The sequence below is a fragment of the Magnolia sinica genome, chromosome 19 (genome assembly GCF_029962835.1).
Source record: "Magnolia sinica isolate HGM2019 chromosome 19, MsV1, whole genome shotgun sequence".
Classification (NCBI taxonomy): Eukaryota; Viridiplantae; Streptophyta; class Magnoliopsida; order Magnoliales; family Magnoliaceae; genus Magnolia; species Magnolia sinica.
In genome coordinates, this window is record NC_080591.1 from 14,007,122 (window position 1) to 14,130,042 (window position 122,921).

General features: G+C 40.1%; 1 protein-coding gene and 1 long non-coding RNA gene across 5 annotated transcripts; one reads left to right on the forward strand and one right to left on the reverse strand.

The window, feature by feature from the left end:
• Positions 1-8,093: 8,093 nt before the first annotated feature.
• Positions 8,094-71,292, reverse strand: LOC131234731 (magnesium transporter MRS2-F-like). Of its 4 annotated transcripts, none has more exons than XR_009165762.1 (5): positions 70,693-71,286; positions 62,229-62,510; positions 60,193-60,321; positions 18,652-18,787; positions 8,094-8,502 (listed from the first exon to the last, which is right to left on the reverse strand). XR_009165762.1 is itself a non-coding variant. In XM_058231671.1 (5 exons), the coding sequence occupies exons 1-5, from the start codon at positions 71,086-71,088 to the stop codon at positions 40,190-40,192; spliced, it is 930 nt and encodes a 309-aa protein (XP_058087654.1). In that variant the 5' UTR covers positions 71,089-71,287; the 3' UTR covers positions 40,175-40,189. The 4 variants fall into 4 exon arrangements, 3 of the variants coding, with proteins under 3 accessions (XP_058087654.1, XP_058087652.1, XP_058087655.1); XM_058231671.1 differs by lacking the exons at positions 8,094-8,502; positions 18,652-18,787 and adding an exon at positions 40,175-40,432 and having other exon boundaries at positions 62,229-62,340; positions 62,461-62,510; positions 70,693-71,287; XM_058231669.1 differs by lacking the exons at positions 8,094-8,502; positions 18,652-18,787 and adding an exon at positions 40,175-40,432 and having other exon boundaries at positions 70,693-71,285.
• Positions 71,293-83,159: 11,867 nt separating this feature from the next.
• LOC131235156 (uncharacterized) lies at positions 83,160-83,759 on the forward strand. The gene is made up of 3 exons (XR_009165968.1): positions 83,160-83,303; positions 83,373-83,436; positions 83,690-83,759. It is a non-coding gene; the product is annotated as an uncharacterized LOC131235156 (long non-coding RNA).
• The last annotated feature ends 39,162 nt before the right edge of the window (positions 83,760-122,921 follow it).

The window sequence follows — 122,921 nt, forward strand, 5'->3', positions numbered from 1 at the left end:
TACACATAGTTAAGGTAGTTGAGAACCTTATCTCAACGCCCATATATAATACAAATCACCAATTACTTGTTCATATAGACAATTTATCAAACACTTATACTAGACCTATCGACATACATGACATATGTTGATTTTTAACATATACTTGGACAAATCCTTTCGACAAGGAGTTGTCACATACACCATCATCATGCACTTACATCCTATAGCCACGGTAGGCACAAATCATGATTTTATATTCATTCAGTCATTTCGACAAACACTTAACCCTTCAACATACATGAGATACATCGGTCATAACATGTATTTGGGTGGATCCTTTCGCCAAGGAGTTGTTACAAATGCAACTATCCCCTATCCATGACAAATAATCATGGCAAACACGAATCTCAATTCTACACGCATTCAATCATTTCAACAAATACCTAGAATACACCATAGTCAATATAGTTCATATATATCTGAAATGCGAAACAAACGATGCATTTGGCATGTGAAATAGAACCCACATCAGTAATAAACCATTAACCGACATTGAAAGCCTTGAAAACCATAACCTATACGTTTATAGTCCGCACATTTCGCCGGTAGACTCGTATCGAACTCAGTTTTAAAGCTAAGTCTTTGTCTACGGTAGATTGGCAACCTATAGCATAAATTAGGTTAGTTATTTCATAACTTACACTATTTGAAACCCTAAAACAGATTAGGGTTAGGTTTTCTTACCTAAGAACAGAATCGGAATCGCCTGTATAACGATATAGGAGTGGTGGTGGAGTGCGTGGAATGGCAGGATCGAATCCCAGGAAGAATCTCCAACTCTCACTCTCACTTTCTCTCTTTTCCCTTCTCTTTTCTCTCCTCTCTCCCCTAGGGTTTCTCAAATTCGTATGGGGTGAGAGAGAGAGGGTTTAAGGTCCTTATATAGGCCCAGGTTTGATGGGAATAGCCCCAGGGCCAAGGTATACTTAGGTTAAATCCAAATACGGACTGTTCTGGTCCAACGGAGCACTTCTGGTGGCCTCTTTTCCACGTGCGGTCGAACTTGAGCTCCCTGACCATGGATCTAGGTCAGGCTGAGTTTTCGTTCCGATCAGGTTTGCAGATCAGCCGTGGTGGACGAGTTTTAGTTCAACGGTCACGACCACTCGATCAGGGTCACAAGTACACCGACATGTGTGAGACATTTCTCCTAATCTGAGGATGTATTTCGGTTAGATTCTGATGGTTTGAATCCTTATATTTGGTCCGCAAGCGACACGAATCAGATTACTTAAATTTGGATTTTTATTTCTAAATATTTTCATGTTTCTCACACACTTTGCTCCGGACTCAAGTTGTGTATTTCTAGACACAATTAGGGCTCGATTTGCGAAGGGGTTGTCAGGTCTAGTAATGCAGTCATAACTGTATAGTTTCGCGGTCATCGGACTTTCGACGTGCGGTCCAAGTCCGATACGGAGTTTCGGTGTGCTCCCGAGAGCAACCGGGTTTAGGGATGGATTCTAGATTTTAGGGTAATGTAGCGTTAATGATTCTACACGTTTTGGATCTTGCAGATCATATTTAAAGTGATTAGTGCTAATTTACTCTAATTTAGCACTTGCTAACATTAACCTAATTTTCTAGAGGTTTTGGTCGTGGATAATTTCTGCCTGAGGTGGTACTCGGGTCTTTTTACGGGTTTTTCCGAGACGTTACACAATAACATATAGTAAATACATTAGGATTTATGCAAATAGTTCCCAGATCATGCCCTGATACCATTTTCTGTCACGACCCTAAATCTAATGTTGGTAATCCATGATTACTATACACCAAATTTTGGTTGACAGCCTCCGTAGAACTCTGATTTTGGGACTTCCAACTATCACATTCTAAGTCCCATAAGCGGGGCTCCACAAGGAGGATTTTTGAAAGTAAAGACGACAAACACGTATCATTTCTCAAAATTTCATCATATTCAACATATATTACTGTGTATAACTGAGCACATCAAGGCAAAACCAAAACATAAACCATGTCATATTTACTATACCTGATATACATATTTAGGGTATTACAAAAAATATATACACTGATATGTACAAAACAAGACAACTGGAGTCTATAGCATCTACTCCTGCAGCTCCCTACTCTCACCTGAAAAAAATTAGAAAAGAAAGCTTGAGCTACTAAGCCCAGTGAGTGCGTGTGTGCAGTGAAAATGCATGTTTCATGTTATGCTTATATAATACACATGAATGCACAGGCTTTCTGAATTGATAACAATAAACTAAAGATACAATACATTATGCCACTTGTTTCAAATCATTTTTAATTACAGAGGTGGGATTTCTACCCACTTGTAACATACATACTCTTTTAACATTTCCACAACTTTCCATACTTTCCAATTGGATCACCAAAGTCTAAAACAGAGGTAGGACTCGCATATGATTACTACCCACTTGTATAGACTTTTCCACCATGGTCAACTACAAAGGTGGGACTATATAGTTCACGGGCTGAACTAGTCTAACCCACTTGTGTTGAACCTCACTATCTGCCTAACAGCGAAAAGTCATAAGTCGCCTGGCAAAATGATAGCGGACAATTTACGAGCTCGTCACACACAACCTATCTTTGTTTGCCCATAAGCAGGTCAGGTCAAACTTCTCAACCAATCGACACGCGTTGGTGGGAGTCGCTGCCTACTTTGGTATTTCGGTATTCTAGTACTCTGTTCTTCCACCCGGTCTAAGCATTGGTCGCTCCCAATGATACCAATCGGGGTTTAGGGACTTTCACCCATGGACCCTCTAATCATGTCCTGTCGAATTACACATTTCCGGTGTAGTGTCCAACTCAAGTTATAACAAAGTATATTTAATCGCATTTACAATTACCATATGCATAAGTCCACACACAAGCACTATATGTCATGGTTTTCAAGGCAAACATAGGACGACCTTCTTCATGTGGTCTCCTCATACATTTAAGTTCCTCATAGGGGTCTCATGTAATACATCATGTATCTAGACGGTTTACATACTCATCATAGACACATCATGTGTCGCAACACAACCCCATCATAGGCACATCGTGTGTCGCAACACAACCCACGATGATCACCATATCACCATATCATGATATGAATCATTCACTCTCAATCATACAATGATACAATGACTATGAATCATGCATATGATATGCACCTGACTTAGTCAATCTAAATCTAATCCGGGATTTATTCTACTATAAGACTTCATGCCACTAGCATGCTTTTTCTCAAGAATTAACTACATCAAAAGGATGAAGATATTTCTTTTAAACATTTTGTCAAACAGGTAGCGGGCGGACATTGTAAGGGACAAAGAGAGAAACTGTTAGAAATACGTATGACTTTAAACAAAACTAAATCATCTCTATCATCTAATCTTCCATTAATAACCTAATTACCTAACTCAGAAAATCCAGCCATACCCGTAAGAGAATCTAGCAATAACCTAACGAATTTAAATCAGAAAAGCTAGTATGCTTAAGGCTTTAAAAGAAAATCCAGCAACAAATTAACCAACTCCATCAGAAATTCCAGCAAGAACCTAACCCTAAATCAGAAATCTCATCTTTTATAGGGCTTTCAAGAAAATTCAGCAATACCTAATTCGAAATCAGAAAATTCAGCAAAACCTAACCTTAAAATAGAAAATCCATCAATTATCTAACCGTAAAACAGAAATTCCAGCAATCTATTAACCCTAAATGAAAAGCCAGCAAAAACCTAACCCTAAAACAGAAAATCCAACAATTATCTAACCGTAAAACAGAAATTCCAGCAATCTATTAACCCTAAATGAAAAGCCAGCAAAAACCTAACCCTAAAACAAAAAATCCAGCAATTTTCTAACTCTAAATGAAAATCCAGCAAAAGGATTTTGAAGGAAACCCCACGTACACATATGCGTCCTCCTAATCTATGCACTCACCTGTAACTATCAGAGGATTAGCTCCCAACCTCAGCTTCTATTTCCTTTTTTTCTTTTTCTTCTTCTCAACTTCACACTCAACAAGAAAGAGTGCTGGAAAATGGAATGTTGCTAAAGGGTTTTCATATGTTTGGACTTAAAAATGTGTAACATCTCGGAAAAATCCGTACAAGGACCCGAGTATCACCTCAGGCAGAAATTACCCAGGACCAAATCCTTTAGAAATTAGGTTAATAGTAGCAAGTGCTAAACTAGAGTGCTTATGAAATTAGCACTAATCACTTTAAATATGATCTGTAAGACCCAAAACGTACAGAATCATTGACGCTATATTACCCTGAAATCTAGAATCCATTCTTAAACCCAGTTACTCTCGGGAGCACACCGAAACTTCGTATCGGACCTTGACCGCACATCGAAAGTCCGATTACCCCGAAACTATACGGATATGACCGCATTACTGGACTTGACAACTCCCTCGAAAATTAAGTTTTAATTGTGTCTAGAACTACACAACTTGAGCCCGGAGCGAAGAGTGTGAGAAACGTGAAAATATTTAGAAATAAAATCCAAATTTGAGTAATCTGAATCGTGTTGCTTGCGGGCCAAATATAAGAATTCAGAACGTCAGAATCTGACCTAAATATATCCTCGGATCAAGAGAAATGTCCCACATATGTCGATGTACTTGTGGCCCTGATCGAGTGACTGTGACCGCTGAACTGAAACGAGTCCGCCACGGTTGATCTGTAAATCCGATTGGTACGAAAACTTAGCCTGACCTAGATCCATGGTCAGGGAGCTTAAGTCCAACCGCACGTGAAAAATGGGCCACCAGAAGTGCTCCGTTGGACTGGAACAACCCATATTTAGATATAACCTAAGTATACTTTGGCCATGGGGCCATTCCCATCAAACCTGGGCTTATATAAGGACCTTAAACCCTCTCTCATTTACTCCATACGAATTTGAGAAAAACCCTAAGAGAGAGAAGAGAGTAAAGAGAGAGAAAGTGAGAGAGAACTTAGAGAAGATTCCTGGTATTCTACCCTGCCTCTTCCCGTGCTTATTCATCGCTACTAGATCGTTATTCCGGCGAATTCCATTCCACTATTGGGTAAGAAAACCTAACCCTAATCTGTTTTAGGGTTTCATATAGTGTAAGTTATGAAATATCTAACCTAGTTTATGTTATAGGTTGCCAATCTGCCGTAGACAAAGACTTAGCTTTAAAACTGAGTTCGTTACAAGTCTACCGGCGAAAGGTGCGAACTATAAATGTATAAGTTATGGTTTTCAAAGCTTTCAATGTCAGTTAATGGTTTATTACTGATGTGGGTGCAATTTCACATGCCAAATGCGATGTCTGTATCGCGTTTCTGATATATATGAACTATATTGAGTTTAGTGTATTCCATGTATATGTAGAAAGTATTGTATATGTATGAAATTTGAACATGTGTTTGCCATGATTAATTGTCGTGTGTTTATGCTAGTTGTATGTGTAACAACTCCTTGGCGAAATGATTTGTCCTAATATGTGCTATCACCAACATACATCATGTATGTTGGAATATGTAGTCTAAGTGTTTGTAGAAATGTCTGAATGAACAAGTGTGTAATATATTGTACTTTATATGGGGGTTGAGAAGAGATTCTCAACTACCTTAACGATGTGTATGATTTCCTCCATGTAACTTACATTCTTTGACTGTTTTACTTAGACACTGCTTATGTGTGAATTCATGTTTAAGTTGAAATCCATCAAATGCTCACATGCTTGTATGAATGGAATTGTTGATTCATTACTGTTCCGATTTGCTTGTATGATTATCTGTTATAATTGAATGTGTTTGGGACTACGAAATAGTCCAGGTAATCAGTAATAGGCTCTGATTTGGTGGCTGAGGTTGTTCTCACCACATAGGACGTGATTGATGAATTCGACCCGTACTTGGGATGTCGGCAGTGGTTAGGCCATATGGAGTGCTTACGCACTTCATATCAATCAACTCAACGTGCGCTCGTACTAATCGAGCTCGTCAAGTAACCCGATTGACCTGATGTATATTCACCATGTATGGACACTACTGCTTGAATCTAAGGTACCAAACTCACCAATGAAAACCCTTTTAAACTTTGGTATCTCGATCCGCTAAGACTCATGAGCCGGGCATGGTGGTATGGGACACCGTGGTCAAGCTGTCGGCCTACGCTAGGGTGACGAGCCTCCCCGTAGTGACCAGTGAGCAACCCAGACTCGTGAGCCGAATACGGTGGTATGGGACACTGTATTCGAGCTGTCGGCCTACACTGATAAGGTGACGAGCCCTTTATAGTGACCTCGAGCGTACACTAAGACTGCGTAGAGGCGACGAGCCCTTACGTAGCAACAGGAGTACACTAGGCCTGCACTGATAAGGTGACGAGCCCTTTGCAGCGACCTAGAACCGTAATATCGTATGAAATTTACTAAGATTGACGACCCTAAAATGGATCATTGTTTGAGAATTAATATAAGAGAAGTACCTTAGCTTCCCAATCCTGTTGTATGAAAAAGACTAATAATAACTCAGTAATCACGCTCATGTCATTGCACTGCATATGCCTCGTGTTGAAGAGCACAGAGGGAAGAAAGCATGCCGCGACTGTAAGATGGTGTCGCACGAGGGAGTGTAGGCGAGGGCATGCATCATGCTTACATTCCATCCTTGCATTAATCAGAGTACTTAGGGATGTTTGATTGTATCGCTTTATCATTACTGCTTGACAGAATTGAGAACATGTTAACCTTTGCTTTATTGTTCCACTGAGTTGATCACTCACTCCCACATTATGGGACGGTATTCCGAACACCCACTAGACTCTGTCTTAGTTGCAGATGACGATGCGACTCAGGAAGCGGAGCCCGATTATTATGATGATCAGGATGAGTTCTCATATATACAATTCTCCGGTGGTTTCGCTTATGCCACCCGGATCGAGGGGGCTACAAGGTTTATTTTGTAGTTGAACTATTTTGAACTATTATATGTATATGATGACTCAGTGATGTATTCATACTCTGGAGACCGATCGTGATCTTTTTGGTTCATACACGTCTACTTACATTTTCCAGTCTTTCGCTTGCGTTATATGAATTGATCTGGAGTATGAATTACTGTTTTGGTATAATCACACTCATGATTAATGCACTAATACAGACAACATTTAATCATCATCAAATATGTTGCATAAGTGATGCATTGGAACTCGGGAGTTGGACTTTTACTCGACACCCGATTTTCAAGGCGTTACAAAATGATTTGAAATTAGCTTTTGTCTAAAAAGGAGAGTTATGGGATGTTTTGTGATGATTTTTGAAAAGTTTAAACTTATAATAGTAATATAACAATGTTATTTAAGTAATTTGAACTAACGTATTCTAAGGAGTTTAAAAACATCGAGGTCATTTGAGTATATTTTTTCAAAATATACATGTGCATCTCTATACATAACTTACAATCCGGGTGTCGTATTGACGTGTCGTTTTCACTATTAATTCCATAACTCGACTACGGTTACAACGGTTAGGCTCTCAGACCTAACAGATTTTGAAAACTCAATGGTGGGAATCCGCCAGATAAAATAAGGACATAATTGTCATTTCTCAGATTGTTTAATTTTAAGTCCGTATCTTAATATTTGGACATCGGGTTGAAATACAGCTTGTGGCTCGATAATAGAACAACATTATGATCAAGTCAAAACATTCACGGGGCCAATGGACCTATAGTCAACAACTATTCAGTGTACAAACCAGATTTCGGAGCCTCGGGTCTTGCAAACCATCTGTTAGATGTTACCCGATCAGCCATTTAGATAATCATATCAATGTAACTGTTTGTCGATTAACCCACCTGAAGCGGGCCACACAATTTGTATATCGATGGACCACTGTACGATTGAAGACCATTGTGATTTTGGATCACTAATTGCAGTTCTTGGATCTCAAATGTACATGGGAGACCCTTGGCGATTTGGATCGTTCATCCAGTGGGCATAAGTTGATGGCTCATACCTCATGATGCAATCCTGACCCTTTATTTTTTAACAATGCCTTGTTTGCTGAAGGTAAACAGTGGATTTTAGTATATTTAACAAAGCATCAATGTTTTTTTGACACATCATCAAAGTCTCTTAGTCCCACATCCAATCAGAGAACAAACGAACAAAGCAAGAAAGATTCACCTCTGGCCCACCAGGAGCATTTGCATCATCCCAACAATCCTGTTTTCTTTCCCAATCCAATGGCTATGATGTATAGAACAACACAGCAGCCTACAGTCCCAAAGGCCATCTCGAGGAATTGTGGTTGTGTAGAGTCAAATATTTTGATATGGATGTTAATGCTCAATACGGCCATCGTAATAACGGCCAAGGTTAGTACCACGATGGCTGTACTGATCATCACTCCCATCTGCAGCAGCTGATTCTGTTTGTCATCCAACATGATGTTTATATAATCCTCGGTGCCGTCCACGTACTCCCGCAGCTTCATTAAAAGAGAGAAGGAAGTGTGAATAGTAGTAACCACAGTTGTGTGATCGAATAAGAGATAAATAAATACACCATGTTGATGATTCATTGGGCCATATGTTCATTCATCTGGACCGTCCAATGTATAGTTCTTCTCATTGATAAGGCTTTGTCCAAAATGTACACCCATTAGAAGTCAATAAACTTCTAAATGTTGATTCAACAGTTTATGTGGTATTTGGGTTTATGGTCCATTCAAGAGGCAGTCCATCCATTGGATGTTCCTGATTCAATATAGATTGTCCCTTTGAGGAATAATAACACAATCTACTGCACTGTGACTGTGCCCCATAATTAATTCAGACCATTCAATCTATGTTTACCTCCTGAATAGGCCAACTCCAAACATGACATCAAGACAACGATCCTACTTATCATATGCATGGAAATTTAATCTTGGACAGTTAGAAAAACCAATACCATACCTATATTAAATGATACAAGGAATAGAATAGATGATGAAAAAGACTTTTAGGATGGAATGCATGGCTTAGATGGTAGTTCTGGGATGGCATGTTGGAGTAGCATATTGAAGAGGAATTATAGATTCCTGATGCATAAGGAAGTTTACGGTGTCCTGATCTGCAAGTCTCTGCAAGTGGGGCCCATGGTTTGACATTCCAAGTTATTGATCTGATGGGCCTCCCTGGGAATGTGGATTCCGCAAAAGTCACACAGATTCGAAGATGCCCCATGATTAGCGGATTACAGATAGCTAAGAAACAACGCAGCAACAATCAGGAGAAAAAGGGCCAAATGCTAGTGGCTAGGATCTTCCAATATGGAATATTTTTGGGTATCCCCACCCATTGTGAGACCCATCATGTAAATAGTCTAAAATCCAAACCACCAAATCATGGGCCCTACTAGAATGGGTATGTGTCCTGATGCATCAGTGCATGATAATTCATAAATTGACAGTATAAAAGATACAACATCAGTTAAAGTTTATCATTCTATTCTATCATCAAGCATTCAACAGAAGGCACCTCGTGTAGCAATTTTCCTATATTTGTTGGACTACATAGTTCAAAAGCTGGAAAACTCGATATCCAGCCAGGTCAGGTAGATTCGAAGACATGACTGAATCTTTATTTGACTCGACTCAATAAAATTCACTAAGTGATGTTTAAGTTAATAACAAGTATTTAAAACAGGGGCAAGCATTTAAATGAGCAAACCAAATAGATTCACAATGTTCCTGTGTTGGTAGAGCATGGTTTGACGCTCACCTGTGGTTGTGGGCTTGATCTCCATGCCTTTTGACTTTTTTCTATTATTAGAATGATAGTCTGGCTGCTGAGTGACTCGGCCAAGTCATGTCGAGTGGCATTTAGTCAGACAAGTTTTTGAGCCAACTCCATGAGTCTTATTGAGACTCGACTGAGTCAGGGTAGTCAGGAAGTTTCCATTAAACTCGGCTTGAAATCTGGCCGAGTCGAGTTGACCCATGGAGTTCTAGAACTATGCTACATTCCCATTCTTCAGTAAGTGAGACACTCCTTTGATGTTGCTATCCCATCATTGGAGAAAGGTTTAAAGGCATTGGATATAATAATAAGAAGTCATCCAAAATCTATGGTCGTTCAAGATGTTACAGGAATGATATATTAACCATTTAATGCACAAATACTTAAGGTGTCATATGTTACAGGACTGCTGGTGTTCTTGCCTGCACTTAGACTGTTAGCAGCATCTCATGCCTATGTTCTATTCACCAAAAAACAAGCTGATTTTTAAGAGAACAAACCAACAGGACAAATTTGGATATATGTGGGTTACCTTAGCATCTGAAAGCTAGAAAGAAAAGTCCCACTCTTTGCAAAGTTCCACAACATTGCTTGGAAAATCATCAAGGAATGGTGAGGAGTAGGGTGGCTCTAATGGCATTGGTTGTGATGGAGAAGTGTAGCAGAGAGGGTGGCAGTGGTACAGGATCAGAGACAGTGGCTGTGGTGCAGTAGGGGAGCAAAAAGAAATGGCCCGTCTTTGTTTTTAATTTCCTTTTGTTGTCTAATAACAGGGGTATTTTTGGTCAATTAAGTGTTTGAATGATGTTAGCTTTCCTCTATCACCACACGCAACATAAATTTTGTCCTTATACTTTCAACAATATTATAGTATAAATTCCTTTATTTTCATGACTATGCACATGCATATGCATACATGTAATTTCTTATGTTTAGAGGCATATGCATGCATGTAATTTCTTGTGTAGAGGCATATGCATGCATGTAATTTCTTATGTGCAGAGGCTATATACATACATAGGTGATGGTATCTGCACGCAAAGATATGTGTTGCGTGTGTATTTGCATACGCAAGTGCATGTAAACATGTATGCATTGAAAACTCGTTCACACAATCTATGTGTGCAGGTCCAAAACTGTCTAACACTCTAAACACAGCTTAGCTAGGATGTACACATGCATATTTATATATGGAGGGTCCATCTAAGCCAGATTAGCTATCAAAACTAGAACAAAGTGCAGAACGTGCCCCCACCCCCAGTTTTTTTTTTTTTTTTGAAATGATGAACATGATATTGAGAAAGGCCAAAGGCCAAAGAATACAAAGAAATGAAAAATACAAATAAAATTACAACTCAAGCCACAAAACAGGGAACTGATCTATGCCTAAAATGTTAGAACCATTCGTCCATTCCATAACAAACAATTTCACCCTATTAAAAATTTCTGAAATGTGCCCATTTCTATTTGTGAAACAACGGTTATTTCTTTCCAACCAGATACATCATAACCCAGCTAGAAAACAAAGATGCCATATACGCTTTCCAATCTTCTCTTTGCGCCCTCCATACCAAGCTAAAAAAACTTGTTTGATGGAAAAAGGGATCACCCTATCCACCCCAAACAGTAAAAAGAACCTGTAGCAAATATGAAAGGCAAAAGCACAATGGATGAAGATATGATTAAGAACTTCCTCATTTTTGTAACACATGAGATAAATGTTCGGAATTATCATTTGCCACTTTGGCAAATTATCGACTGTAAGAACCTCGTTGCTTCCCACGAGCCAAGCCAAAATTGCCACCTTTAAATGAGTGCCATAACACCAGACATAACCTGTGTGAGAAGCAACCACCTCACCCTATCCATCATCAAACATCAAATAAAAGGATTTTATCAAAAATAATCCCGAATTTTCTTTTAACCACAACATCGAATCTGATTCTTCAATAAAAGGATGGACGCCTAAAAGCAATTCCAGTAATCTGATAAAATCTTCCACCTTAACATCACACAAATTTCTTCTACAGGGAGCACAAATTAAATCTGCACCGATTACAGAAAAACAATGATCAACCATGATATTTTGCTCAACTGAAATATGAACCAACCGAGGAAACACTTGACTCAATTTCTGGTTTCCAACCCAAACATCCTCCCAAAATCTTATCTTCTTGCCATTGCCTAAAGTAAAACCCACCCCCTCCCAAACCTTTTTTTTCAAAGACATCACCAACCTCCAAAGAAAAGAAGCCCTATACAATGAAGACGACTTTGTACATCTACGCCCACCCTTAACCCCATATTTTTTAGCCATCACTTCTCTCCAAAAACTCCCTTCCTCAGCTCCAAACCTCCAAAACCATTTACCTAATAATCCTGCATTCATAACCTCCATACTCTTTAAACCTACACCCCCCTTATCCAATGGCTTGCGGACTTCATCCCACTTCACAAGATGGAATTTATGACTTGAAGCATCTGCCCATTCCATAAAAAATCTCGCCTTAATTTTTCTAACTTGGCAATAACTGATTTGGACATTTGAAAGTAAACATAAAATAAACTAGCATATTAGACATAGATGACTTGATCAAAGTTAATCTACCACCCAACGAGAGATACCTTCCCTTTCAAGATGACAATTTTCTTTCAAATCTCTCAATCACTCGATCCCATAGATGTTTGACCGGCTTCCCAATACATAAGGGAAGGCCAAGGTAAGAAGAAGGAAAAGAACCCCCCACAACCGAAAAGAGACACAAAGCCATCAACCTCTTCTTTAGAAAGCCCCACCCGCAAAAGCTCACTCTTTTTAATATTGACTTTAAGACCCAAGGCTACCTCAAACATGAAATGATCATCCAAAAGTTGTCCACTTTCCACTCATCCACCTTACAAAGTAACAAGGTATCATCTGCATACTAAAGGTGAGAAATCTGAAAGTTTGAATTATCTACCCAAAAACCATTCATCAAGTTCAATGCCACACCTTGCTCAATCATCCTACCAAGCGCCTCCATAACTACAACAAATAAGTATGGGGATAATGGATCCCCCTCCCACAATCCTCAGGGAGCTGTAAAAAAAAATAAAAATAAATAAAAAAACTTTCGAAGAACCATAAACCAAAACCGAATATTTTTCCGATCTAACACAAGTTTATATTCAAAACCTCCTTTTTCTCTCTGCAACCCATCCAGCCCAACATATAACCAAGAAAATCCCAATCTACATGAGCATATGCCTCAATATCTAGCTTACAAATAACTCGTTCTTACTTTTCTTATTGCAAGAGTCAATAAACTCATGAGCAATTAAAGCATTGTCCACTATCTATCTTCCTTCCACAAAAGGCCCTTGAGATTTGGAAATCACTTCAATACTCCTGTGGTGTACCATATTTTTTATTAAGTTTTGTTTAGGGTTAACATGACATAAGATGTTAAGAGAGAGATGTTAAGCTCTCTTTTCCTTCTCTTTCTTCTTCCTACCATTCCTTTTCTTCTCTTATATCATGGATTAAATAATGATTATTACACGTTCCCTTCTAAGATGATTCAAAGTAAGAACCTTACCTTATCAACCAACCACCCTGGGGGTCCCTCTGATCATTTGACAAGAAAGAAGGATGGTTTCGTTTCTTAATCCTCCATCTTTAGTGGTAGAAGATTAGCAGATGGATCATCCTCTAATTCCATTAGTAAGGGAAGGTACTAACTTTCTCCATCTTTATCTTTACCATCTAATGTTCCTATTTGGTGCTTTCCATCCAATTTTTTGCCTATTAGTTCTCTCACAAGGAGGTTGGCTTGCATTGCCCCATTCTTTTCATCTTACTATGTTATTGACAATATAAGAACTAGGAAGCATATTGGCAATGGTCATGAAGACAACATTTGTTGAAGACCAAAATGGCTCGTCTACTTTTATTCATGAGTCATCTAATGTCAATGAGGATGAACATCTATAACATACTCTTTCGTGTTATTCCCTCTCGCTTCAGTTCCTTTTTCCAAACAAATTTGTTAGAGATTTGAATTCTCAATATGAAACATGTTAGTTTTTTTTTACACATTATAGGGAATTATTTTATTATTATTATTTTTTGTTTCCAATAAAATAGAGCTCTAGTTGTTTCTCTCTTATCCACTTTGATGTGTGGGACCTTCAGTAAAATATTATCTCTTTTATTGATGATTGCTCACATTTTACTGGATATCTTATGAAAGGAGAGATGAGGTTCCATCCATTAAGAACATGTTTGGTATAGACTAAATTTTGGGTAAAAATAAAGGTTGTTAGGTCTGAGAATGCTCATTAGCATCTACCTCGTGATCTACACAGATACCTTCTAGAAAATAGTATAAAATCGCAAGTCATGTCTTTATACCCCTCGACAAAACGGGATGGCTAAGAGAAATAACCATCATCTTTTAAAGGTTATTAGGTATATCATCTCAGGTATGAATCTTCAAAAAAAAAAAATTTATCTCGAGTATGGAATCTCCTAAAATATATTGGGGTGAAGCAATACTCACTACTACATGTAGAAATAGGATGCCCACTCCAATTCTTGATGTTAATTTCCCATTGAAAATTTTAAAACCTAAGTTGGTTTTATTTTCTCTTCCTTCAAAGGTGTATGAATGTGTTTGTTTTGTGCATGTGCTTGGAGTAACTCAAAACAAGCTAGGTCCTCAAGTCACAAAGCCAACTCTAAAAAGGTTATAAGTGTTATTGTTGTGACAATCAAGTTGCCATTGACATTGTGATGCAGGACCGATGCATGAACCAAAGAACATGTAAAATCAAGTAGTAGAATTAAGACAATTAAAAAAACACAAGCATTGCCATAATTATCACGAATCCCACGAAAACCAAAAAAACATCATTCATTATCCTAGCCTAAGTCACTAACATTGTCACACAAGATCATTAAATAAGAAGAAACTAGGATCTAATGGATGTAGGGACATCCAATTAGCATAGGGTATAGTCTATTTCAAAGTAGAAAACCTAATACAACCTAGGGTAAATTTATGGTTGGGTAATTTGGGAAAGTAGGAAAGTTAGGAATTTTAGATTTAGGGTTAGGGTTTCGAGAATGGAAGAAAGGGGTTTAGGAGAAGACAAAGGCTTAGGTTGTGAGAATCGAATAACTTGAAGACAATACCTTGATGGATGGGAAAATAGATGGTGGTGTGGGGATAGATGGAGTCCTCGCACCTCCGTTGATGAAGATTAGCCTCGTACCAATCTCCCTTCGAAATCGCATGGAAGTATCTTCAAATCGCATGAAGATGGAAGAAGAATAAAGCAATAGCCTTTTCTCTTTTATTTTTATTTTTATTTTTATTTATTATTGTTATCACAAAACCTAACGAGGGAGAGTGTCACACGCCCACCCACTTTTTATAGCTTCAACAAGTTTAATTAATCATAAAAAAACACCCTATCTTATGAAATTTTAATAAAAATGGCCCTAGTCTAAAGAGAATCTACTAAATCACTCACAAAGGTATCCAAATATAAAATAATCAAAACTAAATCCTAAAAGATGATAAAATCTAAAAAATTGATGTGGACGATCCATGATTAATGGCCCGATCATGTGATCCATGCGATCCAACGGCCCGATCGTCATGTCCCTCCAATCCAGTAGTCCGGATCACTCGATAAAGCAGTTCATGCGCATCTTCCCAGTGTTGGGTGTTCCAGATGCTCGCACATGCACATGGGGTCTTCAGCACGATCACAGGTACTCGCCTAGCCACAGGAAAATCAGTGCAGCCTGCCTCCTCCTCTGATACGTACGCAAGGGTGTACGTGACGTGATGTCCTCATCACATTGCTAATAGTCAACCTTCCACGAGAGGAACAAGCGTATTGAAGTAGATTGTCACTTTGTCCAATTGAAAGTGATAGCATAATTGTTGATATGCTATTTGTTTGTTCCTTCTATTCTTTTCGTTCATTTATTCCATTGATTTAAACAATAATTATCACCTGTCTTCTTAGATGATTCATAGTAAGAACTTTACCTTACCAACCATGTCACGTCCCAAAATCTAGTGTTGGTAATCCATGATTACTATACACCAAATTTTGGTTGACAGCCTCCATAGAACTCCAATTTTGGGACTTCCAACTATACATACTAAGTCCCATAAGCGGGGCTCCACAAAGAGGATTTCTGAAAGTAAAGACAACAAACACATATCATTTCTCAAATTTTCATCATATTTAACATATGTTACTGTGTACAACTGAGCACATCAAGGCAAAACCAAAACATAAACCATGTCATATTTACTATACCTCTTTCAACGTTTCCACAACTTTCCACATTTCCCAATTGCATCACCAAGGTTTGAAACGGAGGTGGGACTCGCATATGATTGCTACCCACTTGTATAGACTTTTTCCATCGTGGTCAACTACAGAGGTGGGACTACATAGTTCACGGGCCGAATTAGTCTAACCCACTTGTGTTGAACCTCACTATCTGTCTAACAGCGAGAAGTCATAAGTTACCTGGCAAAACGATAGCGGACAATTTACGAACTCGTCACACACAACCTATCTTTACTTGCCCATAAGTAAGTCAGGTCAAACCTCTCAACCAATCGACACGCGTCGATGGGGGTCGCTACCTACTTTGGTATTTCGGCATTCCAGTGCTCTGTTCTTCCACCCGGTTAGGCATTGGTTACTCCTAATGGTACCAATCGGGGTTTAGGGACTTTCACCCATGGACCCTAATCATGTCTTGTTGAATTACAGATTTTTCCGGTGTGGTGTCCAACTTAAATCATAACAAAATATGTTTCATCGCATTTACAATCACCGTATGCATGAGTCCACATACAATCACAATATATCATGTTTTTCAAGGGAAGCATAGGATGACATTCCTCATGTGGTCTCCTCATGAATTTAAGTTTCTCATAGGGTAGACACATCGTGTGTCGCAACACAACCCACTATGATCACCATACCATGATATGAATCAGTCACTCTCAAACATACAATGATACAACAACTATGAACCATGCATATGATATGCACATGACTTACCCAAACTAAATCCAATCCGAAATTCATTTCCGCTATAAGACTTAATGCCACAAGTATGCTTTTTCTCAAGAGTTAACTACATTAAAAGGAAGAAAGATAGCTCTTTCAAACATTTCGTCAAACAAGTAGCGAGGGGAAAAGTCTGGGCCACACGGATAGGGTTTTCAAGGAAAATCCAGCAATAGGGTTTTCAAGGGGATTTCCAACTAAACCATAAAATTCAGCAATAGGGTTTTCAAGGAAAATCCAACTAACTCAGAAAATCCAGCAATAGGGTTTTCAAGGGTTTTCCAACTAAACTGTAAAATTCAGCGATAGGTTTTTCAAAGAAAACCCAACACACATATACGCATGCTCCTAATCTATGCACTCACCTGTAACTATCAAAGGATTGACTCTCAAACTCAGCTTCTATTTCCTTTTCTCCTTCTTCTTCTTCTCAAATTCAAACTCAACAAGAAAGAGAGTGCTGGAAATGGGTTGTTGAAAGAGGATTTTTATGTTTATGGACTTGAAACTGGTTTTAAAATTAGTTTTTTGTCTAAAAAGAAGGCTTGGGAGGTGCTTTGTGATGTTTTTGCGAAGTGTAAGCTTATGGTAACAATATAACAATGTTGTTTAAGTAATTTGAACTAAAGTATTCTAAGGATTTTAAAAACATCGAGGTCATTTGAGTTATTTTATCAAAATATACATGTGCATATCTATTCATAACTTACAATTTGGGTGTCATATTGACATGCCGTTTTCGTCAGTAACTCCGTAACTCAACTACGGTCACAAAGGTTAGGCTCTCGAGCCTAACGGATTTTGAAAACTCGATAATGGGGCTCCACCAGATAAAATAAGGACATAATTGTCATTTCACAGATTGTTTAATTTTAGGTCCGTATATTAAAATTCAGACATCGGGTTGAAATACGGCTTGCGGCTCGATAACAGAACAACATTATGATCAGGTCAAAACATTCTTAGGGCCAATGGACCTATAGCCAACGGCTATCCAGTGTATAAACCAAATTTTGGGGCCTCGGGTCTTACAAACCAACTACCAAAAGACAATCACCCCGGGGTTCCCTTGTATGACCAAATTTATGACATTGGAGCTAAATTCCATTCATTCATTCCTTGTTGAAATGATGTATAAAAGGATACACAAAAAATATTCCCAATGCCCCATATCTCCACCTCGAATTGTCCTTACCAATTACCACTACTTACCAGCTGCACTCTTGCAACTAGCAAATGACGAAAAGAGTCATCAATCCCATCGTCTCAAAGATTTGTCTAGAACTTCAGGATCCACACCAGCTAACATTTAAGAACGAGACGTCTAAGAATGAATAACATTGTCTAAGCTTCACTTCTTTCAATGGCAATACCCTGCATGTACAATTTTAAAAAATCAAAATACAATGGTCTTACCCAACAAGTATCCTCCCAGAATCTAACCTGGGAGCCATCTCCAATGGTATACACGACACCATTAATGAACAAGTTTTCCATCCTATACACTGGTTTCCAAATCATGGAAACCTACATTGAGATGTTGAAGCTATTTCATCGTTATGAATACTTCAAAACATTCACTTTTGTCTTTTTCTCTTCATTAAATTGAATGTTTGCAACTCAAATCACTTGCGCATCCAAGCAAGACATAAACATGAGTATTGAAGGATAGGAAAATAATGGTAAGGAGATGCTTTGCTGAAAAATGAGCATTTGCATAGAATTAGTGAATAGGCCACAAATGAATAAAAGGAAACATGCCGTACAGTTGATAATTTGCTTAAGGTGCCCTCTATTTGTGTAAAGTAAGCTTCTAAAAGCATCTCTAGCTCCTCAATATTTGGCTTAAAACCATTCAAGCTTACATAGCCGCTTTTGGCCTTGCTCTTAGAGTCTTCATCCCTGATGTGCAACCAAAACGATAAAACACATTGAGAAAGAATCAAACTAAAAGAAATATTGCAAGAAATCTCTTCAATCAAAGCATTTTCATTTTCCACTGATACCAAATATTCCAATTCATATAACACACATATAAACATTTTTGCAGACCTTAAATGCAACCATATCTATTGGTTTTATATAAGAATTAGCAATGCTTTTATATTTGTATGGCTATGTTGATCCTTTTGTGAAGGATTCTAGATCCATGCCATGCATCTCATGATTTTATTTATCAGAGAAGACAACTTTTTGTAAGGTGTGTCAAATGATACCATCAATTAGACAAAACATAAGAAGGATAATTAGGATACTACTAATTGCTAACAACGTCACTGCCTTATACTAGATAAAATGGTTAAATTAATAATGCAGAACAAAGTACAATAGTGAACTCGATAGAAAAAGGATAAAATAGAAAAGTCGTTAGTAGTTGTATGTAATGTGTTGAGGACCTTTTTTATTGGATTTCCATTTGTTACCAAATACCCAAGCGGCATTTCTTTTCATCAGCACTATTGGCATTTTCAAGATCCCTTTCTTTGAGAAGATTCATAAGTACAAGACTTCATGATGCAAATAGTTCTTGAAATAAAGACTTACAAAATGATGACAAAAGAAATGTATCTAGTCATAGAAGAGCGGCAGGGTTTTGCTTTTTCAACCAATAACTTTTGATCCCCAAGGGAGCCAATCCGAATGCCCCAAAAACTTACCATGCTTATAGATCGGTACACATACTTCAATTATGGGGGAGTCAGTGTTCGAGTATTGGTATCACTACAAGTTTCACTAGCCGGGGATACGAAAACAATATCGATATCACCGAGGATCGGAAATAGGGGGAAACAATGGGGAAACATGGGGAAAACGGTAGAAATTTTGAGTGAAACTTTAGGAGATGCAAAAATACACACATTTACATGTTTAGGAATAAAAAATTTGCAAAAAGAATGCATATATAATAGGTTTCCATTTAATGGGGGGCTAAAAGCCTATGTTGTCATAAAAAACCAATCCAACCATCCCATCTATCCATCCAACCATCTAACCTTCCATCCAAACATCCGTTGATATTTCAGAATATCACACACGATATTTCGCTGAGAAATCGTCGATAACTAGAAAGAAAACAAATGATTGTGGTCTCAATATCACCCACGTTGCGATAAAGATAACATTGTGATATGATCAATATTCTTATCGACAATTTGAACACTGTACACAACCATGCACCCATAAAAATTTGAAATGGAATTTTTTTTTTTAATAAATAGATTTTTTACGATATCAATACATCGACGATATTATCAAAGTATCATCAATACACTAGAGATACAAGTGACACCTGAAATTTGCACAGTTGAAAATATTGGCGATATCGATATATTAACGATACAAGCAACACCTGGAATTTACACAATAAAAAATATTGGTGACACTTAGCGATACATCATTGATACCTGGAATTTCTGAGACTGCCAGTGTTATCGGTATTGCTACCGGTGTTATCAGTATCGCTGAGCTGGAGATACGGATAATGTTGGAGACATTTTGATAATATTGGGAATACTCCGAACAATGGGGGTGTAAGCTTCATGGTATGCATCATTGGGAAAGTCTCCTCGCAATTCAAAGGGAATCATGAATTTCCTTTGCTTTCTCCCATGAGGATTTCTTAACTCCAAGATTTCATTGATTACGTCGTACATTAAACAAATGATCCAATTTTTTTCAATTAAGAGGAGTAAGTTTCATGTTATGCGTCATTGGGAAAATTTCCTTGCCATTCAAAAAGAGTTGTTGGTTTCTGCTTTTGGGTCCTAATAACTTTTGTTCCCCGAAACAACCAATCTGAAAGACCCAAAGAAGTTACCATGCTTATAGATTAGTACACGTTTTTCAATTAAAGGGGAGTAAGTTTCATGTTCTGCGTCATTGGGAAAGTTTCCTCACCGTTCAAAACGACTTATGAAGTTCCTTTGCTTCCCTCCCACAAGGATTTCTAGACTCCAGGATTCCATTGATTCCATCATGCATTAAACAAATGATCCAATTACTTTAATAGCTGAATAGGATTGTAAATTCTTAAGGATTGAGATCGTAAAATAGCAGGATTTTTTAATTATTATTTTATTTTTTAAAAAAGGCAACAAGCTGAAAATATCATTAAAAAAGGAAAGAGGAAACAAAGGAAAGAAACAGAGAGAAGAAAAATAGAGAAAACAAAGGCGATACTGCTGAGATAGTAGAAGAGCCCTGGCTACCTAAAAAGCTAAAATCAAAATTAATCAGATCCTGAACATTAACAGCCCATTCTATAACCATCTTCTTCGCCTTAGAGCCCACAGATGTAGTAGAGGAAGAATTATCGTTGAAACATCTCTCATTCCTTTCAGTCCAAATAGCCCACCAAATGGCGAGGAATGCCATGCGCCACGTGATGGATTTGAGCTTCCCAAGCTTAAGGCCATTCCAAGAAGATAGGAGCTCGGCAGCAGATTCAGGGGCGCACCAAGAAATCGAAAACCTCTAATAGATATCAGTCCAAAGAGGTGAAAAGAAAGAACAATGAACCAGCAAATGATTAACAGATTCAGCCTCCCGCATACTGTTAGTAGGATAGAAAACAAACCTACCATATATTGTTGTACCATATATTGCTGTAATTAAGGGCTGTAGTTAGGGGATATAGATGCTGCTGTTTTGCTGTAATTAAGGGCTGTAATTAGGAGATATAGATGTTGTAATTATGGGATATAGATGCTGTTGTAATTAGGAGATATTATGCTGTAATTAGGGGATATAGATGCTGTAATTAGGGGATATAGATGCTGCTGTAATTAGGAGATATTATGCTGTAATTAGGGGATATAGATGCTGCTGTTATGCTGTAATTAGGGGATATAGATGCTGCTGTTATGCTGTAATTAAAGGCTGTAATTAGGGGATATAGATGCTGGTGTTATGTTGTAATTAAGGGCTGTAATTAGGGGATATAGATGCTGCAGTTATGCTGTAATTAAGGGCTGTAATTAGGGGATATAGAGGTTGTTGTTATGTTGTAATTAAGGAATATATTGTAAGTAGGGAAAATGATTTCTATATAAGAAAAGGACCACTCGATTGAGGGTCATTGAGCAAATCTAACATGGTATCAGAGCCACTCTCTGCAACCTTGTCTTTGGTCCAATCTTCGTAGTTCTAGGCTCTGGTTTTCTGGTTTCTTGGGTGCGGGTTTTGGTTTGCAGTTTTTTTTTGTGCATTTCGAGAGATTCTAGTTATGGCTAACAACTCCAACTCAGAAGTCTTTCAAAATCGGTTTACAGGGAAGAATTATGCTGCCTGGGAGTTTCAGTTTTAACTTTTTATCATGGGAAAGGAGTTGTGGGGTCATGTTGATGGGAGTGATCCAGTGCCTACCGATCCTACGATGTTGGTTCAATGGAAGGTGAAAGATGCTCGCATGATGACTTGGATTCTTGGGTCTATTGATCCACTGCTTATACTCAATTTAAGGCCGCACAAGACGGCTAAATCGATGTGGGAGTACTTGAAAAAGGTCTATCATCACGATCATTCCGCCCGGCAATTTCAGTTGGAAACTGATCTTGCTTCCTATTCCCAAGGTACACAGTCTGTGCAGGAATATTTCTATGGTTTTCAAAATCTTTGGGCTGAGTTTTCCGACATTGTGTATGCCGACGTGTCGACCGAGTCCCTCTCTGCTGTTCAAGCAGTTCATGAAGTTAGCAAAAGAGAATAGTTTTTAATGAAACTAAGGCCAGAATTCGAGTCTATTCACTCGAACATGATGCACAGGGATCCTTCACCATCTCTTGACATGTGTTTTGGAGCACTTCTTCGAGAGGAGCAACGTCTTCTTACTCAATCTTTGCTTCCACAAGAGAATGCTGTCACATACGATGCTCAATGTAAACCGAGAGGAGCTGAAAGCTTTTATGTATTTGATACAACCCAAAGGGGTTGAATATATAGAGATTACAGCATCTATATAAGGAAAGAAATAAAATCAGAATCATCTACCTATGGAAATCAACTATATAAGGTATGCTAGCTATACAAGGCATATTTCAGTCTATCTAACATCCCCCCTCAAACTAATGCGGGTCATCGACAAGTAATAGTTTGCCAACGAGAAATGAGTGACGTGCAGAAGTTAGGGACTTGGTGAGAATGTCTGCAATCTGATCATGGGATGCAACATGTGGTAGAGAAATGAGCCCAGACTGAAATTTCTCACAGATAAAGTGACAGTCAACTTCAATATGCTTCGTCCGTTCATGAAAAACCGGGTTGGAGGCAATCTGAATGGCACTGAGATTATCAACATGGAGTGGAGTAGGATTCTGCATAGGAATGCCCAAGTCGAAAAGAAGTCCATGTAACCAAACAAGCTCACTACACGCAGCAGATATCGCCCAATACTCAGCTTCTGTGCTTGATTTGGAAACAGTGGCCTGCTTCTTACACTTCCAAGAGATGAGAGAAGTGCCGAGAAAAACACAGTAGCTAGTGGTAGATCTTCGTGTGAGAGCGCAACCAGCCCAATCAGCATCCGAATAAGCACGAAGGTCCAGAGTCGCCGTGGAGGAGAAGAACAGTGATCGATCTAGAGTTCCACGTAGGTACCGTATGATGCGTAACACCGCAGTCATATGAAGAGTCCGAGGAGCAGAAACAAACTGACTGACGACTTGGACAGCGTAGGCAATATCAGGGCGAGTCATAGTTAAGTAAACCAGACTCCCAACCAACCGACGGTACAAGTCGGGCTGTGCAAGTAGATCACCATCGTCGCGGCCATAATGAATGTTAAGTTCTAAGGGAGTCTGAACTGTTTTCTGATCTGTCAATGATGCCAAAGCGAGAAGATCCTTGGCATATTTACGCTGGCTGACCAGGATCCCATGTTTAGAACGTGAAATTTCAAGCCCAAGAAAGTATGTGAGGTGGCCGAGGTCTTTCATCTTGGAGGATTGCAGAACTTCCTTTAAAGCCGAGATGCCAGTAGCATCGCTACCAGTTAGGAGGAGGTCGTCAACATAGACCAGAATAATGACAATTCCGTGAGCAGTGATTCGCAAAAATAAGGATGGGTCATGACCACTTTGAGTAAAGCCAGCACCTGTAACAACATCGTGAAAGCGTTGGAACCATGCCTGAGGTGCCTGTTTGAGGCCGTACAGGGCTTTCTTTAGGCGACATACCTTATTGTCAGGGATTAAAGAGCCAGGAGGAGGTTTCAAATATACATTTTCTTGGAGATCTCCATGAAGAAAGGCATTTTTCACATCCATCTGAGCGAGTGGCTATGAGCGAACAGAAGATATAGCCAGAAGAGTACGAACAGTTTTCATCTTGGCCACGGAACGAAAGTCTCATCATAATCAATTCCGCATTCCTGTTTGTATCCCTGAGCGACAAGTCGAGCCTTGTATCAATCCAATGATCCATCAGACTTGAGCTTAATAGAATAAATCCATTTGCTACCAATTAGCTGTTGGTCAGCAGGTCGAGTGACAATGTCCCACGTATGATTATCATCCAACGCGGCAAGTTCTTCTGTCATAGCCTTCTTCCAACAATCATGAGTGGCTGCCTGAGAGTATGAAGTAGGAATAGAAACGGTATCCAGAGTAGCATTCATGGCAGACATAGAGCATATCAACCGATCAGGCGCTCGATGTTCACGAGCGGAACGACGTATCGAGGTAAGCTCAGGATCTGCAACAGGTACAGTAGGTTCGGGTTGAGTAATAAGTGGTGGATCTGTACGTGGTCGACGTGAGTACACCTGCAACGGACGAGGTAGAGCACTTGAGGCAAACGGAATTTCTGGAAAGGCAGTTAGACCAGGAGAGTTTGGAGTGTGCAGAGGAGGAAGAGATGAATGAAAAGCAATGTGTTCAAGAAAAACAACATGTCGTGAAACCCGAACACGACGAGAAACCGGATCATAACATCGAAAACCCTTCTGAGTTTCCCCAAATCCCAAGTACATACATTTGACTGATTTTGGAGATAGTTTGTTATGTTCACGTGAAGCCAGGTGAACATAACAGATACAACTAAAAACACGAAATGTGTAATATGCAGGAGGTAAGCCGATGAGAACAGAGTAAGGAGATTTATTGTTCAGAACTTTGGTTGGCATTCGGTTAATCAAGTAGACGGAATGTAACATTGTTTCCGCCCAAAAAGAACGAGGAACACTCATAGCTGTCATCAGGGTATTGGCAGTTTCAACAATATGACGATTTTTTCTTTCAGCCACCCCGTTCTGTTGTGGAGTATCAGAACAGGTGGTTTGATGAATAATCCCATGCCCTTGAAGAAATGTACGAAAATCAGTTGAGAGATATTCCCCCCCTGAGTCAGAGCGGAGAGTTTGAACTGAAACCCGAAATTGAGTCTCCACCATAGAGTGAAATAACTTGAATTTTTCAAAAACCTGTGACTTCGATTGCAGAAAGTAAATCCAAGTGTAACGTGTGAAATCATTAATGAATATAACATAGTATCGTAACCCAGAGAGAGACATAATTGGTGAAGGACCCCAAACATCCGTATGCATAAGTTCAAACATAGAAGATGATTTTGTAGTACTTAGGGAAAATGGAACACACTTACTTTTTGAAAGACAACAGGAAGAACAAGAATAATCCAAATCATTTTTATTAAAAGAAATATTCTCTAACATGTCAGATGAAATTAACTGAAGTAACCGATCGGAATGTGGGAAGTGCCATAGTTTCCACAATTTATTTGCTAAAGAAATATCTGATGAAAGAGAAAAGAAACAACGAGCCGGAGTGACAGATGGATCAAAATCCAGCACGTACAGACGACCATGCCGCCTACCCCTCCCAAGTACCTTCCCCGTCGCCAGATCCTGCACAAAACAACAGTTGGGAAGAAATATAACTAAGCAGTTATTGGATGTGAGTTGACCAACTGAAATTAAATTGAAGGAGAGGTTAGGGACATGAAACACATCACAAAGGGTGAACTGGCGATGAGCAGAAGGAGAGAAATTCAATGATCCAACAGACTGAATAGGTAGTCTAGTGCCATCCGCGGTAGAAATAACCTGATTGTCGGTGTAGGGACGAATGTCAAGAAGATGGGATACAGCACCGGTCATATGATTGGAAGCACCTGAATCGAAGAACCATGTAGAAGATGGGGATATACCTGACATACCGGCCGCAGACAGGGCCTGAATGATTTGCTGGAGCATCGCAGGAGTCAACGGAGATGAAAGACCTTCAGCAGAAATAGTAGATGTAGAATCACTAACAGTCGGCTCGAAAGAAATAGTGGCAACAGTAGCAGAAAGAGCACGACCACGGCCACGACCACGACCACCACGTCCACGGCCGGAAGAAGATGCATATGCACGTGTACGGCAGTCTTGAATACCATGACCAGTTCGTTGACAATAAGCGCACCATTCTTTGCATTGAGCGACAACATGACCCACCTTGTTGCAGCCGCGACAAGTTAAAGGAGAGGAGGCACGTGTTGGTGTAGTGGTGGACACAGCAAGCACCATATCAGATGATCCCGGAGTCAAGGAAGGAAGTGATAGAACTTTCAGTCGTTGTTCCTCAGCCAATAGATCATTAATAACTGAATTCAATGAAGGAGTAGGGCTACGGTTCAAGAGAGCAGCCCGACAATGCTCGAATTCCGGACGCAGTTTCATAAGAAATTGGCGAACTTGCGCACTCGCGCGCATAGTTTGAAAAATCCGAAAGTCATTAGGAAATATTGGATCCATCAAGGCCATTTCAGTCCAAATTGTGACAATTTTAGAATAAAATGATTGAATACTGTCGTCACCCTGAGTAAAGTTAACGAGATCCTATTCCAGACGATATGACCGGGCTGCATTACTTTGTTGATAAATTGTTTGAAGATGCTCCCACACTGCCTTAGCCATGCGATGAGGTGTGAGGCCAACAGCAATGGACCGATCGACCGAATCGAGAATCCAGGTAATAATCCGTCCATTGTTCATTTCCCAATCAGCCAATTTATCGGCATCCGTGGAAGTGGGAATAGTAACAGATCCATCAATTAGTTCCCACAAACCACGACCCTTGAGGAAGTTCTGAAAATGGATGGCCCATAGCGAATAGTTGGTACCATCAAAACTACACCTTGGGGCCTCTGTACGAGATGAGTTCTTGTCCATTGATCGGAATTAATATAAAGCACGCAAAGAGTTGCAGCAGAAGAATGTTTTAGGTGTACCGTACACCAGGAGATACCCAAGGGTTAGCAGTGTCTAGATCTGGCGGAATAGGAACAACAACAGGAGCTCTGGATCTGGAAAATATAGATCTGGATCTGGCGGAATCGCAACAGCAATAGTGGATCTGGAGCTGGATAAGCGAGATCTGGCGATGCAGCAACAATAGCAACAGATCTGGATGGGAGCAACAGCAACAGATTTTCAACAGATCTGGATGGGAGCAACAGATCTAGATGGGGTTGCTGGAACTCAAAGAGAACAAGCAATAGAGGTGACCGGTCAACGCTGGACGAGTAGAGGGGCGACGCTGGACGAGCAGAGGGGCGATCGGATGAGAAGGGGTGGTCGGACGACGCAGGGGTGGTCGGATCTTCAACAGGGGACGGTCGGACAAGCAGGGGGCGGTCGGACGAGCAAGGAGTGGTCGGATCTGCAACAGGAGGCGGTTGGACGAGCAGAGGGTAGTCGGATCTGCAACAGGGGGCGCGGGACGAGCAACAAAGGGCATTGGACGAGCAGAGGGATGATCGGACGATGCAGCAGGGGTGGCCGAAAAACGCAGGGGTGGTCGGATCTGACTGGTGGTGCCGGATTTGGATTAGTGAAGCTCTGATACCATGTAAACCGAGAGGAGCTGAAAGCTTTTGTGTATTTGAGACAACCCAAAGGGGTTGAATATATAGAGATTACAGCATCTATACAAGAAAAGAAATAAAATCAGAATCATCTACCTATTGAAATCAACTATATAAGGTAAGCTAGCTATACAAGGCATATTTCGGTCTATCTAACACTCAAGGCAAAGGGAGGGTTCGAGACATGCGTACAGTTCAGTGCTACAGTTGCAAAGATTATGGGCATATTACTGCCCATTGTGCTAAAAAGTTCTGCAACTACTGTAAACAGAAGGGGCACATCATCAAAGAATGCCCAACACGTCCTCAAAACCGACCCGTGAATGCTTATCATGCTACTGCTACTGGCCACACTTCAGATGGGGTAACCAGCACTCAAAATCTCACTCCAGTGTCATCTTCCACTGCAGCTACACCTGCCCTTACACCAGAAATGGTGCAGCAAATAATTGTATCGGCATTTTCCGCTTTAGGGCTGCAAGGTAAGGATACTATACGTACTATACCCTCTCAATCTTGGCTTGTTGACTCCGTTGCATCCAATCACATGACCAGTTCTCCTGATATGCTTAACAATGTTCGTAAGTACACTGGTTCTTCTAATATTCAAGTTGCTAATGGCCATCGTTTACTGATTACTGGGGTTAGTGATATCGCACCATCACTTACAAATATTTTTGTATCACCTGGGCTTTCTACGAGTCTTATCTCGGTTGGACAATTAGTGGATGATAATTACAATGTTCAGTTTTCTCGTGATGGTTGTCATGTGTAGGATCCGGTGTCGGGGAGGACAATAGCGAAGGGGCCTAAAGTTGGGAGACTGTTTCCATTATACTTTTCCATTCCTAGTATCATTTCTTTAGCTTGTACTACTGTCTCCAATAATTGTGAAGTATGGCACAAACGTTTAGGCCATCCAAACAATGTTGTTTTATCTCATTTGCTGAATTCTGGTTCGTTGGGAAAAAAAGATTCTTCTTTGCCTCATGCTTTGTCTTTTGATTGTTCTACGTGTAAAATCGGAAAAAGTAAGATTCTTCCCTTCCCTTCTTCCGGGAGTAGGACAAAGAATTGCTTTGACCTTGTTCATAGTGATGTATGGGGCATTACTCCTGTCATTTCTCATGCTCATTATAAATATTTTGTGACATTCATAGATGACCATAGTCGGCATACTTAGGTATATTTTCTACGCTATAAGTCTGAAGTCTTTGTTGTTTTCAAATCGTTTCTAGCATATGTTGAGAATCAATTTGCCACTAGCATTAAGACTTTATGATCTAATTCTAGTGGAGAATATATGTCTCATGAATTTCTTGAGTTTCTTTGTCACAAAAGAATTGTTTCTCACTGCTCGTGTCCTTATACGCCTCAACAGAATGGCGTGGCTGAGCGCAAAAATCGACATTTGTTAGATGTTGCTAGGACCTTGTTACTTGCGTCTTCTGTTCCTCCTAAATTTTGGGTTGAAGCTTTAGCTACAGGAGTATACTTGATTAATAGGTTGCCTTCTAAAGTGCTAAATTTCGACTCTCCATTCTATCGTCTGCATAAACAACACCCTAGCTTTCTTGACTTACACACTTTTAGCTGTGTCTGTTTTGTGCATCTACCTCCGCATCAACGTCACAAACTCTCTGCGCAATCTGTGAAATGTGTCTTTATGGGATATAACTTATCTCAAAAAGGATTTGTGTGCTATGATGCTTCTTCCAATAAATTTCATATATCTCGTAATGTCGTTTTTTTTTAGCATCAATATTACTTTCCTAGTTCTATTGCATCATCTCCTGCAGTTTCTGTTCTTCCTCACTTTGATGATTTGATGTGCCCTCCTAAACACTTCAAGCCTGGTTTTGTGTATGAACGCCGTCAACCAACTCTACCCTTCCTGAGTCTGATCTGCCACCTGATCCCGTTTTGCACCCTCCTCGACGATCTAGCCATACTTCTCATCAACCGGATAGGTATGGTTTCCCTCATACCTCCTTCACGGCTACCTTATCAACTGTGTCGATTCCCAATTCTTACTCACAAGCTGATAAACATGAGTGTTGGAGAAAGGCTATGCAGGAAGAACTTCAAGCTCTTCAAGAAAATCAGACTTGGGACATGGTCCCTTGTCCTTCTCATGTCAAGCTAATTAGGTGTAAGTGGGTTTTTTCTATGAAACTTCGGCCTGATGGGTCTGTGGACCGTTATAAGGCTCGTTTGGTTGCCCTTGGTAACCGCCAGGAGTATGGGGTTGACTATGAGGAGACCTTTGCTCCTGTCGCTAAAATGACAACTGTGCATACTATTATTGCCATCACAGCCTCTCAGGGATGGTCCCTTTGCCAGATGGATGTGAAGAACGCATTTCTTCACGGTGATTTACAGGAAGATACTTACATGACACCTCCTCCTGGCCTTTGCTCATCATCAACGTCAAATGTGTGTAAGCTGAAGCGCTCTCTGTATGGTTTGAAACAGGCTCCCCGGGCTTGGTTTGATAAGTTCTGGGCTACCTTACTTCGATTTTCTTTCATCCAAAGCCAGTATGATTCTTCGTTGTTTCTTCGAACGACTTCTGTTGGTATCGTTCTTCTTCTAGTTTGTGTCGACGACATTGTCATCACTGGGACTGATTCTGCCCTCATTGATCAACTCAAGCAAAATCTTCATGATTCATTCCATACGAAGGATCTTGGCCCTCATTGATCAACTCAAGCACGGTTCTGAACCATCCACGATGCCCATCAAATCATTACTTTTAAGTACAGGAACAATTTGTGATAACCACATGAGATAATTCTCCCCATCAAGCTTAGCCGAAACAAGTTGACTAAGGTTAGGAGCAACAAAAGCAACAGCATGAGATTTTGAAGAAGAGGAGGCCATGAGGATAAGATAGGAGAAAATATATGGATCAGACGTGAGTCAAGGGCTCTGATACATGACAAAGATTGAATTGTTTGAACATGTATTCCCCACCTCCATCAGTTTGAAGTTGCTTAATTTTGCAGGAAAATTGATTCTTAATTAGGAGTTTAAATTTACCAAAGCAAACATACACATTTACTACAATAGTTCCCATGACCACAACCATTCAAAAAAGTATTCCAAACAATTCATAGATCAAGTCAGTGTCTCAACAAGTCAAAAGTAAGAAGCTATAAGAAAGCTCCACAATTAAAGGCTGAAGAGGAGATCCATCATTTAGCATCTTATAAAGAATAAAATTAAACAATTGATCCTTCTTAGAAGATTCTCAAAGCCTCCACCAATTTTAAAACATAGATTCAAAGCCAAACAAAATGTAAAAAATAAGAGTCAAGTTGATCGAAAATCATAGGATTTGAATTATAGAATTGTATGATTCATCTAAGAAGGGATTTAGAGTAGAATTCAAATAGTTTTTCCTAAGATTTGACCTAAATCATAAATTGTAAATCATATAATTTTGACAATCATGGATCCACCACATTGTTTGTGTTAAGATAGGCCACATGCCTTGTATAGCAGATTTTGTATTTATCATCTTACGTTGTATAGTCGTTGTAAAACTCTATATATTCAACCCTTCAGGGTTGTCTCAAGTACAGAAAAGAAAAGGAGAATCATTCTCCTCAAAGCCTTCATTGTTTTTGGTTTGTTTACATGGTATCAGAGCGATATCGATCCTAATCCGGCATCTCTTCATCACCGGCTCCACCGTCTGTCAGATCCGGCCCTTCCCCGTCCGATCTGGCTCCTCCTTTGTCAGATCTGGCCCTGCCCTGTTAGATCTGGCTCTCCCCAAGCTCGTCCGATCTTCCCCAAGGCTGTCTGCACGCCCCTGCTACACATCCCCTGCGTCCGCACCTGCGCACGACCCTGCGCACGCCCCTGCGCCCGTCCCTACGCACGTCCCTGCACCCCTTGTGCCACTCTGCTGCGTCCGATCCCTACTGCTTCTGATCCCTGCTGTATCCGATCCCTGCTGCATTATCTCCTGCTACAGCCGATCCCTGCTGCATTACACCTACTACTGCACGCCCTACTCTGTTGATTTGTTGCTCTTTTGCTACATCTGATCCCTTTTGTTCTTTTGCTGATTGTTGTTCTGATCTTCGGCTATAAGGTACTTTCTTCTTCAGCATCGTTTTTTATCTCGTCCTATCTATGGATAAAGACTCCCGTACAGAGGCCCCATGATGTAGTTTCGATGGCACCAACTACAATCTATGGGCCATCCACTTTCAAAGTTTTCTCAAAGGTTGTGGTTTGTGGGGACTGATTGATGGATCTGTTACTGTCCCCGCTTCCACCGATGCCGACAGAATGGCTAATTGGGAAATAAAAAATGGACGGATTATTACCTGGATTCTTGATTCCGTCGATCAATCAAAGTCGTTGGCCTCACGCCACATCGCATTGCTAAGGCTATGTGGGAGCATCTCCAGACAATATATCAACAGAGTAATGCGGCTAGGTTATACCGCCTGGAACAAGATCTGGTTTACCTTACTCAGGGTGACAAAAGTATTCAATCTTTCTACTCTACAATAGTTACAATTTGGAAAGAGATGGTTATGATGGATCCCGATTTCCCAAATGACTTTAAAATATTCCAAACAATGCGCAAGAGTGCATAAGTTAGACAGTTTCTTATGAAACTGTGTCCGGAATTTGAGCATTGCAAGGCTGCTCTCCTGAACCGTAGCCCAACTCCTTCAATGAATTCGGTTATTAATGATTTATCAGCCGAGGAACAACGACTGCAGGTCCTCTCTTAAGGGACATCTCAGGGACCATCTGACCTGGCATTTACTGTCTCCACCTCTGCACCAAACCGTGGTTCCACTCTTGTCACGGCTGTAACAAAGTGGGACATGTCGTCGCTCAGTGCAAAGATTGGTGCATGTATTGTCGAAGGACTGGTCATGGTATTCAGGATTGTTGTTCACATGCCTACGCATCCTCATTCGGCCGTGGACGTGGTGGTCGAGGTCGTGGCCATGGTCATGCTCTTTCTGCTACTTCTATGACTACTTCTTCCGAGCCTTCTGTTAGTGATACTGAATCCACTAGTTTTGTTGACGGTTTTTCCTCCCCTTTAACTCCTGCAATGCTCCAGCAGATCCAACAGGCCCTTTCTGCGGCCGGTATGTCAGGTATAACCACATCTTCTCCATGGTTCTTCGATTCTAGTGCTTCAAATCATATGACTAGTGATGTCTCTCATCTTTCGCAATATTCGTCCCTACACTGGCAATCAGGCTACTTCTACTGCAGATGGCACTAAACTACTAATTCCGTCCGTTGGTTTCTTAACTTTCTCTCCTTCTGACCATCGCCAGTTTACCCTTTGTAATGTCTTTCATGTCCCTCAACTCTTCTCAAATTTAATTTCTGTTGGTCAACTTACATCCAATAACTGCTTAGTCATATTTCTTCCGAATTGTTGTTTTATGCAGGATCTGGCAACGAGGAAGGTACTTGGGAAGGGCAGGTGGCATGGATGTTTGTACGTGCTGGACTTTCACCCATCCGTTACTCTAGCTCATTGTTTCTTCTCTCCCTCTTCTTCGGATATTTGTTCGGCAAATAAAATGTGGAAACTCTAGCACTTTCACCTGGGTCATCCACATTCTGATCGTTTGCTTCAGCTCTTTTCTTCTGGCATGTTAGGGAATATTTCTCTTAATAAAAGTGATTTGAATTATTCTTGTTCTTCTTATTGCCTTTCAAAAAGTAAGTGTATTCCCTTTCCTCTAAGTACTACCAAATCATAATCTATGTTTGAACTGGTGCATACGGATGTCTGGGGCCCTTCCCCAATTATGTCTCTCTCTGGACTACGATATTATGTTATATTCATTGATGATTTCACCCGTTACACCTGGATTTACTTTCTGCACTCTAAGTCACAGGTATTTGAAAAATTCAAAATATTTCATTCTATGGTGGACACACAAGTTCAAGTAAAAATTCAAACTCTCCGCTCTGACTCAAGGAGAGAGTATCTCTCCACAAATTTTCGTACATATCTTCAGGGTCATGGGATTACTCATCAGACCACCTGTTCCGATACTCCACAACAGAATAGGGTGGCTGAACGAAAAAATCGTCATATTGTTGAAACTGCCAATACCTTAATGACAGCTATGAGTGTTCCTCATTCCTTCTGGGCGGAAGCTATGATGCATTCAGTCTACTTGATTAATCGATTGTCAACCACAATCCTGAAAAGTAAATCTCCCTACTTTGTTCTCACCGGTTCTCTTCCTACATATTCCACATTTCGTGTTTTTTGTTGTGTATGTTATGTTCATCTGGCATCACGTGAATGTAACAAACTTTCCCCAAAATCAGTAAAATGTATGTACTTGGGATTTGGAGAAACTCAGAAGGGTTTTCGTTGCTATGATCCAGTCTCTCGTCGTGTACGGGTATCACAACATGTTGTTTTTCTTGAGCATATTGCCTTCCATTCATCTGTTCCTCCTTCACCCACACCAGACTCTCCTGGTCTTACTATTTTTCCTGACATTCCGGTTGCCTCGAGTACACCTTCTTGTCCATTGCAAGTTTATTCACAACGACCACGATCCATCACCTACTACTCTCCCTACTGTACCCGTAACCGATCCGGATCCTATCTTGGTACGTCGTTCCACTCGTGTACATCGATAGGCTGAACACTTGATATACTCTATGTCTGCCATGAATATTACCCTGGATACTGTATTTATTCCTACTTCATACCATCAGGCAGCCAGTTATGATTGTTGGGCAGAAGAACTTGCAGCATCGGATGATAACCATACATGGGACATTGTTACTCGACCTACTGACCAACAATTAATTGGCAGTAAATGGATTTATTTTGTGAAGCTCAAGTCTGACGGATCATTGGATCAATACAAAGCTCGGCTTGTCACTCAGGGATACAAACAGGAACATGGAATTGATTATGATGAGACATTCATTCCCGTGGCCAAGATGAAAACTGTTCGCACTCTTCTGGCAGTATCATCAGTTCGCTCGTGGCCACTCACTCAGATGGACGTGCAAAATGCTTTTCTTCATGGAGACCTCCAAGAAACAGTATATTTGAAACCTCCTCCTAGATCTTTAATCCCTGACAATAAAGTCTATCGCCTAAAGAAGGCTTTATACGGTCTCAAACAAGCCCCTCGGGCTTGGTTCCAACATTTCCATGATGTTGTTACAGGAGCTGGCTTTACTCAAAGTGGTCATGATCCATCATTATTCTTACGTACCTCTGAGCCTGGAATCGTCATTGTTATCGTATATGTTGATAACCTACTTCTAACTGGTAGCGATGATACCAGCATCTCGGCATTAAAGGAAGTTCTGAAGTCATCCTTCAAGATGAAGGACCTAGGTCTTCTAACATATTTCCTTGGGCTTGAATTTTCGCGCTCTATACGTGGAATCCTGGCCAGCCAGCATAAATATACTAAGGATCTTCTCGCCTTGGCCTCCTTAACGGATCAGAAGACAGTTCAGACTCCCTTGGAACTTAACGTTCAATATGGTCGTGACGATGGTGAACTCATTGCGGATCCCACGTTATACCGCCGTTTGGTTCGGAGTCTGGTTTACTTAACAATGACTCGTCCTGATATTGCCTACAAGGTCCAAGTTTTCAGCCAATTTGTTTCTGCTCCTCAAACTCTTCATATGACTGCAGTATTGAACATCTTACAGTACCTACATGGTACTCTTGATCGATCTCTGTTCTTCTCCTCCACGGCCCCTCTGGACCTTCGTGCTTATTCAGATGCTGACTAGGCCGGTTGTGCTCTCACATGCAGATCTACCACTGGCTACTGTGCTTTTCTTGGCACTTCTCTCATCTCTTGGAAGTGTAAGAAGCAGGCCACTGTTTCTAAATCAAGCATGAAAGCCAAGTATAGAGCAATGTTAGCAGCTTGTAGTCAGATTATCTGGTTATGTGGACTTATTTCTAACTTGGGCGTTCATCTACAAGATCTTACTCCACTCCATGTAGATAATCTGAGTGCCATTCAGATTGCCTCTAATCCAGTTTTTCATGAACGGACAAAGCAAATTGAAGTTGACTGTCACTTCATCCGCAAGAAGTTTCAGTCTGGGATCATTTCGCTACCACATGTCGCATCCCATGATCAGATTGTCGACATTCTCACGAAGTCCCTCACTTCTGCACAACACTCATTTCTAGTTAGCAAACTATTACTTGTTGATGACAAGCATTAGTTTGAGGGGGGATGTTAAGACAGGCCACATGCCTTATATAGTAGATTTCGTATTTATCATCTCAGCTTGTATAGTTGTTGTAAAACTCTATATATTAAACCCTTCGAGGTTGTCTCAAATACAGAAAAGAAAAGGAGAATCATTCTCCTCAAAGCCTTCATTGTTTTTGGTTTGTTTACAGTTTGCATGGAAAAGATCTTTTATCAGTTGCATAAACAAACCCTTGTGATTTTACTTACCATAGCACATCTTATCATGTAGGTTGCTTTTATATTGTAGGTAGAAAGACATTATTATACCTTTTCATGGTGCATACTGTAATAACCCAAATAAATCTTGACCCTCCAATTTTAACCATTGATCGACGTACCCAATTAGTCCAATATGATCGTCGATCTACAAGATCAATTGGTTCAATCTCAACCACTAATTTGGACATATGCAATCCAACTGTTTATTAACTAATGAATCCAACCATGCATTTATCCATCCATCCATCTATCCATACATCCATCCGTCCATCTATTGAGCCATCCATCAATCTACATCATCACAACCATAGCTTAATACTGGACACCGTGTATAATAATTTCATTCATGCACATACATGTGGCACACATGAGATACATGGTGCACATGCACACTACATTTCCCACCATGAACACCTATTTCATACACACCTCTTATACGTGTGGCACACATGCACCACACACATCACATGCACCTGATGTCCATACACGTGACACACATAGTACATGTGAAACGTATAACATGTGGTGCGTGCAAACCAGAGAACGTGCAGCACATGTTTTAAACAAACCAATAAAGAAGAAGGAAGAGAAACGGTAAGAGAGTAGTAAGAGCCACTCTCTCTTACACGTGTTAAATATAGGAATGAAGAGGGTATAAAGGGGAGGTATGAGAGATAGAAAAGAAATTGTAATGTGAGGGTGGAGTGTGGTGTGACGTGAGAAAAGTGAGGAGAGAGAGAGAGAGAGAGAGAGAGAGAGAGAGAGAGAGAGAGAGAGAGAAGGAAAGTTGCTATTCATTTACGTTGGAAAGAGGGAGAGAAAGAAGAGAGAAAAAGGAAGAAAGAAAAGAGGAGAGAGAAAAAGGAAGAGAGAGGAAGAAAAGAAAAGAAAAAGAAAAAGAAAAGAAAATACTTTTTTAAGAAAAAGTGAGTTTTTCTCTCACTTGATATTTATGAAAACTCTATATAATTTAATTTAATTCATTTTATTTGTTAATTCAATTGTACTTATGATACAAAATTGCCATCTTGGATGTACTTTTTAATTTGACGTAATTACTTACCCTGCTTCTTAAAATGTTGTTTAAATTATTATTTTTGTTGTCATTGCTTTAATATGATTTCATTGAAGTTTTATAGTCTTATTGTTAATCCTATCTTTAAAAAAATTCATTTATTTGCATTTAGATTTTGTTTTGTTAAAAGTTATTGCAAAATCTTGAGTTTATATATATTTTTATATAGATCTTAAATCGTATAAATCATGTTGCATGCTTATCTTTTTAATCAAGATTTAATAAATCACGTTGCATGTTTATTTTTTACATTGTATTTTAACCATGATCTAATAGATTACGTTGAATGTTTATTTTATTTTTTATGTAAAATTTTAATTATCTACGTACAATTTACAGTAATTGAAAATTTTGTTTTTAGTTTATTAAATCATGTACATCAAGTATTATGGATTGACCGAAGAATAGTAGTCATTGAAGATATTTAGAAATATTTGATTTATGCAATATTAAAATCATGCATCATTAAAATAGTTATGAAACACCAGAAAATAGGTGAGGCGATCAAGTCCTCTGGGTTGAAAATCCCTAAAGCATAAATAGGTGGGGCGATCAAGACCCTTGGGTTAAAAGTCCCAGAAACCCAACTGGTACCTTTTGGAACATCTACTGTACCCTTTGAGTGGGTGAGCATGTCAGGATTGCAAAAGGTTCCCACTGCCAGGTTCGGTAGGGTAGTAGTTTGACCAGTTAACGTACAAATGGGTCCCTCACCAAGTGCCCTTTGGATGGGTGAGCATATCATGCAAGAGGTTCCCATTGCCATGCTAGGTGTTGTATTGGCGCGGGTGTTGGCCAACCGGTGTAAACTGGCCCTGGTGTTAAAAAGAATAAACCGCACATGTTATTATGGAGTATAACATATGTTGATTTCATTCATCAATTTTTCTTTGAATTTACATTGAAACATTTTGTTTATTAAATCTCCTTATTTGTTGTTTTGCCCAAATACGTATTGTATTTTTATACAGTTTTATTCATATTACATGAGATTATTTTGAAACCTGTGTTGAGATTACTCACTAGGCTTCGCAGCTTACCCTGTTGGGATTTTAAAATTTCAGGATCGGGATCACATGGAGGAGCTTAAAGAGATTTTCTTTTATTTATTTTTGTTTCTTTACCATTTTTTAAATAAGTGTAATGAACATTTAGTATGACAATATTACGATGAAATGTGTTTGATGATAATCTTGAATAGTCAGAACATGGACATTTTTCTTTAAATAAATGTTTAATTATTACATTTTTGGATTGTTATATTTTATGAATGAAGTTATTTTGTCAATATATGTATGGAATATGAAATGTAAATATACAAAACATAAGTCATGCCTGCAGATACAGAATTGGGGTCGAATAAACCCAGGTGCCGGATTTCAGGGCGTGACACATACTTATGCCATTGTTTCTCTTTGTATCCCTCAAAATTCATGCTGAAGACATGTATGTTACATTGCATAAAACTGTCAATGCATAATCATATGTGGATACTATATTTTGCACACCCGAATAGTTTTTATCTAACATTGTTTGTAGACTGTAGTCCTTTTTTTGTTCTTTGACCTGTTGGACGTATAGGGAAATAGTTTACACAATTCTTGGTTATTGTTCTATTCAATCACATAGTTAATGATTACAATTGGTGCTAGAGATGCAGGAAGGGTATTTTGTCATCAGATCCTGCCTAGGTAGTTAGGCTCAAGTGCAGTGTTGGGGATGATTGTGTTGGCCTGTGAGTGGCATTTGATAAACATGCATTAATGGGCTTCCTACTATTCATTGAGGCCAACCACATGAGGATGCCCTTTACACTTCTGATCCAATCAAGTTGTTTGTAACTCAATGACAACTTGGGTGCCTGTGCTTAATAAGAGAGAACCCAAGAGTCCGAGTAATAGTCAGGTGGGCAGCCAACTATAGAACTTTTGCCAATCTGCCATTTAAAAGTCAACCCCTAACTGATAGGAGAAATACTAAGATGGTGATGTTTGATGCCATGAGAAGGAATGTTGCTGAGAGGTTTCCATTCAAATGTTTAAACAAATTACTAAGGATCCAAATGCCCCCATAGAGTTCCAAAAGGAAGGTTTTTTCATAATATGTAAAACCTAGATATATATATTATACACACACACACACACACACACACACACACATAGAAAAGGTCACACCCAAAGATGGTTCTATGATTTTGGTTTCCTAGAGTAATCAAACACAAGGTTTCTGAACTATAATAATGGTCAAGTGGTTTCCCTAAGCATCGGTCTCTCTCAAATTCCAAGTCACTCTCATTTTGACCTAGTTGTAGCAAGTCAACTAAGAGAGTAGTTTTTCTTCTTGATAAGTTGGCATACCGTGTGCAATGGCTTTGTTGTTGCCAAGATAAGATATCCTCCTCTTTGGTTTAAAATGCTCCCAAGTTGGAGGTAGGGTTAATCATCTTAATTTAGTAGGAGAATTCCCTCAATGTTGTTTCATGGGCAAAAAGGGTTTGATGTAAGAAAGTGGATTCATGAGTCCTTTGCACAAATCTTGTACTTCATAGTGTAGGCGGGTTGATAATGGGGAGAAGCAAAACCCCTAGCAAGCTTTTCCACTAACTATGGCATTGAGTGTTCCCAGCTTTGTATGTGGAATTCAGCCCTCCTTGTGAACCAAGCTCATGTGCCTTGTAATTGGCTTTTCTTAGATAAATTTCACAGCTTCTCTATGAAAGAAAATTTGAAGATCTATCAACCTTTATATAGCTGGATTTTAACATCATGTCTAAAAAAAGTCAACTACCACAAAGCATAATGACTCCTAAAAGTTTTAATGTGTATAGTTCCATCACGGCCATGTAAAAACCAGGTCATGTGAAAGAGAAATCATTAATTGATGCATCTAGAAATTTTTATAGTGGATTAATGGGCAGCAAGAATGTTTTACAGAGCTCAATGAAATTGAATATCCACACATGATACACAAATAATTGACTCGCCTTTCATCATCTATTTTAAATGCATCATCATCTACTTCATCCGTCGATGAGGTCTCTTCATATTGCTGATGATCAAGCTTATCTGTCATATACATCTCAGCCATATCCATGTCATCATCCAACAAATGTTCAAGCTCATCTCTCACCTAGAAAAAGATAATGATAGAACAAATAAGATTGGTGGTGTATAACTCAAAGTACCAAAAAAGAGAGAAAATCCTGGAAACTAGTGATGTGGCATTAATAGGAAGCTAGTTAATAGAACTGATAGTTATTAACTGAGAAGCCAAATCCAGGTAAAAAAAAAATGAAAGCATTAAGAAAAAAGGAGTCCAAGAGGGAATTATATGAGCTAATGTGTTTGGTCCAAGCAGTTAAACATACACTAATAGCAGAATATTACAATGACATAGTTATGGTAAAATAAGTGTATATGGGTAGCATTTTCTACCAAGCACAGTGGTTAGGTATAACTAATTTTAGCAGAAAATAGTCAGGCCAAAACTTGATAACGTCAAGCTTGATGGGTATGCACATATACCTTGTAGACTCTTGTGCAAAAAAAGAGGAAATCTACCTATCCTTGGTTTTATGAATATTATGGGTGATCAAACCATTGTTTGATCAATCTATGATAGGGTTTGAAGATTTTCTTTTCCCTGTGTAAGTTGATAAAGGATTTAACAGAATTTGTTCTTAGAACTATCAGCATTCCAAGTTGAATATGGAATTTCCCAACTTAGCAGCAATGCCAAAGCAAAAGTTATAAAATTATACAAAATAAGAGGCAAGAACGGAGTTGAGATTTCAATAAACCAGAGCTACCATTGGTTTCACTTGTTAATCATGTGCTTCAAAATAGTTGACAAGACTCGACTAGTTCTTGGCTTATTGAAAATAAGAAACTACATTGGGGAAGAGTATCATATCCTTATTAAAAAAGAAATATCCAAAATCTGAACAACCTTTTCATTAATAAATTTACAAAGAAGATGCAACTAACATGGTCCAAGATTTCAACTAGCTTTTAAAAGTCAGTAACAAGATACAAGCCTAGGCACATTTGATTAGAGTGTAGGCTGCAAAGGACAAAAACCCATCTTCAATAGAACCTACCCATATAGTCAAGGTTTACTTTTACAACTCTCTCATGCAGATAATTGTTATTTGAAAGAGTAATTCAGAATGATTGGGGAGTGGACTAAATATCCTGGATTCCCATTCCCTTTGAGAAAGGAGACATGGCAACACCAATAGAAAACATAAAAGAATATGTATGAGCTACTAAATCTATACTACCATATAAAAGCAAATATAATCTAGTGTTTTAGAACTTCTGCATACACAAAATACCCCTACTTGAATGAAAAATACGCTATGAGTCCACGTACTAAATGCATCTGACTTTACAATTTCATTTTTCCATGAGGCTAGCTCCCCATGCACGTCCCTGCAACTTTTATGTATGAACCCCGCTTTGGCGTATGTGTTAGACAGGTCACATGCCTTGCCTTATATAGCCGATTCTATAGATAGATAATGTATAAATAGAAGATTTTGTATTTATCATTTTACCTTGTATAGTCGTTGTAGAACTCTATAAATTCAACCCTTCAGGGTTGTCTCAAATACAGAAAAGCAAAGGAGAATCATCTTCCTCAAAGCCTTCATTGTTTTCGCTTTGTTTACATGGTATTAGAGAAATACCGATCCTAATCCGGCATCTTCTTCATCACCGGCACCACTGTCTGTTAGATCCAGCACTCCCTTGTCAGATCTGGCTCCTCCTCTATCAGATCCGGCCCTCACGAAGCTCGTCCAATCGTCCCAAGCTCTGTCCGCACTAAGCTCCGTCTGATTGTCCCCTGCGCAACAAGCTCTGTCCGATCGTCCCAGGCCTCCGCACACCCCTGCTACACGTCCCCTGCGCACAATCTTGTGCACGCACTTGCTACACATCCCTGTGTATGCTCCTGCTGCATCAACAGCTCCGTCCGACCATCCCCAGGCCCATCCGATCGCACCCCAGGCTCGTCGGGTCCTTCCCCAATTATGTCTCTCTCTGAACTACGATATTATGTAATATTCATTAATGATTTCACCTGTTACACCTGGATTTACTTTTTGCACTCTAAGTCACAGGTGTTTGAAAAATTCATAATATTTCATTGCATGGTAGACACTCAATTTCAAGTAAAACTTCAAACTCTCCACTCTGACTCAGGGGGAGAGTATCTCTCCACAAATTTTCATACATTTCTTCAGGGTCATGGGATTACTCATCAGACCACCTGTTCTGATACTCCATAACAGAATGGGGTGGCTGAACACAAAAATCGTCATATTGTTGAAACTGCTAATACCTTAATGACAGCTATGAGTGTTTCTCATTCCTTCTGGGCGGAAGCTATGATGCATTCAGTCTACTTGATTAATCGGTTGTCAACCACAGTTCTGAATAGTAAATCTCCCTACTTTGTTCTCACCGGTTCTCTTCCTACATATTCCACATTTCGTGTTTTTGGTTGTGTATGTTATGTTCATCTGGCATCACGTGAACGTAACAAACTTTCCCCAAAATCAGTAAAATGTATGTACTTGGGATTTGGAGAAACTCAGAAGGGTTTTCGTTGCTATGACCCGGTCTCTCGTCGTGTACGGGTATCACGACATATTATTTTTCTTGAGCATATTGCTTTCCATTCATCTGGTCCTCCTTCACCCACACCAGACTCTCCTGGTCTTACTATTTTTCCTGACATTCCGGTTGCGTCGAGTCCACCTCCTTGTCCATTGTAGCTTTATTCACGACGACCACGTACAGATCCATCACCTACTACTCTCCCTACTGTACCTGTAACCGATCTAGATCCTATCATGGTACGTCGTTCCACTCGTGAACATCGACAGCTTGATCGCTTGATATACTCTATGTCTGCCATGAATACTACCCTGCATACTATATCTATTCCTACTTCATACTATCAGGCAACCAGTCATGATTGTTGGAAGAAGGCTATGGCAGAAGAACTTGCAGCATTGGATGATAACAATACGTGGGACATTGTTACTCGACCTCCTGACCACCAATTAATTGGCAGTAAATGGATTTATTCTGTGAAGCTCAAGTCTGATGAATCATTAGATCGATACAAAGCTCGGCTTGTAGCTCAGGGATACAAACAGAAACACGAAATTGATTATGATGTGACATTCGCTCCTATGGCCAAGATGAAAACTGTTCGCACTCTTCTGGCAGTATCTTCAGTTCACTCTTGGCCACTCACTCAGATGGACGTGAAAAATGCTTTTCTTCATGGAGACCTTCAAGAAACAGTATATTTGAAACCTCCTCCTAGTTCTTTAATCCCTGCCGATAATGTTTGTCACCTGAAGAAAGCTCTATACGGTCTCAAACAGGCCCCTCGGGCATGGTTCCAACGTTTTCATGATGTTGTTATAGGAGCTGGCTTTACTCAAAGTGGTCATGATCCATCCTTATTCTTACACACCTCTGAGCATGGAATCATCATTGTTCTCGTTTATGTTGATGACCTACTTCTAACTGGTAGCGATGATATTGGCATCTCGGCATTAAAGGATGTTCTGAAGTCATCCTTCAAAATGAAGGACCTAGGTCATCTAACATACTTTCTTGGACTTAAGTTTTCGCGTTCTATCCATGGAATCCTGGTCAGCCAGCATAAATATAGCAAGGATCTTCTCGCCTTGGCCTCCTTAACGGATCAGAAGATAGTTCAGACTCCCTTGGAACTTAACGTTCGATATGACCGTGACAATGGTGAACTCCTTGCAGACCCCACATTATACCGCCGTTTGGTTGGGAGTCTGGTTTACTTAACAATGACTCGTCCTAATATTGCCTACGCGGTCCAAGTTGTCAGCCAATTTGTTTCTGCTCCTAGAACTCTTCATATGACTGCAGTATTGCGCATCTTACGGTACCTACGTGGAACTCTGGATCGATCTCTGTTCTTCTCCTCCACGGCCTCTCTGGATCTTCGTGCTTATTCAGATGCTGACTGGGCCGGTTGTATTCTCACCCGCAGATCTACCACTGGCTACTATGTTTTTCTTGGCACTTCTCTCATCTCTTGGAAGTGTAAGAAGTAGGCCACTGTTTCCAAATCAAGCACGGAGGCCGAGTATAGAGCAATGTCAGCAGCATGTACTGAGATTATCTGGTTACGTGGACTTCTTTCTGACTTGGGCGTTCATCTACAAGATCCTACTCCACTCCACGTAGATAATCTAAGTGTCATTCAGATTACCTCTAATCCGGTTTTTCATGAATGGACAAAGCATATTGAAGTTGATTGTTACTTCATCCACGAGAAGTTTCAGTCTCGGCTCATTTCGCTACCACGTGTCGCTTCCCATGATCAATTTGCCGACATTCTCACGAAGTCCCTCACTTCTGCACACCACTCATTTTTAGTTAGCAAACTATTATTTGTCGATGACCCGCATTAGTTTGAGGGGGGATGTTAGATAGGTCACATGTCTTGCCTTGTATAGCCGATTCTATAGATAGATAATGTATAAATGGAAGATTTTGTATTTATCATTTTACCTTGTATAGTCGTTATAGAACTCTATAAATTCAACCCTTCAGGGTTGTCTCAAATACAGAAAAGCAAAGGAGAATCATTTTCCTCAAAGTCTTCATTGTTTTTGCTTTGTTTACAGTATGTGTCATCAATGTTTTAAATATCGACAATATCAGCCGATATATACCACGATATATCTTGTATCTCACCTGTGTGATACGAAACGCATAGGTAGTTCTGATATATCCCACATGTTTGATCCGATGAGCATTTTCAATTTCTGATACTTTTTTTTTTAACTATGTTAAATCATTGTCAAAAGGTAACAAATCCATTGGCTCTTCATGTTTTGCATGAAAAATTATGGAGTTGAAACTTTGATTTTGATATCCATTGGTTCCGCATGTTCTCCTGTGTTTTTCGAAATTTTCCTTCAACTAGATGCCAATTGAGACTAATTTCGAAGTATTTATGAATATTTGATGAAATGATCATCACATACACTCTAATTTCGAAATTTGAGTGTAGGTGGCAATTTCTAAATTTCCCCAATTTTTCCGAAATTGCTTGCAATGTTGCACTCCAAACATGAAATCAAGCATGTATGAGGGTAGATCTACTGATTTGTTAAGTCCTCATCAATTTGGAAAATAAATATCATTTTTAATTAAAAAATATTATTTTTTTTTTTTTGAAATTTCCCTTCTACCAGTTGTCAATTGAGACTAATTTCAAAATATTTGGGAGTGTTGGATGAAATGATCATCACATATACTATAAATGTTATGCATTCAATTTGAATATAGTTGCATTAGTTCAATCAGACGACGCATAGCTTAAGACCCTATACAAAGGAAACCTATTATGTGCACTTCTTTTTTGAGATGTTATGATTTAAAAGTGTGTATTAAGGTATTTTTTAACAATCCCTGAAGTTTCATTGAAAAATTCAACCATTTTCCCAATGTTTTCCCATGTTTCCCAATAGGTGCTATAAATTACCGAATACAAACGATATATCCCATGCGATAACTGATACGTATATGTATCCCAAGGGTGAGATACGTAACGCGATACCGATATTTCGAACATTGTGTGTCATATCCAAACCGTCCATCAGGGTGACCCCACCATGAAAGTTGGATGCCACAAAAAATAAAGCCCATCCAACCTTAATGTGGGCACCACGTGAATTTGGATGGTTGTCCATTGTTGTCTATCGTGGGCCCTACCATGTTTTCTATATGCCATCTGAACCATCCATTACATGATTCTACTATGATGATGATATTCTTCGAAAATCAAGCCTATAAAATCATATAGTGGCCACACCATAAAAACGACGAATAACCATCCAAAAACCTCCAAATTCACGTGCGGCATCCTCTTTAAGCTACGAAAAAGAAGAAGAGAGAATGCCACTCATGAATTTTACTAAATTAAAGTCTTGCAAAACCAAACTTCCTATTTCGGAGTAAAACAAATCCCATGTGTGGATTGAAATTGCACCAAGCCCTATGGGGTCATCATATTGTTAATGTAAAATCCATTGTGTCTATCAAGTGAGAACCGTTATTTGAACCATACTGATGCAAGATCAGACTAATAAAAAAACTCCAATGGGCCACACCAACGAGACATTGTAAAATTGCTCCTAAAATATTAATGTTGTGTGGCCTGCTTGAGTTTTGGATCAAGCTAATTTTCGTATATTCACTTCATCTTGGTTAGGTTTTGATGAAAATGCTCAACGCGGTGACTCCACATAAACCTATTGTTAGCATTACCCCTTTGTTCCTGTGGGGTGTGGACCACTCGAGTTTTGGATCTGGCTATTTTTACCTGGGCCTGCACTCAAGGATGGAAGCTGATGGGCGGAGTGGATTTTACATACACACATGGTGGGTCCCACAGAGATCGAGTGTTTTACATGCCGAGTGAAACAAATGTTGTCAAGGATTCTGGTTCTCCCACTTATCCACCTATCCTATTTTGGAGGTTTGCTCATTCAACAACGTGAGACCCGTACACATCCACACACAGGCACAAGAGTCCTAATGTGACACATTTATGAGATCTTAGCTTTCCATCAAGTGTGCTACCTTGTTTAGCTCTTTTGACATGAAATCAAGCCATTTCACACCTCATGTGGGCCACATCATATCAGAAAAAATGAATGGTTGTTTAAAAAAAATAGAAATTTGTGTACCATCAACTTACTTTGAACCAGTGTTTTAAATAGCAGTGGCGTGTTGCGTAGTGTTCATCCCTTTGTAGCGTATAGCATAAATAGCGTAGCATGTAGCTTAAGCTACATGATACTTGAGATAACTTGGTGGGAAGCAGTCTGTTGGCTTGCTTTTTTCACATTATGGATTTCTATTCTCTCTGATTATCTTGTCGATACCATACAAGGTCTTGTGAAGAGACTAGCTGTCAATGTGACCCTCAGAGCAGCTGCGCCATATCAGAAGTTACGTAGGGAGAAGGACATTCAAAAAACTAAGAGAGTGTTCGTGGAAAAGACAGATATGAGAACGAAAAGAATGGCTCGAAAAGCCGGAGCACTGGTAATATTTGTGGTTGATGCTAGTGGGAGCATTGTATTGAACCGCATGCAGAATGCAAAAGGCGCAGCACTGCAGTTACTTGCTGAGAGTTATACAAGTAGAGATCAGGTCTCAATCATTCCTTTTTGTGGAGATTCTGCAGAAGTTCTTCTACCTCCATCAAGATCCATTGCGATGGCGAGAAAACGTCTAGAGAGACTTCCATGTGGTGGAGGTTCTCCTTTAGCTCATGGCCATAGCATGGCTGTTAGAGTTGGGCTAAATGCCGAGAAGAGCGGTGATGTTGGACATATTATGATTGTCGCAATAATAGATGGAAGGGCCAACATATCATTGAAAAGATCTACAGATCCTGAAGGATGAGATTCTAGATGTTGCTGGGAAAATATACAAAGCAGGGATGTCTCTTCTAGTAGTCGACACTGAAAACAAGTTTGTATCAACTGGATTTGCCAAGGAAATTGCTAGAGTTGCCCAAGGGAAATATTACTACTTGCCGAATGCTTCGGATGCTATTATATCTGCCACCACAAAGGAAGCCCTCTCAGTTTTAAAAAGCTCATGATTTTGAATAAGCAAAGGCCAGCTCTGGTATGGCCTTGGAAGCTTCTTGCCGTAAGTGATTTAGTTATTCTTAACTATGTATTTGTAGGTGCTTTAGGAAAATTTTTGGATATTATTTCTGAATTAATTTGAAATTATGCGGTGCAAGCGAGAGTTCGAACAGTTGAGCAAAGCAAGAGTTCGTACAGTTGAGCAAAAAAAAAAAAAGCTACATGATACTTCTATTTTTTTTAAAAAAATTAAAGGTAAGAAAAATATGATAACTTGTAAGAAAAAAGAAAAAAATATAAAAATGCCTAAAAAATGATTCATTTTTTCAAGTATAAGCATGTTCAAAAAAGTTATTAATTATCATTTATCAAAAGTTAATCCACATATATAAAGTGATAAAAAAAAAAAAATCAATAAAGTTATGAAACAAATCAAATAATTACTGCATCAACAACTTTATAAGCAAACCACTTTAATTAATAATGTCTAATTGAAACCACAAGTCACAATTCACAAGTATGAAAAGAAATAAAAATCTCAGAATTTAAGAGGGGTTTTCGAAAACCCTCTTTCTAAAACCATTTTCTTTTTAGTTTTAAAGGTTGTTAGTGTGTAAGAGGCTTTTAGTGTGTGAGTTTCACACCAACTTTAACAAAAGATCACCACCAATTTAAGTGAAAGTAAACATAGGAAGGTTTGGTTTTAACTTTACATTTGAAGTTTTTTTTTTTTTTATGATGGGAGTTTTCTACCATTTTTAGAGAAAAAAATACATTGGAGCGTATGCTACAAACACTACATGCTACGTAGCTATAGCGTACGCTACGACCCCTGTAACGTATGCTACAATGGACTTACGCTATGTAGCTATGCTACGTAGCGCTATGCTACAAGTGCTATTTAAAACACTGCTTTGAACATTGTCACCCACACCATCATCATCAACATCATCTAAGCCTTATCCCAACTAATTGGGGTCGGCTAACTTACAATTAGATGATAGGTCATCAAGTCTTCTTTTCTTACTACCTCCACCCATGTCCTTTTGAGCCTTCCCCTTGCCATTCTAGAGCCTTCAACTTGTACCAACTACTCCTAACTGACAATGTTCTTGGTCTCCGTTGTACATTGATCAAACCATCTAAGTCTACTTTCCCTTATCTTTTTACCAATTGGTGAACAGTGAAGTTCTCCTTTTTTTCGACAAAAGATCTAAACATTACTTCTAACCCTACGGAAAGCTCAAATCACACATGGTTCATAATCATACATGCAAACACATGTGGAGTTGTGTGAGTGGAGACTACCCAAACACATCTAACACATGCATTAAGTGAGAAAAAAGCAATGTAGGCGAGTGAAGACTACCCAAACACATCTAGCAATGTAGGCGAGTGGAGACTACCCACATGAGGCGAGTGAAGACTACCCAAACACATCTAACACATGCATTAAGTGAGCCCCACCAGATGATGGGATGCACCACAAATCAAGCATGTCCAACAAAGTGTGTCACACCATAAGAAACAATGGACAACCACCCAAAAACCTCTAAATTCACAAGGTGTCCCACATGAAAGTTGGAAAAAAGCAATATATGCTAGTTGGTACTACCTAACACATGCATTAGGTGAGCCCCAGCTGATGATGGGATGCCCCATGAATCATGCATGTCCAATCACCAAGTGCGCCACGCCTTAAAAAACAATGGACGACCACCCAAAACCTCAAAATTCACAAGTGTTACACGTGATGGTTGGATTGTGGATCCAACTTTCACAATTGGGTGACCTTGATGAACAGGGTTAGATTTACTATACACCACAGTGGCTCCGTAGACAACCCTTGTAAAATAAGCTTGTTTTAGAAGACTTGCTCCAAGTTTTCTATAGTTTGGATATTTATTTGAGAATGATATCTACAATCACTTTAATTTTTTATCTTACAATTATTTTTCTATTTTGGGAACCAAGATAGTGCACTTTTGCATTATTTCATTTCAGAAAATAGGAAAATTAAAATTGAAGGGCATAAATACCCCAAGACCTTTGCAATTCATGTAAAGAAAATACACTTGCTAATATTCCATTAGACATGTCATGTAGACGTATATCCAAATCGTTCAAATAGTATATTGAAGACTTGAAGCGTGCATACTCTAATCAAGTTTTCAGTTCTTAAGAGTGTGGCCATGGTTCAGTTATCCTCGTCCCACAATATGGTGGATGGATCATGCCCTGAAAATCTTTGAAATTGAAAGACTGTAAGTGCCTCTCAATAATCACTTTAATTGGATGACCATAACCATTTCTGTCAAACAACCACTTACTCTAAAAGCTTAAGCCATGAGAGTGTGGTGTATCAATGTATATCACCACCACCCCCCCCCCCCCAGCGCACAAGAACATATCGACAAGGTTGGAGGGACGCTCACACCATAAATAGGCCGGGCTTAATTTTAGGGGCCCTGGGCTAGACCTGATTTTTCCTGACCCCCCGTGGGAGAATAATATATGCTGCTCTCGTGCTTCGAACATAGGACCTTCCGCTTTGATACCATGTCAAACAACCATTTACTCCAAAAGCTTAAGCTATCAGAGTGTGGTGTATCAATGTATATCAAGGGACTTTATCACTTCAATGACCTGATTTTCCTGGCCCCTCGTGGGAGAATAATATATTAGCGAGGCATATTTGCTGCTTTCGAGATTCAAACATAGGACCTTCCTCTCTGATACCATGTCAAACAACCATTTACTCCAAAAGCTTAAGCTGTCAGAGTGTGGTGTATCAATGTATATCAAGAGACTTTATTACTTCAATACCACCCCCCCCGCATTTGCAGGGTGGGAGCTCCACATGGGAACATCTGACAATGGTGGAGGGACACTCACACCATAAACAGGCCGGGCTTGATTTCCCGATCCTTGGGTTGGACCTTATTTTCTTGACCCCCCGTGGGAGAATAATATATTACCGAGGCAAATTTGCTGCTCTCGGGATTCGAACATAGGACCTTCCACTCTAATAACATGTCAAACAACCATTTACTCTAAAAGCTTAAGTTATGAGAGTGTGGTGTATCAATGAAATTACTTCAATAATTTCATCAATGACAATTGGATGATTCTAACTATTTAATCAAGGATAATTTCAATTAATAATATTGAAAAAAAAAAACTGTTGATTACTGATTTCAACCACCTATCATGTACCCCCACCTTTGAATGACCATAACTCTCAAGGCACTTTTATCAAGCATTGATAACCATTAGATCAATGAGAAATGGAATGTCAAAATTGATTGAAAACTGTGTGATCATTGATCTAGACTGTCATCTATCCTATAGGCTATAGCCTTCACTCGCGATTGACCATAGCTTTCAAGAATCACTTTGACTGGATTATTCCAGCCATACAATCAATTGTTGTTTGGACTGGTTATCCTATAAAAATATAAATAAAAATAAAAATTGAAAAAAAAAAAGGGTAACTGAAAGAGTCATGATTCAACGAAGGGTCCTCATGTGAGGTGGCAGCACGTGTTAGAGATTTGGTGGGACAATGCATGTGTCAAGGATAGTGGGGCCATTCATCAGGCAGGGTACACTTTCCACATTCCATGGACCAAAAATTCTGCTAGGAGTCACCCGTAGCCAAAAATTCTTAGAATCTATGGGAGGCAGGGAACCATGGAGCAAATAACCCAAAGGTTAGCATTAGAGATTTGATTGAATAAACTCCACTTACAGTCTAGCTTCTCAAAGATTCAAAGCAAGGACCTCCATTATGGAGAAGGAATGTTGGATATAATTCAAATTGAGTCCATGTATTTTGGTATTTTTTGAATAAGTCAAAACCCATAGGTCTAGGTGTCTAGTGTGTTGGAAATGTTCAAAGTTTCAGTTACTATTCTACAGGGGCTGTTGGGATAAGTTACAGAAAAAGTAGGATTTAGTTTAACGTATGCAAGCTATGGAGTCAATTTAAGTGGTTTCATGTATTGAGTTAAAGTGTGTGTGTGTGTGTGAATAATATTTTATTGAAGTTTCTTAAATCTGTCTCTTCCATCTGTATTTCCTACAAATATTATTCACACACACACTTTAACTCAATACATGAAAACCACTTAAATAGACTCCATAGCTTGCATACGTTAAACCACATCCTACTTTTTCTCTAACTTATCCCAACAACCCCTGTAGAATAGTAACTGAAACTTTGAACATTTCCAACACACTAGACACCTAGACCTATGGGTTTTGACTTATTCAAAAAATACCAAAATACATGGACTCAATTTGAATTATATCTAACAAGGAAGGTATATTAGGCACCTTCACTACCAGCACTTGCATGCAGTCTTTACTTTGACATAAAATAAATAAATAAAGATATTCAACTAAAATAAATAAATAAATAAAATAAGGATATCTTTAAGCAAAAGATATTCAACTAAAATAAATAAATAAAGAGAAGACAAGCCATGGGGTGTAAGAGATGATGGAAATGTGACAGTATAAATATCTCAACTCTTATCTTGAAATCATTTTTGCTCTCTATAGACGGCCAGGACCTAAAGATCTGGGAGAGGAAAGAACAACCTCAAAATTCTCCCACCCACAAAGGTTTGAAAGCCGTTTCTCAAAACCTCAAAGGATTGAGGCTCACTTCTTTGTCAATGTCTAAGAAGGAGATTGTAAAGCTCTTAAATCCCTTACCTTATCTTTAGGTGTTTGTTACTCCTCCTCTCCAAAGAATGATGGTTCTTTGGTTTTTCTCTTGAAGCAAAAGAAAGAGAGTGGAGGAAAAGTGTAAATAATGCTTGAGGTTCAAAGGCCCTCTGCTCGGAGGCAAGGGGTCTTATTTATAGATTTTGGTATTGGTCTTTGGTAATTCAGAAGGTTTGAGGGGCAAAGGTGCATGCATAGGGGACACATGGTTATCTCCCCAAAAAACCTGCGAATGGGAAAAAGGAATGACTGCCTAGCATTTTTTTTTAACAAAATGGACAGAACCTACCAAACCAGTGTCAGTTGTGAGCACAAATCTGAATTCCTGGTCTCACTACAGCAGGTTGTTGTGATGGCAATTCAGAAAACTGATTTCCACACCCAAATTTTATGGAAATTAAAAGGACGGATGGGATCTGGTTCTGCCACAACCTGGTCCCACCCTTCCTATTGCTTTGCAAGTTGATGTTTGGTTTTTCAGTTTAAAATGGGCTCATTGCTAGTCTGGTCCTACAGTGGTAAACCTTGCGAAGTAGGAGCTTGGGAGCAACACCTTCCTAATCTGATCCAATCAAATGATTTTAAGGAAATCCCATGTCAGGTGAGGTGTCTACAACTAGTTAACTTGTGTAGGAGTTTGGGTTTATGTAACACCCTGAAAATCGGGGGTCGAGCAGAAGCTCAGCTCCCGAGTTCCAATGCATCACTTATGCAACATAGGTAATGATGATTGAATGTTGTCCATATTAGTGCATTAAACATGAATGGGATTATACCAAATCAGCATATCATACTCCAGAGACTGTTAAATTACGCAAGCGGAAGACTGTGATAGATATATAAAATATATAAACTGTTGTAAGTCTCCAGAGTGTGACATGTTACCAAGTTAAATATATACATGTATACTCCAAAAATGAACAAAATGAATATACATAGGTGTTCCAAAAGTGCAAAATAACAAGTGTAATGGCGTCTAATCAGCATCCTTGTAACCCCATCGATCAGAACATGGTCTACATAGACTCGCCTAATAGCTGCATATAGGAGAAACCCTCCTCATCATCATAAAAGTCCGACTCCACTTCGTAAGCATCGCCATCATCTGAAACTAAAATAGGGTCTGGTTGGTGTTTAAAACACCGTCCCGTAACGTGGGAGTGAGTGATTAACTCAGTGGAGCTATAAAGCAAAGGTTAACATGTTATCAATTCAATTTAGCAGTAATGATAAAGCAACACAACAATCAGGTCCTAAGTACTCTTATTAATGCAAGGATGGTATGTGATAATGATGCATGCCCTCGCCTGCACTCCCTCTGCGATATCATCTCACAATCACGGCATGCAACCCTTCCTCTGTGCTCAACTCCAACGCCAAAGGCACATGCAAATGCGGTGCATGCACATGATTAGCCAAGTTCTTAATTAGTCTTATTCATACAGCAGGTTGGGAAGCTAAGGTACCTCCCTTTATATCATATACCCAAACATTGATCCATCTAAGGTCGTCAATCCTAGCAGTCACATACGATGGGCAAGTTCAAGTCACTACCACCAACGCCCTACCAACTGGCAGTCTATTTTCGAAGGCTCGTCACTAACCCGACTGGGGACCACAGCCAGGCTACACCGGGGTAAGCCTATTTCATACTCGAGGTCACTCCACTAACGCCCTACCAACTGGCAATCTATTTTCGAAGGCTCGTCACCAACCCGACTGGGGACTACAGTCAGGCTGCGCCAGTGTAGGCAACAGCTCGAATACAGTGTCCCATACCACCATATTCGGCTCACGAGTTTGGGTTGCTCACTAGTCACTACGGGGAGGTTCGTCACCCCAGCGTAGGCCGACAGCTCGACCACGATGTCCCATACCACCATGCCCAGCTCATGAGTCTTGGCGGATCGTGGTACCATGGTTGAAACGGGTCTTTACATTAGTAAGAGGTACCTTAGGTTCAAGCAGTAGTGTCCATACATGGTAAACACACAGTAGGCCAATCGGGTTACTTGACAAGTTCGATTTGTACAAGCGTATGCTAAATTAATCGACAAGGTACCACTATCGACAATCGTCGTACGACTCGGATTCATCGAACGTGTCTTATGTGGCGAAACTAATTCACCACTAAACCGGAATTGTTACCGATTGCCTGGACTACGCAGTAGTCCCAATCATACTTAAACACTTTAGGCATTCATATGTGATAGTCCAAACAGCATGTGACGAACAATTGAAATATAAATCTCATTTGAGCATTTTGACAAACACATAGCATACATGTTATCATACATAGCATTCCATCCATAAAGCACGTAGTAGTAAGTAGGTTACATGAAGGAAACTGTAACTAAAGATAAGGTAATTGAGAATCCTATCTCAATACCCTCCTTAAACACATTTCAGCCAACATTTTCTCATTCAGGCATTTTATCAAACACTTAGACTACATATATAAACATACATATAATATATTAGTTATAACGTATATTATAGCAGACCCTTTCACAAGGGAGTTGTCATACATACAACAATCATGTATTCTAGGTTAATAGACATGGCAAGCACAAATCACAATTCCATATACATTCAGATATTTCAACAAACACTTAGAATGCATTAAAATCAACATAGTTACACATATGTGTAATATACGGAAAACATCGTATCTAAGCATACGTGATAGCAATCAAGTCAATCATAAATCATTAACTGATATTGAAAGCCTTGAAAACCATAACTTAAACGTTTATAGTCCGCACCTTTCGCCGGTAGACTCGTAACGAACTCAATTTAAACACCAAGTCCTCGCCTACGACACAACGGCAACCTATAACATGAAATAGGTTAGCTACTTCACCATTTACTTTACTTGAATCCCTAAAACAGATTAGGGTTAGGATTTTTTACCTAAGAACGGAGTCAGAATCGCCGGAATAGCGATACGGACAGGGTGGTTAAGCACGTGGAGCGATGGGATTGAATCCCAAGAACTCTCTCCCACTTTCTCTCTCACTCTCTCTCTTTCCTTCTCTCTTTGCTCCCTTCTCTCTCCTAGGGTTGCAAATTCGTATGTGAAGGGAGAGAGGGGGTTTAAGGCCCTTATATAGGCCCAGAACTGATGGGAATGGCCACAGGGCCATGGTATACTTAGGTTATAGCCAAACAGTGGCCGTTTCGGTCCAACGGAGCACATCTGGAGGCCCCTTTTCTGCATGCGGTCGGACTTAAACTCCCTGACATTGGATCTAGGCCAGGCTAAGTTTTCGGTCCAATCGGATTTACAGATCGACCGCGGAAGACCAGTTTCAGTTCGACGGTCACCGGTACTCGATCAGGGCCACAAGTTCACTGACATGTGTTGGAAATTTTTCCTGATCCGAGGGTGTAATTGGGTCGGAATCTGACGGTCTGAATCCTTAAAATTGGCCTACAAGCGAACGGCTCAATTCACTTAAGTTTTAGTTCATATCCTAAAGATATTCTCGTTTCTCACACACTTCGCTCCGAGCTCAAGTTGTGCGTTTCTGGACACTATCTGGATTTGATTTCCGAAGTGGTAGTCAAGTCCAGCAAGGCAGTCATAACCGTATAAGTTCATAGTATTTGGACTTTCGACGTACGGTACAGGTCTGATACGGAGTTTCGGTGTGCTCCCGAGAGCAATCGAGTTTTGAGATTGATCCTAGGTTTTTAGGTAATGTAGCGTTAGCGATTTTGCTAGTTTTGGGTCTTGCAGTTCGTATTTAAAGTGATTAGTGCTAATTTCACAGTTAATCTAGTTCAGCACTAGTTAATTCTCGTCTAATTTCTAAAGGATTTGGTCCTTAGTGATTTTTGCCTGAGGTGGTACTCGAGTCTTCATACAGATTTTTCCGGAACGTTACAGTTTGTACTTCACAATTCACTATATTTGAATTAACAAGTGGGCTGCTTATTGGCTTGCTTGAGAACATTAGTTCAGTATTCCACTATTCTCCTTCAATTAACTAGCATGTGTTAGACTAATTAAATAGTCCACTTGTGGGCCTCACCATAGATGGGTCATAGACTAGAAGTTTTACTATGCTGATGCACAAATTTGGAGATAGGTGAGCATGTGAGAAAGTGTTAAAATTAAAATATGGTCAGCAGTCCCAATTTGACAAACAAATGTTCATTAATCACAGGTAGGATCATTCTAACTTAGGGATGACCTATCTACAGTGCATCCACTGATCTGCACAATTTGATTCCATAGATGTCATGTGTACAATTGAAGGTGAATATATATATATATATATATATATATATATATATATATATATATACACACACACACACACACAACATATATATATATGGCTATCATACTCCATCATCATACCACATCACTCTCTGAAATTATATGAAATTGGTCCATTTGAAATTCTTTTTTATTTAATTTTTTTCTGGAATAAAAAAATTAAAAATGAGACAATAAATCCAAAAAAAAAAAAACCAAACTAATAAAATGCCTGAAAATTCATATAAAAATAGTTTTTCGAAAATTCTGCCTTTGGTTTTATTATTTGATCAAGGACTTCGAAAAAGATTATAAAAAAAAAATTAACAAAATAAAATATCAAAATAATAAAGAAATAATTAATGATGCAATGGAGAAGTGAATGAGGTTGAATAAATGAAGAGTTGTTGCACCATTTTTTGTTGGGAAATATTCGAAGTACTGATAAGCCTGATTAACCCCAAATCATTATGAAAAAAAATTTATAAGAAAAGTTTTCAGTGAAAATATACAAGCAAAAAAGCCTAAGGAAAAACTGAAGGTATTACGACCCCCCCCCTAACAAGGACAAGAAACACAAACTAATGGGCCGGCCATCCAAAGCCAGCCCAGGTTTGGTTTTTCGGCCCTTCTTTTAGGGGGGCTAGTGATGTCGGCCAACTCTAGTGATATTTCAACAGGATTTCCATTTTAATTGGTTTAAAGTGAGGTTAAAGAGGTAGATTGTTACATTTTCGGTTTTCTTTAATTTACTCCCCCCCACATTTTCCCGGTTCTTAAATTTTCCCCCTTTTTTATTTTAAGGGGTTTATAAGAAAAACCCAAAAAAACTTTATAAAAGCATATCAAAAAACGTAGTATACTAAAAAGCTGGCCCTGGCCATCATGACGTGGTTCTTGGATTTCAGGAATAATCCACAGGTTGTAAAAGGAGCCTTTCCCCACTAAAAAAAAAAAAATTATTAATCAAAATTACTTAAAATTCAGAATGATGATCATATAAAATCTACTGCAACGATTCAATACCACACGTACAAAATAAAAAAGTTAAATTTTTTTTAATAAAGTACCTTTACATTTGGGAAAGCCTAGTTTCTCCAACATGTGGACAACTTGAGGCATACAAGTTAATTGATCAATTTGGAGGGTGGCCTTATTTGGCAAAACAAAGAAAAGGAAATACAATAGTGAATAGGTTATGAGAATAAAAGAAACAAGAAAAAAAAAGGAGATTTGCAAATTCGTATGTGAAGGGAGAGAGGGGGTTTAAGGCCCTTATATAGGCCGAGAACTGGTGATGACCCCAGGGGCCATGGTATACTTAGGTTATAGCCAAACAAGGTGGCGTTTCGGTCAGCGGAGCACATCCGAGGCCCCTTTTCTACGTGCGGTCGGACTTAAGCTCCCTGACATTGGATGTAGGCTAGGCTAAGTTTTCAGTCCGATCAGATTTACAGATCGACCGCGGAAGACCAGTTTCAGTTCGACGATCACTGGTACTCGATCAGGGCCACAAGTTCACTGACATGTGTTGGAAATTTTTCCTGATCCGAGGGTGTAATTGGGTCGGAATCTGACGGTCTGAATCCTTAAAATTGGCCTACAAGCGAACGGCTCAATTCACTTAAGTTTTAGTTCATATCCTAAAGATATTCTCGTTTCTCACACACTTCGCTCCGAGCTCAAGTTGTGCGTTTCTGGACACTATCTGGATTTGATTTCCGAAGTGGTAGTCAAGTCCAGCAAGGCAGTCATAACCGTATAAGTTCATAGTATTTGGACTTTCGACGTACGGTACAGGTCTGATACGGAGTTTCGGTGTGCTCCCGAGAGCAATCGAGTTTTGAGATTGATCCTAGGTTTTTAGGTAATGTAGCGTTAGCGATTTTGCTAGTTTTGGGTCTTGCAGTTCGTATTTAAAGTGATTAGTGCTAATTTCACAGATAATTTAGTTTAGCACTTAGTTAATTCTCGTCTAATTTCTAAAGGATTTGGTCCTTAGTGATTTCTGCCTGAGGTGGTACTCAGGTCTTTATACGTATTTTTCCGGAACGTTACAGTTTGTACTTCACAATTCACTATATTTGAATTAACAAGTGGGCTGCTTATTGGCTTGCTTGAGAACATTAGTTCAGTATTCCACTATTCTCCTTCAATTAACTAGCATGTGTTAGACTAATTAAATAGTCCACTTGTGGGCCTCACCATAGATGGGTCATAGACTAGAAGTTTTACTATGCTGATGCACAAATTTGGAGATAGGTGAGCATGTGAGAAAGTGTTAAAATTAAAATATGGTCAGCAGTCCCAATTTGACAAACAAATGTTCATTAATCACAGGTAGGATCATTCTAACTTAGGGATGACCTATCTACAGTGCATCCACTGATCTGCACAATTTGATTCCATAGATGTCATGTGTACAATTGAAGGTGAATATATATATATATATATATATATATATATATATATATATATATATACACACACACACACACACACACATATATATATATGGCTATCATACTCCATCATCATACCACATCACTCTCCTCAATGTACCAAAATATGTAAATATAGTTTAACATGTTGAGAACCAAAATTTATTGTTCGATTTGTACAATTCATAGCCATTTCTAAATTATACCTGAACTGGCCCAAATTGGTTCAGAATGCAATTCACAAAGTTACATAGTGAATTAGGTAGATATTCTCCAGACTACAATCATCAGGGAGACATTGAGTATTTGACAATTGATCCAAACTTCATTCATCTTCAATTCACAAAGTTACATAGTTAGGTAGATATTCTCCAGACTACAATCATCAGGGTGACATTGAGTATTTGACAATTGATCCAAACTTCACTCATCTTCTATATAGTACTTTATTAATTTTCAACTATTTTTATCATTTACGTCCACTTGGGTAGAAGAATTAAAAAACATGAATGTATTTAAATAAAAGCTTGGAACAGCAAGAAGCAAAGATTAACAAAGATTCCCAGTAAAAACTGCTCTGAATAAAAGATAAGCAATCAATCAAGTCATAATACATCCCAAACAGTAAGCTACATTCAAATTGAAAAATATTGGTCCCTTGGAATACAAATAACTCATTTCCAAATTAATATTAAATAACTAATGAATTAGGTTTCGCTATCTTATTCATGTCTTCCAGGAAGAGTAATAACTAACTCATCATTCTTACCTTCTGGACACGCCCAGATATTGTGACTAGGCGGCTTTTTATCTGTCTAACACGTTCAAGATTAAGTGTGCTGATTTTAGAGGTCAATTCATCCAAAGCGGGATAAGCCTCTTTCTCCAGCATGGAAGTCTGAATAAATGTAAGGTAGAAGTACTTTAACTGTGCTATTCAGAATAATAATAAAGAAAAAATAGCAGTTTAACAACCAAACTGCTGAAAGTCTTGTAACAAATATAAGTTGCATGCAGAATTAGCACCAGCAAAATATAACTCTTCAGCAAACTTAACAATGCAAGGAAGAACTGAAATGCAATGATTACAAATTACTTTACCCGTCTCCTGACAACATCTGCATTTGGCCACCAATTCTTATGTTTGGTCTATCGGCGGTAAAATCCTAATGATGGCATTTTTACATCACTTTAACCTTAAATCATCACCAAAATACATTGATGTTGCTGTTTAGATTTGAGATTTTCACGATAATGCCATGAAAAAGGTGCAATGATTACAAATTCCTTTACCTGTCTCCTGAACACATTTGCATTTGATCACGATTTGGTTTGGTGGTGGTAAAATTTTAATGATGACACATTTCCTTTGCATTAGTGGGGTAATTGGCAAAACAAACAGGCCCTTAGTGGAATGTTTCAAATATACTCCCAACATGCAGAAGATTACCATGTAATTCATAATTGGTAAGAAGTAGAAGAAGAAGAAGAAATTTTACTGTTGCACGATAAGGGAGAAAAAAAAGGTATTTTCATTAGTCTCATAAGGTACTTGAGAGGAACAAAATTCACGCCAAGCTGGCACACCATCAAAATGCAGCTACTAAGTCAAAGGCCTCTCTCCTTATAAAGGACACTAAATATCTACAAAGCATGCAAGTAGCTGACGATTGGCTAAAGGAGTAGGATCATTCATAGAATACTTCATTGCATAGCACCAGCTGGTACAATACGTATCCCTCCCTCCCTCCACCATGATATGTACTTAGCTCAACAATCACACCAAACTAATCATGGGCAACACCGTAGAGAACAATGGAAAACCAACCAAAAGCCTTCAAATTCCATATGGGGCCTACCGTGGTGTGCCTATGGCACCCAACAGTGTTGCCACCATGAAAATGGATGCCCAAGCAAATCATCAGGTGTGCCCCCATGTGCATCATCAAGGATTTTGGGCTATTGTACAATGTTTCCTATGGCATGGCCCACCTGATGATTAGATTCACCTGATTTTTTCAGGAGGTGCACATCATGGTGGGGTGCACCAGTTGAACATGTTGGAATTGGATGTTGTACACATGCCACATGGGCCCAACAATAGCCTGTTATGACCATTATATAAGATGGCATTGGCGCAATTGAAGCATTCTCCTAGATATATCTCTGCCACATATAACACAAGTGGACAGGGACAATTTTACCCATGCAATTAGTCTTTGTAGATTCATAAACTTTGGATTTTAAAAGGACATTGGAAGGGATTTCAAGCAAAAGGAATGGTATTCAGGTAATTTGGATCGTCTCTGCGTGCTTAGCTACCAGTAGTTGATATTTTACCTGCTCCAGGGACATTTTTGCCATTTTAAATTTTATACAAGTAGCTAGTGCATGTATAGACCTCCCTCTCTCCCTCCCTCCTCACAACTAACTGTTGATATTTTACCCACTCCAGGGACATTTCTGCCATTTTAAAATTTTATGCCAGTAGCTTGCGCGTCTCTCTTTTCACATGTCATGCCCACTATTCTGTGTGTTTGTATTATATGTTTGTGCATGTATATATATATATATATACTGTGTGTTTGAATGTATATATGTGTGCACATGCTCACAGCTGCACACTGGCATCTGTGGGTTTTGAACTTGATCAATGTGCAGAAAGAAATCTCATCGATAGTAGAAACTGATCTGTAATCCCATGCCAACACTATGACACAAGATAAAGAAACTTGACCTATCTTTCTATTCAATTGAAATGAAAGGAGACGCTAATAAGATTCCATAAACAAGTAAAAGATGTACCTCAGATTCAAGGCACTTGCAAGCAGATTGAAGACAACCTTCAAGCACTCTAAACTCAAAAGGTAGCACCTTGGGACACCCGTCCTTGGGCCCATCCAATTCAGACCTAGGACTGCAGTCTTCCATTTCAGGGATCATCATAGAATTTTCCAAGGAAACATGACGCTGTTGAGAAATTCCCATGCTAGAAGGGCTTTCTGGCTTGCGAAGAGAAAGAAATGAGGGAGAGTACCTTGGACCCTTGTTTGTCACCCCCATGTCAGTATCACTGCTCTCAGCTGCCTTCATCCCAAAAAAAAAAAAAGTTTATCAGTGAATATTTCACTAAGAATTCATGTCCTTAAAGAAATAGACTGATTTATGTCAACCATTTGATATAAGAGCAAAAAATTTCTCTGCAACGATGACAATACTTCCCTTCTTGTACGATAAAATTATACCAATAGCAACTATGATTTAATCATTGCAGCTCAAAAGTGCTTCCCTGAAGTAGTCCATATTAGGCCATACAAAGAAGTGGGGTACTATATGTAGCAGTAGTTTTACAATTTTCAACACACTACTCTTTGAGTATACAAGGATACATTTAGGTACCTGCTGTTCGACGGTTCCCAAGGTTGTCAAAAAGTGCTAGTGTCAAACGTGGTTGAGTTAATAAGAACTTTTTTTTTGAAGATGTTAATAAGAATGGTTCAACCCTATTCTTATCTTAACCAATTGTTGGAGCAGAGAAAATGCTGGCCCGCTTAATGTGGATTGCATTTCCTTGCCACTCCAAACACCAAGCTCACTTAGTAGGATTGGGAAGCCTCAACAAGCCTAATGCTATCTAACCAAGTAACAGGTTTAAACTGTGTTTGGACTGAATTCCCCTAGAAACTTTACTTGGGGAACAGGTGGGCACTTGGGTGCCACCTCAGATTTAAGCTTGTTGGCCTGTCGGCGGAGTCCTGCAAGACAAGCAACCAGAAAATGGAACTGAAATAATGGGAAAATAGTGTCCTGTAAGCATCCTCATCCAAGTAATTGAAGATGGTTATGGATAAACTGTACACACATTCAATGGGATGATAGTTTTGCACATTGCATGGCAAGGTAAATTCTCAAAAGAAGGCAACTGAAACAGCCAATAGGGAAATCAAAGAAAACATCACTCCTAGGCACGGGCAAGGATGATAGTGCAACCCAGTTATCGAGTCAATGAGATCTTGACACCCGAATCACCAAAGAAATGGACAAGAGTACACCCACAAGAATAACTGAGTAGAGACAGAGAAATAACTTTATTGATATCAAACTTCTTCTTACAATACTTAAGAAAAACTCACACTTAAAAAATTTTGGAATGCCTACTAGGACCACCCTCCATTTTATAGACCCTAAATGAATCTTTAATGAGAATCCTCCCAACTAAGAGATTGATTTCAAATCAATCTAATTTACTTAAGATGGTTACAAGCCTAATGATAGTAGAAGCAAATCTAGGAAATAATTCTCAAAATCTTCAATCACATCTTTAAATTAGCCCCATATCATCCATCATATCCCTCCATGTCTCCTACAAATAGTAAATTATAACTATTGATATATAGGCCTCAAATCTATAAATAAATAATCCAAAATCAGTACATTTTAGGCCCTATGGTGGGCCATGGGCTTGCATCAATCTCCCCGGGTTGGAAAGAACTCAACACTTGCTAGTTTGACACTTCATACGAGCAGTAGAGGTTTGGGTCCAATCTAGGATTTCACCAAGCATTGTTTGTATTGGCCCCGTCAAGTATCAACAGTCTTCATGTGCATCACTTGTTCAACTTTTTTCTGCTTTTTCTTCAGGAGTTGTTTATCCACATCGATGACTTCATCTTGCAAGTCAAATACCTCGCTATGGTACTCGAACAAATCCAACATATTAAATATCTGCAAGATTTCTAAGTCATCTGGGAACTCGATCTCATAGGCATTGTCACCTAACTTCCTCTTAACTCAACATGGACCAATCTTTTTATACTTGAGCTTGTTGTAAGTTCCCCTTGGAAACATTTCTTTCTAGAGAAAAACCATGACTAAGTCACCTTTTTTTATATATACTCTTGTTGCGATCTACATTTATAGCTTCTCGGTATTTGGTTCTGCTTCCTTAATATCCTTCTTTTTCTTCTCTCTTTCTTCTTTTGAACTTCTTTGTCTCAGACCATTCAATTGGTAGGAGTTAATTGTGTTTGGATTGACTCATTGGGTAATGCCCAAGATTCAACATGTTCAAACCTAGTAGCAAGCCAATATGATACTAAATGTTCCTCACAGGAATAAGTCCAACTAGGAGTTCTTAAGGCACTAAAGCTTGAGATTCAGGGAGGAGTTTCTGCATGAGAGGTGAATCATCCAACTGTTTCATTTCTTCTTTAGAAATTAAGACAGAGATGATTTCGGTCTCCTTCCTTTCTTCTTCATACTTTTGTACACTAAGAGATTTCTGACCCTTCTTTTTATCAGATTTGGGTGTTGTAAGATGTTTCATTGGGTGCAATGTGATATTAACACCATTGTTGACGAAGGGATAGGTGTTAGCCCAAGTCAAGTGCACCATATCTCAGTCCCATAACCACAATCTCCCTAAAAAATTGTATACATCCATAGGGATCACTTCGCACCACACCTCATCCTTGTACTTTATCCAATAAAAAGAAGGAAACTAAGAACTTGGAGTTGACAGAAATTCCTCCCCCTTTGTTGAACCAACTGATTTGGTATGGGCGTGGATGCTTATGTTCTTTGAATGTCAATTTATCCACAATTTCCTATGAAACAATGTTCTCGGTGTTTCCACCATCTACCAAAATCGTACATATCTTCCCACCAGAAGTGCAAGTGGTGCAAAAGATATTGTATTGCAACCATCGCCCCTCATCAATCACCCGAGATGTCGATAACATATTCCATTATATAGCCAACGACTCACTCCTATTACCGTGCGCATCACCAAAATCTTCCTCAACATCCGCCCAATCTTTATATACTTGTTCATCATATTATGTATGATCTTTGGCTTTCATTTGCATGCAATAGAGAGCGTCTTCACCATATTCTTGTTCCTCGGCCAAATTTACTTTAATTATGGATTGATGTTCAAAATAGTGAAAAGAACGAAATCCTGGTTGCCCACACTTAAAACACATGAATGGAGTGTTGTTTTGCCCTATCTTGGCCGCACTAGCCCCTCATCCATAACCACCTTCTCTCTAGTTGGGGTTTAGCTTCATTATTGGACGTTGGCCCATCGTCCCTTGACCTATGGGAGGCCCCGTGGTTGCCTTACATGGTAAGTTAGAATGTTGCCCCAACATGTATGATGGTCCTCATGGGGCACTAAATCATCTATCAAGTCCCCAATTAATTATCTCCATGGCTTTTAATGCCAGTTTGTACACATCTGATATCTTAAAAACATATTTTAAAAGCAATTCATCTCTGATGTCTAGGTTAAGACCATTAAGATGTTTTGAAATCTTTTGGTCTTCATACGCACTAAACCCTGCCCATAATGTCAATGTATGGAACTCCTCAATGTATTCACTTACAAATTTGTTCCCATAGGGGGTGTTTGTCTTTTCAATTACATTTACACTTTTGAAGAGTAAAATAACTACGTAATTACACCTCAAAAACAATGTCCAAAAGCATGAAATAGAGAGAGATTGGGTATTGTTAAAACCTGTGGGTCCCACAGCAAAGCATGTGTGTGATCCACGGCGTCCATCTGTTTTACTTAGGGCATGATCCAAAAAAGAGACAAATTGGAAGATCAAGTGGACCACAACATAGGAAACGGGGGGGTTAATGATGTCCACCATTCAAAATTGAAACCTTCCTAGGGCCCACAGGGATGTGTATCTATCATCCAACATGTTCATAAGATCACACAGATATGTATGAAGGGTATACATAAATATCAGCTTGATCCAAAAAAATTGTGGCCCCTAAGAAATTTTCAATGTTAGGCATTCACTTCCCACCATTTCCTATGGTGTGGGCCACTTGAGCTTTAGATCTACTTCATTTTTTGGCTCATGCCCTAAAATGAGCTTGCAAAATGGATGGACAGCGTGGATAAGATAGATACATCATAGTGGGCCCCACATTTTTTACATGTGGAAATTGTGCGAATGTATGGACAGCGTGGATAAGATAGATACATCATCGTGGGCTCCTTGTCAACATCGACCTCGGGACTGTTGTTGCATTTACATGGGTAAATAATCATTACTCATTTACCATGAATTACACTCGTAAATGAAAAATCAAACACCACCTTAATGTAAATTGTAACATCTTTAATAGAGGTCATGAGTATAATTCACAGGTAGGAACTTCCTTTTTAATTTATTTTTCTTCTTTTTTTCAAAAAATTACTTTCTCCTTACCTTAATGGATTCGTTTAGTTTGAAATTGTCTCACTATGCTAACACATGACCGGAAAACTTCATATCTACTAACTTAACCTTCTGATTGTCAGCAATTCCCATGTACTCGAATACTTTTTCCACCTTAGCTAATCGATGAAGTCGTCAATATGCAAATGACCATGGATTTCTAGAATTTCTACCATAATTCCAGGTTCTCTATCATGTTCCAACAATCGAAGAATTCAATTATTAGTCTCTTCACAAGCCAGCGCTTTCCATTGTTGGTTAGGACTTAGGACCTTTGTGGGGACCTCCCCCTACATGTCCACGTACTCCAACTTCGGTCTTCAGATTCTCTCTATGCTAGACCTCTCCCGCTTGATTAGTGAAATTGCCTACCATTTGTTTGAGTTGATCTACTCACTTTGAGAGTGTGTGGATGAATTGGATTATTTGTGCAAACTCTTCCTTAGTCACCCCCTTCAAATCCATTAGGAGACAATGTAGAGTCAAAAATCATTGAAGATGACCTGCTCTAATACTAAAATGGTGCAACTCGGTCATCAAGTCAATGAGATATCAACACCCAAATCGCAAAAGAAATGGACAAGAGTACAAGCACAAAAATAGTTGAGTGGAGAGGGAGAAATAACTTTATTGATATTAAACTACTTCTTGCAATACTTAAGAAAAACACACACTTGAAAAAATTTAGAATGCCTACCTCCTACACCACCACTCCTTTTACAGACCTTAAATGAATCTTTAATGAAAATCCCCCCCAACTAAGAGATTGATTTCAAATCAATTATAGTTGATTTCAAATCAATCCAATTTACCCAAGATGGTAATAAACCTAATAATAGTAAAAGTAAAGCTTGGAAATAATACTCAAAATCTTTAATCACATCTTTAAATCAACCCCATATCATCCATCACATCCCCACATATCTCCCACAAATAGTAAATTGTAGCTCTTGATATTTAAGGCCCCCAATACATAATAAATAGTCCAAAATCTGCACATGTTGGGCCCTACTGTGGGTCGTGGGCCTACATCAGATGATTAGAACAATAGAAGAACCTTTCATGCACAATTATGTAGGTCTCTTCTTATTCATAAAAAGAAAATAGCTATTAGGTCTCTTTAGGAAAATCCCGAAAGGAGTATTAGAAAAAACCAATTTAAGGGAAAACAACCAACTCTATTGGTTGCTGAGGAATGAAAAATAAACACAAAAAATGAAGGAAAATGAATCCAAAAAATTGTCCTTGTTCACTATATGTCGAATAAATAATTGGATAGAATTTAAAAGAGAATAATTTGTAGGATTGATCCAACAAATATCCAATACATATTGTGATTTGGCCCCCATCCTACCCTCTATGCCAAAAATATGATCATTGATTTATACCATTAATGAGGTGGGCCCCAATTTAGATAGCCCATGGCCCAAAATCACTCCAATCAATCAATCAAAAACCATGCAGATTTTTTCCACCATGGATGGTTATCAATGCTTTTCTTTCCTCCCATCAAAATGCAGAGGAGTAGGTTAGGATCAGCGTATCACCATGCAAATTAACTTTCATGCCATGAGAAATCCATGGCAAGATCCTTTTTTAAAGGGTAACTCAATCCATGGCAGGATTCACTAAATGGATGGTTTAGATTGATAAAGATGGGGCCCACTTAATCATTCCTCAGTGACTAAAGGTGTCAATGTGGAATCTACCAGATCTTGCTATGGTTTAAGGAAAAACTTAAGAGGTATTGCAATGTATACTACAGGACCAAAGAGTTTGTACATTACATTAGGGTTTTTAGTTTGTACAGATGGGACCCATGGTCCAATTATCCAAACTGCTGACATGATGGGACTTAGTCTAGATGGCCCATGCACCAAAAGTTCCACATATTGGAAGATCCTTCTTAAGGAATATTTGCCCTTTTTTTTAGTTGATATTGTATTTTCTTTCTCAACAATTTACTTGTTTTGCCACCTATTGAAGGGTAAAGATTTTTCCATTTGGGAGACTTTTTATGCATGGGTCCTCCACAGTGGACCCTACATTGTTAATGATTTGGACCAATAAACCACACGCCCCACTAATGCAAACCCAAAGGATGCAAAGGAAAATGAAAATTATGCGAGAACCCACAACCCTTTAGTTAAGTAGTGCTCCACCCACCCCCTTCCAAGCAAATAACGCTAAAGACTCAAAAAGTGGTCAACCAAAGAGTGATGAAAGTACAAAAGGGAAATTATTAAATAAACCATGAATAAATATAACCTAAAACTACAAATGCTATGAATTAAGAGCCATTTGATTGATCTAATCAGTGCCACAATGTCAGTTGACTGTTGATCTTATCAGATTTATCATCGGACCATTGATTTGGTCCAGATCATCAATCAAGACAATTTTAATGCTTGGAGGATCCTTGATCAACTAGCCTGTGTGGCCTTTTGGTTGCATCAAGTTTCACAAAAGTCTAATACTAGTAGAGAAAGTTGATCCATCTCTTTGTGAAATTCTGTAACTGCTAGGAAATCGTCTACTTGGAAGTGATTCCTTGTATCCAACGGCAGCGGAAGATGAAGCCTTGGATGTTGGATCTTCCTGGATGTGTTTCATGTCGTAGGAAGAAGGTTAAACCGCTTTCACTAGCGTAAGAAGAGGTCTAAAGGAACTCTCTTCTTCAAGCAAGATCCACACTCTAAATCATGTGGCAAATGATGGAACCCAACTTCTTCTCATTTGCAGTTGATCTCTCTACACTTCACGAGTTGGTGCTTGAAAATCTATTTGATCTCTTTTAAATAAAAAATAAATAAAATTTTAAATTTAAAAAAAAAAAAAATCTGGTCATGAATCATTGGCGCATTTTATAGAAAATGCAGCTACGGCGGTTATCAAACCACGAGAAAACTGCTTATGCGGTTTGGAAACTGCTAGAGTAATGGGTAGTTGATTACCTTGTAACCACCACATCCCATCTCTCTATCTACTAGAGGGTGGGGCCTGCTTGGACAACCCACCTTGCAGTTACAATAACCATAACAGAAAACAAAATAAAATTTGATGAGATGGACTACGATGCAATGTTGCAACATGTGAGAGAGCATTTTTGGCATATCCACAACAAATGGTTACATGAATATCCATCCACACTATTGTCCAAACACTGTTGGGGAACCACAGAAACACACGGAGTTTAATCAAGCAAAGTACTCCAATCGCACAACCAAGTTCAAACACAAACAAACTGAATTTAATGTGGAAAAACCCTTGTAGATAAAAACCACAGCACAAAACGACAGTAATGCACTATGAAAGCACAAAATTACAAGAGATAGAGATTACCCGATTCGAACAAGCCTCGAAACTCCCCAAGCTATGCACTTGAAACCCTAAAACGAATTAGAAAGCCCTCTTCTCTCCCAAATCCCAATTACACCCATATATATAGCATGCATGAGAATCACAATCGAAACAGGAAACAAATCCAGCACCAAGTCACCAACACAATTCTGCATATTCGCTCAATGGCACTTCGATGGCATTGATAGATCGTCAATGGCATCAAAGGTGTTCGATGCCATCGAGGAATGCACTAAAACAGTCCAGCAATAAAACATGGAATTTCCAGATTTTTCCGATGGCATCAAACTGTTTGTCGACGGCATAGACAGGCCCTGCTGTTTACAGATTTAAGACATCAACAACAAACAAATGGCCCGATTGCAGATGGAGAGCAGAGAAACTGCACTGACAGAATGATCCTCACCTCCATATTTGAGGACATCAAATGTGCGGTTAAAAAGAAAGCAATCAACAGTTTAAACTCAACATGTGAAATTGACCAGTTAAGATCCCCAGATCAGTCTGATTTTTTGAGATATGTTCCAAGCACAATGACCCCATCATGTGGGTGGCCTGGATTGAGACACATGCATGCCGTGTACACAACAGATGGGTTAAAATGCTGCCTTGAAGAGTAGCAATCTGAAGCCCTAGCCTAGGTCAAAGCCATGAATTCGGGAAATTTCTACCTTTCGAGGCGTCCTGTGGAGATTCAACACACGGTACTGAAGATCCTCGACAAGAGCCGAAACCATCGGGCTCTTCGAGCTCAGCACCAACACCTCCGTAGCAGTGATGATCGCCTTGATGTCCTCCAGATTGACGACAATGGCCCGCTCCCTCCCGAGCACCGTTGATGGATACGACAGCATGGGATCGAGGATCCTGAGATCACGGGCTGGCAGGCCCGTCCGCCGCATGATCGAGTACTTCCCGACCTCTTCGATGCGGGACTCACCGGAATCCGAGACCACGAACCAAGCCTTGGTCACTGCAGACTTCCACCGCGTTTGTTGCTGCGACAGCGACAATGGTGAGACGGGAGCGATCCGATCGGCTTTCATGGAGATATCCCGAAATCTCATTTTCTAAGGTTTGGGATTTTTGAATCGACATTTGAAGGGTTGGAGTGATAAAGCCCCCGGGGTTTTATGGTCTGAAGACTGTGAAGACTATCTCAGGAAGGTTTATCAAAGCAATTAATCGTAAGATATTCGAGTCTCAGGAATTTATTTTTATTTTTTTGGCGGGAGGCAACGGTCTTTTTTTTTTTTTTTCCCGCGGAGCAGTTGGGAGGAGGAGATGGAAATCTTCGATGCTCTGGCGGAATCTGTGGTTCATGCGCATGCACTCATAAATTGTACTCGTAGAATATCATCAACTCAAAGTTAAACGGTAAAAATAGTGGGACGCTCATTAGATGGGCTGGGAAAAAGAATCAGACTTAATTGAAGTCTTAACTGGCTGTTTAGCAGACATCTAATTAACGGTTCATTGTTATTTAACGGTCTAGATTCAATATATATACACACGTACACAGGATAACCTATTTCGATATTAACCATTCATTCAATCATACATCTAGAAGCAATTCATGGGGCAGGAATCAGAGAGATCAGATGATCCTGACCCTTTGAAGGGAGCCAATTTGTTATAACTGCCCGTTATTTACAAACCATAAATCAGATGGCCAGAATCATTAGATACGAGTATTATTTAAGAATTGGATCTATATAATGAATGTTTTAAGATGATGGTTGGATTTATTTTATTATTCTGTCAGTCCTCATGGTGTCGTTGACCAGGAGCTTAAGATCACTCCATTCGCATGAATTTTGCACACGTCTTACTCCTAATTGTGTGAATGAATGAACGACTCCCGTGACTTATTCCTAATTGTACGAATGAATGAACGGCTTGGATAGAAAATAAATCATCTAATATGTCAACTTGCCAATGAAAAATAAACCCCTTTGTGCTATTTAAAAGGTTTGGGTATTTTGTAAGGCCCCCAGTCTCTATCTTACCACATATGCAAATTAGTAATGGGATGTTATAATAAATTAATATCTTGAACTTGGAACTCTAGTTAGGAATGGGGAGATCTACATGGGGGCACACGGTGATGTATCTGTTTGTCTGGGTTGCAACCTATTCCTTTAGGGCCTGTTTGGTCCATGAGATTAAATGATATGAAATTGGATTAAATGGGATTAAACACTATTAGTGGGTAATGATTGTGTGTCTAGAAATACCATGGTATATTGACCATCCAATCTCATATTTGGAGTAAAATTCTTGAGAATATTGGATTAAGCAAAATCCTACTTGGTGGATCATTAACTTATAATCAACGAACCAAATTCACAAAGATGTCGGTCACTTGCATATGCATATTATTAGAATGTCATGTGTAAAATGCATATATGGATAATTGGCATGGATAAAACAGATGCATCAATATGGCCTCACAGGTATATTAAATTTCAAAATCTATGAAAATTCTACATAAAACCAAGTACAATTCCATCTCAATTAATCCTAACATTTCCCATCGTTACCAAATACTTGTATAATTTGCATGGAACCAAATGCAATTCCATCCCACCTAATTACATCTAATACCATGAGCCAAACGCCCCTTAATCATATCACATAATGGGTTAAGTAGACCACACCATGCACTACTTTTACATTTAATACAATGCAAGATCCCCGTGCATTGGATTTGTTTTATTTTTGATCTCATACCTTAAAATGATATGAGAAAATGAATGGACCGCATGAATAAATAGATACACGATGATGCCACATGCTGATCGAGATGGTGGGGAGGGACGCAATCCACTTACTTTGGATAAGGGACATCCAAAATTCAAGTTATCCATACCACACATGTAACAACCCAATTTTTTTTTTGTGGGAACTAACTCCGCAGTCTGTTTGCGTGTGGCCCACCTGAGTTTCAGATCAGCCTCATTTTTTGCCTTATATATTCTCTTGGCCAGGCCGAGATGATGGACGGAGTAGATTTAAATTATTTTTAATGGAACCCACTATATCTTAAAAAATTAAAAGAAAATAAAAAATGAAAGTTATATCTTCCGCACAACTAAACCACTTTCTCCACTTTTCTTACGTTTTGTACAATAATGGCCGCCGAACCCTCCCACGAAATGAAACTGCCCACATCTCCCACTCTTCCGCCTCGTTCCTCATATCCATTAAAAAGAAAGGAAAGATATAAACAAAGTTTCAATCGTATCATAAAGGGAGAGTAAACTGGGTAGATCAAGAGAGAGAGGGAAAGAGAAAGCGCTGTAGATCAAGAGAGAGGGAGATTAGAGCGGAGGCGGATCATCAAACTTTAAGGTAGGTGATCTTCTCTTGAGATTTAATATTTTCAGTTAATTATTATGTTTATTATTCCAAAATTTTATTAGGAATATTATTATCAGTTGATTTTTATGTAGGAAATCCTACTTATTTATGAATTTATATTTTATTTTTATTTTTATTATATATATATATTCCTGATATTTAATGTTGAAATAATTATATATATATATATATAATAAAATAAATTTACCAAATACAATAAACCAATTATCTAAGTTTATATTTTGATTTATAAATTCTGTATATAAAAATATTTGTGTTATCATATGTCACATTTGCAATTTCAGAGTGCGTGCATGTCAATCATCGTATTCTACCAGAGTATCGAATAACTCCTCATAAAAAGTCAGGAGATGTACCATGAGAAACTACTTTAATGGAGAAGGTTTCAAGTCTATCAAGCTGGACCATAAGTTACGGTCCACCTAGCAATAGATTTATGACATACTAAGCTTATTCAACATCCAACCCACCCAATACGTTTAAAACAACATGAAGATCATTTATATGAAAAAAAATCATTCCTATATACTAGTCAGGATATCCACCAAAAAATAGAAAATAACTTATATCTGTTGATAAATAGTATTATCCATTTAATGAGTGAATGTAAGTGTTTTCTTGTAAGTGATCCTAATAGTATAATAAACCTATCGAATGGGTTATATTTTACATGTATATTAAAGGTTAGAAGTTATTTACTTGATGGACCGTAATGTTTCCAACTAGTTGAACTGGAGATCTTCTTATTATAATGGGACTATGCTAGTGCGAGATTGGCGAGTATAATTACAATCTTACTCGTCTCCACATGCGGAACATAGCACACATCTGTAAGTCTGAGAAATCTACCATGCAATCCACATCTTCAACGTGCCCAGATAAATAAAATAAATAAATAAATAAATAAAAGAGCACGGTCTGTCAATTTTCTTAAGCACCATGAATGAATGAAAGCTAACAACGTTCCTTATTCAACTTACAAGTATGGTCCACCTATTTAGTTTAACCGCTAAATTTTCAAGTAATGGGAACATAGAAAACATAACCTCTCAGATGAATGGAATAGATATCACACACGTGTCTTGTGTGGCACATGACACACGAGTAGGATTCAAATCCTACTCGCGCGAGTAGCTTTCTCATTTTTCATGAATAATTGAATGGTGGGGCATTGGAGTTGCTACATGTATTCTAGAAATCAACCAACGGCTCTGGATTTATGCAAGTGGTCATGACCCCTCCGGCTCTGTAGTGTATACATTCATCATATACCTGCATTTTTAATTATTACTTTGGGTTATACCATTTACTCGGTTTGTTGTATGGATTTATTTCCACAATCAGCCTCTTTGTTAAATAACAATATCATGATAGTTTATTGCCATTTTTAATATGGTGGTGACTCCTCAACCGTCCACCATGAAATGCTGGTACAGTAATCAGACCGTCTAAATTGCCGAACCAACTTTTGATGGTGGACCACAAAAATAAAAAAAAAATTAAAAAACAAAAAATATTTGAGCTGAGAATGCGAAAGTAACCATGAATTTTAGTAGGCCCAGCCACTCAATGTGAAATTTATTACTCAAGGGTGGAGCTCGTATAGAACCCGATATTTTAACAAATTTATGCACCTCATATAGAACTTGCATTATAATGTAGAAATTGAATTTATTAAATTTATTTTTGTTGATATTAGAATTGTTCATGTTATTCATGCTTAACTATTGATTATTTAAATTGTAAAATATATATATATATATATATATATATATATGTGGTTGTATTAGCAAGTAGGGCGATCGTGTCCCTTGGGTGAGAGACCCTAAAGCCAGTAAGTAGGGCAATCGTGTCCCTTGGGTGAAAGACCCTAGAACCCACTGGATCCTTTGGAGTCTCCTTTGTGTACGGCGTATGATTACAATTGTGTGCGTGGACATACGTCAGGAGTACAACTGGAGCAGTAGTCTGACCAGCTAACGTATAAATGGGTCCCTCACCATGAGGTACCAGTGCGTGGGCGTTAATGCAACGTGACCATCCACTTAGATATGGTGTTGTAAGAAATAATACAAATGTTAGGAGTATTCATGGAAATATCACATGTATTGCATTTCACAATTCTGTTGTTAAATTCCATTATCTGTTTTCTATTCTTTTTTTTTAAAAAATTGATATTATCTAAATATGTTAAATTTTGGGTAAGAAACGACCCTACTGGGCTGTTATGCTCATCCTACTAAAACAAATGCACAGGTGCAGAGCTGGAATATTACGAGCAGGCGAGCCTCTACTATTAGCTTTATTTTTATTTCATTTATTTTTATTATTTTTTAAATTAAGTTTAGTTTTAATTCAAATCATTTTGTTATTTAGGTTTAGTTTATATTCAAATTTCGATGTAGAAAGGGAAACTATCAAAATGGTTGAATTAAATAAACATTTCAATTGTATTTTCTTTTAGAAGATGTTGAGTGTTGATTGAATTTGATTAAATCAACTGGATTGAAATTAATGTATTTTATTATAACTCACACTTTGAGATTCGGGTCCCGAAGACCTTATTCGGGTACTCAAATTTCGGGGCATGACAACATAGCAGAGAAAATGGAAACACCTAGGTATGAAACCTCTCTGGGCCTACCTTGATATTTAGTTTTCATCTAACCTGAGGTGATTCCCACATGGATAAAGGAAAAACACAAATATATCCCTGATCGGAAAATTCTGTAGCCGCACTAAGGTCTCAATGGTTATGTCTAAATCCTCACTCACTCGTGTGACCCACTCGAGTTTTGGATCTCCTTCTTGTTTTGGCTTATGTAAGTGGGCTCTAAAGAGCTTTGGATCACCGCGGAGCCGTGTAACCCCTGGTTAGTCACAGATAGTGGGTTTCCACTGGAAGCGGATTTCCTGCCAAAGACCAGCACTGCATGCTAGCAGGAAGTTCTTGCTTTGGGATGCTAGGTGCAGCCACCATGATTTGGTGAGAAATCCGGAGATGCTTATATTCCATCCAAGCCGTTTATAAGGTTATTCGCACTCGGATGAAGTGGACCAAAAAAAACTTAGCCTTGCATGAAACTGTGGCAAACGAATGTTTCATACGGCGTTCAATGAATCCGCACTGTTTCCTCCCGTGCGGCCTGCTTGAGTTTTCCACCTCATTTTTGGTCGCATCCCTTAAAATGATCTCTCAAAACTGATGCACGGTGTGGATTTCTAACAAACATCACGATGGCCCCACCTAGCATCCAGGCAGGAACTTCGTGCCAGCTCATGTGCCGCCGTGGCGGTTACTCTACTCGCAAACGCGCTTACAAATCATCACATGTGAGTGACACGCCTGTCAAAGTGACACACATGTGAAAAATCGGACATATGTCAGGTGAGCCCACAGTGAATGCTCTTTGTCCAATGAATCAGGCCCATTGAATCATAAGGGGGGCTCTGCTTCTACTTAAAAAAAATGGACGGATGATAACCATTGTCCAGATGTACCAGTGTGGCCCATGGGATAGGTCGTCCATTCGGATTTTTAGGCTTAAACACTTTGGCTGAGTGACATAACTGATGAATGTTTTAGATCTTGCAAGAGGTGCTCTTGAATTCAGCACGTGGAAACGCGCAGCTGCAAATGCCGAATAGCATCCTGCATTTTGAAAGGTTCCACTGGGGGCTGACGTAGTGAGCTTTGAATCTTTTGATTGCAGAGTCGCACATGACGTCCTCTCTCCCAAACGGTGATCGGATTAGCTGTTACCCTTACCCGGGTAACACCCAACGAACGCGGATTGCGTCCTACCCCGCCCGTCTCCAACTGAAACGGACAGGAACTTTGACTGGTAACCATGGTGTAAGGGTTTTATCTACACCGTGTACCTTTTTTTTTTTTTTTTTTTTGTGACATTTTGTAGATGTAATACTAAAATTTAGGTAGATCCAAGGCTCAAGTGGACCACACCATCGGAAGAAGCGATTATAATGATTCTCACCATTGAAACTTTCTCAGAGTCCACCGTGATGTTAATTTGTCAATTTATCAGCCAACCTTTTCGTAAAGTTACAAATATTTAGACGAAGAGAAAACAATATTATCTTGATCCAAAAGTACTGTGACCCGGGAGGTTCTCAACTGTAAGAAATTAATCCCCATCATGTGGTCTACCTCACCTGCATCTTAAATCTTCTTCAATTTTGATCTTGTGTCCTGAATTGGCACTAAAACAGTGTATATAAAATATAAACATTAGGGTAGCCATTTAAAGTTGCTGCCCGTTCACAGTTGGAGACACGCTGGGACCGGCCAACGTGGATTGAGTCCTACACTGGGAACAGGCCGTCGCTTTGAGTGCCACCATGTTGTATAAGATTTATCCACACTGTCCATTCATTTTTTATTTTTTTTTAGCATTTTATAGAATAAAACTAAAATTTAAACAAATTTAAAGCTCAAGTGGACCACACTGCTGAAAGAAGCAGTAATAATGATTCTCACTGTTGAAACTTTGCTGGAGCTCACCGTGATGTTTATTTGTCATCCGACCTATTCATAAAATTACATGGACCGGGATGAAGAGAAAATACAAATAGTACCTTGATCCAAAACTTCTGTGACCCAGTGAAGTTTTCAATGGTAAGAGATTAATTCCCATTGTGTGGTCCACCTGTGTCTTATATCTGCCTCTGTTTTGGGCTTGCATCCTGAAATGACACATAAAAATGAATGGATGATGTGGATAAAACTCATACATCACAGTGGCCATTTAAAGCTACTCACCGTTACCAGCCAGAAACGGGCAGGGTAGTACCAATTCGCGTTAACACCTTACCGGGTCTTGCTCTTACTGCGTGGGGCCATCTTTATGTAATTTTTTGTGTAGCCATGCCGTCCATCTTTTTTTCATCTCATTTGAGGACAGGATCCCAGATTTTAAGAAGATTCAACTCTCAATTTAACCACAGTGTTAGAAAAGGTGACGAATGACCATTAAAAACATTTTATGAGTCACCGAAGTTTTGGATCTATCTGATATTCTGTATTCACCCTTCATGCATCCAGGTCATCTTGACATTATCAACAGCTTTAATGGAATATTAAAACTGCGTAAACCTTGCGAAGGGCCCTTTTGAAAATGTTAATGATGAGGCACTCAAAAACCACTGTAGTGTGGTCCACCTGAGATTTTTAGCTAATTATTTTTTGGTGCAACGTTCTAAAATGGGCTGGAGAAATGGATGGACGGCGTGGATATTCAACACATTGTCAAGGTGGGCCCCATAGTAACGTGTTACCCTGGGTCCGTGGCTTCTAGGGATTCAACATGATAGGGATTTTTACATATGGCCACCAACCATCTCGTCTATGGGCCAAAACCTCCCGCTTTTAAACTATTTCTTAACACCTGTGCATAGCTAATACAATTAGAAATTAAACCGCTCGCTATTGTCATCTGTACGAATGGTACATTGTATTTTGATATTGACAAAGCTACTATCGCTTTGCCGCACCTGCAATCTCCTCTCGTTGCGGTGGATTCACAAGCACGCCACCCTAGTCCCAAATCATAAAATGAGCACACGATGGCCCCGGGAATTTTCAATGGTGGTTGTCGTTCCCCACTGGAGCTTGGTATTGGCCTCTTTTTTGGGCCCAGTCCAGAAAATGATAGGTAGATTTCTCACAAGCATCCTATGGCCGCTATGCACCCACCATTTTTACTTGGAGCGTCCTTCTAAGTTTTCGCTATACTCTTTTTGTTTATGCATATTCCTTTTTGGGAACTTTACGACTGTACGGCCCATTTATGGCTCATTTGCGAGACTAAGCCCACCTCATTTTCCCTTACGAGAATACGCCCCAGCTGTACGGATGACTTGCCAAAGGTCGAAAATGCCCTTACTTGTTCCGTCAACCGGATCGGTGGTGCTCGGAGACGAGCGCTGAGACTCCTCGAACTCCGAGTTGTACGAACAGTTCAAAAGATATCAAAGTTACATGGGCCCCACAGTTACGTATTTATTACATCCACAACGTTCATCCATATTTCGAGATCATTTGGGAGCATTATAAAAAAAAAATCATATCCAAAGATCAAGTGGACCATACCACAAAGAGCAACGGTAAAATTGATTTGTACCGTTAAAAATTTTGTAGGGCCCACCATTACATGTATTTTCCATCCAATCTATTCATGAGGTCACAAAAGTCAGGACGAAGAGGGAAAAAAAATTTCATAATGATCCAAAACTTTTGTGACCCCTAAAAGGGTTTCAATGGTAGACGTTTAATCCTCCACGGCCTTTTATAGTGTGGTCCACTTGATAGCTAGATCTATCTTATTTTTCATCTCAAGCCTTAATACGAGTTTGTCCAATATATGGACGGTTTGGATATAACACATACCTCATCATTGGACCCACAAAAGGTGGTGGGGATTACAAAAGTAAAAAAAAAAATAATAATAAATAAATAGACCAGGAACTTATGGCTACGGTGTTTTCTATAGCTACGGATTATAACCGTAGCTATAGCTGTAACCCTTGCCGCTTCGATATGTCCTTTTATATGTATCGAAGGTCTTTCGATTAATCGAAAAAGGTCTAGAACTGTTCAGCGAGTTTGCCTCAAAAATCCTGCAATTTTCGATACATATCGAAGAGTATTCGATATGTATCGAAGATGATATGACCAATAGCTACGGATTATAACCGTAGCCATAACTGTAGTCTGTGCCGGTTTATGAATTTTTTTTATTTTTTATATTTTTTATTTTTTACATAAATAAATTTATTCAACCTACAATTTTCTCTAATACATATTTATATAAATATGTATATATAAGCATATAAAAAAAAATTCTCTCTTTTTTCATTTATTTCTTTATTCATTTAACAAGAATATCTCCTAAACCAAAATTAGTTACTTGACGTACCCTATATGATTTTGGGGTAGGAGAAGCTACTTTAGCCAACCAACCTGGTTATTTTTCAAGATTCCATTGAATCTATGGTCGAAAATCCATTTCATTCACTTTACGGTCAATTTCAATCAGTTCGCGGTCAATTTCATTCGTTTCATTTACTTCGTGATCAATTCCATGCATTTCACGGTCAATCCCAGCGATTCCGTTTTGATTCACGGTCATTTCCATGCACTTCACGGTCAATTCCCTTCACTTCACGATCATTTACATGCATTTTGTGGTCAAATCACTTCAAACCATGATCATTGTCATGCATTTCACGGTCATCCCAAACAATTCCGTGTTGATTCATGGTCGTTTCGAGGAATTTCGGGGTCAATTCCCTTTATTTCACGGTCAGTCACATGCCTTTCGCAGTCAAATCATTTCAAACCATGATCATTCCCATGCATTTCACGGTCATCCCAAACAATTCCGTGTTGATTCGCGGTCGTTTCGAGGCATTTCGCGGTCAATTCCCTTCACTTCACGGTCATTTGCAGGCATTTCGCGGTCAAATCGCTTCAAACCATGATCATTCCCATGCATTTCACGGTCATCCCAAACAATTCCGTGTTGATCACGGTCGTTTCGAGGCATTTCGCGGTCAATTCCCTTCACTTCACGGTCATTTGCATGCATTTCGCGGTCAAATCGCCTTAAACCATGATCATTCTCATGCATTTCGCGGTCATCCCAAACAATTCCGTGTTGATTCATGGTCGTTTCGAGGCATTTCGCGGTCAATTCCCTTCACTTCATGGTATTTGCATGCATTTCGCAGTCAAATTGCTTCAAACCATGATCATTCTTATACATTTCACGGTCATCCCAAACAATTCCATGTTGATTCACGGTCGTTTCGAGGCATTTCGCGGTCAATTCCCCACACTTCACGGTCATTTACATGCATTTCGCGATCAATTCCCATCAAACCATGATCATTCCCATGCATTTCACGATCATCCCAAACAATTTCGTGTTGATTCACGGTCATTTCGAGGCATTTCGCAGTCAATTCCCCTCACTTCACGGTCATTTGCATGCATTTCGCGATCAATTCCCTTCAAACCATGATCATTGCCATGCATTTCACAGTCATCCCAAACAATTCCGTGTTGATTCACGGTCGTTTCGAGGCATTTCGCGGTTAATTCCCCTCACTTCACGGTCATTTGCATGCATTTCACGATCAATTCCCTTCAAACCATGATCATTCCCATGCATTTCACGGTCATCCCAAACAATTCCGTGTTGATTCACGGTCGTTTCGAGGCATTTCGCGGTCAATTCCTTTCACTTCACGGTCATTTGCATGCATTTCGCGGTCAAATCGCTTCAATTCATGATCATTCTCATGCATTTCATGGTCATCCCAAACTATTCCGTGTTGATTCACGGTCATTTCGAGGCATTTCATGATCAATTCCCTTCACTTCACGGTCATTTGCATGCATTTCACAGTCAATTCGCTTCAATTCATGATCATTCCCATGCATTTCACGGTCATCCCAAAATATTCTGTGTTGATTCACGGTCATTTCGAGGCATTTCACGGTCAATTCCCTTCACTTCACGATCATTTGCATGCATTTCACGGTCAATTCACTTCAATTCATGATCATTCCCATGCATTTCATGGTCATCCCAAACTATTCCGTGTTGATTCAGGTCATTTTGAGGCATTTCACGGTCAATTCCCTTCACTTTATGGTCATTTGCATGCATTTCACAGTCAATTTGCTTCAATTCATGATCATTACCATGCATTTCACGGTCATCCCAAACTATTCTGTGTTGATTCACGGTCATTTCGAGGCATTTCACGGTCAATTCCCTTCACTTCATGATCATTTGCATGCATTTCACAGTCAATTCGATGCATTTCACAATCAATTCCCTTCACTTCACGGTCATCCCAAACTATTCTGTGTTGATTCACGGTCATTTCGAGGCATTTCACGGTCAATTCCCTTCACTTCAGGATCATTTGCATGCATTTCACGGTCAATTCGATGCATTTCACAATCAATTCCCTTCACTTCACGGTCATCCCAAACTATTCTGTGTTGATTCACGGTCATTTCGAGGCATTTCACGGTCATGCCCCTTCACTTCACGGTCATTTCCACGCATTTCACGGTCCAATCGCTTCACTTCACGGTCATTTCCATGCATATCACGGTCATTCCCTCCTATTTCGTGTTGATTCACAGATATATAAGCAACCTTGTATTCAAGATATAGGGGAACCATATAAAATTTACCAAGATGGACTTCACCCTAATAACAGGGCTGAAGACTAGTGATCTCTATATACCCAATATCCATCGTTCGAAGAAGTCATTAAGAGACAAATACTTCCCTAAATATCCTATCCTAAAGAAACATGTACAGGAGGTGTTCAATAGGATAGTTGATAGCAATAAGCATGAAGATGTCGTGAAGTTAGCCCTAATATTATGTGTAGAGTGGTTTGTTAGGGGTACCGACACGAATATGTGTAGAGTGGTTTGTTAGGGGTACCGACACGAATATGCCTTCAATTAGGTAGTGTTTTTTCAAGGGACCCACATATGAGACCCACTGTTTGGTAATCCAGAGTCCTCATGGTGGACAACCTTCCGAAAGGCATTTCAGAAAAGGCATATGAGACCCACTGTTTGGTAATCCAGAGTGTTGATCTAAGGGACCCACATTGGATGGACTGTTCACCAAAAATTCAGATACTGACCATAGGCCTTTTCCCACTGTTTGGTAATCCAGAGTGTTCACCAAAAATTTTGGTATGTAGGATATATGTGGACCTCCCAGATGCTGAGAATCGGATGAAAATTCTAAGAATATTTCTGGCCCAAGAAAACCTAGATTTTGTATGCCGATTTGACGAACTTGCCAATGCAACTGAAGGATATTCAGGGAGTGATTTGAAGGTGAAGTACCTACACCTGTTGTCTTTCTTAGCCATCTGTTCCTCAAATTCTTACTTTCTTTTTGTGCAGAACCTTTGTATCGCAGCGGCATATAGGCCAGTGCAAGAACTTCTAAAAGAAGAAAAACGGCTATGTTCCTTGACTTGTAGGTTACTGTTGATGTCTGTTTATTTCCTTGGATGCAGTTAGAGTCGAACCAGATTTATGTATGCTTTAAGGAATAACTTCATTTCTGAAAATGTATGGACCAGTGCATGGGCATTGGGCTTTGTGGACAGGCATTGATGTGTCCACTTGTGCATTTTTACAATTCATCTGATTACTCGTTACTCTCTCTTTCACTTTTTCACATATGCTAAATTGTCATTGCTTTTTGGTTTAGCGAGGTACAAATAATGCACCGTGAGTATTGAGGCCTCTGAATTTGGACGATTTTATTCAAGCAAAAGCTAAGGTATGGAAATAATCTCCTTTTGTAGTTCCAAATTCCTATAGTAATTGATTGAAATACTTGAAACAGAAGTGCCTAGTTTATATTCTCTCAGGTCAGACTAAGCGTTTGCTAAGGTGATGCCGTTGAAACCAATATCGATATCTGTACAATTATTCTATAATCTTAAGAGAATAGGGGGAACAATCACCACCTACAACCAGTGGTACACCACAGCCTAGTTTCTACCTTTAGAAATTTGTATGTGCATATGTATCTCGGTTGCAGGTGATCAGTCCTCCAAAAATAAAGGGAATTGATCGCGAAATGCATGCAAATGACCGTGAAGTGAGGGGAATTGACCGCGAAATGCCTCAAAACGGCCGTGAATCAACACGGAATTGTTTGGGATGACCGTGAAATGCATGGGAATGATCATGGTTTGAAGCGATTTGACCGCGAAATGCATGTAAATGACCGTGAAGTGAAGGGAATTGACCGCGAAATGCCTCGAAACGACCGTGAATCAACACGGAATTGTTTGGGATGACCGTGAAATGCATGGGAATGATCATGGTTTGAAGGGAATTGATTGCGAAATGCATGCAAATGACCGTGAAGTGAGGGGAATTGACTGCGAAATGCCTCGAAACGACCGTGAATCAACACGGAATTGTTTGGGATGACCATGAAATGCATGGGAATGATCATGGTTTGAAGCAATTTGACCGCAAAATGCATGCAACTGATCGTGAAGTAAAGGGAATTGACCGCAAAATGCCTCGAAATGACCGTCAATCAACACGAAATTGTTTGGGATGACCGTGAAATGCATGAGAATGATCATGGTTTGAAACGATTTGACCGCGAAATGCATGCAAATGACCGTGCAACTTAAGAGACTAGAAGAAGCATACTATGAACACAACTTGGATAACATGGAGTGTGTACCGACATGGGTGTGTACTAACAAGCTAACCTAAAAAAGCAAAACAAAAATATATATATTGATATAAAAAACACATTAGAAAAAAAAACGGAAAAATTAAACTTCGATATATCGAATAGAACACGATATATCGAAACTCTTTGATATAATCGAAACCTAATCGATTAATGGTAGAGTAAGTTGTCGATTATATCGAAATCTAGTCGATATAATAGTAGTAAGTCATCCTTACAACCGACCGATATATCGACTATTATTCGATTGATCGAAAATGGTCACACACTATCCAGCGACAAAATGCTTTTTAAATTGTATTATCGATATATTCGAGTAGATGTCGATATATCGGGGTATCGATATATCGACTAGATTTTGATATATCGAAAATTGTCAGAAAATGTCCAGCATCGAACTGCTTTTTTAGTGCAATTATCGATTATATCTCCGATATTTCGATATATCGAAGTAAGTATATATCGAGTAAATATCGATATATCGAAAATGTACCTCAATGGTCCAGCAACCAGAATCTTATTGATTGGGGAAGGGTTTCAAGTGGAGGAGGTGGGCCACCATTCGCTGATCAAGAAGCTCGATTTAAATGAAGAATGGGGAAGAGATGGTGATGGAATCGAGGGTATGTTATTGTATGGGTCAATTGAGAATGATTGTTCATCATCATCTGGTAAAGAATCTCTATTGATCGAAGTGCTCAAAGAAGGATATGATAATGGAATGGAGGATGTGATATTGCATCGGTCAATAGAGAAATCATCAGGTGAAGGATTTGAAGTGGAAGTGGACCACCATCCACCAATCGAAAGGATTAATTTGCATGAACAAGGGGTATGAGATGATGACAAACGCGAGGATATATCATTTGATGAGTCAATAGAGAGAGGGTCAGTTTCATCATCTGGTGGAGGATCTGAAGTGAAGGAGGTGGGCTACCATCTTAAAATTGAGGATATCTATTTGCATGAAGGGAGAAAAGGAGATGGTAGTGATTTAGAGGGTATGTTATTCCATGGGTCGATAGAGAACGAACCACTATCATCATCTCAAAAAGTATTTGAAGCGGAGGGAAGCCACCATCCACCAATCAAGGGGTCTTGATTTACATGAAGGGGCAGAAGGAAATGGTAATGCACTGGAGGGTATGTTACTCCATGGATTCATAGATAAAGGACCGCTATCATCTTCTGGTGAAGGATTCTAAGTGGCGGAGGTTCCCTACCATCTGCCTAGCAAGGAACCCAGTTTACATACAGATGGGGGTACAAGAGATGTCAATGGGTGAGAGAGTGCATCATTCAATACATCAAATGGGAAAGGATCCCAACCGTTGCCTAGTACAGGAAGTGAAGTTTCGGTAGATGTTGATACTATGTACGAGGAACTTCTATCCAGAATGTACGGTGTGGTAGCACAGCCAAGGAAATGTTCCCAATCTGACCAACAAAGACATTGGATGACAGGAGGTAGTCGATCACAGACAATTTCAATTTCTTTCAAGTGTGGGAAGGTTGGACACTCGAATGCACGGAATTGTCGGAATTGACCATGAAATGCATGGAATTGTCCATGAAGTGAAGGGAATCGACCGTGAAATGCATGGAATTGTCCGTGAAGTGGAGGGAATTGACGGTGAAATGCATGGAAATGACCGTGAAGTGAAGGGAATTGACCGTGAAATGCATGGAAATGACCGTGAAGTGAAGTGGAATTGTCGGAATTGACCATACATTGCATGGAAATGAGCGTGAAATGAAGGGAATTGACCGTGACATGCATGAAATTGTCCGTGAAGTGAAGGGAATTGACTGTGAAATACATGGAAATGACCGTGAAGTGAAGCGGAATCACCGGGAATGACCATGAATGCAAGAAAATGACCGTGAAGTGAAGGGAATTGACCGTGAAATGCATGCAAATGATCGTGAAGTGAAGGAAATTGACCGTAAAATGCCTCGAAATGACCGTGAATCAACATAGAATAGTTTGGGATGACCGTGAAATGCATGGTAATGATCATGAATTGAAGCGAATTGACGGTGAAATGCATGCAAATGATCATGAAGTGAAGGGAATTGACCGTGAAATGCCTCGAAATGACCTGAATCAACACGGAATAGTTTGAGATGACTGTGAAAGGCATGGGAATGATCATGAATTGAAGTGAATTGACCGTGAAATGCATGCAAATGATCGTGAAGTGAAGGGAATTGACCGTGAAATGCCTCGAAATGACCGTGAATCAACACGGAATATTTTTGGATGACCGTGAAATGCATGGGAATGATCATGAATTGAAGCGAATTGACCGTGAAATGCATGCAAATGACCATGAAGTGAAGGGAATTGACCGTGAAATGCCTCGAAATGACCGTGAATCAACATGGAATAGTTTGGGATGACAGTGAAATGCATGAGAATGATCATGAATTGAAGCAAATTGACCATGAAATGCATGCAAATGACCGTGAAGTGAAGGGAATTGACCGTGAAATGCCTCGAAATGACCGTGAATCAACACGGAATAGTTTGGAATGACCATGAAATGCATGAGAATGATCATGAATTGAAGCGATTTGACCACGAAATGCATGCAAATGACCGTGAAGTGAAGGGAATTGACCGCGAAATGCCTCGAAACGACCGTGAATCAACACGGAATTGTTTGGGATGACCGTGAAATGCATGGGAATGAACATGGTTTGAAGGGAATTGATCGCGAAATGCATGCAAATGACCATGAAGTGAGGGGAATTGACCGCGAAATGCCTCGAAATGACGGTGAATCAACACGGAATTGTTTGGGATGACCGTGAAATGCATGGGAATGATCATGGTTTGAAGGAAATTGATCGCGAAATGCATGCAAATGACCGTGAAGTGAGGGGAATTGACTGCGAAATGCCTCGAAATGACCGTGAATCAACACGGAATTGTTTGAGATAACCGTGAAATGCATGGGAATGATCATGGTTTGAAGCGATTTGACTGCGAAATGCATGCAAATGACTGTGAAGTGAAGGGAATTGACCACGAAATGCCTCGAAACGACCGTGAATCAACACGGAATTGTTTGGGATGACCGCGAAATGCATAAGAATAATCATGGTTTGAAGCGATTTGACCGCGAAATGCATGCAAATGACTGTGAAGTGAAGGCAATTGACCGCGAAATGCCTCGAAACGACCGTGAATCAACACGAAATTATTTGGGATGACCATGAAATGCATGAGAATGATCATGGTTTGAAGCGAATTGATTGCGAAATGCATGCAAATGACCGTGAAGTGAAGGGAATTGATCGCGAAATGCCTCGAAACGACCGTGAATCAACACGGAATTGTTTGGGACGATCGTGAAATGCATGGGAATGATCATGGTTTGAAGCGAATTGACCGCAAAATGCATGCAACTGACCGTGAAGTGAAGGGAATGGACCGCGAAATGCCTCGAAACGACCGTAAATCAACACGAAATTATTTGGGACGACCATGAAGTGCATGGGAATGATCATGGTTTGAAGCGATTTGACCACGAAATGCGTGCAACTAACCGTGAAGTGAAGTGAATTGACCGCGAAATGCCTCGAAACGACCGTGAATCAACACGGAATTGTTTAGGATGATCGTGAAATGCATGTGAATGATCACAATTTGAAGCAATTTGACCACGAAATGCATGCAAATGACCGTGGAGTGAAGGGAATTGACCGCGAAATGCCTCAAAACGACCGTGAATCAATACGGAATTGTTTGGGACGACCGTGAAATGCATGGGAATGATCATGGTTTGAAGCGAATTGACCGCGAAATGCATGCAATTGACCATGGAGTGAAGGGAATTGACTGCGAAATGCCTCGAAACGACCGTGAATCAACATGGAATTGTTTGGGACGATCGTGAAATGCATGGGAATGATCATGGTTTGAAGCGATTTGACCGCAAAATGCATGTAACTGACCGTGAAGTGAAGGGAATTGACCGCGAAATGCCTCGAAGCGACCGTGAATCAACACGGAATTGTTTGGGACGACCGTGAAATGCATGGGAATGATCATGGTTTGAAGCGAATTGACCGCGAAATGCATGCAACTGACCGTGAAGTGAAGGGAATTGACCGCGAAATGCCTCGAAACGACCGTGAATCAACACGGAATTGTTTGGGACAACCGTGAAATGCATGGGAATGATCATGGTTTGAAGCGAATTGACAGCGAAATGCATGCAACTGACCGTGAAGTGAAGGGAATTGACCGCGAAATGCCTCGAAACGACCGTGAATTAACAAGGAATTGTTTGGGACGGCCGTGAAATGCATGGGAATGATCATGGTTTGAAGCAATTTGACCACAAAATTCATGCAAATGACCGTTGAGTGAAGGGAATTGACCGCGAAATGCCTCAAAACGACCGTGAATCAACACAGAATTATTTGGGACAACCGTGAAGTGCATGTGAATGATCATGGTTTGAAGCGAATTAACTGCGAAATGCATGCAACTAACCGTGAAGTGAAGGGAATTGACTGCAAAATGCCTCGAAACGAGCATGTATCAACACGGAATTGTTTGGGACGACTGTGAAATGCATGAGAATGAACATGGTTTGAACAATTTGACAGCGAAATGCATGCAAATGACAGTGGAGTGAAAGGAATTGACCGCGAAATGCCTCAAAATGACCGTGAATCAACACGAAATTGTTTGGGATGACCGTGAAATGCCTGGGAATGATCATGGTTTGAAGCGAATTGACCACGAAATGCATGCAACTGATCGTGAAGTGAAGGGAATTGACCGCGAAATGCCTCGAAACGACCGTGAATCAACACGGAATTGTTTGGGACGACCGTGAAATGCATGGGAATGATCATGGTTTGAAGCGAATTGACCGCGAAATGCATGTAACTGACTGTGAAGTGAAGGGAATTGACCACGAAATGCCTCGAAATGACCGTGAATCAACACAGAATTGTTTGGGACGACCGTGAAATGCATGGGAATGATCATTGTTTGAAGTGAATTGACCGCAAATGCATGCAACTGACCGTGAAGTGAAGGGAATTGACTGCGAAATGCCTCGAAATGACCGTGAATCAACACGGAATTGTTTGAGATGACCGTGAAATGCATGGGAATGATCATGGTTTGAAGTGAATTGACCGTGAAATGCATGCAAATGACCGTGAAGTGAAGGAAATTGACCGTGAAATGCCTCAAAATGACTGTGAATCAACACGAAATAGTTTGGGATGACCGTGAAATGCATGGAATTGTCCGTGAAGTGGAGGGAATTGACGGTGAAATGCATGGAAATGACCACGAACTGATTGAAATTGACCGCAAAGTGAATGAAATGGATTTTCGACCATCGACCTGATGGAATCTTGGAAAGTAACTAGGTTAGTTGGCTAAAGTAGCTTCTCCTACCCCAAAATCATATAGGGTACATCAAGTAACTAATTTTGGTTTAGAAGATATTCCTGTTAAATGAATAGAGAAATAAATGAAAAAAGAGAGATTTTTTTTTATATGCTTATATATACATATTTATATAAATATGTATTAGAGAAAATTGTAGGTAGAATAAAGTTCTCCATATAAAAAATAAAAAATAAAGAAATAAAGAAATAAAGAAATAAAAAATTTTGCATAGACTTTTACGAACTACAGTTATAGCTACGGCTATAATCTGTAGCTATATCTTCGATACATATCGAATGCACTTCGATTAATCGAAAATTGCAGGATTTTTTATGCAAAGTTGCTGGACAGTTTTGGACCTTTTTCGATTAATCGAAAGACATTCGATATATCGAAGTACATGTCGAAAGACCTTCGATGCATAGTAGAAGACATATTTAAAAAGCATTGGCTACGGTTATCTCTACGGTTAGAATCCGTAGCCATAGATACCAGGCTCTTTTTTTCCCTGTTGTAATCCCCACCGCCTTTGTGGGTCCTTTTATGAGGTATGTGTTATATCCAAACCGTCCATCTATTTGGCGAACACGTACTAACGCTTGGGAAGAAAAATAAGATAGATTTAGCTATCAAATGGACCGCACTGTAAAAGGCAGTGGAAGATTGAACGTCTACCAGTGAAACCCTTTTAGGGGTCCCAGAAGTTTTGGATCATTACAAAATTTGTTTTTCCTCTTCATCCAGGTCTTTGTGACATTATGAATAGATTGGATGGAAAATAAATGTTATGGTGGGCCCTACAAAAGTTTTGACGGTGAAAATCAATTTTCTGCTGCTCTTTGTGGTGTGGTCCAGTTGCTTTTTGGATATGATTTTTTTTGCTTGGATAATGCTCCGAAATGATCTCGAAACATGGATGAACGTTGTGTATATAATAAATACATAACTGTGGGGCCCATGTCACGTTGATCTCTTTTGAACCGTTCGTATAACCCGGAGTTCGAGGAGCGTCAGCGCTTGTCTTCGAGCAGCGGCCGATCCGCTTGAAGGAACAAGCAGGGGCATTTTCGGCCTTTGGCAAGCCATCCGTACAGCCGGGGCGTATTCTCGCAAGGGAAAATAGGTGGGGCTTGGTCTCGTAAATAGGGCCATAAATGGGTCGTACAGTCGCAAATTTCCCATTTCTTTTTCTTTTTCTTTTCCTTTTTGCAACAGCTAAAGGTCGGAATTCCATCGTTGCGAGTTGAATGGAAGCTATTCCAACCTTTTCTTGAGTTACAATGCTAAAGTTGTCCACCTTAGCATGGTCTATCCTAAGGTGGAGGGGTGGTAATTTTTGTTTTGAGGGTCCGCATTGCACGCTCTTTATTTTGTCCTCTTTTTTTCTTTTTCTTTTTTTTTTTAAAATCCTTTTTCTCTCTTTTTTAACCCTTTGTTCAAAGCTCTATTTTTGGTAGACGGCAAGTGGTAATTTTCAAGATGACCAAATCTAGCCAGTTGACTTTAGCTTTACTAATGTAGCTGTAGACGAGATCAAATAAACTTACATGTGAAAGGTTTTCACATTATTGGTGTTGATTGGCTCCGAAGGATCCTCTCCCTTCATGTTGGTGAACCGGAGAGCGCCTCCCTGAAGTACTTCTCTGATAATTAGCAGCCCTTCCCACGAGGGTTTGAACTTTCCTCGGGGATCTGGAAGATGCGATAGTAGAATGTGTTTCACGACCATGTCGCCTATCTTGAAACTTCTCTTTTAGACTCTTTTATTGTAAGCCCAATCGATCCTCTTCTGATAGCTTTGGGAATGACTTAGTACACGCATGCGCTTTTCATCTGCAAGGTGCAGCTGATCGCATATGGCTTTGAACCATTCCCCTTAACTTTACTTTCAAGTAGTACTAGAAGAGGCTCTATTTCCACTTCGACTAGTAGAACTACTTCTATTCCGTATGTAAGCTCGAACGGAGTTGTGCTTGCAGACTGTATAGACGTCCGATAGGCCTACATTGCATTTAAGAGCATTTCGAACCAGTCTTTGTATGTCTTGACCATCTTCTCAAGTATCTCGATAAATGTCTTGTTGGTGGCTTCGACTCCTTCGTTCAGTTGGGTTCGGTAGGAGGTGAATCGTCAAGGTTGAATCTTGAACTTTCCAAGGAAGTCGTCCATCTTCTTGTTAATGAATGGTGAACCATTGTTTGTGATGATGGTGTTCGGGACTCCATACTGGCTGATGATATTGCTTTTTATAAACTTGATTACTTGAGACGTTGTTATGGTAGTGTAGGATGTTGCTTTTACCCACTTAGTGAAGTAGTCGACAGCTACAAGTATGTCTTCATGCCCATTTGGAGCTTTCGGATTTACCTTTCTGATGATGTCGATACTCCACATAGAGAAAGGCCATGGCATAGTTAGGTTGTATAACTCTAAGGGTAGGGCATGTATTTGATTTGCATACTCTTGACACTTGAAACACTTCCTGACGTGCTAGCAGCAGTCTGTCTCCATAGTCATCTAATAGTAGATGAGTCGTAAAGTCTTTTTTGTCATCATGTGTCCATTCATGTATGGGCCACACACTCCATCGTGGATTTCTTCCACAATCTCTGTAGCTTTAAATTCATCGACACATCTGAGGAGAATTTGATTATAGGATCGTTTGTAGAGAATTTCATCGATGATCGTGAATTGTCCTGCCAAACGTTGGATGGTTTGGCAGTCGGTTGATGTAGCTTCTTCCGGGTACTCCTAGCTTTTGATGTCGGTATACCAGGGTTTGCTGATAGGGGTGGCTTTAGCCTCTTCAATTTGCAGGCAGAAGGCAGGTTCCTCTTGAAGTTCGATTGTGAGCTCCCATCCTGAAGCTTCTCTTAGAATCTCTAGCATTGATGCTAATGTGGCGAGAGTGTCTACTAACTGATTCTTTGCTCGTGGCATGTATGAGAAGGTGACTTCTTTGAATTCTTCAATTAGATTTTCAACATATACGTGATGTGGTATTAACTTCTCATCTTTAGTCTTCTAGTCACCACTGGCTTGGTTGATGATAAGCTGTGAGTTTCCAAATACCCGTAGCTTCTTTACGCCCAAGATTATGTCTTCTTTAAGACCGACAATGCAAGCTTCGTACTCTGCCATGTTGTTGGTGCACTTGATTATTGTTTGCCTGGAGATAGGAATTGGGACATCGTCGAGAGAGAAGAGGATGGATCTGATTCCACTTCCCTTGGAGTTTGTTGCGCCATCAAAGAATAATATCTATTCGTTTGCCTTTCTTTCTTCTTCTTCCTCAATGAGTAAGAGATCTTCATTAGGGAAGAAGGTCTTCTATGGTTGATGATCGGGCAGTGAGTGGGCCGCGATATTATCAGCGATGGCTTATTCCTTGATTTCCTTTTGAGTGAAATAGGTGATGTCGAACTTAGACAGAAGTAACTACCATTTAGCTATCCTTCCAGTGAGTGTTAGCTTCTCGAACAGGTATTTAAGTGAATCCATACGAGCGAGGAGAATGATATGATATGCGATCATGTATTGCCGAAGTCGTTGAGTTTCCTAGACTAGGGCCATGCATGTCTTCTCAAGTGTTGAACACTTGGTCTTGTAATCTGTGAACTTGTGACTTAGATAGTATATTGCTCGTTCCTTCCTTCTTGTGTCGTCATGTTGGCTGAGGACATAGCTGATAGCGTCTGCTGCTACCGATATATATATATATATATATATATATATATATATATATATATATATATATATATATATATATATATATATATATATAGTAGAGGTCGTTTGAGAGTTAGCAGTACTAGAATTGGTAGATTCATGAGATATCTTCTGATATGATCGAAGACAGCTTGGCAATCATCATTCCATTCTATAGACACCCCACCCAGGCTAACAACTTGACAAGGCATAGATGATCCTTAAAAACTAGACTTGAACCCCGTACCCTACCCAAAACCACAGTCATTTCCAAAACCTGATCCAAACCCTGACCGAACCCGAACCATCCCATTATCCCAAATCCCAGCTTAACTAAAGCCATCACCCAAGCCAAAGCATGCCTAAAATCGATCCATTTCTTGAGCCGTTTCCAAGCCATTTCCGAGCCATTTTGAGCAAAATATCCAAAAAGGGACTTCGGGCTGCTCTCAAGGCCCGAAGTAGGCCCTGGCCAAACCGCGAGAGCAACTGTACCCGAGCGGTAGTCTGACTACCGTGGGCGGTAGTCTGACTACCGCCGGCAGTAATCAGATTGCTGCCCTCTCTCGACAAGTGTACCCTCTGAGCACACAACTGTTCTCCCCTCCAAAAGTCAACTCTTTTATAAACTTACCCCTAAAGTTAACTCTATTTACCATCCTACCAAACCCAAAAGTCAATTCTTCTATAAACTTACCCCCAAAGTTCACTCTATTTACTATCCTACTAAACCCAAAAGTCAACTCTTCTATAAACTTACCCCCAGAGTTCACTTTATTTACCATCCTACCAAACTCAAAAGTCAACTCTCATATAAACTTACCCTCAAAGTTCACTCTATTTACCATCCTACCAAACCCAAAGAGCCTATAAAAGTATGTCATGTGGCATTACACTTTCCTCAACCAATCACAAGCCGCCACATCAATATTTACACTCCATAAACCCTAGAATTACTAAAATGTCATCTTAAAAGGCTATAAATACCCTCCACTTCTCTTCATTTCACACAACACAAAAGCACGTCAAACACCAACACCAAGGGTGAGAGAGAGGGCAAGTGAGTGAGAGTGAGAGGGAGTGCTTGAGTTCTCAAGCTCCTATCTTTTAACCCCCCTCTAGCCTCCTCCAACCATCTCTTAGCCTCCCAGTCCTACTTAAGCCAATCATTCCCAACAATGGTGCACCCAAACATCCAAGCCATTTAAAGTGCAAGTCAAAGATTATGCAATCATCACTAGCATTCATATTTTATCAATTGCATCATTATTTCCCTTCTCAACCCCCCTGCTTCTCTAGATTACCATTGAATGTATGCTCTGTAACTTGTCGGAACTCTGGATCCTATCACATCAGAAACTCATGGTAGCTTAGTCCTCTCACATAACATTCTAGTATCATCACATCCATTCTCAACCTCCTTACTCCTCTAGACATTCCTTAGACGTATGCTCTGCGGCTTGCCGGAATTCCAGACCTTGCCACATCAGAAATCCAAGTATGCCTAGTCCCATTTCAATTTTATCATCTTATCCCCTAAGATCATCTTCCACACAAAGTAGAGACCATACACTCATATGGGCAGAGAGGGTGCCTTAACCTTCTCTCTTTGTAAATGAGGTCCCTTACTCAGAATCTCAAATCGCAAATCAGGAGTCAACTTAAAGTAAGAGAGTCTTCGGATTCTCTAGCTTTACATATTCTGCAGGTTTAGCCGACTGCAGGATTTTGAGTTAAGTGATTAGTGGTGACTCCAACTCTATTTGCACGATCAATCTAAATCAGCTCAATCACCCACCATAAAATATAAATCAGCATGGGCACCGATTCCCAGCGTTCACATATTCCTTAGCTGAATTCTTCTGAAGGAGCTTAAATATTGGCTGTAAGACCCGTATCCTGGTTCGTAATGTTCCATCGACTCCCACTATCCTTCCTGGCGAATTTCGGTAACCCGCGACCCATAATCAACGTTTGTGCGCGACTCTAAGTCGTATCCTATAGATTTGAGTCGGCTTAATCCGAGACTTATACCATTGTGACCGCACCATCGCCGCGGTTCCAACGCTGTGTCTTGCATACCGATCCGATACCCGGGTCAGAAGATATGGGCCTGCGTTCAGTTCCAGAAAAATATTGCACGCTTGCAATCCCAAGAGAAACTTTATAGCCCATCTCATCAATCAATCAATCAATCAATTAATCAAAGTACACAACCCATGCTTTCTTTCTCCCCAAGTCAAGCAATCTATCCCAAAAGTCAACAAATCTCTCACCTCACCTATCACTCATCTCACATCCATCACTCACACACATCACCTCTCTTACAACCACTCTCTCTCTCTCTCTCTCTCTCTCTCTCTCTCTTTCTTTTCACATTTCCAAGCAACCAAAAGTGGTGCACGTCTAAGCTCTTCTATGAGAGAAAAGTGAGTTATGTGTGGCCCACTTCCCACCCCAAGATCCACCATCCTAGCCCTTCGTTTCTCATCACCCTCCATCAAAGTGAGACACAAGGAGCTCGGCGTTCCATCGGACCAAGAAGATCGAACGGTGGGTGTTTCTATATGCCTAAATTTTATTGTTTTGATGATGGGCCAAGTGAGGCTTACCGATTGATGGTATGGATCTCACTTTAGACCCTAGATGTGGCCGATGGTCCACCTTGATTCTCATGATCATTCCATGATGGCGCCATTCTCCATGGACCCCATCATGATGTTTACTTTTTAGTCTGAAAGGGGTCATCTAGACCTTCCATTTTGGTGGAGAGGGAATCTTTACAATTAAATTTTGTTTTGGTGGGCCCACATGTATTGGGACCCACTTGATGTATGATTGAATGCATGGAAAGGGAGGGCTCATTGTGGCCGAGCCCTCCATCACACGTGTCCCTCTTTCTTTCTCTCTCTCCCTCTATTTCTTTCATTTGTTTTTGTGTGTGATGATGTGGTTGTGTGGCCCACTCGGATGGACCCCACCTTGATGTATGTCTTATCCACACCATCCAACCATTTGGTGGCCCACCGAGGCAGTATGCCTATAGGTGGGGCCCACCTTAGATATGTGTTGTAACCAAACCATACATGGCTACACAGTGGAGTGTGAACAGACAGTGGGGTGTATTGACACCGAACCTCCTTGGATGCACGCTGGAGGTTGGGGAGGAAAAACAAAAATATCAGTTTGATTCTAAAACTTTTTGGGTGGCCGCTCATGTAGGCTCCACCTTGATGTATAAATCAAATCCACACCGTCCATCCCATTCCTCAGCTCATTTTAGGCGTTGAGCCAAAAAATGAGGTGAATCCGATTATCTGGCGGGCCATACCATAGAAAATAGTGGTTTTACTGTTAAAACCCACTCTGATGTTTCTACACCCCAAAACATACTGAATATTGGGCTTATTTGGTCGGTCTTGAGCCATGGAATGCAATGGTTGGAGTGGATTCTTTCGATGTGGGCCCCACCTATGAAAAACCGCTGAAATACTGTTTTTCTAATATATATATATAGCATGCAACGTCTGTTGCTGCTGGACGCTGTAGCAGGACACTGCAGCGTTTGACGAGCGGGCAGGGACCACAGGTCCTAGCCATGGGCCCCACCGTGATGTGGGTTAAACATCAACACCGTGCATTAGGTGGGCCCCCCTTAAATCAGCCATATACGAAGCTTAGGTGGCCCACGTCACAGGAAATAGTAGGATTGAACGTCTGCCATTGAAACCCTTTTGGGTTGTCACAGAAGTTTTGAATCCTTATGAAATTTTTTTTTCCTAATCATCCAGGTCTATGTGACCTTATTAACAGATTGGATGGAAAATAAACGTTATGGTGGGCCTCACGTGGGACGGTTGGTGCACCTCACTGTAGCTACATAGCTGCTGTAGTGGAGTCACCAAGTTCTGTGGGTCCCACCTATTTAATCCACGCCGTCCATCTATGGGACCCACCATGTTGCATGTGTTGCATCCAAGCCGTCCAACTATTTTGAAAGCTCATTTTAAGGCTTGAGACTAAAACTAAGACAGATCTAGGATCAGATGGACCACATTACAGAAAACAGTGAGTTTGAATGTCCACCATTAAAAACCCTTGGGCTACAGGGTTTGGACCAATATGATATTTGTTTTCCCCTCTTAATCCAGGTCTTTATGACCTTATGATTAGATTGGTTGGAAACTAAACTTTATAGTGGGCCCTGTGATTTATTTAACCGTGAAAATTATTATCTCCATTGCTATTGGCGGTATGGTCCAAATGATCCTTCAATATGATTCATTTTTTAGAAATTTATGAGGCCCATATGATTAGGCCCATCTTGATGTATTTGTAGCCGTCCATTGAGACCCACCTTGATATATATGAGGCCCATATGATGCGGCCCATTTGATGTATTTGAGGCTCATGGGTCGAGGCCCAATGGGATGTGTACAAGTCCATTACAATGTGTGATTCTACCATAGTTTATGTAATGATGTTTATGGCGGCTATGCCTTGGGAGCAATGATGGCTTGACGCCCACATTGTAAGTACAATGTTGGTTAAATGTCTGCATTGTAACTCTCCTTAGGGTCCATTGATAGGCCCATACTTATTGATAGTTCATCACTTTATAATATGCTTAGTATAATTCCATGATTCATACCCATTCGCATCATATGTATGCTTGGTATGAAGAGTGACTGATCATAGCATATGCCATTGGGCAGATTATATATGAGACTCACTGATAGGAGTTACCCACATGAGCGTGTGGTATGCGCAGGATTATTGCAGGACTAGACAGTGTGATTCATGCATCTCACATTTGTGTGTCATGATCATTGTACGCCCTGGTGACATCAGGGCCATGGCTCCACAGGTACATCATGGATGACCATATCGAATACTGAAAATACTTGGTTCTCGCATTGTGGGCAAGTAGGATGTCCTTGGGTGAAAGTCCTAGAACCTTTTTGGTACTAGGAGATGCTCCAACGTCTAGACCGAGTGCGCCCGAGTGCCGAATACCAGTAGGCCGCGTCTCCCACTGTGTCATGGTCGGTTGGAAAGGGGTGTGGCCTTATCCGCACGAGTGAGGGGATTATAAGCTAGGTTGAGTTTGACCAACTCGCAAATAAGTCTACTATCAACGAGCCGGGTAGGTATTGACAGACTACTGGTCAGGCGGATAGTGTGGTCTATTCCGCTCGCTAGGCTGTGCGGCTAGGGAGACGGCGGTCAGTGTGGAGTGTACTAGACCCTGGTGATATCTCAGAGAGGAACTGTACTGATATATGTATTTGATGAGGACTGGCATGCTTGTATTACATCTCGCATATGACATTTGGCTACATAAGCCTCGCATCGTATGGCCTTGGTATGGCCGATAGCATTCATGTCTCGCATCGCATGGCCTTGGTATGGCCGATAGTATTCATGTCTTGCATCACATAGCCTTGGTATGACTGATAGTATTTATGGATTTATCCACATATTTTCACATTACTCTGATATTGTATACTTGACACCTACCTTGCGCACACACTTACACCACCCTCTAAGCTTTTGTAAGCTTATGCACGACCGTTGTGTGCAGGTGTCGTTGGATCGCAGTAGCGCTGATGCAGGAGTGCGTATCGAATTATTTTGGAGCTTTTTAATCACCTTGTATTTCCCTCTCCGCATTGTACTTAAAGTTTTTGATATAGTGAATATGTGGTGATGTTGTTTTGTGACTTAGTTATGCTGTGGTTATGCTCCATCATAAAAAAAATTCATATTGAAAATCCTCCTTTTAGGATCCCAGGATCGAAATTTGCCATATGAGTGCTGGGATCCGAGAATGAGGCACTATGGAGGCTGTCGGCGCCGGATTCGGCGATCGGAAATTTTGTGAGCCCGTTTTCCGAGTTTGGGGCATGACATTGGCTCACAAATAGGAGTGAGCGACACGATGAAGTGGCTGATGTACTGGATTCTATCGAGAAAGCCACAGATTCCTTTTTCTGTCTTTGGAGGGGGCATCTCGATGATGGCTCTTATCTTCGTTTCGTTGACTCTAATGCCTTCCTCATTGACTATGAAGTCAAGAATTTTGCCTTTGGTTGCACTGAAGACACATTCTAAGGGTTAAGTCGGAGCTTGTACTTTTCTAACCCGTCGAAGAGTTTTCTTCATGTCTGCAAAGTATCCTTTAATTGTGCAAGACTTGACAATCTTGTCATTGATGTATACTTCCATTTCCTTGCTCATCATATCATGGAACAAGACTATCATCGCTTACTGGTATGTAGCTCTTGCGTTCTTCAAACCGAACGACAAAACCCTATAGCAGAATGTTCCCCATGGCGTGATAAATGAAGTCTTCTCACGATCTTCGATGGCCATCTTGATTTGATTGTAGCCTGAGAAATCATACATAAAGGAGAAGATCTTATGCCCTGTTATGTTGTCGACCAAAGTGTCGATGTGTGGCAGGGGGAAGTCATCTTTAGGACTGGCCTTGTTGAGGTCTCGGAAGTCGATGCACATCCAAACCTTGCCATCCTTCTTTGATACTGGTACGATGTTACTGAGCCATTCGGAGTAGTTGGAGACTACTAAGAATCTCGCATTGTATTATTTGATGACTTCGTCGTGAACTTTTAAGGCCCATTCTGGCTTCATTCTTCTAAGCTTCTGCTTTACTGGCTTCATCTCTAGCTCCGTTGGCAGATGGTGTAAAAATAAGTTCTTCATCGAGTCCCAGCATGTCTTCATAGGAGAATGCAAAGTTAGACAGTTTCGGAGTTAGAAATTCTACAATTCTTTGCTTGTACTCTGTCGGTAAGGATTTCTCAATGCTTACTTGCCTAGGGACTTTGGGGGTTCCCAAATTTACTACCTCGAAATCGTTGGCTACGACATCGGCTTTGGTTACAAAATTTTTGAGGAGATCCTCAAGTTCGGGAGCCAAACCATCATCTTCCCTATCCTGAACTTCATCTAGACCCCATAGGTTCGAAGTCTAACTCGATGTTGAAATCATATGTGTTAGCCTTAAACTCATGTGACACTTCGAACAAACTAGGCACATTATTGAATGCGGGAATTGAAATGCTCCTGGATTTTTAAAAATTTTAGAAAACTGAAATGCCGGATAAATTTTGAAAATGTTTGAATTTTTAGGATTTTTGGGCTCCAAGGGACCCTAAGCAGGAAATCATTGCAAACCATGACTGATCCTAACCTAGCTCAGGATGCCAAATGCTGTCTAAATTGGCATTGTTTTGGAGATAGGCATCCCTGGATGTCTCACTGGCTGACTTGATGGTTAGGGGAGTAGTTATCCAGTTGAGACCTCGTATTCCCTCCCTTAAAGAAATGGGGGTCGATGCATTAAATGGAGGATCATAGTCTAGACCAATGACCATGATTTCCCCTTAGTCGAGTTCAAGATCTGAGTTGTACTCAGTCCCGCCTGAGACGCTTACCGTGCATTAAAGCTCTTCTTGCTTTGCCTTCTGGTATTGTTGTGGCATTTGAATATCGAACCAATCTAAGGATGGCCACTTCCCCTTCTTGGTCCAATGGATCGGACAGCTATGGTCGTGACTGGATGATGGATGTGGCGTGGGCATGGCATGCCCTTGGTTGATTGTTAAAGATGAGACAGACAGGGTGTGCCCCTGGTTAGTTGAAGCTAAGACTGGCAGGATGTGCCCGTGGTTGATTGAAGATGAAATAGGTAGGGTGCGCTCCTGGTTGATTGAAGCCGAGACAGACAGAGTGTACCCCTGGTTGGTTGAAGTTGAGATAAGAGGGTGTGCCCCTAGTTGATTGAAGCTGGGACAGGCAGGTTGTGCCCCCGATTGGTTAGAGCTGAGACTAGAAGGGTTTGCCTCTGGTTAATTAAAGCTGAGACTGGTAGGGTGTGGCCCTGGTTAGTTGAAGCTGAGATAGGCAGGGTGTGCCCCTGGTTGGTTGAAGTTGTGGCAGTGACGACAAGTATTAAGGCATCTAGGCATCCTTAGAAGGCTCGCAATGGGTTTTTCTCTTGGTCCGACTCATCTTTTGAGGCTTCTTCTTCCTCTGAAGCTGACAGTTTCTTCCCTAATGATCGAAGGATTGTTTCCCACCAGATAGGGGGCCATGGGGCATCATCGTAGCTTAAAGGGGTACCTTTAAGCGGTGCGGCTGATATCTCCTCATTGCAGGGAGTCCCAAGTCTAACGAAGTTGATTGACATGCATCAGAACTCCTTTTTTCTCCATTTTCCCTTGGGGTTAGGCTTGTAGCCCAGTCCCCACTTCCTCTTGTGGTAGGTGGTCTCTATTGCCTTTGCTCTGTAGTGATTCTTCACACGGTACCTGAAGCTTTGTCGCTCGGCCAAGGAGAAAACATATTTCGCACTCATTGGTGATGGATTGATCATTGTATTTACAGTTTCAATTTCGAAATTGTGGTAGGGGATGTCTTTCTCTGAGTGTTGGATGTCAATGATTGGAACATCTAGCTCTAGGGTACCATAGTCATTTGGAATGACGAGCTCTGGTTCGGCTAGGGTAGAGATTACCTTGTTGTTGAGGATATATTTCCCATGTTGACAGAGAGTGGAAGGGACAGCTTCGACCCTGTGAAGCCATGGCCTTCCTAACAGCATGTTGAAAGATGCGGACCTGAAAAGTGATGACTGAGATATATGGATCGATCTGCATTTCGATGTTCACTTCTCCTTCTATAGTTCGGTGAGAATTGTCGAAGGCTTTAACGCTCATATCGCTTAGCTGGAAAGATGATGGCTCGATCCCGAGGTGTAGTGTTGTTTGAAGTGGGCACACATTCAGACTTGAATTGTTATTGATGATGACCATCGGAACTCGCAGGTTCTTGTATCGCAAATCAATATTAAGAGACCTTCCGTGATCTCATCCGTCATGAGGAAATTCATTATCGGTGAAGGTGATGGCTCTAGCTATGAGGAGTTGCTCGATCATCAACGCAATCATTTTGCGGAGTATTTGAGGTGATACCAGCATCATTCAACGTCTTAGTGAACAACTCCTGGTGTGTCCTCAATGTGCATAGTAGTTCCCATACAGATACATGTGATGGGATCATCTGGAGCTGCATTATTGCCTCAGGTGTTGTCTCTTGTCTTGACGGAGTGCCTTTGGAGTCACTGTTGTCATTGCGTCCGCTAAGGCTTAGGATCTTCACTTTGTCACACTCTGGATAGTGCCAAGGAACTGCTTTGTAGCATGGAGGGTACTTCTCCTCGAATGCCACTGGCTAACCTGGGAGTGGTGTCAGTGCTGTAGGAATGGCCACTATCTCTTCTTCGCATGGAGCCCTTGCTTGCAGGACCACTCTGTTGCCTGTGCTAGATGGATACAGTGAGGTTCATCCTCACAGATGATATGAGGGTTAGGTCGTGGCCTGATTACACTTGTGGTCGGAGGCTGCCATGGTATGAAGAAAGGTCTTCTCTCCATTACTGGTGCTTGTCGAGGGGTCCTTCAGTCATGTGCTAGCTGATGTGGCATACAGAAAGGTACTCTTAGCGGCCTCTTGGTGATTGCTGGTGCTTCTCCTTATAAGAAGACTAGCTCGTATGCTGAGGGTGCTCCTTCCAAGATGACTGGCTCAAAGTTAGAGGGTGCATCTTCCAATACTACTAGTTTGTATGGCTGATGAGTGTTGGGATTTGGTTTGTGGAATCACATAGATATGGATCTAGGATAGCAATCCAAGAGCACCAAGCAATCACAAGAGAACACAAAGATTTAACGTGGATGCGGGAAAAAAATACGGCACAAAGCGACAGATTTTCACTATGAAAATAGAAATTAAAAAGAGAGAGGACTTACCCGATTCAAATAACCTCGAATCTCACCCTTGCTACACCCTTTGGAAACTCTAAAACCCTTTTAGAAATCCTTGGAATACCTTTAGGAAACCTTAACATACTTGAGAATGGCTCTAAGGACTCCTATTTATAGATGAAGAACTCCCACTTACGCACACTCCTAGAAACTGCCTCAAATTTACACAGTCCGTGCACAAACCGCGCACTGTCTACGTAACCCTCGACTAGTCGAGACATGGCTTTGACCAGTCGAAGAAACCTTCGACTAGTCAAGCCAGTCCCTCGACTGGTCGAGGATCTCAGTGATTCAAGATTTGAGACATATGTTAATAACAATCTCCACCATGTCTTCAATCTTCAAACGTATATCTTCTTGCCCTCTTCTCTTATCTCTGTATCATATCGTAGCTTTAATTAAAGCTTCTCGTGCACATTTCGTCATTCTTTTACGCCATCGCAAAGCCTAGAGAAGTTGCACAGAACTTGAATTTCTCTGTAGGAACAACCTTGGTGAGCATGTCTACTGGATTCACGCTGGTGTGAATCTTCTCTAGTATTATGCCTCATTCCTCAAGTACCTGTCGGACAAAATGGTGACGAACATCAATGTGTTTAGTACGAGAGTGACAAATATAATTTTTAGCCAAATTGATAACACTCGCTATCACAGTTAACTGACACAACCTCTTGCTAAAGTCTTAATTGATTTATCATACCTCTTAACCAAACACCTTTCTTAAATGCTTCCGTCACTATCGTATATTTTGCTTCGGTCATGGAAAGAGCCATCACGGACTAAAGCTTCAACATCTAACTAATTACTCCACCCACTAGTAAAAACGAGTAACCCGAAGTCAACTTTCTGGAATCCACATTGCCTGCGTAATCTGAATCCACATACCCAACCAACTTTATCTCTGTCTTCACAAAAGTAAAGACGTAGTCTTCTTACCTCAAATATATTGAAGTAACCATCTCACCGCCATCCAATGTTGTTTGCTGGGGTATTTGCTCACAACACTGATTGCTTGTGAAATAACCGGTCTAATACAGACCATGGCATGCACTACCAACCGCATTCGAATAAGGCTTGTGAGACATATCCTGTTCTTCCTCATCTGTTTTGGGACATGTCGTAAGAAAAGCCTTGAATTGAGTTGTGTAGGAAACGCTCACCGGCTTTGCCTGGTCTATCACATACCTACTCAAGGTATTCTACTGGTGATTACTAAAGCCTGCTCCTCTTCCAATATCTATGAATATCAATGTCGAGAACCTTCCTTTCAGCCCCCCGATCATTCATCCTGAATGTCTCACTTAACCGAGTCTTTAGTACATTGATTTTAGACACGTCATGATTGGTGATCTACATGTCATCAACATACAACACCTGGCTCACCATGAAGCAATCAAAACTTATACCACTGCCCAGGCAACAGGTCGTACTACGACCTCCTACAAACTTTTTTTCTCAGCCCCTTCAACTTCGAACCGCTTTGATTGCTTCATATAGATATGCTCTTTCAATTTCCCGTATAGAAGTGCAGACTCCACATCCATCATTCCAGCTCAAGATTGCATTGGCCAACCAGCGTCAATCACGGATCTAATAGACACCTGTTATACTGCCGGGGTGAATATCTTTGAGAAGTCGATCCCTTTTCTCTGAGCATAACCCTTCGGTACCAGCCTCACTCTGTATCTATGCTATATCCTCTTGAAGATCCACCTACATCCATCTGCTTTCTGGCCCACTGGAAGCTTCACCAACTCTCATGTGTCGATATGGTACAACAAGTCCAGCACATCATCCATAGTCACCTTTCACTCCTCAGCACCAGGCTCATCTAGAGTCATCTGAATAGAAGATGGATCCTCCTCGTCTTTAACGAGATCATATGCGATGTCAGAGTCGTCCATGTACCTCGCCGATATCTTGCGATTATGCTGTGAGATTCTTCTCACATGTGACTGCTCCACCTGCTCGGTATCTCTGTCCGCGCATCACAACCTTCATGCCCTGCCCGCTCATGTAGTCATGCCCAACATGCCACACATGTAAAGATTCTTCTCACATGTGGAATTTGCTACAGCTACTGCAGCTCCTCCTTTTAAAGTGCTCCCAATCAACCTGTAAAGATTATCGAGTTGTTGTGCTTTCGTGACTACCCGTGCCCCCTTAGATACTTTAAGAACACCATCAATACCTGTGTACTTGCAACTCATTACCTCAAGTACACTAAGAGAAATCAGATTCTTCTTCAAATCAGGAACGTGCTTGATATCAGTCAAGGTACGCTCCACCCCATCAAACATCTTGATGCACACCGTACCAATAACCACAACATTACAGGCAATGTCATTGCCCATAAACACCTGTCCACCATCGCACTCTCTGTAGCTAATGAACAAACTCTGATGAGGAGTCATGTGAAAGGATGCCCCTTTGTCTAGAATCCACTCTCCCTTACGATCATTGTATGGGCGTCTGATCGTTGACACAGACAAGACATTACCATCACATCTACTCGATTTATATGACGTGACAAAATTGGCCTCCCTGTACGAAGCCTCAGATTCTTCTCTCTTAGATTTAGGATTTGTACAATCCTTCTTCGTGTGTTTTTTCATCCCACAGTTTCAACACTTTAACTTACCTTTGCCCTTGCCCTTGGATTTAGATCTGAAATTTAAAGATTCTGTACCTTATTTAGAACTCCTGCCCCTCGTAAATAGTGCATTAGAAGATGTCTCCATATCGTCATTAAGCTTTCTCATGGCCTTCCCTTAAAGGGTTGAGATAACAATGTCGACACTTAGGGTTTTATTCATGGTGCATATTGTATCCTTGAATGACTCATGCAATGCCGGAAGAGAATTCAGCAATATACATGCTTGTTCCTCATCTTTCATCACTTCCTTCATATATATATTAATTTGAAAACTAATTTATTAAAGTTGCAGATGTGAGCCTCCATATCTCTACCCTCTGTCATCTTAAAGTTATACCACTGAAGCTTCAAGTGTAGGCGATTTTCAAAAGATTGTTTCGCATAAACATCTTCTAACTTCACCTACAACTTAGCTACAATTTTCTCCCTCATGACATTATAGAGAACCTCATCCATGAGACGTAAACAGATTGGGGATAAAGCCTTCTTATTAAGGGTATTCTATTCATCATCAGTCATAGTAGACTTTTTCGCCTTAAGAGCACCATCCTCGCCTTGCTTGGTTAAGGAACTGATCATCTTGATCTTCCATAACTTAAAGTTATTTTTACCTGAGTACTTCTGTAACGCCTTGAAAATCGGGGATTAAGTAGGAGCCCAACTCCTGAGTTCCAACACATCACTTATGCAACATAGATAATGATGATTAAATGTTGTTTGTATTAGTGCCTTAAACATGAATGAGATTATATCAAATCAGCATATCATACTCCAGAGACAGTTAAATTATGCAAGCGAAAAACTGTGATAGATATATAAAATATATAAACTGTCGTAAGTTTCCAGAGTGTGAACATATTACCAGGTTAAATATATACATGTATACTCCAAAACTGAACAAAATGAATATACATGGGTGTTCCAAAAGTACAAAATGACAAGTGTAATGACGTCTAATCAGCATCCTTAAAACCTCGTCGATCAGAACATGGTCTACATAGACCCGCCTGATAGCTACATATAGGAGAACTCATCCTCATCATCATAAAAGTTTGGCTCCGCTTCATAAGCATCGCCATCATCTGCAACTACAACAGAGTCTGGTTGATGTTTAAAGCACCGTCCCAGAACGTGGGAGTGAGTGATCAACTCAGTGGAGCTATAAAGCAAAGGTTAACATGTTATCAATTCAGTCAAGCAGTAATGATAAAGCAGTACAACACTCATGTCCTAAATACTCTTGTTAATGCAAGGATGATATGCGATAATGATGTATGCCCTCGCCTACACTCCCTCTACGATATCATCTTATAACGCCCTGAAAATCGGGGTCGAGTAGAAGTCCAACTCCCGAGTTCCAACGCATCACTTATGTAAATATTTAATGATGATTAAATGTTATCTGTATTAGTGCATAAAACATGAATAAGATTAAACCAAATCAGCAAAACATAATCCAGGGACAGTTGTAATACGCAAGCGGAAGACTGAAACGAATATATATATAAGTTTACAAATCAGTATAAGTCCCCAAAGTATGTGTGCATTGCCCGGTTAATAATTACATGTTTGGTTTCAAAATACAAAATGTCAAAATGTAATAATCCACCACAAGTATAACCTTGAAGCCCCGCCGATCAGAGCGGTCTATGAAACCCGCCTGAATACTGCATGTATGAGAATGCCTCCTCATCATCTTCAAAGTCTGATTCCGCCTCGCAAGCTGCGCCATCGGTTGAACCTACAACAGGGTCTGGTTGGTGTTCAAGACACCGTCTCGTAACATGGGAGTGAGTGATCAACTCAGTGGAATAATAAAGCAAAGGTTAACATGTTATCAATTCAGTCAAGCAGTAATGATAAAGCAATACAATCGAACATCCCTAGATACTCTGATTAATGCATGATGGTATGAATAAATGATGTATGCTCTCACTTGCACTCCCTCAGCAATCTTCATCTAACGATCGCGCATGTCAGTCACTTCCTCGTGCTCTCTACACATCGCCAAACGGCACATGCAATGAGGTGCATGAGCGTGATTACCAAGTTCTTATTAGTCCTTTTCATACAGCAGGATTGGGAAGCTAAGGTACCTCCCTTATATCAATTCCCAAACGATAATCCAATCTAGGGTCGTCAATCCTAGTAAATCTCATACGATGTTATGGTTCTAAATCGCTGCAAAGGGCTTGTCACCTTATCAGTGTAGGCCGACAGCTCGAATATAGTGTCTCATACCACCGTATTCGGCTCACGAGTCTGGGTTGCTCACTGGTCACTATGGGAAGACTTGTCACCCCAACGTAGACCGACAACTCGACCACGGTGTCCCATACCACCATGCCCGGCTCATGAGTCTTAGCGGATCGAGGTACCAAGGTTTTAGAGGGTTTTCACTGGTGAGTTTGGTACCTTAGATTCAAGAAGTAGCGTCATACATGGTGAACATACATCGGGTCAATCGGGTTACTTGACGAGCTCGACCAGTACGAGCGCACATTGAATTGACTGACATGAAGTGCGTAAGCACTCCATGTGGCCTAACCACTGCCGACAACCAAGGTATGACTCGGGTTCATCGAATACGTCCTCTGTGGCGAGACAACCTCAGCCACCTATTCAGTGCCTGTTACCGATTACCTAGACTATTCCGTAGTCCCAGACACATTCAATTATAACAAATAATCATACAAGCTAATCAAAACAGTAATGGATCAACAATTCCAATCATACAAGCATGTGAGCATTTGATGGATTTTAACTAAAACATGAATTCACACATATGCAGTGTCCAAGTAAAGCAGACAAAGAATACAAATTACATGGAGGAAATTATACACATCGTTAAGGTAGTTGAGAATCTTATCTCAACACCCATGTAAAGTACAAATACTACATGCCTGATCATTCAGACATTTTTACAAACACTTAGACTACATATTCCAACACACATAGATTTATTTACTTAAAACGCATATTATAGCAAATCCCTTCGCATAGGAGTTGCGATGCATACAACAATCATGTATTAACAAACATCTATCATAACAAGTATTAATCATGATTCCATGTTTACTCAGACATTTCGACAAACACTTAGTCTACACACTTTAACATACATGACGTATGTTGGCCGTAACACATCCTGGGCCAAATCCTTTCGCTGGGGAGTTATTACACATACAATTAGCATAACCACACGACAATTAATCATGGTAAACACATGTTCAAATTCCATACATATACGATACTTTCTACATATACATGGAATACACTAAACTCAATATAGTTCATATATATCAGAAACGCGATACAAACATTGCATTTGGCATGTGAAATTGCACCCACATCAGTAATAAACCATTAACCGACATTGAAAGCCTTGAAAACCATAACCTATACGTTTATAGTCCGCACCTTTCGCCGGTAGACTCGTAATGAACTCAGTTTTAAAGCTAAGTCTTTGTCTACGGCAGATTGACAACCTATAGCATAAATTAGCTTAGCTATATCATAACTTACACTATCTAAAATCCTAAAATAGATTAGGGTTAGGTTTTCTTACCCAAGTACGTTGTCGAGAACGCCGGATTTATAATACAGAGGGGGTGGCTAAGTGCGTGGAGTAACGGGATCGAATCCCAGGAAGAACTTCCAACTCACTCTCTCACTTCCACTCTTTTTCTTTCTCTTTTCTCTTCTCTCTCTCCTAGGGTTTTCTCAAATTCATATGGGGTGAGAGAGAGAGAGGGTTTAAGGTCCTTATATAGGCCCAGGTTTGATGGAAATGGCCCCAGGGCTAAGGTATACTTAGGTTATATCTAAATATGGACTGTTCCGGTCCAACGGAGCACTTATGGTGGCCCCTTTTCCACGTGCGGTCGAATTTAAACTCCCTAACCATGAATCTAGGTCAGGTTGAGTTTTCGTTTCGATCGGGTTTGTAGATCAGCCGTGGCGGACTAGTTTCAATTTAACGGTCACGGTCACTCGATCAGGGCCACAAGTACATCGACATGTGTGGGACATTTCTCCTGATCCGAGGGTGTATTTGGGTCAGATTTTGACGGTTTGAATCCTTATATTTGGCCCGCAAGTGACACAACTCAGATTACTTAAATTCAGATTTTATTTCTAAACTTTTCACGTTTCTCACACACTTTGCTCCAGGCTAAAGTTGTGCATTTTTAGACACAATTAAGACTTGATTTCCGAGGGGGTTGTCAAGTCCAGTAATGCGGTCCTATCCGTATAGTTTCAGGATAATCAAACTTTCGACGTGCGGTCCAGGTCCGATACAGAGTTTCGGTGTGCTCTCGAGAGCAACCTGGTTTAAGGACGGATTCTAGATTTCAGGGTAATGTAGCATCAATGATTTTGCACGTTTTGGGTCATGTAGATCATATTTAAAGTGATTAGTGATAATTTCACAAGTACTCTAGTTTAGCACTTGCTAATATTAACCTAATTTTCTAAAGGTCTTGGTCCTGGGTAATTTCTGCCTGAGGTGGTACTCGGGTCCCTGTACAGATTTTTTCGAGACGTTATCACATCTCACGATCGCGGCATGCAACACTCCTACTGTGCTCGACTCCAACGCCAAAGGCACATGCAATGTTGTGCATGTCGTGATTAGCCAAGTTCTTAATTAGGCATATTTATACAGTAGGATTGGGAAGCTAAGGTACCTCCATTTATATTATTAACCCAAACAATGATCCATTTAGGGTTGTCAATCCTAAATAATCACATACGATAGGCAAGTTCGTGAGTTTATACAATAGGTTGCTACGGGAGGCTCGTCATCTCAGCGTAGGGTTAATTCACACTCGAGGTCACTACCACCAACGCCCTACCAACTGGCAGTCTATTTTCGAAGGCTCGTCACCAACCCGACTGGGGACCACAGCCAGGCTGCGCCGAGGTAGGCCTATTTCATACTCGAGGTCACTCCACCAACGCCCTACCAACTGGTAGTCTATTTTCGAAGGTTCGTCACTAACCCGACTGGGGACCACAGCCAGGCTGCATCGGTGTAGGCCGACAGCTCGAATATAGTGTCCCATACTATCGTATTTGACTCACGAGTTTGGGCTGCTCACTGGTCACTACGGGGAGGCTTGTCGTCCCAGCGTAAGCCGACAGCTCGACCACGGTGTCCCATACCACCATGCTCGGCTCATGAGTCTTAGTGGATCGTTGTACCATAGTTAAACGCTTTACGTTGGTAAGTCGTACTTTAGATTCAAGCAGGAGCGTCCATACATGGTAAATATACAATAGACCAATCGGTTTATTAGACAATTTCGACTGGTACAAGTATACGCTGAATTAGCCGACAAGGTACCATTGTCGACGATCGTCGTATGACTCGGATTCACCGAACGCATCAAATGTGGCGAGACTAATTTCGTCACTCAAACAAGAATCGTTACCGATTGCCTGGACTATGTAGTAGTCCCAATCACACTCAATTGTAATAGACATTCATATATGACAGTCAAACAGCATGCAACAACCAAATCGCAAAAAAATCTTATTTGAGCATATTAACAAACACATAGTGCACATGTTATTCTACATAGGCATGTTATACATAAATCACAAGATAGCAATGCACATTATATGAAGGAATCTATTTATGTAGCTAAGGTAATTGAGAATCCTATCTCAACACCTTTAATAAAAGCATTTCATCATACGATTACTCATTCTAACATTTTATCAAACACTTAGACTACACACTTTAACATGCAATCGTAAATTTATTATAACATGTATTATGGCAGATCCTTTCCCAACGGAGATGCCGCACATACAACAATCAGGTATTCACAATTAGTAATCATAGCAAGCACAAATCATAATTCCATATCCATTCAAACATTTCAACAAACACATGGAATACACAATACTCAACACAATTCATATAAAGGTATAACACACAGAAAGCACCGTATCTAAGCACATGTGACAGTAATCAAGTCAGTCATAAACCATGACTGACATTGAAAGCCTTGAAAACCATAACCTAAACGTTTATAGTCCGCACCTTTCGCCGGTAGGCTCATAACGAACTCAGTCTAAACACTAAGTCTTTGTCTACGACACAACGACAACCTATAGCATGAAATAGGTTAGCTATTCCATCATCTGCTCTATTTGAATATCTAAAATAGGTTAGGTTTATGATTTCTTACCCAAGAACAGGATCGGAATCGCCGTTATGGCGATACGGAAGCGGTGCTTAAGCACGTGGAGTGGTGGGATCGATTCCCAACAACAATCGCCAACTCTCTCTCTCTTCTCCTCACTTTCTTCTTCTCTTTTCTCTCTCCTCTCTCTTAGAGTTTTGCAAATTCGTATGAAATGGGAGAGAGGATTTAAGGCCCTTATATAGGCCCAGAACTGATGAAAATGGCCCCAGGGCCATGGTATACTTAGGTTATAGCCAAATAGTGGCCGTTTTGGTCTAACGGAGTACATCTGGAGGCCCCTTTTCTGCATACGGTCTAGAATAAGTCCCCTGATGATGGATCTACGCCAGGCTAAGTTTTCGGTTCGATCAGATTTATAGATCGACCGTGGCGGACTAGTTTCAGTTCAACGGTCACCGGTACTCGATCAGGGCCACAAGCGCACTGACATATGTTAGAAATTTTCTCTGATCCAAGGGTATAATTGAGTCAGAATCTGATGGTCTAAAACCTTAGATTTGGCCTGCAAGTGAATGACTCAATTCACTTAAGTTTCAGTTCATTTCTAACAGGTATTTGCATTTCTCACACACTTCGCTCCGGGCTCAAGTTAAGCGTTTTTGGGTACTATTAGGACTTAATTTCTGAGATGGTGGTCAAGTCCAACAATACGGTCATAACCATATAGTTTCGCGGTAATCGGGCTTTCGACGTGGCCTAGGTCCGATACGGAGCTTCAAAGTTCTCCCGAGAGCAACTGGGTTTAGAGATTGATCCTGGATTTTTAGGTAATATAGCATTAGTAATTCTACTCATTTTGGGTCTTGCAGTTCGTATTTAAAGTAGTTCAAGTTAATTCTACTGATTATTTAGTTTAGTACTTAACTAAATTATGCCCCAATTACGACAGAATAAGGTCCTAGGGCAGTTCTACGTCCCTATCTGGAACCTTTAATTAGTATATTATTTTAATATTTTTTTTAATAGTTCATTATCAAGTCTACTCCATCTTTACCAAATTTCATTAGGTTTTGTATTGTAGAAAAATTCTAAAAATTCTAGAAGCAGCATCTGTCCAAACAAATAATTTTCAGACAGTTGTCACAATGACCTATATTTAACTATATTAAAAATTTTATTATATTTTCACTTATTTTTATATGAAACTAGACTTATTGAGCTTCAATCTAAATTTTGAATCACCTAAATTGGAGTTATATTGAGGGAGATATGACTTTTTGAAGTTGGGCTAAAAAACTACAGAAAGCGGGCAGCTCGGCCTGCTGGCCGGCGAGGCCTTGCCATTTCGGCGATGCTATTGCCGACTCACTATCCTGTCTGGTGGTGGTTTCGTCACCCGATATTTGAAATAGGTGTATTTTGCAAACCAGAATGAGTTATTTGACATGCATTATATGATTTTGGGGTAGGAGAAGCTAATCTATCCAAATAGCTTACTTATTCTGTGAGATTCCAAAAGTTTAATAGTTAAAAATCTATTTTATTTATTTATTTACTATTTATAGTAATTCTTAGTTTAAGTATTGTTCTTCATTGCCTAAACTTTAGGATTTGTGTCTAATATTAAAGTACTTAGAAAAATTTGAAGAATAAGGTAGTAAAAGGTGAGATTTTGAAGGAAATGGGTTAAAAAGGGATTTTAGACTTTGGGATTGAGTTCTGAGAAGCTAATAAGGTGTTATGATCGATCCAGTGCCTAAGGACGTCCATCGCCAAGTTGAAAAAAAATTCGGGATGTTACAACTTCTCAATATCATACCTAGTACTTCCCATTATTGTTAATTCTGCAGATTCAGATCTATGCCCTAACAATAGCTTTAATACCACTTGTTGGGATTTGATCTGCGGAATCACACAGATATGGATCTAAGATAGCAATCTAAGAGCACCAAGAAATTACAAGAGAACATAGATTTAACGTGGAAAAACCCTTGTGGGAAAAAACCACGGCACAAAGCGACAGATTTTCACTATGAAAATAAAAATTATAAAGAAAGAGGACTTACCTGATTCGAACAACCTCGAATCTCACCCTTATTACACCTTTTGGAAACTCTAAAACCCTTTTAGAAACCCTCAGAATACCTTTAGGAAATCTAAGCATACCTGAGAATGGCCCTATGGACTCCTATTTATAGATGAAGAACTCCCACTTACGCACACCCCTAGAAACCGCCTCAAATTTACACAGTCCACGCACAAACCACATACCGTCTACGTAACCCTCGACTAGTCAAGACATGGCTTCGACCAGTCGAAGAGACCTTCAACTAGTCGAGCCAATCCCTCAACTGGTCAAGGATCTCAGTGATTCAAGATTGGAGACATATGTTAACAATAATGAGGAGTACTCCTTTCTTGAAGGATTATCAGCTTTGTTGCAAGGAGAGGGGCATGGGGTGCCCCTTATAAGACCAGGGGTGCATTTGAACGGTCTCTTGATATGGCATGGATAGACCGTAGAGGAGTGAAGAAGCGATCGATTTTTTCCTTCTTGAGGACGTTGACTATTGGACCTCGTGATGAGTTGGGGTTGATGGATGTTGTGGCAGAGGATTTTGAAAGATCTTTGTGGGAGCCACTGGTGCAGTCCTAGGGGTTGAGATGGAGATCTTTCATTTGTCGATAAGATCTTAGATTGCATGCCTCGGGGAGAAGCATCTTTCCGTCGAATAACCTTGGCCTTGATGGAACTCACAATACTCATTCTCGTTGTAGTTCATCGGTAAAGAATTTGGGGGTGGTCTTGGCTCTAAGGGAGTGAGGACTTGTTTCTACACTAACGTTGCCATGATCTGGCTATACGTTTTTGTGAGTGGAGTTAATCTCCTGAATTCCCTATTCACCTGTAGATTTTGATTGGGGTACTAGACATTTCCCCTAAATTGTTGTTGCTGAGTTTGTAGATTTTGCCATGGGGATGGTGGTTGATATCTCTGTTGCTGATGTTGAGGACGATACTGCTGGCACTATTGTCATCCTTATTGAGTCGCATGTTGGGTGCCCTGAGCTGTAGCGATGATGTTGGCTTGGGCAGCACCATTGACATTTTTGTTCCCGTTTCCCATGGCTCTTTCTTCAACTCTGTTCCACTTGGCTGGAGAGGCATGATGAGGCCACAGGGAGATAGTTCCTGCATGTATTCCCGCTTCTACTTATTCTTCAACACAGATGAGTTGAGCGAAGTTCACATAGGGATGCGAAATCATATATCCATAGATGCCCAAATTTGTTGAATGAACAATCATGGAGATTTTCTTCTCATCATCAATTGGAGTGTGCATCCTGGCGGCCATTGCTCTCCATCGCCCTACATATGCAGACGGTGTTTCATTGCCCTTCTATCTTAAGGCTGCCAAATCTTCTCTTCTATGACCCATGTTGAGGTTGTAGGCAAACCTGTTGAAAAATGCCTGTGATAGTTGTTCCCATGTCTTGATTCGGTGACAATTCAGGGAGGTGTACCAGTCCAATGCATCACCCTTAAGAGATTTATGGAATATGCAGATGAATGCTCCTTTTCTCGCCATTGCATTTAATTCCCCACAGAATACCTTGGGGTGTGCTTTAGGACATCTACTGTTGTCGTATCTTTTGAATTTTGATACCTCAAAATTTTGAGGTACCTGTGCATTTGGGAAGAGACATAAGTCCATGAACTTTATTAAGGGGAGATTGACCCCTTGCTGTCTCTGAAGTTGATTTTGCATTGTTTGGAGTTGCTCTCACAACTTCTCTATTTCTACATGACTCGTTTGAGGGACCAATGTCTCTCTCGGTAAGGCCCGTTCCACTAATTCGGCATAGTGATCAATTTATTCAATCCTATGGCTCCCGTTAGGGGGAGCTTGTTGAAATGTAACCGTATTCCCGTGTGCGGGGAATTGAAATTGAAAAGCACTCTCGGTCGGGGGAGGTTGAGATACTGAGAAGTGACCCCCTTGTTGGGTATTTGTCACGTTTCGCTGATCAAACTAGGCTTGACACTGACCCCCATTGTGGGCATTTACTAGTGCTGCCCCAAGCTGGGATTGACATTGACCCCCATTGTGCGCATTCACCAGTGCTTCTCCATGGCTTCTGGTCAGGGAAGCTATTGCTCGAAACTGATTTGAAATCTCTGTTGCAGGATGTGCTGGAAATTGACTGGAGATCCTGTTTGCAGAATTGGTTTGAAATTGAATTGAAAATTGATTGGAGGCCTCGGCTGTGAGGTTGTCTTGGAATTGACTAGAGACCTTGTCCGCAGGATCGGTTTGAAATTACACTGGAAATTGATTGGAAGTCCCTGTTGTGGGATTGGTTTGAAACTAAGATGGAATTTGATGAGACGCCTCGGTTATGAAGCTTTCCTGAAATTGAATAGACATCCTATTTGCAGGATCGGTTTGAAACTAATTGGAAATCCCATTTGTGGGATGTGCTGGAAACTGATTGGAGGCCTTAGCTGCAAGGTTGTTTTGAAATTGACTGGGAATTCCAGTTGCAGGATTGTTATGAGATTGTTTCCCGGTTGCAGGAGAGTATTGAAGAAAGTGCCCCATGGTCGAGGGTTGCGTTAGCTGATGTCGGCGATCATGTGTGGAGTCCAACGATTGTGCTTAATTTGAACTGAAGGCTGGAAAGTACCTGTGAGCTGATTATTGTTGTTGTTGAACTAGACCAACTTAGTTGTTGGCTTCGACAACTTGCGCTTGCATGAATTGCTGGAACATGTCTTGCAATGCTTTCATGTCCCGTGTTAATTCCTGGATGTAGACCATTGGCACAGCTTTTGCCTACTGTGGCTGTGCAGCCTGGGCTTTTGCGAGATCGAGAGCATCGAAGGGTTGAACATCCTCCTCATGGTGATCCATTGCTACTTAAGATCTCGTGCGGATTATACTTAAATAAGGAAGACATTTCTAAGGATGCCTGCTTTGCGGAGGCGTAATTTTTTGTTTATTTTAATGTGAATACAGATGCAGATGTGCTAGAACAAGTGTTCTTCATGAATTTGTAAGATCTTATTTTTTAAGTCGGGTTGTGACTAGTGGGGCTAGTTCGTCCCCAGCGAAGTCACCATTCTGTGGACACTGGAGGAGAGCGAGGATTCCCAGAGGGTACAGGAGATCTACTCTCTTCTTTCCACTAGTTGCATTGCTTAAGGGCTTTTATGATGGGGGTAAAGGATATGATATTTGACTAGAGTCGCCACTAATCAATTATTATGATTCTACAGTTGGTTAGAGCCCTTAGAAACGCTTAAGATTGAAGACCCGATGATCCTTAACCCTAAATGCTTCGTGAGTTTACGTTCCAGAGATTCCTAGTAAAGGACCACAATTATATATTGTAACGCCCTGAAAATCGGGGGTCGGGCAGAAGCTACGCATCACTTATGCAACATAGATAATGATGTTTAAATGTTGCCCGTATTAGTTCATTAAACATGAATGAGATTACATTTAATCATCATATCATACTCCAGAGACAATTAGATTACGCAAGCAGAAGACTGTGATAGATATATAAAGCATATAAGTGGTTGTAAGTCCCGAGAGTATAAACATGTCGCCAGGTTAAATAATTACATGTATAGTTCCAAAATTCACAAAATGATACAATGTAATGACATGCAATCTGTATCCCTGTAACCCCGTCGACGCAACTCCAGGTCTACATAGACCCGCCAAAGAGTTGCATGTAGGAGAACTCCTCCTCGTAATCATAAAAATCAAGCTCCATCTCGTAAGCCTCGCCATCACCCATAGCTACAACAGAGTCTGGTTGGTGTTTTAAAACACCGTCCCAGAGTGGGAGTGAGTGATCAACTTAGTAGAGCTATAAGGCAAAGGTTAACATGTTATTAATTCAGTCAAGCAGTAATGATAAAGCAATATAACAATCATATCATAAGTATTCTTGTTAATGAAAGGATGATATGCTGTAATGATGCATATCCTCGCCTGCACTCCCTCAGCGACATCATCTCACGATTGCAGCATGCACCACTCCGGACATGTGCACTTCCTCGCCAAAGCATATGCAATGCGGTGCACGATCGTGTTAGCCAATACTTAATTTGATTTATTCATACAGCAGGTTCAGGAAGCTAAGATACCTCCCTTTATATCATTTACCCAACAATGATCCATATAGGGTTGTCAATCCTAGTTAATCACATACGATAAACAAGTTATAGGAAAACGTCACCCCTGATTTAAAAACAGTGGACAGACAAGTTTAGGTCGTTACGGGAGGGTCATCACCTCAGGTTTATACTCGAGGTCACTATGGGAAAGGCTCGTCACCTTAGTATAGGCTGACAACTCGAATACAGTGTCCCATACCACCGTATTTGGCTCATGAGTTTGGTTTGCTCACTGAATACTACGGGGAGGCTCGTCACCCCAGCGTAAGCCGATAGCCCGACTACGATGTCCCATACCACCATGCCCAGCTCATGAGTCTTAGCGGATCGTGGTACCAAGGTTAAACGGGCTTTCAATGGTAAGTGGTACTTTAGATTCAAACAGTAACATCTATACATGGTGAACATACATTAGGCCAATCGGGTTACTTGACAAGCTCGACTGGTACGAGTGTATGTTAAATTAATCGACATGGAGCACATACACACTCCTTATGGCCTAACCACTATCGATAATCACCGTACGACTTGGATTCATCGAACATATCCGTTGTAGCGAAACTAGTTCGGCTACTTATCGTAAACCGTTACTGATTGCCTGGACTACATATCAGTCCCAATCATACTCAAACACAATAGGCATTCATATGTGATAGTCAAAAATAGCATATGACAACCAATTCAAATATAAATCTCATTTGAGCATTTTAACAACACATAGTGCACATGTTATCATACATAGGCATTTCATCCATAAAGCACGTAGTAGCAAGATAGGTTCCATGAAGGAAACTATAATTATAGATAAGGTGAATTGAGCATCCTATCTCAACACCCTCATTAAATACATTTCAACAAGCATTTTCTCATTCAGGCATTTTATCAAACACTTAAACTACACATATCAACATATATGTAATAATTTTGTTATATCGTATACTATAGCAAATCCTTTCACAAAGGAGTTGTCACACATACAACAATCATGTATTCTAAATCAATAATCATGGCAAGCACAAATCATAATTCCATATTCATACAAACATTTCAACAAACACATGGAATGCATTATATTCAACATAGTTCATATATATGTGCAATACACGGAAACTATCGCATCTAAGTACATGTGACAGCAATCAAGTCAGTCATAAATCATTAACTGACATTGAAAGCCTTGAAAACCATAACCTAAATGTTTATAGTCTGCATCTTTCGTCGGTTTACTCGTATCGAACTCAGTTTGAATCCTATGTTCCTGAATACGGAATAACAGGTACCTATACATTGAGATAAGTTAGCTATTTCATAGATTTCTCTATTTGGATTCCTAAAACAAAATTAGGGTTATGATTCATTACCCAAATCACAGTCGAAACGAGTTGAGTAGCGTAGTAAAGAGGTGATCTAGGGTGTGTAGTTGTACGAGAGAACCACCGCCTCGATCTCCTTAACCTTCACTCTTCTCCTCACACTTTTCTCTTCTTTTCCCTCTTCTCTCTCCTAGGGTTTGGAGGAAATTCGTATGGAATGAGAGAGAGGTGGGTTAAGGCCCTTATATAGGCTTAGAACTGATGTCAATGGACCCAGGGCCATGGTATACTTAGGTTATAGCCAAAAGTCATCTGTTTCGGGCTAACGGAGCTCATCTGAAGGTCCATTGCTCGCCTACTGTCTGAAGAAAGTTCCCTAACAATGGATCTATGCCAGGTTAAAGTTTCGGTCCGATCAGATTTGTAAATTGACCGTTGAGGACCAGTTTCAGTTCAACGGTCATCGTCACTCAATCAGGGCCACAAGTATACTAACATGTGTAGGAAAATTTTCCTGATCCAAGGGTGTAGTTAGGTCAGAATCTGATGGTCTGAAACCTTAAATTTGACCTGCAAGCGAATGGCCCAATTCACTTAAATTTGAGTTTATTCTCTAAAGATATTTGCGTTTCTCACAGACTTCGCTCCAGGCTCAAGTTGTGCATTTCTGAATACTATTTGGACTTGATCCCTGAGATGGTTGTCGACCCCAGTAAGGCGGTCATAACCGTATAGTTTCGCGGCAATCGGACTTTTGACGCGAGGACCAGGTCCGATACGGAGTTTCAATGTGCTCCCGAGAGCAACTGGGTTTTGAGATTGATTCTACGTTTTTAGGTAATGTTGGGTTAGCGATTCCATTGGTTTTGGGTTTTACAGTTCGTATAGAAAGCAGTTCAAGCTAATCTATTAATCAATTCAGTTTAGTACCTAATTAATTTCCGTCTAGTTTCTAAAGGATTCGGTCCTTAGTGATTTCTACCTAAGGTGATACTCGAGTCTTTGTACGGATTTTTTCGAGACGTTACACATAGAGGGAAGGTGTTAAGCACCCACTCTGTCCATACGGATGTACAGTCTTTACTTCACAAGATCTAACAAATTTCTTAAGAATAGGGGTAGTTCTCGTGTGCAATAAATATAATGCGATGTAATAATACAGTGATTGATCGATCCGAATTTCTGATGGGCATGATCCGACTATATCGGCAAGCCACAGAGCATACATTCAAAATGATCAGGTATAGGGTGTAAATATGTATAGGTGCTTATGATAAAATGACGGCTAATCGACTTAGGTTTCTAGTGGATCCGGTGCAATTATATCTACAGATCTTAGAGCATATGCCCACCAGTCAAATACGGTGAAAATGATGGATTGCAATGTATATGCTAAAATGACAGGTGACTGGTTAAGGTTTCTGATGGGCAAAATCTGATTATATCGGTAGGCCACAAAGTATACGCCCCCTAGTCAGATGCGATGAAAATAATGCAAATGCACTATAATGCTTATGTATATGAGGAGCAAGGGGGTTGAGAATGGAATGAGTGTTGCACGATGTTGATGCACTAATTTGATGAAATTGATAGATGCTTGAACGGTTGGGTGAACGATAGTATCACAAGGCTAGGTTAAGTCAAATTTGAACTTGCGTGGCTGAGGAGGCTTGGACTCTGGCTAAGCTAGGCTAGACTAGGGTTGGGCTCTCTCTCTCGATCGCTCACTCTCACTCTCCATGGTGGAAGGATGGCTAAGGCTAAGGTTCTCTCTCTCTCTCTCTCTCTCTCTCTCTCTCTCTCTCTCTCTGAAGTAAGAAGGGACTTGGAACGAGAGTGGATCCTTCTTCCCGATGCCGATGTCTGTTGAAATTAGAAGGGAATGGGGCTATTTATAGTCTCCTAACCCAGTTTTCTTGTAATTTCTGGTGATCCTAGGGATAAAATATGGTTAAATGGTTGGTATTGGAGATTGCCACTTGGCATCATCTCATGAGTTGGATGAGTTCGTAAAATGGTAATTTTGAATAAGGATATGGGCATCGGAGTAAACGCACCTCAACCGCACACTTAAGGCTTAAAAAAGGAGAAACTCATTTGCTTGAGGGGTGTTGCCCAAAAGAGGGGGAGTGCCACGTGGCTGACGACAACCTGGCTGCCGCCGGTCCCCACTTGGACTCCCTGCTTTGGTAGGCAGCATCCTTCAAGCATGTGAAGGCTCTGCTATGAAGGTTGATGCTCTGAGGTTTCAGCCATTACTCCGATTGGGCTTGGTTTTGAGCTTAACTAGGGGAGTTAACTAGGTTGTGGGTTTAGGTAGGCTGACTGGGTGAGTTGACTCAATGACTTGACCAGGTGAGTTGACTCAAGGTTCTAGGGTTTTGGGTTCTTAGGGTTTAGGTTTAGGCTGACCGGATTGACTGGGTTGGATGGGCTGAGTTTAGGGTTTAGGACTGGGTTTCCTAGGGTTTAGGCTTCTAGAGTTAGCGTTTAGGATTAGGGTTCTATTGGGATTGGGATTCCTAGGGTTTATGCTTCTAAGGTTAGGGCTTATAATCAAGGAATGGTTGTCCATCCATCCCTTCAAACTTAATCAGCTTGTCAGCCTGAGGTGGGGTGTTTATAGGAATGTACAAAATAACCAATCTTCGGAGAAAGAAGCCCACCCTCCGATTATCACCTAATGGCTATCAAATTATGCAAGTGGTTGAGTAAGTGACCAATCTTTTCAGAATCTGGTCATATATGTTCATATTGGACGTATCTACTTATTTTGGCGCTTGAGGTCAAAGTTCTCCCATCCAATCCACCCATATACTGGCAAGCAGCCCTGGTGGCTTACGTCTCAAGATACAACTCAGGAAACAATCACATCCGTCGCGATCGAATAAGAGTCCTATTAACATAAACAGTTTAGG

Coding starts and splice junctions, on each gene's coding strand:
- LOC131234731 (XM_058231669.1), bottom strand. CDS start 71,088: ATGAGATTTCGGGATATCTCCATGAAAGCCGATCGGATCGCTCCCGTC. Junction 62,511..70,692: donor TCCACAGGACGCCTCGAAAG/GTAGAAATTTCC, acceptor TTTGGGATGAAG/GCAGCTGAGAGCAGTGATAC. Junction 60,322..62,228: donor GCAAGTGCCTTGAATCTGAG/GTACATCTTTTA, acceptor ACATTTATTCAG/ACTTCCATGCTGGAGAAAGA.